The 144179-nt window shown below is 45.0% G+C and overlaps 2 protein-coding genes across 2 annotated transcripts; one reads left to right on the forward strand and one right to left on the reverse strand.

The window, feature by feature from the left end:
* Positions 1–30023: 30023 nt before the first annotated feature.
* On the forward strand, positions 30024–94818 carry RHOBTB1 (Rho related BTB domain containing 1). Its single transcript, XM_056849639.1, has 10 exons — positions 30024–30059; positions 60367–60568; positions 61871–61974; positions 73242–73427; positions 75354–76330; positions 77824–77942; positions 87259–87409; positions 88160–88248; positions 89770–89875; positions 94649–94818. The coding sequence occupies exons 2-10, from the start codon at positions 60377–60379 to the stop codon at positions 94816–94818; spliced, it is 2094 nt and encodes a 697-aa protein (XP_056705617.1). The 5' UTR covers positions 30024–30059; positions 60367–60376.
* A 24138-nt stretch (positions 94819–118956) lies between these two features.
* Positions 118957–132925, reverse strand: CDK1 (cyclin dependent kinase 1). The gene is made up of 8 exons (XM_056849640.1): positions 132885–132925; positions 129807–129864; positions 127656–127812; positions 126247–126370; positions 124990–125160; positions 122766–122929; positions 120635–120776; positions 118957–119103 (listed from the first exon to the last, which is right to left on the reverse strand). The coding sequence occupies exons 2-8, from the start codon at positions 129841–129843 to the stop codon at positions 118987–118989; spliced, it is 912 nt and encodes a 303-aa protein (XP_056705618.1). The 5' UTR covers positions 129844–129864; positions 132885–132925; the 3' UTR covers positions 118957–118986.
* Between the last annotated feature and the right edge of the window lie 11254 nt (positions 132926–144179).

The raw sequence follows: 144179 nt of genomic DNA on the forward strand, positions 1-144179 counted from the left end.
GGCAAGAAGGTGCAATGCTAACCTAAGCATGAGTTACCTACGTTGTGAGTCCTGCAGAGTTCCATGGTCTTAAGTGATGATTTCACTCTGTTCCCAGTAAGACTTGACTTAGACTGACCTGGTGCTCTTGGTGACTAGTTCCCGGTTCCCTTCCATCCTTACTACAGCCCTCTTCCCATTTCACTTTTGTACATGTGGGTCCCATCAGCTGCAGCACAGCCTTTTCTGGTAGGCAAAGGAGACCCTTACTTTTTCCCTAGAAGAAAAGCTGGCTGGATCTATTTCATCATCCCATCAGTAATCTTGCACTCACCAAAAAATGGCTTTCATGCCTATAAGAGGATGCCTATAAGGGGAGGGTGGCCAATCAGCCCGGCTCCGTTTCATCCAAGGACTGAAACTGACCCACATTTGCCATGAAACTAAGCAGCCTCACTCGCAAATGGCTTCCAGGGGAGGGGATGGATGAGAGGGATAGACACGTTGTGGAGGGGGGGGAAATGGGAATGGAAAAAAACACAAAATGACAAGTATGCACAGGTCCAACTTTCAATTTGGGATCGAGGCAGACTTCAAATTTGTGAAAAAACAGCATCCTAAAATGAGGGGGAAACACGAGGGGAGAGGGAGGTGACTTCTGAAGGTTGGAAAATACATGTATAATGAAAACAAAGCCCCAAAGTAATCGGGTGGTGACCACGATGGGAACAACCAGTGCATAAAAGGGCTTACATGGCAGCTGGAGGGGGACACACCAATAATGCTATTTTCATTGGCACCTTATTCCTGTAGATATAAGTAGCTACTGTCAGATAGGGCTTCTGACAGCTCCGGTCCCAAACAAGATGGTTTCCCCGCAAACAAGATGGGGTTCTCCGTGCACTCCTCCCCCCCCCCCCCGTTTTGCACACGAACTCCGGCCAGGGATTTACATTTGTATTGGGACCCGCCCGTGTAAATGTCCCATCTGATATTGGGTCCCGCGCACAAAGCCGGGAGCTCGGCCGTCTCCTCCACTGATTGCTCTTAATGGTTTCTGTTTCAGTTTTACTTAAGTCGTTACCGGCAGGACACGACTACATTGTCTCTTTGTTCCTATAACCCTATTGTATCAGTCCTATATATATGTATCCTCTCCACCCCAGTCATGTATTCCAGCCTTGTTTGCCTCCTTACTGAAATCATTGACTTTCGGAATAAATATTTGAATCGCTGCTCTGCCTGGATTCGAGTTCTATTGCCTGAAACGCCGTGTATTTGCTGAAGCTTGACATCTACCAATTCCATCAAACAGCAATAAATGGTCTCGGAAATAAATCAATGGTCTTAGAAAGGTGTGACTCTTCTTGGGACTGCACTGTGCATCAGGCTGCACATTGACACAGGACAACATAGTTACAGGAACACCCTACATGAGCAGGTGGCTCTAATGTGTTGTGCAGTGAGATTTCAGGGCAGAACAAAAAACTTAAAGGAGATCCACAGAGATTTTGCCATACCATATATTACGGTACCTAAGACAGAAGATCCAAATGATGCCTGCACTGTGCATTGGCATAGCATCAATAATGCATGGCAGAACCCTAGTTTACAGAGGGCACTGTCAGGCATAGTCTGCTTCTCCACTCATCATATTGTGCCTCTTTCTTTCTTTTTTTGCCAGCTCTCCTTAGTAGGCAGTAGGGTTGCCAGCTCTGGGTTGGGAAATATTTAGAGATTCTAGGGGTGGATCCTAGGGAGGGTGGGGTTTGGGGAAGGGAGGGACTTCAGCAGAGTATAATGCTATAAACCCCATCCTGCAAAATAGCCATATTCTCCAGGGGAACTGATCTTGGTCACCTGGAGATCAATTGTAATAGTGGGAGATCTCCAGTGGCCCCTTGGAGGTTGGCAACCCTAGTAGGCAGAGATTATTTGATTTCCGGACACTAGGGTTTCTATCTCTATGATTGGTCGGCCCCACACCCTGCATCCATACCCGGCCCCAAACCTCATTGGTGGCAGCTAACTCAGTAGACATGGGCACGGTGTGGTAAAACTGGCCCTTACTTTTACTGCAAAAAATGAGGGATTTTCTCAGCTGGCCCGGGTCTCAAGCTGTTAGACCACAATGAAAAGTTCACCCAACCAGCTTCATTCCATTCATTTCCTTTCACAAATAGGGTTTACTTTCTGCTGCCACCAGCAGGCCACTAATAGAATTGTAGTCTGACAGTGGACAGTCAGACCCACTAGTCAGATTCAGAATTCCCAGGTTGAATTCAGTCACAATGAAGGAAAGGGAAATCTCACTCGTTAGCAATATTATGCTAACTACGCATGCTCTTCCCTGTCTTTCTCTTATTCTTTGATAAGAATGCCTCAGCATGCCTCATTCTCTATGGTAAAAATGAGGACCTAAGGCATTGGTGTGGACACCGGCACCCCTTCTTAAGAAATACGTTCCCCTCACTTTTTTGCTTTGCTTTTGAGCCTCAGTGCAGCAGAAGGATTTCTGGGGCACCATCATCTTAATCAGTCACACTATGTCATGTCTCTGTGAAATTACACAATAATAAGAGACTGTTGAGAGATTTTGGGAGGAGGTGCCTGCGCAGGTGTAGTTTGGGGAATATGTGGTATCGCTTCTGGGTGACTCTCTAGGAATTTTCCCATATCTCTATGGTAAAGACCATAGAGAAAATTCCTAGAGCATCACTATGGAGGCCATTCCCTTCCCCAGGCGACTAGGAAGCCTACTTTTATTGGTACCCCCCAAAAACCTGCCAACTTAAGCCAGCCACCTCACTATGTGTAATGGCTCTGGAGAACAATAAGTTTTGATTAACTACTATTTTTTTACTGATTAATTATAAAGGTTTAAACATAATTCTGCATTAGACAACACCGTTCATATCAGCCCTGCTTAGCTTGCAACCATATTTTATGACCTCTCCCTCTCCATACACCATGTTTCTGAGTAGTCTGGTACGAAGTAAAAACAGGGGCTTTGTCAAGCTGTTGGTGGACTGCCATACATAACTGCATTTGACTTGGCAGTTCACAAATTGGGTAGGCCTGTCTAATCAGTAAGTTTCATGAGACCATCGCATCTGGGAGGAAGAGAATTCACTTAGCTGCCCAAGTCAGTTTGCACAGAATTGCTGCCTCCAGCACTCCAGGAGAAATGGTAAATATCCACCATTGCATCTTCCAGCAATGTAAGCTAGCGGTGGTCAAACTTACAATGGCACAGGCAAGCTCAGTAGTGATGCTGACAGTGACTTCACCCTCGATGAATAATATATACCTGCACTGCTCTCTTGATGGCCTGAGCAGAAATTCCTTGTAAATCAAGATAACATATTCTCATATTTCTATGAAGAGAGCTGATATAGTGCAGTGGCTCAGAGACAGCGAGGGCGAAAACGCACGGTCACTTTATCCTCCTTTAATCCCTGTTTCAGCCAGGATTCAGCCAGGATCGAACGCATGCGTTTCGCCTAATGTGCGTTCGATCCTGGCTAAAATGGGGATTAAAGAAGGATAAAGCGACCATGCGTTTTCGCCCAGGGATAGAATCAGGAAATCCCAGGTTAAAATTTTTTTGCATGTAGCTCAAGTTCTGTAACAGGCTTTAGGCAAGCCAGTGTCAACCTCAATCCCTATGAAATATGGAATATACTGGTTTACATTACTTATCATCATCATCATCATCAGTTGCAGGACATGGTCACTGTAACACTGACAGACAGGCAGGAATACTGGGATATACTCTGAACTACATCTTCCAGAATTGGCGTATCTTGATGGCGCAATGAGGAGATGCTTGCCCTGGTATCGCTCACACTGCACACATTCTTGGAGTAATTGTAATAAGAGACAATGTGATGCAGCTGAAAGTGTGATGAATGAAGAACTGTGTTTGAATCCCATAGTGCAAACTAAGAGGCGAGTCACTAACTCTCAGTCTAAGCTAGGCAGCTTAGACTGAGAGTTAGTGCCTCGCCTCTGCACGATGGGATTCAAACACAGTTTGTCATGGAGCATAAACCAGGACACCCGCATGTATATTGCCCTCAAGTATATGGAGGAAAGGCAAGAACAGTTTTCAACTATTTATTATATTTTAATTTGGCACTTCCTCCCAAGGAGCTTTTATTTTATCCACACACTCACCCTGCAAGGTAGGTTAGGCTGAGAGAAAGTAACTGGCTCAGGATTACTTAAAGCAGAGTAGGGGTTGCCACTTGATCTTTATTTCAAGGAAATATTCCTTTTTTTAGAATTTAAATTTGATGCTACTTTACAAGTGCAAAGATAAAAGAAACCTTAATTTAATTAATTACAAGGACATTGTATTCTCATAAAGTTCTGTCATTCTGATATGCATAATACACCATCTTACAAGGCATTCCTTATTTTGAAGCTTTTCAAGGTGGAAATCTTTTTCTAGTCAGAAATTCACTGTTTTTAAAATGATAGGGGTTTGGAGGGGAGAAGAGTAATTAAAGATGAATGTAAGCCAGTAATTAAAAGTCCAGAGGGCAACAGAATTAACTGGTTGCTATCTTTTGCTGTTTACTTTACAACTAAACCTAAAAACTATGAGACCAGCCCAAGGTCTTCTTAATGCCATCTAAGTAGACCCAAAGATAACCCTGGGATGTTAGCTGTTTGCCTGGAGTTGTCAAATTGATGGTGACAAATAGGGGCATGTTGATAGCACAAATAGGAGAGTTTCAACTTGGTATGATCAGTCTTGCAAACAGGTCCCTGTGATCCCAATAGGACCACTTGTGTAAATGTTTCCAGACTTCCTGTCTGGAAGATGTGTTAAAGTTTCACTGAAACTGTTCAGCGTTGGGATCCTGAAAAAACTTTTTTCCCTTTACCATAACTTGGTGGTATTATCTTTTATATTAGATATGAGGTCACTATATGGTTCTTTTGTTTTCTTTGCTATGTAGTTGATTTTTTTGTTCTGTATGTACATATATTTAATAAAAATTTAAAAATGAAAAAAACTTTAGATCTTTTCATACCAAAGCACTATTTGTGACACTTAGACAGCAGTTCACAGTACCTGTGTGCATGTTAGGAACATCCTATGTAGGTCAGAGACAGAGAGGGAGAGAATCATGTATAACAAGAGATTAAGGTTGCAAATGGCCATGTCGGTCTACCCAAATCCCAAAGATTGTGTAATACCTTTTATTAGGACCAACCATGAGGGATGTTTGGGCAATAGCTACAGCCATAAGGTACCTGTTGAAGACTGACAGGTGGCCTTGAGCAGGGGACTACTTGTCAGCCCTCCATGTCTTATCTCACCGGGTTGTTATGAAGAAAAAGAGGGTGTTTCCACATGGATCATTTGCCCTGAGTTCGATGCTGTTTGGAGGTGCATTTTTTCCCTGCTTCCCCACAGCATCTTGGTTTATTTGTGCACCTCCTGGGTTTTCTCCAACTTTTCTCTGATCTTTCCTAAACCTGCTTTGCTTTCGAAATCCTTGGAAAGATCGCAGCAAAGCGTGGGTGGAAAAGTTGGGATTTTCCTGATCCCCTCTACACTGCAGCAATTTCCCCCCACAACAGCCCTTGCTGCCAGAGCTTTTTATCTTTTTAAATTGCTGAATGAATAGTATTATATCAACATACCTTTATAACAATATGTATTATGTTTTGTGAATTCCCAGCTTTCTTTTTTAGAAAAACTCTAGCCCCTGTTGTTGATATCTAAGGAAAATGCATCTCTCTGCAAGGAAAGGTGCTAAAAACTTACAGCGCATTCCTGAAATGCACCGGCGGCCGTTCCGAAAGCCCTTAGGAGGCCGGCAATGGCACACGCCGGCACAAGGGCCCACACCACTGGCGCCCGGAAGGTGCACGCCGGCGTTGGTGGCCCCAGCACCAACGTGCAGGCCTGGACACTGGTCCCCGGCCGCTGCCACGGCAGCACTGGTCCCGGACGCCACCCGAGCCTCCGGCGTCTGGATGCCAGCACAGGCTGCGGCAGCAACCCGGGAGGTGTCCGGGCATCCCGGGAGGCATTCCTGGGGTGTATTGGCGCCCCGGGAGGTGTTCCTGGGGTGTTCCGGTCCCGGGTGGAGGGCAGGGCCAACATTAGTCGGCCTCCTGAGCCATTTTGGCTCACGAACGCCCCCTTTTTTTGCCGAGATACCACCTAGGTTTCTTAAGGGTGTGTCTAGGTGGCGTATCTCCCATGCAACCCTCATTTTGGCGCCGGGCGGAGGTTTTGGCAGTGCCGAAACCTCCTTAGGAGGCCACGCCACTGGGTTGCCTCCTAAGCTCGGCGCAGGCATTCCTTTCAGGAATGAGCTGTTACTTTTTTCTTTTTTTTTAAAGAAAGCTGCAGTTTGAAGCACTGGACTCTGATCTGGAGAACCGGGTTTGGTTCCCCACTCCTCCTCATGAGCAGTGGAGACTAATCTGGTGAACTGGATTTCCCCCCCACACACACACACACACTCCTACACACGAAGCCAGCTGGGTGACCTTAAGCAAGTTACAGTTCTATTAAGAGCTCTCTCAGCCCCACCTACCTCACAGGGTGTCTGTTGCAGGGAGGGGAAGGGAAGGTGATTGTAAGCCGGTTTGAGTCTGCCTTACGTGGTAGAGAAAGTCGGCATATAAAAAACCATCTCTTCATCTACCTGTGGTTATAATGGTATATTGATATAACACTACTCAGTCTCGGATTTAAAACAAAACCTAGTATTTAAACATTTATTTATTTATTTATTTGAATACCTTTACCCTGCTTTCCTCCCCTGATCTTAGACTCCAAGTAGCTTACAATATAAGAAAGCAACAGGACATAAATATATACAAAGATACAACAAATCAACCAGGCAGCAACAATTTAATCCAGAGAGGAACTAAAGGGAACAGAGTACAGGTTGACTGTCCCCTATCCGGACATCTGATATCCAGACTGACCCGAAAACCAGACTTTCTGAGCCAGCAGACAGGCATTACTCACAGGCCCTCAGCAGCACATCAGTTTGCTTTCTGATAGTTCAATGTACACAAAATTATTTAAAACACTGTTTGAAATTACATTCAGGTTATTTGTATAAAGTGTATATAAAACGTATATAAAACATAAATGAATTTTGTGTTTAGACTTGGGTCCCGTCCCCAAGAGATCTCATTATGTATATGCAAATATTCCAAAATACAGAAAGATCCAAATTACAGACGACTTCTGGTCCCAAGCAGTCCAGATAAGGGATACTCAACCTGTACTTGGTAAAAGCTCTGTCCATGATGGCAATGGTCTTTCTCCAGGCATTTTTTTCCCTTCTAGGTGGCAAATCACTCCGCTTGCAGGGCTGGAAGGAAGGAGCAAAGGAGAAACCATACAAGATTGCCCCTGTATGGAAAACACCTCCGAAGGGTGGAATACCTTAACTATAACAAATCATAAAAGCTAATTGTGGAATTTCTTTGTTTTCTAGTCACACTAATGTAACCACAGAACGGAACTAGGGTGGAGCTATGTGGAGATTGGGTAGGTTTGGTTCTCTGAGGATCCCACTCAGTTCTATGGGGCGTGATGCAATGTGGGGTATATTTTTGGAGGGAAAACGGCCACAACTAAGACATCAGGGACCCCAACACTGCGGATAAGTTTGCTCCCTCCCAAATGGTGTTCCCAACTGCAGCACACTTACTCGTTCTCAGTCAGTGGCTCCCAGTAGTTTGGCATGCTGGAAAGTAAAGAAAATCTGAGTTCAAATACTGATCCTAGTAGGTAAGGATACTTGAAAATGTACATTTTTATTTATATAATTATTATAACCTGGGGGATGCGGTGGTTATAGAAGACAGTGGGATTAGAACTCAGGTCTTCCATTCAATAACTATGTAATCACTGACCCAGAATAGAAATAAATTTGCTGTTGCCCAAAATTCTGAGATTTCCTTAGAAAATCAAATGTTCATACATTTTTCAACTACACACCAAAACATTTGCTACCATATTATATTTGACTTCAATACGTGGTGCTGGTATAGTATAACAACCACAAGAATGAACGGAGAGGTCCCTTGTTCAAGTCTTGTTTCTCACTAGGAACTTACCAGCTAGCTTTAAGCAAGCCACTTCCAGCCTCTTCCCTGCACACCCATTAACAGGGATAATAGCAGCCTGACTTATAAGGCTGTTGTAAGAATAATGTATGCTAATGCTCTCAATACTGAGAGTGCGGCACAAATACTAAATATGTGTTGGGGATGATGAAGACAACATAACCTCCTTCCTCCTCGGCACCCCACATTGTTAAGCCCAGCATCTGCTAAACGCAGAGAGGTCCCAGATGTACCTTGTAAAGACCCTCACACCAGCTAGCTGATCAGCTGGCCCTTTAAGAGGCAGACAGGCATTGTGAGGTTTGACAGAAAACTGTCTGGATATCAGCTGTTGAAAAGGGAAGCGGCCGTGGTCAAGGTTATGACAAGGAGAGTAACATGAAAGGCAAAGAAAATGGTGTACAAAAGGGAGTCCTGGACATGCCTGTTTTGTGCCCTGCAATGCACACTCTTTAAACTTGGTAGTCAATTATGCTGCTAAGTGTTGTCTGGGAGCAACTAGTTTCTTCAGTTTGGTTCAAAAGATCTATAATTATTTCTCCGCATCAACTCAGCATGGCAAATTCTAACCAGCTATGTATCAGGCATAACTGTTAAACCATTGAGTCAAACAAGATGGGAGAGTCGGATTTAAAACCACTGAGATATCATCTTGGTAGTATATATGATGCTTTAATAGAGATCTTTGATGACACAGGCCTAAAAGGTTTATCTGGCAATACTTCCCGAATTGAAGCTAAGTCCCTTGCTGATACAATCTGCAAGTTCAAGATTGTGGTATCCCTTGTTACATGGTACAACATCCTTTTTGAAATTAATCTTACAAGCAAGCTACTACAAAATAAGGAAGCTGATTTAATTTAATCTACAAGCCAATTAGAAGAGCCCCGTGGAGCAGAGGGATAAGCTGCAGTACTGCAGTCCAAGCTCTGCTCACGACCTCAGTTTGATCCCAACAGAAGTTAGTTTCAGGTAGCCGGCTCAAGGTTGACTCAGCCTGCCATCCTTCCAGGGTCGGTAAAATGAGTACCCAGCTTGCTGGGGGTAAAGGGAAGATGACTGGGGAAGGCACTGGCAAACCACCCCGTAAACAAAGTCTGCCTAGGAAATGTCGGGATGTGACGTCACCCCATGGGTCAGGAATGACCTGGTGCTTGCACAGGGGACCTTTACCTTTACAAGCCAATTGCAAGTGACCAAGAAGTACCTTGTGGGCTGCAGGTGTGATGAGGGATTTCAGCATGTTTTGATAAATGCTACCGAGAGGAGCTAGAAATGCTACCAAACTTTGAGACAGAACAAGTTAGAAAAAGGAGAAAGAAACAGTAGTTTAAGTATGAGGCCCAAGAAGAGAAACCACAAGATTCAAAGCAGAAATGCAAAGTAGGATTCTATTATGCTGCTTAGACGTGGCCATACAATCTGTTAAAGAGAGATTCCAATAGCTACAACCTTTTTTCTGCCAAGGGCCATTTGGATATATATAACATCATTCGCGGGCCATACAACTTAAAAATTAGCCAACCAAGCCCCAAGCAGGCAGCTGCCCCAGATGACACCCTCCCCCCGTGCGGGCAAATAGGCAGGCATCCAACCGGTGGCACACTCACCTACCTGGTGGCACAGGATGGTCTGCTGAACCAGCTGGGTGTAACCGTCCAGCCGCATGCCGGAGTTGCTCCTGCTCCGCATGGTCGTGGCCGGATTCTACAGCCGACTCCTGCTACCTCCGCCTGCAGGGATTAAATGAGGACACACTGGCTAAGAACTCAACCACCACCACCCCACACATTCTGGCCCTGCCCCCTTTAACCCCTCTATTGTTGTCACTTCAGCCCCCAGCCCTCTTGTAGTACAGAGGGGATACTTTTCTTTATGGCCCAGGTGGGAAAGGGTTAATACAGTTTCTTGGGCGGTCCTAGCATCTCCATAGCTAACGACTCTTCTGCAAGGGGGAAAAAAGGTTCCTTTTCTTTGCAAAACAAACTCATATCTGCCTTGAGTAGAGGCTATTCCTGTTCACGGGAGGGGGAATCACCAGTCTTAGAACCTTCTGAGCTAGAGATCTGCCAGGATCCATAAAATCCAGACCAAATGATTTTGCGGGCCTTAAATGGCCCCCAGGCCTGACGTTCCCCACCCCTGATATATACAGACTCACAAGTCTCAGCGTGCCATGAGTTTAGATTGTCCCCAAACAATAACTCATGTGATTAATCTGTGAGCAGATAACTCTGTTGCACATTCTCTCATTAAAACACCACCAGCCTTCTTTGTCTCAAGCTCCCCCACCCCATTTTTAAGCTGCTTTTTACCAGGCAAGATGACATTTCTCATTACAAACCTTGTGATACTGAAGGTCCAGGAAGTTCTATAAAGGTGCCACTTGAGATTGCATTGCAAATGTGATAACCTTGCATTCCCGTTGGTTTTAAAGGGGATTCGTCACACTCATAAAACAGGCTTTCCACTATGCAGAAAAATCAGACACACTACACAATTGCTGCCCTGGCCTGGACAGACCAGGTTAGCCCGATCTTGGAAGCTTAAGCAGGGTCAGCCCTGGTTAGTATTTGGAGGGAGACCACCAAGGAATACCAGGGTCACTATGCAGAAGCAGGCAATGTCAAACCACCTCAGTTCATTTCTTGCCTTGAAAACCTTACAGGGTTACCATAAATCAGCTGTGACTTGATGGTGCTTTCCACTACCACGCAACTGCTAAAGTAATGACTCGGGGCCCTGCCAGATCCAAAAGGCAGCAGTGCAGGCTATAGCTGTAGTGGGAATAAATTCCCTTGAACTCTGTGGGATTTAGTCCCATGCAATCATACGTAAGTGTAAGCAGACATATCACTAATCCAGCTTTCCCTTCTTATAGGATTCTGACTACAGTAGAACTGTATGGTTGCCAGTTCTCTTACTGGCATTGTTCCAGGGCCTATAACAACATCCTGGCAAGCAAAAATTTAGCAGGTGAAACTGTGTGGGCTGCAGGTTTTTTCCCTCACTTTGTCTCCATGCCAGCTTTTTCTTTTTTAAAGTGGCTCTGCTCCAATATTTTTAACTGTGGCTTGGCATGGAGAAATTTAGCAGGTGAAGTTTTTCTTAACACTATAGTTTGCATGCCAAGAGAAATATCCACCTGCTAAAATCCCTGTGTGCCAAGCTGCTGTTGAATGCACAGGAGCAGGGTCGTTTAAAAAAAAATGGTATGAAGCAATGGGAAAAGCTTTACCTGTCTACAACCTAACCCTGTATTTATTAATCCAGAAACAAGCCCACAGACTTCAACAGCTTTTATGCCCAAACCAGTGTTTTTTGTGTTTAATATATGCTATATGGTAATTTATGGACCTAATAGGTACCTAAAGCCATTTGCACATAACAAAATAAGTATTTTATCAAAGTAATTGTTTTTTTATAAATTTTTATTTTTATAACATAAAACAAAACAAACAAATACAACACTAAAAAGAAAATAAGAAGAAAATACAAAAGAGTATCAATTATATGCTCTAATTGTTACATTCAGGATTACAAAATAATAAAATTGAAAAACAGAAAATACCCTTTTGACCCCCCCCCCCCCCATAAAAAGTGACCCATCACCAGACTTCCGGAGAAGTGTCTGAACAAAATATTGTCGAAGGCTTTCACGGTCAGAGTTCATCGGTTCTTGTGGGTTATCCGGGCTGTGTGACCGTGGTCTTGGTATTTTCTTTCCTGACGTTTCGCCAGCAGCTGTGGCCGGCATCTTCAGAGGAGTCACACTTAAGGACAGCGTCTCTACATTGTGGCCGGCATATCAAGAGACCCTGTCCTTCAGTGTTACTCCTCTGAAGATGCCTGCCACAGCTGCTGGCGAAACGTCAGGAAAGAAAATACCAAGACCACGGTCACACAGCCCGGATAACCCACAAGAACAAGTGTCTGAACAGTTTTAAAAATTACATTATTAATAATAAAATGTGCGTGTGTAAAACGCCTTCAAGTCGCAGCCGACTTACGGTGACCCCTTTTGGGGTTTTCATGGCAAGAGACAAACAGAGGTGGTTTGCCAGTGCCTTCCTCTGCACGGCAACCCTGGTCTTCCTTGGTGGTCTCCCATCCAAATACCAACCAGGGCTGACCCTGCTTAGCTTCTGAGATCTGACGAGATCAGGCTAGCCTGGGCCATCCAGGTCAGGGCAATAATAAAATGTGTGTGTGTGTGTGTTAAGTGTTTTCAAGTCGCTTCCGACTCATGGCAACCCTATGAATGAAAGTCCTCCAAAATGTCCTATCTTTGACAGCCTTGCTCAGATCTTGCAAATTGAAGGCTGTCTTTCCTTCATTGAGTCAATCCATCTCTTGTTGGGCCTTCCTCTTTTCCTGCTGCCCTCAACTTTTCCTACCATGACGGTCTTTTCCAGTGACTCTTGTCGTCTCATGACGTGACCAAAATACGATAGCCTTAGTTTATTCATTTTAGCTTCTAGGGTCAGTTCAGGCTTGATTTGATCTAGAACCCGCTGATTTGTTTTTTTGGCCGTCCACGGGATCCGTCACCCTCTCCTCCAACACCACCTTTCAAAGGAATCTATTTTCTTCCTATCCGCTTTCTTCACTGCCCAGCTTTCACACCCATACATAGAAATAGGGAATACGATGGCATAAAATAGAAAAGTAATAAAACTTATTTCTATAACTCACTAACTAAATGAGTGAGGTTTTTTTTGTTTTTGTTTTGCCAGTTTATCCCAATTATCAAAGTAATTGTTGAACTGAAACACAATTTGTTTTTTTTTTATCTTACATTTTGGAAATGTACATCCAGTTTATTTTTTCCTGTAAAAAATTTTTTTTGGGGGGGGGCAAGAGAGTGGGGCTCTAAACTACAGCTTGCTCAGCTTCGACGCCAATCCGGCACTGATTGGCACCGAGAGAGACGAACAGCCCGGCAAAGGCCAGCGGCAGGAGGCGTGTCCCATCCATCCCCTTTCTCTCCGGAGCAGCATCCTCTTCTCCCCCCCCTCCCTCCCTGCTCCAACAACAGCTGTGGGCGGCCGGAGAGAGGCTCACGTGACCCGACGGCTCCTGTGCAGCCTGTCCCAGTTTGGGGGTCAGCGAGAGGGCAGAGCCAAAGAGAGAGAGAGGGGGGGGTGAAGCTGCGGCGCTGCGCCTCGCGCCCAGGTCTCCAAAGGCGCCGGAGAAGTTTTGGCGCGCCCCGCTGAGCGCGCGCGCGGCTCCCCTCGCCCAGAGGTCTCCTCCTGCCAGGTGAGGCTCTGCTAAGGCGGCGGGACCCGGGTGTGTGTGTGTGTGTGTGTGCGTGCGCGTGTGACTGAAGCTTAGGAGCCGAGCTCAGGGCGAATGCAAGCGGGGAAGGAGGGCACCTGGGAAGGAGGGGCGGCGCGGGGAGATGCTGGCGACCCTGGCCCTCTGGAGCCGGACGAAGGGGGCTGGCGTTTCCGACCGAGAAGGCTCTTTGGCTTGGGATTTCCGACCCCACAATAAGCCCCCCTGCAGAGCTGTGAGAATTCGGATGGGGGAAATGGGCATCTATGGAGGGGCAAATCCAAGAACATACCTTCCGTGAGTAAATGGCCTTTTTCGGATGGGGGAAATGGGCATCTATGGAGGGGCAAATCCAAGACAAAACCTCCCATGAATAAATGGCCTTTTTCGGATGGGGGAAATGGGCATCTATGGAGGGGCAAATCCAAGAACATACCTTCCGTGAGTAAATGGCCTTTTTCGGATGGGGGAAATGGGCATCTATGGAGTGGCAAATCCAAGACAAAACCTCCCATGAATAAATGGCCTTTTTCGGATGGGGGAAATGGGCATCTATGGAGGGGCAAATCCAAGAACATACCTTCCGTGAGTAAATGGCCTTTTTCGGATGGGGGAAATGGGCATCTATGGAGGGGCAAATCCAAGACAAAACCTTCCATGAATAAATGGCCTTTTTCGGATGGGGAAATGGGCATCTATGGGCATCTATGGAGGGGCAAATCCAAGAACATACCTTCCATGAGTAAATGGCCTTTTTCGGATGGGGGAAATGGGCATCTATGGAGGGGCAAATCCAAGAACATACCTTCCATGAATAAATGGCCTTTTTCGGATGGGGGAAATGGGCATCTATGGAGGGGCAAATCCAAGAACATACCTTCCGTGAGTAAATGGGCCTTTTTCGGATGGGGGAAATGGGCATCTATGGAGGGGCAAATCCAAGACAAAACCTTCCATGAATAAATGGCCTTTTTCGGATGGGGGAAATGGGCATCTATGGAGGGGCAAATCCAAGACAAAACCTTCCATGAATAAATGGCCTTTTTCGGATGGGGAAATGGGCATCTATGGGCATCTATGGAGGGGCAAATCCAAGAACATACCTTCCATGAGTAAATGGCCTTTTTCGGATGGGGGAAATGGGCATCTATGGAGGGGCAAATCCAAGAACATACCTTCCGTGAGTAAATGGCCTTTTTCGGATGGGGGAAATGGGCATCTATGGAGGGGCAAATCCAAGACAAAACCTTCCATGAATAAATGGCCTTTTTTGGATGGGGAAATGGGCATCTATGGGCATCTATGGAGGGGCAAATCCAAGAACATACCTTCCATGAGTAAATGGCCTTTTTCGGATGGGGGAAATGGGCATCTATGGAGGGGCAAATCCAAGAACATACCTTCCGTGAGTAAATGGCCTTTTTCGGATGGGGGAAATGGGCATCTATGGAGGGGCAAATCCAAGAACATACTTCCATGAGTAAATGGCCTTTTTCGGATGGGGGAAATGGGCATCTATGGAGGGGCAAATCCAAGACAAAACCTTCCATGAATAAATGGCCATTTATTCATGGAAGGTTTTGCATTGGATTTGCCACTCCATAGATGCCCATTTCCCCCATCCAAATTCTCAAAACTCTGCATGGGGGCTTATTGTGGAGTTTTGAGAATATGAATGGGGAAAAAGTGCATCTAAAGAGAGGCAACTTGGGAAGTTGGAATGAGGGGCCTGGATCGGTCTCCACTCAGAAGCCTTTTGACTATGGGCTCCAAACTTGGTGTACAGGCACAGATGGAGAATTAAGTTCATACCTGCTCTTCGCAATGCTCAGTGTATTAAAGGAGAGTGCTTTAAGTGCCTTATATGCAATGCAGATACTGAATATCTTATTTGCTGGCAATCTATTACACTTTGAAAAGATTTGATGACTTTCATCATTAATCTGATAGGAAGAAAATAGATTCCTTTGAAAGGTGGTGTTGGAGGAGAGGGTGACGGATTCCGTGGGCTCCCAAAAAAACAAATCAGCGGGTTCTAGATCAAATCAAGCCTGAACTGACCCTAGAAGCTAAAATGACTAAACTGAGGCTGTCATATTTTGGTCATGTCATGAGACGACAAGAGTCACTGGAAAAGACAGTGATGCTAGGAAAAGTTGAGGGCAGCAGGAAAAGAGGAAGACCCAACAAGAGATGGATTGACTCAATAAAGGAAGCCACGGCCTTCAATTTGCAAGATCTGAACAAGGCTGTCAAAGATAGGACATTTTGGAGGACTTTCATTCATAGGGTCGCCATGAGTCGAAGCGACTTGACGGCACTTAACACACACACATAATTAAGAGAAAGGAGTTCCTACCCTTGGCTTAATTTTGTCGATTAAGAGAAAGGAGTTCCTACCCTTGGCTTAATTTTGTCATTTTATTAGTGCTAAGGTAGGTGTAGGAAAACTTTCTCCCCTGAGGTAAGACATTCAGGGCAGAGCTACTGAGTTAGTTGCTTCTGAATGCAAAAGAACACTGAAAAGCGATGGTGTCTTTTTGTAATACTTGGAAATAGAGCAGAAGCCAATAAACTCCTACAGTGGACAGCAAAGTTGCTCATCTTGCATCAGATTCCCCGAAAACATCCATGTAGTCCTTTCTGGCTTTTTGTCAGTCTAGCTAAAATTGCAGCTCTTTGCATAAGATTGCATATGCATTGCAAACGACAGGAAGGCTGGGATATCTTTTATGCAGGGAGGTTGATGCGCAGTTAAGAAACCTGAGACAAGCACATTTAAAACTGTTCTGTTTTTCACATATGCACACCAGCATCAGAGGGACATACAAAAAAACCCTCGATAAGTGGCATGTGAGAATCACTGTCCTCTCAGCTGCTTTCTCTTCTGGACTGGCCCCTGGAGGGCACTAGTTTTTGCTCCTGCCTTACAGATAAGGTGCCATTCAGGAAAATAATCTCGTAAACATTACCACCCATTATCTCTGACAATCAGTTTAATGAAGATGCTGTAACAGAACAGTATATGGGGAGAGGGAGCAGTTCTTAAAATGCTTACTAAATTTTGGTCTTTCCTCTATAACTCTTCTACAGCTAGCAAGTTTAGATGTTAAAACTCATTCCCATAAAACTGTAACAGTTCTGCTTAAAACGAAAAGCTGTCCTGAAGATTGTGCCATTTGCCCCTGAAAGCCCTGCTCTTTAATCCAGAATGAGTAAAGCCAGTAGTGGTAGAACGGCTCTTTGTACATGCTCAAATACCATTTCCTTTATTGTTGCTGCATATATTCTAGGGTTCCCAAGGTGCCCTGGTACACGTTAAGTGCTTCTCCAGTCTTTTATTTCCTTTTTCAAGTCCAGTGCTTATTCTTCAGTGTCAACTTCAGCATTCCCCCCAAGGGGTTTGTCCTCATTTATTCAGTCTCTTTTCCCTCAACCCTTCAGTTACTCAGGAGACTGTAAAATCCGTGAAGAATGATGGGTGCACATGGTTTAGCCAAAGTTAGGCACATTTAAGGTCTATTGACTGATTTATTTGGAAGAAGTCCGGGTAATAAGCACTTGGATTTAAAAGTGTTTAATTTTGGCTGGGTTATACCCAATATTTCCCAAGTGTCTGGAAAGCTGCTAAGGGAAAGGAAATTTAATATAATGAACAGCTGTTCCAATGTTGACTTTCTAGTAGTTTGCCCAAGAATAGTTAGGGAAATAGAACTCAGACTGAAAACTGAACTACAAGTTAATATACTTTTATGAGACCTATGCTTGGAAATAAGGCCCATTGCATTCAGGGGACTTTCTCCCAAGTAAATCCCTACACTGGACTGATACCTGGATAGTGTGGTCCAGTGGTTAATGAGGAAAAAACTGAAGCTGAATTCAGAAAAGATGGAGGTTATGCTGATCATGTGGAGAAAATTGTATTGACAGCCTTGGGTGGGGCAGTTCCCACTCTGGCAGACTCTTGTTAGAATTTACTAGTCCATTGAGACCCAACTTTGTCAGTAAAGGGACAGGTTGGTGCTGTTGCTAGAAAGTACCTTCTTTCAGTTTTGTCTGGTTCTGAGATTAGCTCCTTTTCTCCAGTCAGCAGTTCTGGTTATGAAGAGCTATACTATTGTAATTGTGAGTCTGGATTACTGCAGTGCAGTTTATGGGGGGACTGCCCTTGAAGGCAACCTGGAAATTTTAATCTAGAACACAGGGGTCCATTGTTTTTGAACACGAGCGTTGGCTACTGATTGGTTTCTGGGCTCAGTTTAAGGTTGTGGTTTGACCTTTGGATGGCTGGGACCAGTGTGTCTGAAGAACTGTCTCTCTTTGTATGAGCTTGTCTGTTATTTCCATTCTCCTCTCAGACTACTTCTTTGTGTTCCCTTCCATAGAGCGGAAGAGGCAAACCCCTTGCTCAGGAATGGGCTGCCAGCAGAAATGAGAGTCTTCCCTCTCCTTAGGTGCGTTTAGGAGAATGTGTAAGACAATACAGCTTTGAAGGGCCTGTTTCTTATTTTATTGCTATTGTGGATTCTGACTTTTTCAGTGAGATGCCTTCATGGTTTCTAGTGATGGTGTGCTTGTAGCATACCTTTGTAAATGGCCTTGGGGCCGACAATTTGTGGAAAGGTGCTCTTTCAAATATTTGAATAAATAGAAGCTGTGATCCTAAAACATACTTACGGGAGTTAATTTTCACTTAACTCAATCTGCGTTGTTTCTGTATAAGCATATGTGGAATCATGCAGCCGGTGTGACAGGCTAATATAGGCTCTAAGTAATAAATACAATAAAAGGAACATAACCAACTTTACAGTCTAAAAAGCCAATATAAAAATGGAGGCTTAAGGAAAAACCCAATACTCTCTCCATCTAAATACAGCCTAAACCAAAATGGGCCATATGGAAAAAGCCTAACTTTACTGATAATTTTTTTAAAAACACATCCCAAAAAACCCTGGTGTATTATGAACAAACTGCATTGAAGCTTGGTAGTGGATAGTACCCTGGTATATGTGCGCGTGCGTGCGCTGTCAAGTCACAGCTGACTTACTGCGACCCCGTAGGGTTTTCAAGGCAGGAGACATTCGGAGGTGGTTTGCCATTGCCGGCCTCTGCGTGGGCTGAGAGAATTCTGAGAGAACTGTGACCGGCCCAAGGTCACCTGGCAGGCTTCATGTGGAGGAGTGGGGAATCGAACCTGGTTCTCCAGATTAGAGTCTGCCACTCTTAACCACTACACCACACTGGCTTAGTCCTAAATAAAGGCACGGTCTAGGCAAGTTAAAGAGAGCCAGCATGCTGTAGTGGTTAAGGTGTCTGACTAGGACCTGGGAAAGCTTGCTGGGTGACCTTGGGCCAGTCACACACTCTCAGCCCTGACCCTGGCTAGTATTTGGATGGGATGCCTCCAAGGCATAACAGGGGTGTGACATGGAGGCAGGCAATGGGAAACCACTCCCAACATCTCTTGCCTTGAAAACTCTACAGGGTAGCCATAAGTCAGCTGTGGCTTGACGAAAGCCCAGTTAAGCATATGCCTTTTGGAATAACGAGGGCTTGGAAAGTGAACAGTGCCTGAAATTCAGCTAGGATGATTACAAGCTAGTGGCATGGTTATTCTACTCATTTCTGTTTTGGATGTATTTTTAGTAACTATGGTTAGGTTTCTATTCTTAAGCTGTGATCCTTCCAGGGAAGCAGTTTCACTGAAATAAACTTCTGTGTGTGTTCGTGTGTGTAATATATATTGTTTTAAATCTTTATAAGGGCACTTTTCTCCTGGCCAAGTCAGGACTCAAGGTGGGTAACAATAAAATACACTAAATCCATATAAAATCCACAATTAAAAGCATTACAACATAAAACACATTAAAACCACCACTTTAACAACTCTCTGTGAACATATTTCCAGTGATATAGTGGCTTACAATATTCTTTCCTCCTCCATTTTACCTTCACCTCAACCCTGTAAGGTAGGTTAGGCTGAGAGTGTTTGACTGGCCCAAGGTCACCCTGAGTGCTCTCATGGCAGAGTAAAGATTTGAACCTGGGCCTCCAAGATCCTAGTCTGACGCTATAACCACTACACCACACTGGCCTTAGACAGAGGGGGGCACACCCAATAGGCCGTAGTGTGAAGAGCAAAGCCGCTGCACAGAAACGTGCATGGAGAGCCACTTCGCCAGGTATGTGGGTCTAAATCATGAAGTAAGTATATTTGGGATCAAGTGTAAGCCCCCACTTGAAGAACAGCCTCCAGCTTCAGTGACTTATATATAGCATTGTTATATTGGCAGTGAAACTAATGTAATATAAAAACCAACAAGCCTCTGCACATAATTAAGATTTTTTTTATTGAAACTGAATGATACATGGTGCGCAGTGTTAGCTCATGATGCAATTATGAATTACTACTTACACACATTATATTCTTTCTAGAATGCGGAACGATGTTTTGCAGATTGTTCTGTTAATTTAGATAAATGTGCTTTGTTATGTCCATTACGTGACACAACTGTGAGGTAAGAACAGTATACAGTGCTTTAATACTTCATATGCTGGTTTTTTTTAGCTGATATAAATATATGGAAATAGAAGCAAGGTATAACCTTGCACTTCCCCCACTTTCATTAATCATTTAGAGCTCTCGTAATGGAAATTTGATATGCCACTTCCTTGGATCATCATCTGGTACTTTTCACTGTCTATATTATAGGGCAGAATAAATTCATAGAAGCTAGAAGGGGCCTTGATATTTCTCTCCTGCTGCAGTTCCGAGATGATTGTAGCCTCTGTGACATGGCTGGTCTCGCTTTAAATATACCCACTGAAAGAAATCCCCACAATGCATTTAGGCCGTTGGCTTTCCTGTCTGAACAAAAATGCCCTTTCGGCATATTAAGATATTTTTTATAATATTTATATTTTCTAAACTTTCCTACTCTAGACTTATTTTGCTGCTCAGAATGCACTGCCTCAGCAACATTTTGAAGGTGGCAAAGTACAAAATGCTTGGACAACATTTTGAGTAATACGAACTTTAGCCAAGGGGAAACCTTGGATCAGCCTACCGTTGGTTAACTTCACAGAATGTGTACAGAATAGTACCTTGACCTTGCAAACGTTGCTGTAATTGACAAAGAATTAAGTCCCCCCCCTAAAGGGTGTTTCATCATCTGGGAGGGAAGGTGACACAGTATAGCCAGATCTCATCAGATCTTGGAAGCTAAACAGGGTCAATACTTGGAAGGGAGACCACCAAGGAACACTCTGCAGAAGAAGGCAATGGCAAACCACCCCTGCTTCTCACTTGCCTTGAAAGCCCCTTGCTAGGGTCGCCATAAATCAGCTGCGACTTGGCGGCTTCGTATTTCATTATCTAGTGCAGAGTTTCCCAAACTTTTTGAGTCACGGAGCACTTTTCAGGATAGGAATTAGTCATGGAGCACTAATTTTCACCTAGCACATATATACAAAACTGAATGGCAATAGTAAGTTTCTTTCCAATCTCTTCATGGAACACTGGGAGATGTTTCGCGGAGCACCAAGTGCTCCACGGAGCACAGTTTGGGAACCTCTGATCTAGTGGTTTGGTCACTGTCTATATAAACGGGCCTAGAATCCAGTCCTAAACTGGCAAATATATGTTGAGAATTTCAGAGAATTTCATATCTTTCACTCACATGGATAATTTCTAGTAAGGGTTGCCAGCTGACAGACTGCAGATCATGCATGTACCTTAGCGAGGTCTAAGGAGCAAAGAAGGGACTGTTGCTAAATCTCCTGGTTACCAGTCCCCATCCCACCACTTCACCACTTGCAGAAGCAGACTCTTTATGTCCCACAGTAACCATTGAAGGATTGGTCAAGGGACTGCTGGGAAAGCAAAGATGGGGAGCAGAGGGTTGCATCTTTTCTGCCTGCTTCAGACTTCCCTCCTGGGCACAGTGCCACTTTCATCCATGCTTCAGTTCTCTGAGACGAAGGGCATCTTGGAGACAGCTGGGTGGTTCCTTTCCAGTGCTAAGGCAGGCAGGAAGTATACAAACTTTCCATCGCTTCCTGCTTCCTGCCTGGAACCGCCCTCTGGCTCCAGTTTCCTTTCTGCCTCGCTTAAGGTTAGGCACCTGATCGGGTTGCTCCGTTTGCAACCTAACCCAACACGTGGAAGAAGCCTTTGTTCCAGCTTACAACTCCTTCAAGAGCAAGCTAGCTCTTCTTCCCCAGCCACCACAGAACAGCACACCAGACTCTTCCCAAAGAAGCAGTCTGCAATGGCTGCGCCACACGATTTTGGAGCTGATGGGTTCCTCTGGCCGGAGGACCACTTGGACAGTCTCCTCTTGGCTGCGCGCCAAGGGACCGTGGCCCCACGGGCTCCCATGGATGCAGTCGAGCCCAACAACAGCAGGCAACAGGCAGGGCTCCTGTGTATGTGGTAGAGCCCCCGAAGACAAAATTGACCAGCTGGTTCCCCATGGAGGCGGTGGAGCCCAGCAGCGGCAAGGTGGCCATCTGGGTCCCCACTGGTGTGGTGGAGCCCGGGAGCAGCAAATTGGCTGGCAGGGCCCCACAGAGGCGACTGAGCCCAGGACCAGCAAGGCGACCGGCAGAGTTCCTGCTAAAGCGGTTGAGCCCCGGAGCAGCAAGGCAGCCGGTGGCAAAAGGAAAAAGAAGAGGGACTCAGGCAAGCCCAACCATAAGAAGAAGCCCCGACAGGACGCCACAGCTACACCTAAGGTCCGTCCACCCCACGCGGGCAGTGAGGACCTCCACTTCGACTCTCATGTAGCAGGGAAGCTGCGCCAAGAGGCGCCCCCCCCAGGAGAGGCTCCCTCACCCAGCGCTCCCTCCGAGTTAACCAGGCAGGAGCGGCAGCACGCGGCACCCCACACACACACACACACACACAGCAGTCGGAGTCTCCTCAACAATCTGGTGAGATACAGGGGCCCAAATTCTTGGACTTGTTGGGGGCGGGCAGAAGCCCGAGGACCTCCTGGCCCTCATTAAGCGAGCCCTTAGAGAAGAGTTCCCCTTTCTCCAGGCAGGGGGCTCGGTTTCCTCATCAAGGGGGGGGGTCCCAAGCCTCGCGGGATCCCTCCCCAGAACCAAAGGGGCATGGAAACCAGAGCCATGCTCACAGGTGCAGGGAGCCACCAGGCCCTTGGCCCTCCAAGGCAGACGGCAAAGCCTGCCCCCCCCCAGAGCCCCAGACAGTGGGAAGCCTCATCAGACACCTCCATAGCCTCAGAGGGGGAGGATGGAGAGTTCTCCTCGGACGAGGAAGAGCTCCCAGCCACCACAGAGCAGCACACCAGACTCTTTGCGGGGGGAGAATTATCAACATCTCCTCACCAAGGCCATCATGGCCCTTGACCTCACAGAGCCCACAGGCCCAGGTGAGGAGAACAAGACCAATTCTCGGCCCCAAGGGCCCAAAGAGTTCTTCCCCAGATCTCAACTATCCGGCAAAGTGGTCCCCTTCCACGAGTTCTTTGAAGATCTGGTCAAGCAGGAATGGGAGAGGCCAACCTCACACAGGCAGTTCCCAAGGAGCGCCAAAGCCCTATAAACCCTGGCGCCACACGCTATGGACATGCTCAAGCTTCCGCTGGTGTATGCTCCTGTAGCAACACTGCAATCCTTTGGTCTCCTGTCTGAGGATGGCGTAGGGTCACTTAAAGACCCCCTAGATAAGCGGGCTGACCTGGCATCCAGGAAGGCCCATGAGACCCTTACCACGGCTGTGCAAGCCTCTGCCACAGCGTCCCTCATCGCCAGAGCAGCCATAGTTTGGGTGAGAAAGCTGGCTATTCTCATCCCTCCCAAGCACAAACATGCCACCGAGGGCATGAATAGAGTGCAGAAAGCTATAACGTTTTTGGCAGATGCTACCTTGGACTCTCTGACTCTCAGTGCCAGAGTGGTGGCCGCAAACACTGTGACCAGAAGGGCGTTGTGGCTATGGGCCTGACCAGCTGACTTTTCCTCCAAGTCCATGCTCCTGGCCTACCCATGTCAGGGAGGCCGTCTCTTTGGTGACCGGCTGGACCAGATCCTTGTGGACACAAAGGACAAGAAGAAGGTGCTGCCCCACAACCTCGAGAGATGGCAGGGGTCATACATCATCCGCCTATCCATCCTTTTGATCCTTCCATTCCCTCCCAAGACCAAGAGCAGATGTTCGCTGACCATCATAGTCTTCCGGACAGGGGGCAACCAGAGGGGGTGGCAGATCCAACAGAGGTTTCCAGGCTCACAGAAGTGACAGGGCCGGTCACTTCGACAAACAAAAGAAGCAGTGATTCCGCACCCATACCAGTGGGGGATCGGCTCTACCACTTCAGGCTCCAATGGGAACAGGCCGATCCTGACCACTGGGTGCAACAGATAATCCAGATGGATTTATCTGATCGAGTTCCGACAACTGCCCCCCGATCTTTTAGTCCCATCCCTGTGCCAAATAGAGGCCATTGAGGACGTCCCAGCGGCAGAGAAATACTCTGAAGTCTACTCCATCTTTTTTATCATGCCCAAAAGAAACGGAGACTGGCACGCCAACAGGTTCATTCGCACCAAACACTTCCGGATGAAGACTCTCCGCTCCATTGTGGAGGAACTTCGCCTGGGCAACTTCATGTCCTCCATAGACCTGACAGAGGCTTACCTCCACATACCCTTCCACGCCAGCCATTGCCGTTTCCTGCGCTTCAGCTACAGGGACTGTCTCCATCAGTTCAAGGTGCTGCCATTCGGCCTATCCTCCTCTCCCAGAGTCTTCACAAAGGTCCTGGTCACCCTGGTGGCCCTCCTCAGGAGGGAGGGAGTTCACGTTTACCCCTATCTCGAACACCTTCTGATCTCCGCTCCCATGGAACGCTCAGCCATCTAACACATGCAAAGAGGGTTGCAGGTCCTAAAGGCTCACGGGTTCCTGGCCAACGTGACCAAAAGCCAGACGTCCCCAACGCAACACCTCCAACATCTGGGAGTTGTCATAGACACCACGTGCAGTACCCTCTACCTCCCAAGCAACAAAGCCGCCAAAGTCTCCGTGATGGCACAATGAGCGACCAGCTCAAGGACAACTGGACAGTCCCTCCTGGCCCAACTGCAAGGTCAGATGATTGCCTGCTTAGATTCCACCCCATGGGTTCGCCTACATTCCCGTCCCCTTCAATGGTACCTCAAGCCCTACCAGCAGCTCATCCTCCAGCGCAGGAACATCCGCCTGACCCTCTCCCCTCCTGTCAAGCACAGCCTGTGGTGGTGGGCAAACCCCTTCAACCTCCAGAGGGGTCGCCAGTATTGGCCCCAGGTAACGACCCATATCTACACCAATGCCAGCAGGTGGCGCAAGACACGTGGTCGAAGAGAGAAAAGACCCTTCACATCAACCAGCTCGAGCTCCGGGCCATCTACAATGCACTCAAGACCTTCCAGTCATTGCTCAAAGGCAACCACATACTGATCCGGATGGACAACGTCGCCGCAAAGGTGCACCTCAACAAGAAGGGAGGATCCAAATCTTCCGTTCTCCATCGAGAGGCCATCCAGATCCTGAACTGGGCGGAAAACCACATCAGGTCCCTCAGGGCAGAGCTCAACGTCCAGGCCGACTGGCTGAGCAGACCAAAGATCGACAAGGGCGAGTGGTCCCTGCACCCACGGACGTTCCAGGCGATCTCCAATCGTTTCGGCCCGCTGGTGGCAGATCTCTTCGCATCACCCACGAATCATCAGGTTCCTCGATTCTTCATGCATTATGCTCACCCCAGGGCAGAACAGGTGGATGCTCTCCTAGCCCCGTGTCCCCAGGCTCTCCTCTATGGCTTCCTGCTGCTACCAGTAATATCAAAGGCCCTCCGAAAGCTGAGACAGGAGCGTGCGACGGTCCTCTTTGTGGCACCCAACTGGCCACGCAGGCCTTGGTACTCCAACCTCGGGGAACTGTCCATACAGCCCCCGTGGAGGATCCCCCCCTCAACTGACATGTTACACGAGGACCTGATCCGTAACCCAGACCCAGGCTGGCTTTGTCTGACCCTCTGGGTATTGAGAGGCAACAGCTCCTAGACCTCGGCTATGCCCACAACATCATGGATACCATGATGGCAGCCAGGCATCCTTCCACTCAGCGAATATACAACACTGTGTGGAAGGCCTTCGTAAGCTGATGCAGACGCAAGGGAGTGGATCCCCTCAGCCCATCCACAGCCGAGCTCCTGGCCTTCCTACAGGAGGGGGCCCAGCAAGGGTTAAGATCCTCCACATTGCGTAAACAATAGCTACCTCATTCCTCTCCTGGGAACCTACACCACCTTATGCACAGTTTCCTGCTGCTCTTTCCTCCTGGAAGAAGCCCTAGCTCTGGAAGTCTCGAAACTGGAGCCAGAGGGCGGTTCCAGGCAGGAAGCAGGAAGCGGGGGAAAGTTTGTATACTTCCTGCCTGCCTTAGCACCTGAAAGAAACCGCCCAACTGTATCCAAGATGCCCTTCTTACCTCAGAGGAGAAGGAACCTTCACGGTAAGTAATCAAGGTCCCATTCCTGTAGTTCCTGTACTGGCCTTCCCCCTACTGTCTCAGAGAATATGGGTGCCATAGTCTTTGTGTTCTGGAGTTGTTTTTCATTGTCATCATTCCCTCACTCAAGGCCTGAGAGGAGCGGCCTCTGACTTTCCTGCTGGGGGAGCACCCAGGCTCCTCACCCATAGGGTGAACAGCCCATTGCCAGCTTCTGTGAGAACACACTTGATGAACTCCACAACCTCCATGTTGTGACCCAGTCCACTTTGGGGGGAGTTAAGGACATGATCTTCCTTGCATTTCTTTAAAAGTGGGTTTCACAGAGTCACTTTTCTTCTGAAGCGGTTCCTGTAAGGTGCTACTGGACTCGAATCTAGCTGTTCCCCTGGGTCTCTGTGTCCATTCCTGGAATCTTGTTGGCCAGGGTTCCTTGGAGGTAAGGTGAGGCCCACATGAGCCCCAGCAATAGCCAGGCTCTGTTCTCATTTGTGGCTTCTCAACAGCGAGGTCTGGCCTCAGTGAAGCTGACAGGATGCTTTATATAGTCTTCTAGTCCAGGGAGAGTGCCGTCTGTACATTCCTCATGCAATACCATTGCTTCCAGTTGTTGCCAAAGTGCTTCCAGTGGGACAGACACGGTTGGCATAGAATCTAGTAATGCCTTGGCAGCTGTCCCCATCACAACATTATTTATGCTTCATCACCATTATTGCTTATGTATATCACCATCTGGCTCGGCAGTTCTGGGTTGTGAGAGGGCTCCTGAAATTGCCCCAAATGTTGTACTCTTCAAAGCTTCGGCAACTCACTGATAAATTTGTGAGGCTTTTTGCGGTTCAAATGGCTTGTATTCATTCCAATTTAGACTGTAGAGTAGTGACAGTTCAGTCTGTGGAAGCTCCTACACTGGGATAACCTTTCAGTTACTGTAGTTGAAGGAGGTCAGCAAACTACTTGGAGAGGTGCTATTGCTGAATCTGTGCCCTCCTTGGCTTATAGCAAAATGCTGAGGGAGTATAACCAATGTAATGGTTTCCTCTGGCTTGAGGCCATCCCACAAGATTTTCTTTCACAATTTCCCCATTTTGCCCACTGCACCACGGAATTTACCGTATTTTTCGCTCCATAAGACGCACTTTTTTCCTCCTCAAAAGTGAGGGGAAATGTCTGTGCGTGTTATGGAGTGAATGCCGGCTGGGCGCGTGCGCGTCGGGACGGCGCGAGCTGGTGTTCCCCGCCCCGACAGCCAGCTGGGAGGCGGGCGGGGCCGCACAGAGCCACCACACAGCTCCTGTTGGCTGGTTCAACCAATCTCGCTGGCTCCTGTGTTACTGAGGTAAAATTTTACTGCTATGCTTGTCACGGCCATATGACAGTGGCTGAGGCCTCTTTGTGAGAAAAGGGGTTGTGCCTTCGACCCTTCAGGATTTCATGGTACAGCCTCCACTGAAGAAGGCCTCTCTAGACTCCCCCAAGGATCTTAAACTATTTTAGGATGTTGCCAATATCCCGTTTTTGTCCAAGGAGCTCGAGCAGATATTTTTCAAGTTTATACCTATGCTATGCAGAGGAAAACAATGGCAAACCACTTGTTAGTCTCTTGCCTTGAAAACCCTACTGGGTCACCATAAGTTGGCTGCAACTTGACGGCACTTTACACACACACACACACACACACACACACACACACAGTTTCATCTTTGCATGGACTTTTTTTTTAACATAGAGGAGCATTAAAAAAATGTGACTCCTCTACATGGCAGCCACACATACACCATACAATCTAGTTCCAGTCTTAGAATGAAGGAGCAAGGCTTCTTTTCAAGATAGACGGCAGTGCTTCCCACACAAGCCTGAGCCCTGGTACCTTTCCCAAAAATAAAGTGGAGTACCTTGCTTGACAATATCCTGAGAATGTGAGTTGGGGAATGCTTTAATAGCACTTTAATTATACTGCTCATACAGCCAATTTGGCTCTGAACAGGCAGAGAATGCATGGTTTGTTTGTTTAGGTTAGAACATTTAAAGCTGATGGTAGTAGCCAAATCTTACGCTGGTATCCTATGCCTGACCGTCATCATTCACTTTTTCCATTCCGGGAAGTGTCAGTAGAATGTGGAACACTGTTGGAACTTAAGAGCCCTGCTGGATCAGACCTGTGGTCCATCTAGTCCAGCATCCTGTCTCGCACAGTGGCCAACCAGTTCCTCTGGAGGTTCAACAACAGGGCATAGAGGCGGAGGCCTTCCCTGGATTTTGCCTCCTGGTGCTGGTATTCAGAGGTTTTCTGCCTCTGAACGTGGAGGTTCACTTTAGTCATCACGGCTAGTAGCCACTGATAGACCTGGCCTCTATGAATCTGTCTAATCCCCTTTTAAATCCTGTGGCCATCACTACATCCTGTCAGTGAATTCCACATTTTAATCACTCATGGTGTAAAGAAATATTTCCTTTTGTTTGTCCTGGATCTACTGCTCATCAGCTTCATTGGATGCCCTCAAGTTCCAATATTTTGGGAGAGAGAGAGCGTTCTTGCAGGTAAAAGGAAACAAAGCATGGAGAAATCATGAGCAGCAGGAAGTAAGGACACCGCCTTAGAAAAACAAGAACTTGAATTAATAACTGATTACAGGAAAGTAGCTGATAGCTAGGGTGGCAGCCTGTGTTACACTTCCTGAAAATAAAGGGACTTGAATGCTTGTGCCTTGACCTTTTGAAAGCAAATGGAAAAGCTGGGGTTGTACTGCTTGCCTGGGTTTAAAAAAAGAGAAAAAGCTTGACTGGCTGATAGTGCATTCCTGAAAAGAATGCCTGTGCCAGGCTTAGGAGGCTATGCGGCTGTGCTGCCTCCAAAGGAGGTTTCGGCCCTGCCAAAAGCTCCTCCCAGTTCAAAAAATCCGTGCAACCCTCATAGGGTTGCACAGGAGATAGGCGTAACTCACCAAAAATAAAAAGGGGCGTTCCTGGGCTGAAAGGGCTTTGAAGGGAATGCCCCGGGAACGCCTCCCGGGATGCCGGGACACCCTGGGAACACCTCCGGGGACTCCGGTGCAGCCTTTGAGGTATTCAGGTGCTGGCACAAGCCTCCATCAGCATCCTGGGCCAGCGCTGCCATGGCAGCACCCCACAACCAGTGTCCAGGCCTTCCCGCTGGCGTTCGGGCGTTAGCAGCCCGGATGCTAGCGGGGTGGCCCCGGACGCCGTCGTGGTGCCTTCCTGGCCTCCTAAGGGCTTTTGCCCTTAGAGTTCAGGAATGCGCTGTTAGCACATGTTCATTGAATCCATGTCAGAGATCAGGGCTAGGTTACTAATTAATGTTTTGGGGAAATCGCTTGGCTAACGGACAAGACTGAACCACCTCAACAGTTCTGGTAACTTTTAAAAGGAACAAAGTGAATCGCTTGTTCATGTAAAATAAGCACAGTACAGTCCTAGGAATGTTTACTCTGCAGTAAGTCCCACTGTGTTCAGTGAGGTTTTTTTCTCTAGGCAAGTGTGCCTAGCCTGGCAGGGGATGCAGTTCTCATGATTGGTGCTTTATGAATGGTTCAGCTAAGAGAGCTCTGCAATCAATAGCGTTATAGTGCTTTTAGAGTGCTCAGAGTGCTTAAAATGCACTGTCTCACTAATGTTGCTGTCAATGGAAAGTCTTCGAAACTACTTTCCTTCCTAGTATACGTAGTCATTCTTCAATGCTTTTTAACCCACCTTTCTTCTCAGGGACTCTGGTCAACATATGTGGTTGTACATCTTTTTGTCTTTGTCTTCAATGAAGACTAAGCTGTAAGGGAACAGACAGTCTGCAGTTACCAAGCAAGCCTCCTCATTGCTGAGTAAGGGTTGTTGCCCAGGTTTCCCCTGCATTTTGACCACTGGGCTTCCTTGATGCTTCTTTTGTTCCAATTCAGAATCCTCTGAGTCGTTTCTATTGTAAATAGTTTTCCTGAATAGCTAGTTTGAGATCTACATTGTCACAGTGGCTATTTGGTTCGATACAACAGAGCTGCGAATAAAGATAAATTCACTCTCTTGGTAAAGACTTTTATTTCTGTTCCTCCAGGGAAGAACCATAAAGTCACTTGTGAGAGGTTGTTCCAAACGAAGACGCTATTTCAGAACACATTTTAAGATGGCTGTGAAGACTCTTCTCTCCTTAGTGGTGAGTAGAAATTTACCCTCAAAGGTGTTTTTTTAACGAGCTTGCCCCCAGTGCAACGACAGATGAAATCACCCTTTTCAGCTCCAGTGCCCAGTTTAAAGTTTCCAGTGCCCCTTAAAATTGAAATAAATGTTGATCAGAACTTGCTTGCCACAATGGATACTTTCAAATCTAGTCTAGCCAATTTCACAACTCCATGGAACTGAATGGATCCAAGCCTCAAGTGGCACCTCCAAGAATTGAGTCATTGGCTTCTCTGACCCTCCTTCTCATGTACAGATGTAAAGGTATTAAGCTGTTGCTTCTGAACACAGCCGTTTCCTCTGACCGTGTGTATACGCACATGCATCTATGGCATCACACTATGCATTTCTTTTATTTGGGCCAGAAGCAGAAATATACAGTCAGGAGGGGTTTAAGGCAGACATATGTTGAGCAGAAGCATTGCTATAGGTACTCTCTTGGGGAGCTGTTATTCACTTAGCCAAAACCTGGCATGATATTACTTGTCATGTATTTATATAGTCTGTAAACTGGTAAGCCATTCCTTTCATTTTATGAGCAGACTAAATGAAATTAGATTACATCCCCTCATTCTCTAACTGACTCTCGAGGGTTTGTGCCCCAGAGTCACCACCCTCTGCCACACACACACATACACGCACACACACCATGGCCAAGCAAGGGACAGCCCTCACCCTGTGCAACTTTGGGTGGGAATCCACACCACTGGTGGAAGCTGGCTGCTCAAGTTCCAGACAGAGCAGGTACAAGCAGCAGTGGGAACTTGTTTTTTTTTTTATTCTCCCCCCCCCTTCCATTTGGGCCATAAGGCTGTGGGCAGCTGGGGCCCCCCACCATGGGCTCCAGGGCCACTGTCCTGGTTGCCCTTTGGCTACGACAGCTCCCTCACCCCTCACAACTGGCAGTCTTCTTTGGCTATATTAGCCCTTTGCAGGAGGACAGAGGATGTGAGATCCATTGTGGTATACTGGCTAAAATGTTGGATTAGGTTCTGAGAGATCAGTTTCCCACACTGCCATAAAACTTTGCCACTTTGGGGCCAGTCATACTTGGTTATGATCTACATCACAGGATTCTTGTGAGGATAAAAAGAAGACTCCTTTTCACTGCTGGTTCCTTCTGGTATTCCCCCTTATTCTGTGGGTTAAATCAACTGACAGAAGAACTTGATGACAAAAAAGTATGGGATCTCATAGAATGGCTACTGTTATTAATGTAATGCTATCTGGGAAGAGGTACAATTCTGGTACGTGAAGACGGGCTGGCAGCAGTTGTGGACATAAGGGTTCTCTGAACGCAGTCTTAAATAGTGTTTTTCCTAGGCTCAGGTTGGATAAATATTTGGATGGAATTTGTAGATGAGCTACATCAACATGCATGCAGTTCTTAATGTGTTTTTAAATAGGATATATATCTGAAGTAGGCATATCGAAATGCCCACCTTTCATACCATGTGGAGCACAGGTTACCACCTGTCTGTATCAGGCTATCTTGTTCAGAACCCCCTAGAGCAGGGGTGTCAAACTCAATTGTTACAAGGGCCAGATATGACATAAATGTTACTTGGTTGGGCTGGGCCATGCCTGGCCAGCCCAGATTGGGAATGGGTGTGTGTGGCTGCCTGGGCTGTCTTGCGGGCCGGATATGAGCTCTCAAAGGGCCAAATCCGGCCCATGGGCCATATGTTTGACACTCCTGCCCTAGAGGATCAGTTCCATTTGTTTTCCCGTGTGAATAACATTTTCTTACTCCTACTAATAAAATGAAAGGGAATCAAGTGATCCTAGGTGGCAATGAAATTGTATATCCTCTATTGCCATTGTATTCCTGAAAAGACAATGCATGCTAGTGTGCAAGTATGTGAGAATGAGTGAGCTCTGTGTCTTTCTGCTGTAGGGGAAATAGATTATCAAAATGGAGATACTGTATGTGTGCTCATGCCCACACATACTCCCCATGCTCTAGCAAGATAACATTCATCTTGGATGCAGAGCTGGTTATCAAAATTCAATTAATGTGCCACATCATCAAAAATTTCTTGGATAAATTTGAGTTTTTCCCTCTTCACAGCAAGAAAAGAAGGGGGTGCAAATTGTAGAAAGAGAGGAGATAGCATAGCATTTCTCCTCATAGCTACTATTGACGATACTCCAACTGGAGCTTCTTCTATGTGGAGATCAGTTCCCTTTTAGCATAAGCAAAAAGCCACTCATTACACTCTAGGCTGGCTTCCTGGCAGATTGGTCACAAACTCCTTTTCATTGTCTTCAAGGTATTACCCACTCTTACCTCTCCTCTCAAATCTTAACATATCTCTTATTTGGGGTTTCCCTCCTGCAGCCCTACCTCCCTCAACTGACTCCGCCCTTTTCCCCCTGCTTCCCTTATGCTTGGAACTGCCTCCCAGAATGTCACTGTGATGCTACCTCTCTGTTTCCCCTCAGATCCTTCCCCGAACCCCACCTTTCCCATGAAGCCTTTGGCACGATATACCTACTCACGCTAAGCTGAACCACACATAACTGGAATGAGAACGTATTCTTTCCCCCATTTGTTACCATTCTCATATACTTTCCTGTATCTCAAATGGTAGATTGTAATCTCCTTGGGGCAGGGGCTTGTTTTTTTCTACTCTGTAAAGTGCCATTCACATTATTAGTACATTACCATCAGTCTCACCTCTCCAGTTGGATTAACCCAAGGACTGGCATGGCTCAGCGTGAATGTCTTTGGTTTTATTCATGCAGTTCATATTTGCAAGGAGTAATTAGGAAGTTGCCCTGACCTGGATGGCCCAGGCTAGCCTGATCTCGTCAGATCTCAGAAGCTAAGCAGGGTCAGCCCTGGTTAGTATTTGGATGGGAGACCACCAAGGAATACCAGGGTTGCTGTGCAGAGGAAGGCACTGGCAAACCACCTCTGTTAGTCTCTTGCCATGAAAACCCCAAAAAGGAGTCACCATAAGTCGGCTGTGACTTGACGGCACTTCACACACACACAATTAGGAAGTTATGTTCATTGTGAACGCCTTTCATTACCCTGATGGACTGAATTGGTGTCTTACTGTAAGCATGCTCTTGGAGAACCTTGATGATTAGACACAACAGTGCTTTGAAACATTGACAAATAGCTAAAGGTTCAGGATTTTATTAGTGCTGGCATCTTGTTCATCTATAGCAACACAGAGTGTGTGCGTTCATTGTTCTCTTACAAAGACCAACAGCGCAATTCCAAACAGTGTTACACACTTCTAAACTCAATGAACTTAGAAGGGTGAAAGTCTGCTTAGCATTTGCACTGGAAATAATGTTCCCCTGCCACATTTTAATCATCAAAACAAGCAGAGATCTAAATGCAAAGGAGACATGCAAAAAAAAATCAGGATTACTATTTCTTAAGTACATTTTTGTTTCACTTGGTGTCAATGAAGACTACACGCATTTTTCATGGGTTTTTTTTGGGGGGGGGTGGGTAACTAACAGCACATTCCTGAGCTTTCGGCGTGCAGGGACAGCAGGGAGGAGGCGCTGCCGCGGCACCTCCTAAAAGGTTCCCTGCATGCCGAAAGCACGAAAAAGCCTTTAACTGGCTTTTTTCGTGTAAAATGGGGCAATAAGCCCCATAAAGAATAGCGAGGCTGCACCTGCAAAAAACCAGGCACAGCAACGCCATTCTCAGTGCCGGCTTCTGGGGCTAAAAGGGGACAGGAGGCTGCCTAACGACAACTCCTCCCCTGGGAACACCTCCCAGGATGCCCCCTGGGATGCCGGCGCAGGCCTTTACACTGGTGAGATGCTGGCAGAAGGCCCTGCCAGCATACCGGGGCAGCACTGCTGCTGCGGCGTCCAGAGATCAGTGTCCAGGCCTCCACGCTGGTGCTGGGGCCACTAACACTTTCTTCTGGTGGGATGCTGGAGCCACTAACACCTTCCTGGCCTCCTAAGGGCTTTCGTCCTTGAAGGTCAGGAATGCTCTAGATGCAGTTACAGATCTGAAGCCCACCAAGTCAGCAGAGGCGCTGAACTGAGCAAAACTCATGTGGCCTTTTATTTATATATTTTATTAAGTATATATCTCGCCCTCCCCGGCAAAGCCAGGTTCAGGGCAGCTCACACAAATATGAATTGTACAATAAAAACACAGTAAAAACTTAGTAAAACAATGAATTTAAACCTGCCTCATTAATTTAATAAGTAGAAAACAACATGCGTCAGATGGCGCACAGAAAACACCATTTAAGTCTTTAGTGTGCTCAAGGTAGTTATGTTGCTCGCCGGGTAAATTGTATTTGACAAGGCAGTGTGTCAAAGATTAGCAGTGGGCAGATTAAGCTGTCCTTGGTTTTACTATTTAATCCAGCACTGCTGGCTTGGTATACTGTAGAGAGCATGGCCAACAGACACAACGGTTGACTCTTTTTCCTTTTCTTGGAATTGTATTAACAACCCTAAAGGTGCCCCAGCTTCCAGTATACAGCAAGGAAGACAGGAGTACAAGCATTCAATTGCTATCACTTAAGGCTTTTGGATAGCTCTAGCAGGATTTTGGACTTTGGTCCAAGCCCATAAGCAGGGCTATAAAACATTATAGAATTCTGCACCCAAGCAATACAAATTCTGAGTCAAGGCAACATAAAGTGTGCACCAATTGAGCACATAAGCATACTGCTCATTTAAAATGTTTATAAACCTCCCTTGGGTAACAACCAGTAATATAGTAAAATCAGACACAGTGAGAAAGAATACCAATATATGAACCTTTAAAGTGGCCAAATTTGGATGGTGGACTAGGCGTGCATGGGTTGAACTCAATGGTTAAGCGGTTTTAGACTTATATTTATGTTGATTCCAATTATGTATTATATTTTAAAATCATGCTCTCAACAGCTTTTTATGAGTGAGTGATTACTCGTGACAAGTATTTATTGGGGTATATACCGTATTTTTCGCTCCATAAGACGCACTTTTTTCCTCCTCAAAAGTGAGGGGAAATGTCTGTGCGTCTTATGGAGTGAATGTGCGCACAGAGCCGGCTGGGCGCGCTGGGAGGCGAGCGGGGAAAGCCGGCTCGCACCGTTCCAGTGCGCCCAGCCGGCTCTGTGCGCCCCTCCCGCCTCCCAGCTGGCCGTTGGGGTGCCAGAGCCGGCTCGCGTCGTTCCAGCTCAAGCCGGCTTTCCCCGCCCCGACGGCCAGCTGGGGGGGCGGGGCGTCTTATGGTCAGGTGCGTCTAATGGAGCGAAAAATACGGTACATGCTATCCTTTTTATGTATATGTATATTTATGTATATCTCTTATTTGCTGGTCTTGGACTGTATTAAACTTATTGATTGATATATGAACACCCTATTAAAAAACCAGAAAAGAGTGACTTTGCAAGTGCTTTCAAATGGCCTCCAAAGGTCTTTGGAATAGCTCACTGTTGCATCCCCACAAGAAAATCAGAAGGATGGAAGCCCTCTTGACCTTATTTCCTCCCCTCCAGCTATACTCCCCTCTCCTCCCAGAGCCGAGCCTCTGATCAGCGGGATTTTTTCAATCAACTGTTTCACATGAGACAGGAGGATGGGTCTCAGTCGTCTGGGGCTGCTTTTTTTATCCGCAGCCCACGTTGGGCTCCTGAGGATGGCTCCCCTCCCTTTCCCTGCCTACTTCTGCCCGCCCACAGCTGAGAGTGGGCGGGCAAGAAGAGCAATGCCATAGATTGCCAGCCATAAGCGGGCAGTTGGGAACCCTAATTGGGGGGCAACTTTTTAATATTGCCAATGGGAACATTAACATCTATTGCTACAGTGAGATGGGTGGGCTTCACATGTATTTTAGCGATGCACATAATGGGGAAAATGCTCAAATTCATTCTTCACATATTACATGTAATGTGTGGAAAGTGTGGGTCAGTTGCAGTGGGAATTTACCAGGGCATTCCCTTTCAGATCTTCTTTGCCAGATGTTCTTAGAAATGCCCCATTTTTCAGGTACTTAGTGCCAGTCAGCTTCAGTGTCATGAGTTTTTAAACTTTTTGCCATTTTTAAGGCATGATGCAGTGCTGCCTGTATTGGGTTGTGGGTTTAGGTAATGAAAGGGTCTTGAGCCGTCTAAGTTATGATTCTAAGAAGTCAGATAAGGATTTTACACTTTGATTTTCATTGCTGGTGAATATGCAGAAGCAGCACACTTTGCAGTGTAAAAAAATCAGTGCTCAAAATAAATACATTTCTAGAAAAGCAATTAAAATAGAGGGAAAAGTCAAGAAGGATAGTCTCAGAATTTTAAAATATCCTTGATGAGAATACTGTTGAGTGTACTGTGTATGTAGACATTCATAAAAGCTAGTGGTTTTCAGGGTCATGGTTATTTATGGTTGCTGATTTCCAGGTGAAGCCTAGAGATCTCCCAGAATTACAACTGATCTCCAGACAAGTGAGATCGGTTCCCCTGGAGAAAATGGCTGCTTTGGAGGGTGGACTCTGTGGCATTATACCCTGCTGAGGCCTCTTCCCTCCCCAAACCCTCCCTAGGCTTTACCCCCAAACCTTGAGGGCCTTCCTAGCCTGGAGTTGGCAACCCTAGCTGTAGTTGCTCCTTAAGCGGTATTAAAAAAATTGGAACTATCAAACCTTAAGTGAATGTGGCCAATCACTAAGGAGCAAGGCCATTTCCATGCAGAGGAGGAAAATACTGGGCAGTTGTTAAAGGCACAGGAGTTTGAATAGGGGAAAGGGTTGTCCAATTTAGAAATGCAGTTAAAATGTAAAGTCTTTTTTTAACCTTATACCTGTTTCATGCAGTTGAAATATTGTGGGGGGTGGGTGGTTAAGACACCACAGATCCCCCTGTCCTGTGGTGGTGGCCATGAAAAGAGTTGAACCATGAAAATGTGAGAAATGCATTTTGTACCCCTTAGAACAAGATGTCAGGTCTACATTTTTTTTTGTCACAGCTGACTTGTAGCAATTCCGCAGGGTTTTCACGGCAAGAGATGTTCAGAGGTGGTGTGCCGTTGCCTGCCTCTGCATAGAGACCCTGGACTTCCTTGGTGGTCTCCCATCCAAATACTAGCCAGAGCCAATGCTGCTTAGCTGTCAAGATCTGAGGAGATTGGCTAGCCTGGGCAAGCCAGGTCAGGCTGGTCTACAAGCATAACTCGGAGATATTGCTCGGAGTCACACAATTTTTTTGGTTTCTCAGTGCATATAAAAGTTATGTTTACGCTATAGTGTAGTCTATTAAGTGTGCAATAGCATTTCTTTAAAAACAACATACTGCAATAATAACGAAAAAGTTTGAAATATTGTGAGAATTTCCAAAATGTGACACAAAGACACGAAGTGAGCACATGCTGTTGGAAAAATGGTGCCAGTTGACTTGCTCGAAAACATAGTATCTGCAAAGTGCAATAAAGCGAAGCGCAATAAAATGAGGTATCCCTGTACGCAAAGTGGAACAGACAGCAGGGTATTGTAAGCTTATAAATTGCAGGGAGTCGGTGTTTCAGATAAAGTTGTTGCTATACCAGCCTGGCTTGCATTACGATGCTTTTGAATAGAAAATGGTTAGAAAGGTTAACAAACTTCTCCCTTGGATCAAGCGGAAAGCCTCCCTGGCTGTCTGACAACTCCCCCCACCCCCGGCAGCAAGGCAGAAGTGACTCCTACTAATATCAATCTGTTTTCCTGGCAAGTAACTGTTTTTAGGATTGCAGCGTGGGATACTCCTATATTGGTCTCCTCCCTAAGCCATGGAGTTTGCTTATTCGGGGCACTTGCTTCTGTGCAAACCTTCGTAGGGATGGGCAGAAGCAGGGCCTGTTTGAACTTCCACCTCTCAGTGACACAGATGCTGTTTTGTTCCTGCGTGATGTGTGCAGCTGTTGCTTCCATCCCTGGGATGCCTCGCCTGGGGACAGCGCCGGAGAACCAAGAGCCTCCCCGTCCCCTGCTCCCGGTGCTTGCAAGTTGATAACACGCTTAGGCGCTTTTGCAAGGCGTGGCGGCGAAGCGGGGCGACCTGGGCGGCTGGAAAGCCCGCGTTGACTTTTCCGGCGCCGCCCCCCGCCTCCTTACGCACAGCCCCCGGCCCCTGTTTTCATGAATGAACTCGCAACAGTCGAGTATAAATAGAAGCGAAGGCTGCAGACGTCACAATGGGAGCGGCGCGTCCTGCTGCTGGGCATCCTGGCATCGCACTCCGGTTCACCCTGGATGATGGGTGGGGGGGAGTAGGGGGAGGAGGAGGAGGAGGAGGAGCGGGTCTGGCCGCGGAGAGCACCGCCGGGGCCCCCCTTGCCATGCTGCCTTTGTGCAAAGTTGGGCGGCTCGCTTGCAGGGCGCGCCCTGCGTAAAGAGCGGCGGGGGACCCTGCGGCCGCCTTTGCGCCCGCCGCCGCTGGAAAGCATCCCTCCCTCCCAGGTAAGGGGCCGAGCTCCGTCCCCGCCCCACGCCCACGCCCCTCCTCGCTCTCCCTCGCTCGCTGCCACGTGTAGCCAGCTGCCTCTCCCAAAGGGCGGACACGCACGGGCGCTGGAGCCTCCTTTCTTCCCTGTTCCAGCCAGGATCCAGCCGGGATCGTACGATCCCGGCTGGATCCTGGCTGGAACAGGGAAGAAAGGAGGCTCCAGCGTCCGTGCGCTTCCCCCCAAAGTCTGGCTCCCGTGATGCCAGGAGCGCCGGCCAGGTGTGGCCGGAGGCTCGCACCAGGTGTGGGGGGAAAGGGGTGCACGGCGGGAGACAGCTGGCCGGAGCAGCCCCCTTCCCCCGGGGCTGGGCGCGTGCGGCGTCGGTGCTTTATGGGCCGCCTTTGGTCCCCGCTGTGGCTGTGGGGGGGGGGGGTCTGTTGTGAGAGTCGCTGTGACAACCGCAAGGGGCTGCTGGGCGGGGGCCTTGGAGCCGCGCAGGAGAGGGAGGGGCGCACTCGCACGAAGAGGGGCTGCGCTGAGTCAGGGACCTCGAAGGTAAAAGGAAGGGGAGAGATAGGATCCCCCCGACATGATTATTGTGCAAACCTGATGTGCTTCGGAGCATGCATGCGCCTTTGGCAGAAGTCTTCTGTCCCGTTTCGACAAGCAACTTTTTCTTCTCTTGATGAATGCTTTTGCATGAATGGGAGAGACATTACCCGTATGGAACCAGCCAAGTTCCGAACATACATGCCTTTTATTTCAATGGCCCCTATGAAAAATGTCTTTTGAAAGTCCTGAACTTTGGCTGAGTTGTGCCCCTAGTATTTATTCCCTAGTAAGAATTTTTAGTAGTGAATTACTTCTTTTCTTTTTTTGGCTTGTGGCATCTGACAGCCAGCATCCCTGTTAAAAACCAAAAAGGCTTGATCAGGCCCTTTTGACCGACTTGGCTGCTACTGGCCGTACTGCAAGCCATGCGGCTGAAAAGCTGGCTTTGCCCATCTGTTCGCGCAGATTTGTGAAGTGCTGCATATGGTCACACTGAGAGCCAGGAGCCGATGCCAGAATATTCTCGGTGACTGACAGTAGCTCACCCAAGCGTTTTGTTTTCTGTTCCTGGATGTTCGGTTGAACTGTAGCCAAACATGTAGCGCCTAGCAAACCGGTGGAGCTTAATAAATGCTAAGTAGTACTACAGCTATTTTTCTTTTAAGCAATGGAAGATTAAAATTATGTATCTGGTTCATTCATCCCCTCATATGTATGTTTGGCTTCCAGCCAGTAGCTGTTAGGATGTTCTGCTTGATAAATCTCATCTAAGTCAGTAAGGTATGCAGAACTTTATCCTGCAAACAATCTTGTCATCTTTACCCTTTGCCCCACTTTAAGGAAGGGGATTTTATTTAGACTTTACTTTCTGCTCCAGTTTTCTCCCCAGAGGGGTCTGAATCAGCAAGCAAAATCATTCTCCCCTCTCCATTTTATCCTCACAGCAACAGCCCTGTGAGGTAGGGGTAGGCTGACTAGCTGGCCCAAGGTCACCCAAGTGGGGATTCAAAGCTGGGTCCTCCCGGATTCTAGTCTGACACTGTAACCACTATGCAAGACTACTCTAACCACTGGCTGTTAAAGAAACATCCAATTTGTTTTGACAACTTAGATTATTGCAGTTTTTGGAGCTGAAACCCTGAAGTACTCCGTATAAATCTTACTTCCTATCCAGTGCAGTCTTATATACATTGATAGTAAAAAAGAACTCTTCTACAAGTGGCCTGTGTGCATCTGATTCTTTGAGATAATTGAGAGCTTCTGCAACCTGAAATTAATCTTGCTGCCCTAGATCAAAGCTTCTTAAACTGCAGATTGTGACCCCATATGGGGTCGGTAACCGAATGTGGCGGTTCGTGAAAAATTTGATTTATTATCAGTAAATGTTTGATTTGTATACCTATTTTATATACCTATATACCTGGGGTCGCATAAAACTTTATCCGGCAAAAAGGGGTCACAAGTTTAAGAAGCCCTGCCCTAGATTGATACAGAAGACACAGATTCAGACATTTCCCCCCATTTTTTCCCCATTCAGACATTTCCTCCCCCCAACATTTGAATATGTGTTTTCAGGCTATGGAAAACATCCTTAAATCATGCAAATAAAAGTTAGAAACCTAGATCTACTCAAGGAAAGTAGTTTTCCTTGCCTTCAAGGGTATTTTGAGGCTTCTGCTGCAATACTTTGGGCTGTGTCTATACGAATTTGGGTTAAATTTGTGTACTGATACCTTTGCGGTATGCTCATTTATCACATGAAAGCACAATTTGGCAACAACCTGGCGCTCCTCTTGCAAAAGTTAATGATCCCCTCCCCAATAATTAATTGTGCCATTCTGTTATGTTCTTCTATGTCCATCGAAGTCAACAACTGTAAGTTTGAGAAGCCAGTTTTTAAAATTTCCACCCTCCCTGCATTTTCTCTCTCTGTCACATCACAGCTGACTTATGGCGACCCCATAAGGTTTTCAAGGCAAGAGATGTTGGGAGGTAGTTTGCCATTTCCTGCCTCTGCATCACACCCCTGGAATTCCTTGGGGGGCTTCCATCCAAATACTTGCCAGGGGTAGAGGTTGAGTTTGTGTGTGGCTGGTCCAAGGTCACCCAACAAGTTTCCATAGCAGAGGAGGGATTTGAACCTGGGTCTCCCAGATCCTAATCCAACACCTTAACCACTTCACCACCCTGACTCTTCCCTTCATATAGAAAGCACTATTTGAGTATACAGATGGAAGACCTGCAGGATGTTGAAAAGAGGATTGTCAAAATAATTTTCTGAATAAAAATTAACTCTTGTATCGGCAGAGCTGCTGAAATATGGCCTCAGCAGAGGTCGATTCATCAGCTAATTAGTATTTTCCTGTTGTGTGGTTGGAAAATATTGCAAGTATATGGCTTTGTACAAGAGATTGTTTTCTTAGAGCAATGCGAAGAAACTTCTCCTTTCGGGGCATTTGAGGAACTAGCCTATAATGGCAGTGTAAGTGCTGGACAAATGTTACGGGAGTTGCCCTGCAAGTGAGAGGAAGTTCTGTTTGTTTGTTTGTTTGTTTGTTTTAAAATAAAGGGTGTGGGGTCCTTCAGACGAAAAAAAGGTAATCCAGAAATTGTGGATTGTTGTATGGGGAAAAAATAACTTTACACTCTTTCGTTTTCTCTTTTGGCAACACGAATCTTGTGTGTATTGCAATTAAAAAGTTTCAGATTTGTATAGAGAGATTTTGTGGCATTGTCAAAAGATGTCATGGGCACTAGCCAATTAGTGATGGTAGCAGATGTATAAAATGCACACACCGGTTGCTTTTCTTGGCGGCTGGAGGAGAGGTTTGGATTTCTAATAGGTATCTTTTCCTGGTGCTGTCGAAATAAACTCCCCTACGCACACACCTTTTTTTCAAGTGGTCGAAGCCGAAGAAGAGGAGGGCGCTTGAGCTCCACAGCCTTTGCACAGCACTGAAGATGGGCTGTCTTTGTAAGCCCTAAGAAATGAATTGGCAACCTGATGCTCTCTTCTGTGTCGTTTATACTATAGTATTTGTGTAAGCAAGCTGTCATTGACCTCAATGGCATTATGAGCCCTTTAAGAATGTTTATGTTGGATAAGGAATGGGTTCATATGGGGAAGAATTCTCTACAGCGCTGGTCAAACATGCTCTGAGAGAAGGAGAAAGAGGGGCCAACATGTCAGGGGAATTAAGTAAGGGCTATGGGTGGGAGGAAATGCATAGCTGTAGAGAATCCAAAAACAAAGTCTCAGGAAGGCCTCTTTTCCCTTTTCTTGCATTCTGTATTCTGTAATGGAAACACTCCATGCATTACTATTCCATTAATAAAGCACCATCGATGTACATGGTGTTTTTTCTTTGTGCTCCTCTGCACAAGCACAGTTTTCTTCACTGGTACCCAGAGTCAGTGTGGTTTAGTAGCTAGAGACAAGGGAGATCCAGGTTCAAATCCCTGTTCAGCTTGGAACTTGGTTTGCCATCCTGCAGCGTAACCTACCTTACAGGCTGATTGTAAGGACAAAGAAGGGGCAGTGTATGCCGCCATGAGCTTCTGGAAGGAAGAACAGGAGAAAAACAATAACTTACTAATAGTTAAATGTTGTAATCCATCTTGAGTCTCAGTGAGAAAAGCAGACTATAAATAAATAAATAGTAAGAAAGCTCCCTGCTTCAAGGACCTTGCAATCTAAATTTGGAGGGACAATTTAGGAAGTTAAGCACCGAGTTATGAAGAGATGAATGTGAACAACTTCAGTTACAGATAACCGTGCTAAATTTTGATTTGTTACAAGGACGAAGGGAATAGCCTGAGGCAGGGTTCCTCTGCCTTGTTGAGCCCGTGGTAACTTTTGGGATTTGGAGAGAGGGTAGTGGGCAGCACCACCACCACAAAAACTAAGCGAGGGCTAGGAAATGCATAGGCAAGTTCCACTGGGATCATTAAGCTAAGAAGGCAGGGGTCCCCAACATGGTGCCCATGGATCTGCCAGCACCTTTCCTGGTACCCACCAAGTGTTTTTAAAAAGTGGGCAGGACAAGGTGAGGCTTTTGCCCAGCAGGGCTTATGGTTGGCCATTGGAGACCTCATTGACAGCCCATTCAAAAAAACATAGCTTCAGCAGCAACTGCTGGTACAACACAAGAATGTTCCCTGTGTAGCTGAAGGTAATGTAAGGAAATATTTTAAAGCAGTATGTTTGTTTAAGCAGCGCTTCTGCCTGAAATGCTGAAGAGTTACTGTTATTGTTATGCATAAGCTCACTCCTTGCCATTTTGTGGTTGGCTCCACACTCTTGCAGCAGCCATTTTGTGGTTGCGCACACCACATGTGTCAGAATTCCAAAGGAGCCCACAGGCTCAAAAAGGTTGGGGGGCCCTGGGCTAAGGGTTAGTAAAAAAAAACCCTTGTATTTTAATTAATCTACTTCTCCACAGATATTGATAGCTTTATAATTCCTTGCAAATTCCTTTGTTTGCTAAGGTTAGAGGCAGTCTAAGACCCCAGTGATTTACTGTGCTGTGTGTGCTATGGGATTAAACTCAGGGTTCCCACCAGTAGCAATGGAATACCCCGCCTCATGTGCTGAAGCAGGGCTCTTGGCACCCGAGTTGCTGTTCCAGTTCATCACTGCATGAATACATGCAGTTTTTCTTCCTGGCTGGGGCTTCCTGTGACCCTTTGTGCCCCACCCTAGGGCACTTACACCAGTGCTTAGAATCATAGATTGGAAGGCACCACCAGGGTCATCTAGTCCAACCCCCTGCACAATGCAGAAAACCCACAACTACCTCCCCCACACACCCCAGTGACCCCTACTCCATGCCCAGAAGATGGTCAAGATGCCCTCCCTCTCATGAACTGCCTAAGGTCATACAATCAGCATTGCTGACAGATGGTCATCTAGCCTCTGCTTAAAAACCTCCAGGGAAGGAGAGCTCACCACCTCCCGAGGAAGCCTGTTCCACTGAGGAACCGCTCTGACTGTTAGAAAATTCTTCCTGATGCCTAGATGGAAACTCTTCTGATTTAATTTTAACCCGTTGGTTCTGGTCCGACCTTCTGGGGCAACAGAAAACAACTCGGCACCATCCTCTATATGACAGCCCTTCAGGTAGTTGAAAATGGTTATCATATCCCCTCTCAGTCTTCTCCTTTTCAGGCTAAACATACCCAGCTCCTTCAACCTTTCCTCATAGGACTTGGTCTCCAGACCCCTCACTATCTTTCTTGCCCTCCTCTGGACACGTCCCAGCTTGTCAATATCCTTCTTAAGTTGTGGTACCCAAAACTGAACACAATGCTCTAGGTGAGGTCTAACCAGAGCAGAATAAAACTATACCAGCACTTCATGTGATCTGGACACTATCACACTTGCCTTGTGGCAGCTAAGAGCTCTCCCTAGCAAAGTGGGCAGAACTCTCTAGCTCTTTTACACATGCAGGATGTGACAGGAACTTTCCCGGGTAACCCCTCTGCTTGTGCTGCAACAGCTGCCCTTAGCCTCACTCTCCTGGTGTGACATCTCCAATCTTATACATTCTCCATTCAGCCATATATGAATGAATAATATCTATTATTGGCATCCTTTAAACATGTGGTGAACATGATTGTGTGGAGTAGGGGTCCCCAACCTTTTTGTTCCTGCAGGCACTTTTGGAATTCTGACTCCGCATGGTGGGTTCAGCTACAAAATGGCTGCCGCAGGAGGCGGAGCCAGCCACAAAATGATTGCCAGAGCTTAACTTCAGTAAGACAGCACAGATCTTTGTGCTGTGGTGGCAGCTGCTGCCAAAGCAACATTTTAAAACTGCGTAGTCAATCAGAAGCCCTTCTGAGCAAAAGCCCTACCTGACCCCACCCACTTCCTGAAAACACTTGGCGGGCACCAGAAAAGGTGTCGGCGGGCACCATGCCAGCCATGGGAATCACGTTGGGGATGCTGGTGTAAAGCATCATGAAGAAAAACCCACGTTGTTCGTCTGAGATCCTGCGGTCTGGACATTTTGAGTATTTTGGCCCTAAATTGTGAGCAGAGTGAGAAGGGAATCGGAAGGGTGGCGACTACAGTCTCTGTTTCCACTGGGCAATTATCCCATCCGTGTGCTTATTACTGACGTCACATTTGATTTGGCTGGATATGTCTCTCCAGCTAGCTAATTTGGCTTTTTTTTTTAAGTTTACTCTCCTCTGAAGCAACTGGGTTGTTCCATACTGGATTTGTTTGTATGCCACTGAGCTTTTGGCGGGGACCATGCAGAGAAATTCAACCATCATCACACCTATTTTATTTTGGGTGGTTTTGTGTGTGTGTGTGTGTGTGTGTGGGTTTTTTTGCTGCATTTATACTCCACCTTTCTCCCCAGTTTAGACCCAAAGCAGTTTACATTGTTTTCTTCTCCATTTTATCCTCGCAACAACTGTGAGGTGGTAGGTGAGGTTGAGAGTGTGTCACTGGCCCAAGGCCACCCAGCTAGCATCTATGGCAGAGTGGGGATTCGAACCATACTGCAAATATTTCACAGTTGCATATAAAGCAATAGAAGAATCACAAAAGTGCCACAGAGCAGGTGGAAAGTAGCATGTCATGATCGCCCGTGCATCTTGTGTGCCCCAGACAGAAGAAATTAACGACAAGCAAGTGTGTAGAGGAACAGACTGGGTCAGTCCAAACATGGCATTTTGTGGATTTTCTGCTCATAAGTTCTGTACCTTAAAAAGTCTAAACTCGGAATGAAGAAGCAGGACACAGAGTAAAATGTGAACTCTTTCGATGCTTTTTAGCTGTTTTCAGTGCAAACTCTGCAGATCAGCAGCACACTTCATATACTTCAGCACAAATTGCTTTGCTGAATCAGACCAGAGTCCAGCCGTCTGGTTCCAGCAGCAGCCAACCAGATGCCTCTGGGAGTTCATGAAGGTGATTGCCTCTGCTTGTTGTTGTCCCCAGCGTCCAGTACGCAGAGACAAATCATCACCTTTGCGCTCATAGCTACCTCAGGACTTAGAGGGGTCTTAACTTTAGCCCTTGTGCTTGAAAGAGTGTCTTGTAATGATGCTAGCTGTGTCCATTCAACCATCTACCTCTGGACAGAGGGAACTTCTTAAAATGTTTCTTTACCAACAGTGACAGAGTTTCTTCCCTCTCAGAAGTAGTGCAATATTTAACTCTGGCTACAGCAGCAGATATACGAGCCCCGTGGCGCAGAGTGGTAAGCTGCAGTACTGCAGTCAAAAGCTCTGCTCACGACCTGAGTTCGTTCCCGACGGAAGTTGGTTTCAGGTAGCCGGCTCAAGGTTGACTCAGCCTTCCATCCTTCAGAGGTCGGTAAAATGAGGACCCAGCTTGCTGGGGGTAAAGGGAAGACGGCTGGGGAAGGCACTTGCAAACCACCCTGTAAAAAACAAAGTCTGTCTAGGAAACATTGGGATGTGACGTCACCCCATGGGTCAGGAATGACTCAGTGCTTGCACAGGGGACCTTTACCTTTACAGCAGCTATACTGGTGTTTGATACCCTGCTGTGACTTCTTGTATTCAAAGCAGTGCTTCATCCTTTGATGATACTGTGTGGAAGGTAGGCTGTGTCCTGAAAATGAGGCCCTTTTGTAGCGTCCATAGTCTGGATTCAGTTTAATGGGAGTGAGGGCAAAAATGTACAAGGAAGCATAGGATGAGATTAGGAAAGGAATAAAAGTGAATGGTTATATGGAAATGCAGACGAACTAGAGTTGCATTTCTTGTTTTTGCCTCCATAAACACGTTCCTGCCTATTCGAAAGCTAAATTATTCTAGGCCTATAAAGCATAGATATTCATAGTTACATACTCAGAGGCCTCAGTAAAGGTTCAGGATGGCTCCAAGCTAGGGACCCTAGCTGTTTGATTACACCCATCAAACCCGCTACCTTTTATTCATTTCTTTGACTAGGGGTGGGAACAGAGGTAGCTACCTCATTTCAGTTTACTCTAGCACACTACCTTTTTCCATCGTGAAAAATGTATGTTCTTGTAACATCCCTAGTGGTACCTAAAACATTGACCTCCGTCTCCTGATATCACTTGCTGTGGTTCTTCAAGGATGGTATGTTTTTCCCTATTGGGCTTATGGACCACTCCTGAGTTGCTGGTGTCACTTTGACTCTCAGGCTTCCTAATACTGTTTTCCATACTCAGCACCCCTGTTGACTCTGGGGATCCTCAGGTGACTTTTCCATGGCCTCTGGGGGTACCCTTCCTTCAAACCCCATGGTTATACACAGTTCTAGGTGCCAAGCCCTCCTCTGAAGCTGGGTGCTCCCCAAGAACCGTTCTTGATAGGTGCAATTCTTCTGAGGCATTCGTTCACTCCATTGGTAGAATATCTACATTTAACAGCAGTTCCTTGCATTTCCCCAAACTTCAAACTTCCACTGAAATTCACTTCTTCCATATTTCATGAGATACACAGGCAAGTCACTGAAATGCCTTTAGCATCTCAGGCCAAAGATCATCTTAACTTCAAACTCCTTTGATTGTATTATCTTTTCAAATAGACTTGAAAATTCAAAAAAAAAATATTCTTTACTTCAAACCAGTCATATTTCTTTCTCCCATAATTAAATTCTGTGAATCTGGTGGTGGAAAGTGCTGTCAAGTCACAGCTGACTTATGGCGACCCTGTAGGGTTTTCAAGGCAAGAGACGTCTGGAAGGGGTTTGCCATGGCCTGCCTCTGCATGGACTGAGAGAGTTCTGAGAGAGCAGTGACTGGCCCAGGGTCACCCGGCAGGCTTCACGTGGAGGAGTGGGGAAACAAACCCAGTTCACCAGATTAGAGTCCGCTGCTCCTTGACCACTACACCACACTGGCACTTCTGTGAAACTGGACACTCTTTTTTCAAGATTCAATGGAAGACACTGTCTGCCTATCAAAAAAGGTCCACTTACATGGCTCCTGACCACCTACCCATATATGGACATTCCCATTCTGGACAAGAGTTACATCAAGTGGCATTATCTTGTCTTCTGGAAAGCAAAACAATCTTCATATTTACAGAACGTGGCACCTTGATACCAAGTGAGTTTTTGTTTTCACTTTCTGCAATTACCAGTTTCCCAACCCTGTCAATTCATGCTGTCAGCTCCTTCTCTCTGAGAAGAACTTCCACAAATTCATGTTTTCCTACTGACTAAAATACATCTTATTTCAGGATGGATGCCATCTGCTCATGGGCACTTCATGTTTCGTGAAGCAGAAAGTATGATGTTGTCAGGGCGACATTAACTTGTCTCTGTTGATTTTCCTTGTGAAATCAAAAATATCCGTAGTTTCTTCTTCCGTTGGAACAAATGTACCACATTTTATTTTCTTCGAAATGGTAAGCATTGTTTGCCTTGCTGTATTTGCATTTTTTTTTATGTCCGCAAACTTGCTGGTTCTTTCTTAATACTCTTTTTTTGTATGTAGCAAGTTTCCAAGAAAACTAGCCCCAGAGTTTATGTCAACCTAAATCAGGGGTCCCCAACCTTTTTGAGCCTGCAGGGACCTTTGGAATTCTGACACAAGGCAGTGGGCACAATCACAAAATGGCCGCCACAAGAGGCGGAGCCTGAAAGATTTTTCTAAGGAATTTAGATTGCACTCTCTGCAGGCTGAGTGTATTACCAGTAATGCTCAAAGGGGCACTGTAAGCTATTTGGGCAAGTGGCTTGGCTCAAAAGATCTTAATTGCAGCTGGAATATGCCTCCCTCCTTTTTGCCAAAAGCATTTTTGAATTGATCCAGAGGATTTCTGGGCAATTAAGGCAACAGTGTTAATATGTGAGGCCTGAAAGATCACCCCAAGGTATTTATACTGTAGGACCTGCTCAACTTCCTTTTGATTAATTTCCCACCTATGTTTCTTTGGTTTTCTGTCACAGACCATGACTTTCCCACATTGATTTCAAGTTGATTTTCTCTGCAATATAGGTTTTAAGCTCTCAGGCTTCGAATTACATCTCAAATGCAGCACTGAGGATCGAGTCCAGGATGACCATGGTCCAGGCCAGTCTCTGGACAATCACTTTCATGTTCTGGTTAAAGTTGTTAAACCAAAAAAAAAAAAGGGCTGGTATCCCTGATATTAACAGACTCTTTTGTAGCACCCTGGCAATTAGCTCTTAATAAAAAATTGGGCCACTATGGGCTCTCTTGTCAGCTCCTCTTATCAATGACTCATAAATCGGCCAAAGATTAAGACCAGAGTTTTCGAGGTAGAGAGGCAGCACGATCTGAATAAGATTCAGAGTCCCCTCTTTAGAAAGGACCTGCTTATTAGGAACACCACTATGCCTTATCTGTCAGATATCACAAATCATGAATATCGTAGGGCTTTTATGCTCCTTTGATATAATGCTCTTCCCTCTAAGTTTCTTGAAGGGATATATAATAAAAGGCCAATGGATGCAAGAAAATGTATATGCAACCAGGATGCATTAGAAACCACTGAACACATCCTTTTTGAGTGCACGCTATACTATCGTATACGCTCAGGCCCTCTGATTCCCTTGTTAGTGGATTGTCCCAAACCTCTCAGAAAACATTGTCTAGAGCTGCTTTTGTCAGATACAACACCAAATTTATCTGTTAGTATGGCTAGATTTGCCTGGCTCTGGAATAACCAATCTGTGATTAGAATCTCTACTGTTTTTTGCATATCTTGGAGGATTTTATCCCTTTATTCCAATTTTTAATGTCCACTACATTTTTTTTTTCTTTATATCTTTAAGGGGTACAGGAAAGGAAAAAAGGAAGGGGATAGCTGTTAACATTGTAAAAACAATACAGTATTATATAATGATTTCTGAATACAGTAAAGTTACAAAGTAACATTGGTTTAAAGTTATTGCTTCATAATATCTCTTGTATTTTCTAAGTTCTTATTCTTATTAGACAGTTATTAAAGGTAAAAAGTATTCGACAAAGTATTGTAAAATTTTAACATAGATTAATTATATTAATTGCATTTCATATATGTATAAAAAGATGCCCACTTTTCCTGAAATTGCTCAGTAGGTTCGCAGGATTTAAGATTTAATTCATCAGTCATTTTAGCCATTACTGCATATTCCAAAAGTTTTCCTTTCCAATCATCAATTTCGGGTATGTGGGTTTGTTTCCATGTTCTTGCTAGGGTTGTTCTGGCAGCTGTTGTGGCATATTTAAAAACGTCATGCGATTTTTGAGGTAAATTTGATGGTACTAAGTAAATAAAATTTTGGATCATATGTAAACTTCAGATCTAACATCAATTGTAGTTCACGATGAACTCTTTTCCAGTATAGTTGTAGCTTTGGACATGTCCACCAAACATGAAAATAAGAACCGTCTGATTCTTGACATTTCCAACATGCGCCTTTTTTCGCTGGAGTTGTCATTTGAGAAAGCATATTGGGAGTCAAGTACCATCTGTAGAAGGTCTTATACCAATTTTCTTTTACTTCTTGGGAAACAGTGTATTTCAGTTCGGAGGAGCAAAGTTTCTCCCATAAATCCATATTAATCATTTCTCCGAGGTTTTGCATCCACTTTATCATGTTTGTTTTCACTTGTTCTTCTTCTGTCCACTACATTTTTATCTTTTGTATTTTCAGTCCATAACTATTTAAGTATGTATTTAATTTCAATTTTTTAGGATATTTGATGGTCTATGACTGCAAATAAAGTCTGTTTTGAGCTTAGCACGACACGAGGTGGAGCCAACTACAAAATGTTAGGGACCAAGGTTGTATATACCTAATAGAACCTCTTCACGATGGGTAGCCATGTTAGTCTATCTGTAGCAGTAGAAAAGAGCAAGAATCAAGTAGCACCTTAAAGACTAACAAAATTTCTGGCAGGGTATGAGTTTTTGCTAGTCACAGCTCACTTCTTCAGATAACAGATATCTGAAGAAGTGAGCTGCGACTCACAAAAGCACATACCCTGACAGGACCTCTTCAGCGTTTCAGGCAGAACCTCTACTTAACAAGATGCCTTTTAACATGAACATATTGTTTAAAAGTATTTTCTTGCCTATCTGCACACCAATACAGTGAAGATCTTTGTGCTGTGGTGGCAGCTGTTGCAGAAGCAATATTTTTAAAAATCTAAACAGCCAATCAGAAGCCCTGCTGGGCAAAAGCCTCACCTGGCCCTGCCCACTTTCTAAAAGCATTTGGCGGGCTCTTGGAGAGGGGTCAGCTGGCACCATGGCACCCACGGGCACTATGCTGAGGATCCCTGACCTAAGTAAATATCCTAGCTCTGCTGCAGAGAGTAGGAAGAGGGTGCAGTTGTGTTAAGGATGTTTTATTCGGAACAGGGCAACCCCCCAAATTTTCCACCTTTCCCATTACTGCCATGACATTGTTTGCCTCTGTGCTTGAAGAAGCATTTCCTGCCCAAGCCGTGGAGGAGACCTGATAGCTGAATTCTTGTCCTTGTCCCACTGGCAGCTGGTTTGTGTGATATTGTAGCAATATCTCAAACATACCCTTCTAAAATAAATGCTTTGGCACTTAAAATTAACATTTATCAGAACTTCAGCTGATGTTTTGTTTACATTTCAAAGAAATAAGCAATCATACATCAAAAGAAAAGCAAAAAAAATTAATAAGCATAAATAGGACCCCTGTTTCCAGACCAATATAGTCAGTTTTGGAAAGTGAAATGGAACATAATGAGGAAGTCAATACCAGTAAAGTATACAGTCATAATGTACCTCATGGATTTCCAGTATTTTATTTCTATGTAGTAATGAGTTACGGTAGTTGCAATCCCCATTATTATTATATTCCAATATGCTGTTCTAGCATTGCTCCCGCCGCCCCTTCTCTGAAATGAGCTGGACAGTTACAGTTTTTGCAGCCTTGCTCTGGAAGAGTAACCTTATAGTTTCCAGCTGTGACACCGTATCTTTCTGCTTGGTGAATTATTTAAAACCCCAGTTGTTTGATCACATCTACGCTAGTTTTTCAGAAAAGTGATCTGTCCTAGGCAACAGCTATCAATCCCAATTTGAGCGTCCTACTCCCTCTCCTCTCCCCTTCTCCCCCCTCCCTCTATCGCCTCCCCGCCTTGCCCTGTAGTTTATTTATTTATTTCATTATTTGAACTTATATCCTGCCTCTCCCTGACAAGTCAGGCTCAAGGCAGTTTACGTCAATATGATCATCATATAAAATCAGTTAAAACACAGTGATACATATTAAACACATGTTCCACTATTAAACCTAATAAAACAGCAATTTATGTAATATCAATTAATCCAAGATTCCGTAACCACATGGTAAACCCTTAGTCAGGAGAGAGAGGTGAGTGGGTGAGATGGGATGTCTTCAACCACAGGCCTGGTGGAACATCTCTTGTCTCGCAGGCCCTGTGGAACTGAGCTAAGGCCCTCAGGGCCTGGTCTCATTCGACAGAGAGTTCCACCAAGCTGGGGCCAGAGACCCCCCAAAAAAGCTCTGGCCCTAGTCGAGGACAGCAGGATACTCCTCGGGCTGGGGACCACTAAAAAGTTGTTATTTGATGAGCATAATGCTTCTGAGGGTTATATCTGGAGAGGCAGTCCCACAGGTATGATAGTCCCCGACCACTTAGGGCCTTAAAGGTCAAAACCAGAACCTTAAACCTTATCCGGCATTCAATTGGGATCCAATGCAGCTGGTGGAGCACAAGTCAAATATAGGCTCTCCAGGGGTCCTCGTGAGGACCCTCTCTGCTTTGTTTTGGACCAACTGAAGCTTCCGGATCAGGCCCAAGGGTAGCCCTGTGTAGAGCGAGTTACAGTAGTCTAGCCTGGAGGTGACTGTTGTATGGATCACTGTGGCAAGGTCATCTTAGCCTGATGGAAAAAAGCAGATGGAAAAAAGCTGCCTTGGCTTCCTGTGTGACCTGGGCGTCCATAGATAAAGAGGCATCCAGGGTCACACCTAAAACTCCTGTCGTTAGGTGCAGGTGTTATTTGCACCCCGTCAGGAGTCGGCAGCTGGTGTCCCAACCCCTGCCCTGGGTGGCCCAGCCACAGGACCTCCATCTTTGGTGGAGTAAGTGTCCATCGACTCTGTTTCAGCCATTTCGTTATGGTGTCCAAGCACCTGGCCATTGTGTCTGGAACGGTATCCGGTTGGCCATCCATCAACAGGTATAGCTGGGTGTCATCAGTGTACTGATGACAGCCCAGACCGAAACTCCGAACCAGCTGGCCAAGGGGGTGCATATAGATGTTAAATAAAATGGGGGAGAGGATCACCCATTGAGGGATCCCACACACCACGGGGCTCTGGGGTCTTTAGTACCAATCTTTCATGGCGAGTCCACCTTGCAACTGACACACTGTCTGGCGATGCCTCTCAGGCCTCAGACCAAAGTGGGGAGGTTGCACAGCTCCAGCAAAGCCCTCCTGTCTCCTTTTGTTGGTTTGCAGAGCTAATCTTACACCAGGCAAACTCTCCTCCTCAGCCTCAAAACAAACCTCCCTTATAACCCCATAAGCCCCGCCTGCTTGTCTCCCTCCCCTCCTTGTGGCCCACCCCCCTCCGAGGACATAAAAGCCCTCCCTATTCGCCGTGCCCTTGGGAGGACTCTAGCCTGACTACTGCTTCTTATCAGGGCCTGCTCTTTCGCTGCAGCGCTCTTAGAAGCCAGTTGACAGGTGGGTGTGGAGGTGGCCACATGGTTTGGCTCTTCCCTTCCACGATTCACCTGTTTCTGCTGGGGAGAGAGGCTGGAAGAGGTTGGGGAAGACTGCCACAGCTGGAGCTGGGTGGGCGCCGCGCTGTGCTCGTCCTGGGCTTCGTCAGGGTCGCCTGGTAAGTGGTCTGGGGCTTGCAGCGTCCTTGCTATGGTGCTTCTTCCGACTGGCTCCCTCTGAAGTGGGAGAGGCCCCCCTCCGGTATTCTGGGAAAGGCATGAGACGGGAGAAGGCATCTCATGACAACCAACATTTTTAAAAAATCGAGCAATACTTACCCCTTTATCCCATTTTTCCCCACTGGAAAATCTCCCACCGTCAGCCCTTCAGGCTGTTTAGGCCCACAACGAAAACTTAGGGCTGCGCATAAATTGCCTTTCACGGGATAAAAAGAACTTTTAGCAATGGCAGTTCTTGATGGATAAATCAGGGTGAAGATGAAGTGTTAAACCGCCCTCCTCTTCCCATGCCAGTCATCACCTAGGGAGAGGCTGTGGCTCAGTGGGAAAGCCTCGGCTTTGCATGGAAAAGGTCCCCTGTTCAATCCCCGGCATCTCCCGTTAAAAGGAGCAAACAGCAGGTGACATGAAAGACCTCTGCCTGAGTCCCTGGAGAGCAGCTGCCAGTCTTGAGTGGACAATACTTACCTTGGTGGACCAAGGGTCTAGTTCAGTATAAGGCAGCTTCATGTGTGATCTATAAATCGTTGCTTCAGCGGCTACATTATATTAAAAATTAACAAGTCATTTAAAAGGTCAATGGAGCGCCACAAAATGGGCAGTTCTGCCATAAAATGGGTTTCCCCCCAGAAGCTAAACTCGCTACATTACATTCCTTTCTCACTAGCCTATCACCACCTTTTTTTTGGAGCACTGTGGGGTGCAAATTCATCATTGTTTGGGGAAACAAGATGAACCCTCCCCCAAGGCAAATATAACTGTGGAAGATGGAAGCGCATAATGCAAAACAACAAACACGTGAAGATTAGCACGAGGATTGTGTTGAAATGAAATCTTGTGACTGCTGGCCTGACCAGACCTGATTTGAATAGCATCACTAGTCAGAGTGCTGCTGTGTCCCATCATGGTCTAGTTTTCCCCTGCTTCTATTTTCTGACAACTTGTTACCGACGTTTGCAAACCAAAAATAAGACAAATGCATTCCTGTTACGACTTTCTCTGTTTAGTACATATATTTTTATCAGTAGCTGATTGCACAACAAATTAATCTGAAGGCTGAATTAACAACAGCCATGACTGTTGAGGTATTGTTGCTGTGTTGTAAGTTGTGTAGGTTTTCCTAAGCGCACCTCCCCTGAGCATTCACTTTTATCCCTTTTGTTGCCTCCATTCCTTTTCTTCATACTGCAGAATCTGCCAAAAGTCCTTAACATTTAATTAATCAGGTTGCTTTAAAACAAAACAAAATTGTCCCCAGAAATAAGTTTTTTCTTCCCCTTTAAAAATGCACTGCAGGTGTTTTGTAGAGGAGACAGACCTAACAAAGGTTTATTAGCCATGATAAATAAATGAAACCCCCTTGTTCAGAAGCAGTATGCTGCAGAGTACCAGATGCAAGGGATGGATAACATGGGACGAGTTTCTTGCTTTCATTCTCTGACTGTGAACCTCACAGAAGCATTTGGCTGGAAACAGAATGTTGCACCAAATGGACCTTTGAACTCAACCAGCTGGGCTCTTGTATGTTTGTATGAGCTCCTTCTCTACCCTTTGGTCAATGCTCATCTAGTAGAGACCGGCTAGGGCAGGGGCGGGAAACGTCAGGCCCAGGGGGCTTTTAAGGCCCGCAAAATCATTGGTCTCGCCCTTTGTGGGTCCTGGCAGATCTCTAGCTCACAAAAATCTAAGACTGGCAATCCGCTCCCTCCCGTGGATAGGAATAGCCTTTATTCAAGGCGAGAAAAGGAACCTTTTTTCCCCCCTTGCAAAAGAGTCATTAGGTATGGAGCTGCTAGGACTGCCCAAGAAGCTGTGTTAACCCTTTCTTACCCCAGCCATGGAGAAACGTATTCCCTCTGTACTACAAGAGGGCTGGGGGCAGAAGTGGCGACAGTGGAATGGTTAAAAGGGGCAGGGCCAGAATGTGCGGGGGGGGGGAGGCAAGTTCTTAGCCAGTGTGTCCTCATTTCATCCCTGCAGGCGGAGGTAGCAGGAGTCGGTTGTAGAATCTGGCCCCGACCATGCGGAGCAGGAGAAACTCCGGCATGCAGCTGGATGGCTATACCCAACTGGTGCAGCAGACCATCCTGTGCCACCAGGTGGGCAAGTGCACCACCGTTTGGATGCCTGCCTGCTTGCCCGTGCCGGGGGGGGGGCATCTGGGGCAGCTGCCTGCTTGGGGCTTGGTTGGCTAATTTTTAAGTTGATAATTTTGTATGGCCTGCGAATGATGTTATAAATATCCAAATGGCCCTTGGCGGAAAAAAGGTTCCCCACCCCTGGGCTAGGGTAACCTCGTGCCTGGGAGTCTGGGGTTCAAATCAGCAAGTCTCCCATTGTATGTTGCCTTCTATGTTGCTGAGTCATCGTTGGCAAGTCACTCTCTCTTGGCGTCAATCCCTCCTCTGTCACAGGAGGATAGTAATGGTGCCCTGCATCCTGCCATTTTGCTCAGCCAATTCTGAAGCCTTCTTCTCTCCAGAGGGGCCTTCTTCTAACTTCAGTGGCTTTTCCTGTGGTAGGAAAGCCAATTAAGTTACAGGAAAGCTGTACCACTGATTTACCTTACAGGATTGTTCTATGAATGACAAGACAGTGTATGTGAAATGCTTTGAAACTTGGACACGCTATGTAAATGCTAAGATGTTATTATCTAGACTAACAGAGCATCCTGCTAGCTGACTAGCTATGCTTCTCTCTTTCCTCTGCACCTGCTGCCCTTTCTCCATTGAAAGAGACACTGGGAAGGGTTCCAGCTTGCCTTCTCTTTGACATCTAGTATTTTTTATGTGTAAGGGATGTTTGTGTCTGGGGGAACATGCAGGCATGTGAGTCATCCCCCCCCCCCACCAAAGCATAGACTCTTTGGAAAGGTGGTCCATGAGCTGATCCTCCATACAACCAGGAACAGGTTTAGCCACCTGAAGTTAGAACTAGGCCCCTATTGCCATTATTTTTTTTAAAGTCCATCACCTAATATATTAGGACTCTGGAGAGGCAGCATATAAATTCCCTAAATAAATAATGTAGGAGCAGCATTACTGTCCAGCTCCCAACCTCCTTGGTAGGCTTTGACTCGTCTTCTGTTTCCACACTTTCCAGACTTCACATTTGATTCGTCCCTTTATAGCTGGCTGTAAATCCCAAAGGGATGGACATTTGAAACTGCTGGTCTGTCTAGGTCATTATTGTCTATTTTGACTGTCAGCAGCTCTCTGAGGTCTCAAGAGGAGGTCTTTCGCAACACCTACTACCTGATCCTTTTAAGTGGAGATGCCAGGGATTGAACCGGTGACCTTCTGTATGCAAAGCAGACGCGTTGCCACTAAGCCACTGTATAAGGCTGTGCCCAAGTGTGGTTTTCTAGATGCATCAGTTTCCTACATCTGTAGATCGGCATGGCAGGATAATGATGCTGTTCCACACTAGACTGGCAGTAAAATATACTATTGATTGGGCACCTACAGAGGGCTTTGAGGATATGAGGACCATAATGGATTGTCCAACTACAGTGGTACCACCTGCTCCCAAACGAACAGAGAGAGACCTTCCAAACAGAAAATACAGACTGAATACTAGTCTTTACGCACAGGTAGCCACAGAGGAAATATGGAAGTATTCTAGACTAGCTTGAAATTTGATAGCATCTTATTTTGAACAATTCTCCGTCTCCTTTCTTGCAAACCTAAGAACACCTTTTTGCCATTGGTTTTGTTTAAAGGACTGCATATTTTTCTTCAATGTAAAGTTCTTCCTTTCTCTCAATATTTTTCTAGTGGAATGTCAACCCCTCCCCACCCCAGCTTTCTCTGCCACATTCTCCTTTCTGAAATATAAAGCATCCACTTGAGGTTCTCTTGCATGTGGCTCAGCAAAAATAAAGTCCAGTGTTTTACCAACACCCCTTGTTAAAGAGAAAATGTATTTATGTATTTTGGCTAGATAATTTAAGCATGAATATGAGTTGCAGGAGGCATTCGATACGGTTCTTGAACTTTGCCTCTAAATGGTTGGTATTATTGTTGTCAGGAGCTGTTTATCTTTCAAAATTAAAGAGAGAACAGAGCAAAGAGATTCAGAATCTGCTATGAGCAGCATAATAGGATCATAAAGTTGACATAAGGGAATAACACAGATGTCTCTTATTTTATTTGTAAATCTCCACATCCCTATTTTGAATGTTGGGTGATTAATTATCAGCTAGGTTTTAGATAACCCTACGGGGTTGCCTTAAGTTGGCTGTGATTTGACCGCACTTTACATGCACACACAGGTTACTGTTAGATCTTTTGAAAGCCAGGTGTACAGTCTTTGTCTAAATTTTGATTCTGAACTGGCAGCCCTCTTCACACAAGGCCTAATCACACGTTATAATGTTCACATGTACATCCTACCTGTTTGTGTGTACATCTGTTTGTAAGAGCCAACGCATATTTGCTTTAGAAATGAAATCAGGGATCAGTACCTGGATAAATGTGGGCTTTGAATCACACGTTCACCTGTACATGTGTTGACTGTAACAAAATTACTCAATGCACATATGAAGAAAAATCAAGCATCCACTGTACACAGATTGCACTTGCGTTCCCCGTAACATGTGAATGGAGTACAGCAATCTGGTTTACAGCTTCTGCACTTGCATTCCTGTAAGGTCTGAGTTCACCTGTTGAATCCCAATCACCAAACGTCCAGACAGGGTATTCTAAGAAGCTGGTTTATTTGGGAAGCATAAGGTAAGTAGCAGGAACTTACAGGGAAAGGTACAAGGACTCCAATGGGGGGGAAACGAGCAGGACGGAACATATACAGAAAACCAAGGGCACAGTTGGATACCAAGCCAAGCCTGGTTCCCATGACAAATTACATTTATCATACTAACGGAGAGCAAGCAGTCATAACAACCTTGGAGGGCAGCTGCGCTCCCAGGCTTGGAGCTCACAATTCCCTACAACAAATATGGGAAGGTGAAACCCACTTTCTTAAACACTTGAATACACAGTCCCAGGTCCCCACTACATGCCCAGTGGGTGTTTGAGAATCTGTGTTGCAATCAGAAATGGTACTTTACCAAGGAAAGGACTATGGCTTGGTGGTAGAGCACATGGTTTCAATGCAAAAGATCCCGGGTTCAATCCTTGGCATTTCCAATTAAGGGATCTCAGATAGCAGATGTTGATAAAGATCTGTCTCTGCCCAAGACTCCCTGCTAGTCTGTATGGACTAGGTGAACCCAGTGTTCTGACTTAGTATAAGGCATCTTCATGTGTTCACACGAACTTTAAAAGCGAGCAGTCTCTGAATTCAGTCTTGGGGAATGTCTTTTACCATTTATTTGAATTTTTTAAAAAAACTTGCTTAAGATGATACATCGAATTTATCTAAGCTTGCAAAGATGTATAACGCCTCCAGTTGATGTTGGTATTGTCACTTTCCTGTGGTGGAATTGCTTCATATGTGGTGGCACGTGCTGTGAATTATTGGGAGTGATATAAGTGAAAAATTGGGGAAAGGTTTAGGGTTTAATGTGCCTTAAAAAGATGTGCCAGAAATCTTGTATTTGAACTATATGTCTAGGTTTCCTGTTAAATATCAGAAAATTCTTTTGAATTTTGTTACAGCTGCTAGGCTAATTTTTTGTGAGCTAGTGGAGGTAAAATTCAATGCCAGATGCACAAGAATGGTTAGAAAAAGTTAAAGAAGTTAATGTTATTATGAAACTTACTGTATTATAGAAAAGTAATTGCCCTCTTTGTTCATTTGTGGAATACTGTTATTATTCAAATTGAGCTTAGAATGTAAATTGTATATTATAATTGAGTTAGGTGCTCAGAGTATATATTTAAAAAACCAAAATGGGCTAGATTTATTAGATCTGTTAGGTTTCTTGATCTCTATCAGAGTTTGTTTTTTCTGTTCCATAAATCTGGTTAGAATTCCATGTGTTGTTCTTCATTCTGTCTCTCCCCATCCCCTTGTGATTTAAAAGCTGTTTGGTTTTATAACTTTATAAAACCAACACAAACAGTATGTTAATAAAGGTGCATTGAAGAACACCTTGTCTTTTTTGTTTGCCGAGGGGCATGGAATGCGGGTGTAACAGGAGCATTGCCGTGGCAGAAGGGAGTGACTCATAAAGTGAGAATTGGCCATAAGGCTAAGTCTACTGCCATCCAGTCCTGCCAGCAGCTCAGGCTCCGCCATGCTTTATCTCCTTTTAAGCGACTTGTGTTTACAGAAAAACAAGTTTATAATAATGCTGCTAGTGGGAAGGAAAGCATTCAAGGTCAAAGCCACTGTTTGGGTTTGACCAACCAAGTGTGGTATATAAATTAGCCCTCTGTGGTCATGCTGTTCAGTCTGAACTTCACCCTTGCCTTTGAGCTAACAGAAGGAGCAGCACCCCTATTTAATGAGCAGGAACCCCCTGAGAAACCCATGCCCATTGTCTTGTTGCAGACTCTGGTAGATGGATGCTGACATGGACTACGAAAGACCTAACGTTGAGACCATTAAGTGCGTAGTTGTCGGGGATAACGCAGTGGGCAAGACGCGCTTGATCTGTGCAAGAGCATGCAACACCACCCTGACCCAATACCAGCTGCTAGCAACTCACGTACCTACCGTCTGGGCCATTGATCAGTACCGGGTCTGCCAAGAGGTAGGTGTCAATCAGCATATTTGTTCGAGATCTATAGGTTTGCCTTAGCATCAATATGTAATTGGCTCTAAGTGCTGGTGAATTGGTATGTTTGGGTACACAAAATGCCAGGAGAGAGTAATTTGAAATGGGCTAGTGGACCTGTCTTCCCATAAGTGATTATAGAACATAGAGATCATAGGACTGCATCATCCCAAAGGCATATCTCATAATGTTTTTACAGTATCTGTATTGTCTTTGGATACTTGTTTTACAGTTTGTGTGTGTTCCATCTGCTTTTTTTATATATGAATGTATTTTTCTTGTAGGATTTTTTTTTTACCTTCCTAGGTTAGTTTAGCCTAGCCTGTATAGCCTAGGCTAGCCTGATCTCATCAGATCTCAGAAGCTTAGCAGGGTTGACCTTAGCTAATATTTGGAAGGGAGACTTCCAAGGAATACCAGAGTCTTGACGCGGAGGCAGGCAATGGCAAACCACCTCCGAACATTTCTTGCCTTGAAAACCCTACGGGGTTGCCAAAAGTCATCAGTGACTTGACAGCAAAAAGAGCTTAATTTAACCCTAATTTTTTAAAGCTATTTGTTCATTCTAGGACACTGTTCAGTGGGTATGCCTCGGCACAGTTCAGCATGCCTGTTTTCATTACCCTCTTCCCCTTCTTTTCAGCTCCTCACCTCAGTGAGTGAAGAAATGCAATAAAGGCTACAGATGCTGTAGTTAAAAGTAGTTGTGCAGAAAAGAAAGTTTCAGCAAATGCACCGGATCATGTCCCAATGCTACAGGGAAGCCTCACCTGTCAGAATTTCCTATACAGTTGTTCAGGAGCCTCTAGTATCTGGTCATCCTTATTGGTAGCATTCCTAATAAAATACATGCTAAGCCATCTTTGACCAAAGTTTTGAGTTCACCCTGTATCCCCATAGGGTCCTTCAGTCAGGTTTTATGGTTTCATTATTATTTGGCATCTTCACTCTGTTCACAAAGCACATAATACCCTATGCCAAACCAGGGGTTGTGCAAAGTGTAATTTATGGTTAGTAACCAATTAAGCTGATTGGTTGGCTTCACTTTCTGTCCTCCTGGCATTCAGATTCATACATTCATTCCCATCTCCATGGTTCAGTATCATGTGAAGGTGGTGGTCCTAACTATGATTTTTCAGTTCAAGTTTCACACCAAACCACAGTTTTTCAAATGTCTGAATTGAGCCTTTGATTATATTTTGGAGTTTGTCACAATTTCCAGGGCTTTTTTCATGGAATTGTACATGCATTTTATTAGTAGAAACGTACCTCTTTCAGGTCCTCGAACGTTCTCGTGATGTTGTTGATGAAGTGAGTGTTTCTCTCAGGCTGTGGGACACATTTGGAGATCATCACAAAGACAGACGTTTTGCTTATGGGAGGTAAGTAGGAGTCAGCCAAAATTTATTTGCAGATGGTATGAAATGTAGTGGGAAAAGAAGTGCAGCTTTGGAAGCATGAAACGTGAGGTGTGAAGTTGATCAAGATGCTTATATTCCTGCTTTTAAAAAAAAACATCTGTCAGGATTATAAATACATATGGACTTCAAGAGAATATAACTTTGCCAAACTACGTATACCTATCGATGGATTAAAATTTTTGCACAAAAGTCTTGAAATAGTTCATGTTTTGAAGAACATCTGCACAAATGTTATGAAAAGGAGCTGGAGTGGTGTTCCCTTGCTTGAGTGGGCATGATGAAGGATAATCTGTTTACTTATTGCTGAGGCAGAAGCCTGTTATGTTAAAAAAAATATATCACTTGTGAACCAACAGCCATATGTATATAGGAACTGAAACATCACTATCCTAGATCTCCATGATGTAGACTGTAATCTGTATTACAGTGTAGTGATAATTTCCTTCAAGGAAAGAAAATTCCAAGACCACGGTTACACAGCCCGGATAACCTACAAGAACCAATGAACTCTGACCGTGAAAGCCTTCGACAATATTCCTTCAGGCTGTTTATAGTTGCTCACCGTTATGATTAAGTGAGAATCATGTTCATATTTTGAGGGGGTGGGGTGTACAGCATCTTTAGTCTTTTTCAGCATGAGCCAAAATAGTACTTGACATATATGTAGAACTGCACTCCGAAGGCCATTAAAATCAATTTAAAAATTCATTTGCAGCAAATGTAACTAAAAAGAACAGGTTGTGTTGCTGTATCATCAAGTATTGGATGCTGTTGGTGGAAAGGCTTGGTGGGTCTGTTGGAATTTTTTTTTACTTTTCTCCCCCCCTTTGAACTCCAAATCTCCCCTGCATCCATTCCATATAATAATATGTGTTTGAAAGTTTCACAAATTATTTATATAGTAGTGGGTGGGGGGCTGACTGACAAGTGAAACTCCACCCTCCCTCCCACCTTGGCTCTCGAACCAATTATACAGTTCTTTGAATCCTGGCCTCTGTTGGAAGGCTGACTTTCATTTGCTAGTTTTTTATTGGAGTTACATACTTTAGTATATAAATTATTTTGGTCTAATATGCAGCATCTTGAGCTACCTTCCCTAATACAGAAAGAGGATTTTGACCTAATAAGCATTACTGAAACTTGGTGGGATGTCACTCATGACTGGAATATTAAGATTGAGGGGTATAACTTGTTTAAAAGGGATAGACAGATAAGGAAGGGGGGAGGAGTAGCATTATATGTCAAATATGTGAAGAAATTAATCTGAGCATGGAAGTCCAGTCAAGAGTATGTGGGTCAAAATAAAAGGAGTAAGAAATAATCGTGATATTATGGTGGGGGTCTGCTATCGACCACCAAACCAGGCAGAGGACTTGGATGAGACACTCCTAGACCAGATTACAAAATTCTCAAAGAAACAGGACATGGTTGTCATGGGAGATTTTAATTATCCAGATATCTGTTGCAAGTCCAACTCTGCTAAAAATGCAAGACCCAATAAATTCCTGACTTGTCTTGCTGACAACTTCATATTCCAGAAAGTGGACAGGGATACAAGGGGATCTGCTATCTTAGACTTGATTCTCACCAACAAGGAAGAACTGGTTGGTGAGGTTAAAGTAGTAGGCACCCTAGGTAGTAGTGACTTGGAATTTACAATCTTGGGGAAAGGAAGAACTGTACGTAGTCAGACATATAGGTTGGACTTTAGGAAAGCAAATTTTAACAAACTTAAACGTATGCTGGGTAGAATCCCATTGTCAGAAATACTTTTTAAAAATATTCAAAGGTTGATTGGAGTGGTGGTAAAGTGAAGGTTGAATGTACAGATATATTCAAATATATTTAAAGAGACAGGAATTTGAGCAAAATGTCTGGCTCTTTAAGTATGGTTGCATATATCTGTTCATTCAGTTTCACCTTACCTCTTGAATATTTTAAAAACACTGCAAAGAAGCCACAAGGATAGGGGAAGGGAATGTTTGTTAGTGGAGCAATGGACACATCACCATTCCCCCCCCCACCTCAATAAAGTAGAAATGTGCAGAAATGTCCATTTTAAAGCTCACTTTAGGGCAGAAAACTATTAATATTTTCAGGGCAAGGAAAGAACTTTCAGATCACCTCTACAACTACACTGAAAATGTTATGTTTGTCTTCATGCTCATGCCTAGGGAAGAAGGGAGAAATAATCAGCCATTAAGAGCATATCCTATGCTGTGGCTATGTAGAGACTACCAAAAAGAGCTTTCACATGACAGTGATTTACTGTATGACTGTAATATTTGCAAGCCTATTACCATGTGCACTGGTCCAGTTGAGGGTTACACAGGAGCTGTGGAGAGCCTTGGTACAGAGACACGGTGGCTCAGTGGTAGAGCTTTACATGTAGTAGGCCCTGGGTTCAGTCCCTGGCATCTCCAGCTAAGAGTAGATGAGTAGGTGGTATGACTGCAGCTAAGTAGATTATGTGAAAGACCTCTGTCTGAAGAGTTTTTGCCAATCAACGTAGACAGTACTGACCTTGATAGGCCAATGATCTGACTTGGTATTAGGCAACTTCAAGTGTGTTCATGTGAACACTAACACATTTGGTATGAAGGTTACAGACGTTGGGGAGGAGCCCATGGCTCATTGGTACTCAGTGGTAGAGCATCTGCTTGGCATGCAGAAGGTCCCAGGTTCAGTCCCTGGCATCTCTAGCTAAAAGGAACAGGTGATAAGTGATGGGAAAAGCTTCTGCCTGAGACCCTGGAGAGCTGCTGCCAGTCCAAGTAGACAATACTGACCGTGATGGACCAAGGATCTGAATCAGTGTAATGAAGGTTCATGTTATGAACCCTTCATAGGAGCTGTTATGTACGAAGTAACCTTGAGAAACTCGCATTGAAAGATGAATTGTTAGCAAACTATCAACAGCAGGGTCTGTAGCAAAGGAGAGGCACAGTGGAGGGGCTTGGGAATGGGACTGGCTTCTGACAAAATTGAAAAGGTTTGGCATGCCACACCTACGCTTAGGAATTTGCACCACCCTTGTTGTTCTATGGCATCCTGCTGTGAAGGAGAGAGCCCTGTGAGAAGTTACTGGGTTGGGTCAACAGCCAATGTCTTGGCAGTTTGTTGTTGAAGGACAATCAAAACCCTAATTAAATCACTCAATTAAGAGTTTTAAAGCTCATTGTTGTGCTTAAATGTACCATGCAAAGGCTACAAACATACACAAGGTATTTCTCAGTCACTCAGGCATCTACTTGGGAGTCAGCAGGTTTAAAATGTGCTGAATCCTGATTTTAGCAGGAGTAGTTGTGTCTGTGTTTACTTTTCCACTCCCTCCTTGAAGCTCCCTGACAATATATATTAACATAAACCATGTCAATAAGCTGATTAGGAGGAGAGATCTGGCATGGTCCAATATTTGCTGACAGAAGGGAAGAAAGAATACCAATATATTTTGTTCCTGATCCTACAAAGTCCATGAACAAATTGTTTGGTAACTATTGCATGAGTAATAATAGTAATAACTCTTTGCGTCTGCAGTTATTACTAGGTTTGGATTCTTGTTGCAAGGCAGGCAGCCTCTCTTCTTGCCCAGCATACTGTGAACTGGAGTGAGGTGTCAAGGTTGCACGCCAGGGTTTCCCAGGTAATCTTGACTTAGTTTTTTCAGGCAGCTGATCCTGCACTGAACAGGGAAAGCATCCATTCGGACAAAACCCCCCCCCCTCCCCATGCATTCCCTGTGGTTTTTATTTTCTCTTTTTTAAAGTAAAATAACAACTCTGTCTTTTGAATAGTTCTGGGAATTAATTCCAGGAGGATGACATGCCAGTGTGCTGTGGCCAAAACAGAGGCTGTGACCTTCCTCTTGCAGCACTTCCATTTCCAGAAGGAGAGATTTCTCCCTCACTCTAGTTCTCCACTTCATTCCCCGTGACATTCCTGGGGGGAGACTGATCTGCAGGGGCACAATTTTGGCAGTTAGGAAAGGTAGCCTGTGTGCAGCAGGATTTTGCTTATGTACTCTGGATCCTGTGCATTCTGGGTAAAATTGTGCTGTCTTTCTGGGCACCCCTCCTGACTAAAGGTACTGTGGCACCTAGAGTTACCAACCTCAAGGTGGGGCCTGGAGTTCTCCCAGCATTACAGCTGATCTCCAGATGATAGAGATTGATTTCGGCGGAGGACATGGCCATTTTGGAGGGCAGGCTCTGTGGTATCGCATGCCCACTGAGCCCCCTCCTCTCAGCAGATGCTGCCTCCCCCAGGCACCATCTCCAAATCTCCAGGAATTTCTCAATCCAGAGCTGGCAACCCTAGTGGCTGTTCTGACCTCAGGCTTCATCTGGTTTCCCCCAGGTGTCAGGCCTTACCCTGCAGGTGGTCACTGAGCAGGGCCTAGAGCCAGATCTATCAGGGCGAGGCTGTGGCCTTGCGAGCTGCTTGATTCAGCAAGGCTGTCTTTCCAGATCCCAGCTTATGTAGGCTGGGATGTAATTGAGCCGACGGGTGCTGGAGATCCTGAGGCGACTCTGCACACTGGCCAGGATCCTGCAAGGACTCACCCTCTGTGCACAAAATGTACAAAATAAATACATTGAGAATGCTGTGTCATTGTTACTGTGGTTGATTACTATTGAAATAGACAAACCATTGATCTATCAAATGTTTTAGCAGTTCCTTTGCAACTACCACAACATATTAGTGATTGGTGTTGACAGAATTATTTCATTTAACACAGAACTTTTGCAACTGCCTCTGGTTGATGCAAAGATAACCTTTTTCATATATATTAATGGCTGGGCTGAGTATAATTGCAAGTTTAGTTTTTGAGGCTAATGCAATTTAAGTGATTTAACTATATGTATGATTGTCATAAATTTCGTTTGTGTGTTGGTTAAAAAATTGCCATCACACTTTTTTCCTGTCCAGTTTCTTTTTGTGATGCCCTAAGTGATTTCCGGGGCTGTAAATGTGTTCATATAGGTTCTTTCCCGCTCTGTAGTTTGTTTTTGACGACAAAATGGGAAAGGCTTCAACTATTAAATAATTTCTGATGAACAAGCCCTTTTAAGGGCCATTTTACAGGATGCATTTTTTCTTTGAAGAATACAATCCTGGGAAAAGGTATGTTCTACATCACTTGAAAATGCAGGACAAGAGTCCTCCTTGCCAAGAGCACAATGATTGATCAAGGAACCACTGTGAGCCACTTGCAATTGGAAATAGTCTTAGTGAAAATAACAGCATGCCCCATGGATGGCGTGCTCTTCTGCTCATTTCCATGTAGGGGAAACAGTGCAATCGGTTCTTTAAATTAAGAAAGCGACACATTCTCATTTTCTAAAACTGGCCTATGGAGCCAATGTAAGTTGAAATGGATCTTGTCCTTCCAGCAACTACTGGTTGCCATTGGCTCCTGTTGAAGACCTCAATTTGTACTCTGCATGCTTCTCACCACCAAAATCTGAATATATATTTCAGGTGTTTTGACAGTTTCTCACATAATGCTTGTAAAGAAGCATCACTTCTCTTGGTAAAGTATAGAACTCAACATTTCTCCCCTGCCCCTGCTCTCCTCCTGTCCCCTTCCCAGGCCAATGCATGGTCTTGCCCTTGCCGGATGTCTTTCTGGCCCTCCAGGCCAGCCTGAGTATCGCACCCTGCCAGGCCTCCCATCCGCTCTGCGTGTGTGCGTGCAGTCATCCATTTTCAGGCCGTATGGTTATGCCTGCCAGTTGCCAACAGCATTCTTCATCTTCACATAGCTGCTGCTGCTCCATTTTACTAAGATGTGAATATTGTGGATGTAGTCCTCTTTTTTTTTTGGTCTTGCTTATAGGCTAACTGGGCAAGCTTACTTTGCTTAAATGATATTGTTCACATGGCCAATTTGGCCCTGAACAACGTCACACTGAGTCTGCTCAAGCTTGGATCTTCTCACCTGGTGCTGAAGTGTTTGCATGAGTGCTGTTGTCTAGTGAGGGAACTTGTGCCTGAGCTATTGTCTTGTTTGTAGCAGGAGGGTTTCACTAACATAAATACTGTTAATTAAATAGCTGGACCTGTGCTGATTAAAAGCTTATCTTTTTCATAGTGGTGTTTCTGTGCTACAAAACAGTGTTGGTTTCATACTAGCACAACTTACAGGGCTTTCTCCAAAGCATCCTGGGAACTGTAGTTTGAAGGTGCTAAGATGGTTTCCCCAACCTGGCGCTCGTGGGCACCACGGCACCCACCAGCACCTTTCCTGGCACCGCCAAGTGTTTTTAGAAAATGTGCGGGGTCAGGTGGGGCTCTTGCCCAGCAGGGCTTCTGAGTAACCCTTGGAGATCTGATTGCCAGCCCAGATCAGGAGTTGCTTCCTCAGCTGGTGAACCCAGCTCATACATCACCATTCCCAGCCGCCTCCAACTATGCGCTGGGCTGGAGCCCCCGCCTTCTGATTGCTGCTGCCTGCGAGCTCGGACCTCTGCAAGGAGGTCACAGCCGGCAAACGGCATGAATCAGAAGGCCTCCACAGCCCAGAATCGGGAGTGGAGGTGAGCTGCCTTGGCTCAGCTGGATAACAGCGCTCAAAGGGCCAGATCCAGCCCACGGGCCTTATCTTTGACACCCTTGCTATACGGTTTTCAAGGCAAGAGAGGTGGTTTGCCATTGCCTGTGTCTGTGTCGCAACCCTGGACTTCCTTGGTGGTCTTCAATTCAAATACTAACCGGGGTCGTTCCCACTTAGCTCTGAGATCAGATGCGAGTGGACTAGCCTGGGCCATCTGGGTCAAGGCAAAGCACTGCATACCTGTCTCAAACTATGTAGATGGGGAAAGCAGTGATATTGAGGCTAGGTACTTGGGCTTTTCCTCCTTGCTTAAGTGTGTAACACAATGGCTGATGATTATCTAAAGAGGGTACGTAAATTTTGGAAGGGTCTGGTGGCAAAAAAAACAGGTAAGAAGTCACTGATTACAAGTAACATAAATTTAGCTGTCACACAGACCTGTCATTTTTCACAGACTAATGAAAGCTTGAAATCTAAACACTTGATTGCAAATGTTAGCATGAACTATACCCTGCACATGTCTCCTTTCTTCCCACACTATGAGTATGTCCTTTTCATACCTTCCTGTGTGATTATTCCAAAACTGTGGAATAGGTAATAAAGGGCCCAGAAAGGATTGGATGAGAATAAATTAGTAGTTTTACACTTGGGAATTGAACAGTCTGATTCTGGAAATTATGAAAGTGTATTTTCTTCACAGCCCCATTCTCACTCTGAGGCGGAGGGCATCTTGGAGACAGATGGGCGATTCCTTTCCGGTGCTAAGGTCAGGCAGGAACTAATTGGTTTTCCACTTCCTGTTTCCTGCCTGGAGTCGCCCTCTGACTCAAGTTTCCTTCCTGCCTCCCTGGCAAGCAGCCATGTTCCCAGATTCTTCTCTCACTACGCTCACTCCAGAGCAGAGCAAGTAGATGCTTGAGGACTCCTCTACGCTGTTCCACCATTGCCAGTGATCCCAAAAGCACTTCGGAAGCTGTGCCAGGAACAGGCAATGGCCCTATTTGTAGCACCTGACTGACCATGCAGACCCTGGTACTCCACCATCAGGGAGCTGTCCATGCAACCCTCGTGGAGAATACCGACCTCTACGGACCTGCACCCGGATCCAGACTGGCTTCACTTGACCTCCAGATATTGAAAGACAGGGGCCCCTAGGCCTGGGCTATGGACCTCACATTGTCAACACCATGTTGGAGTCCAGACAGCCATCCACTAGAAGGATCTACAACACCAAGTGGAAGGCTCTCATGTGATGGTTGTAGGCACAAGAATGTGGACCCTCTCACCCGCCAGGGCCCTGGACTTCCTGCAGGAGGGGGTCCAGCAAGGACTGAAGGTCTCCACCCTGTGCAAACAGCTGGTGGCCACTGCTGCTATCAACCCCCTCCTAGGGAACCACGCCACCTCAAGACACCCTCACATACTCGCATTCCTGGAAGGAGTATCTCAAATTTCTCCACCGACGGTTCACAGGTTCACCTCCCGGTGCTTACATGTGGTCCTCGCTGCTCTGACCAGGCCACCCTTCAAACCCCTGCAGGAAGTCCCTTTGAAGTACCTCCTTATGAAGGCACTATTCCTCACCACGGTCACCACCACACGTAGAGTTTCAGAACCGAGTGTTCTGTCGGCAAGAAGTCTCTGCATATTTCACAAGGACAAGGTGATTTCCCTGGCCAGAACACACCTTCTACCCAAAGGTAGAAGCGGCAGGAGTTACACAGGCGGCAGGAGTTACACCTTCCTTCCTTTGCGCCACATACACACCATCCTAGGGAAAAGGACTGGCACACGCTCGACTTGAGGCGTGTGCTGCACATATACCTCAACTGCACGAGACTGTTAAGGCAGTCTGACTCACTGTCTGTCTCCCTGACTGCCCCCAACAGGGGCAAGGAAATGTCCGAGCTGAGGAGGCATGCAAGGTCAACAATAGACTGAGCCCCCCTGGCATCACAGCTCACTCAATCTGCAGCACGACTCCGTCAGCCACCTTCGACAACCAAACGCCATTCGAGGAGATCTGCAAAGCAGCCACATGGTCGTCCATCTCGATCTTCATCTGCCACTACTGCCTGCATCAGTGGACGCAGATTTCGGCCACGGGGTGCTCCACCATGTCATTGACAAGGAGGATTCCCACCCTTAGACACTATAGCTCTTGGACATCCCATCTGTCTCCAAGATGCCCTCCGCCTCCGAGTGAGGACCTTGGTTACTTACCGTGAAGGTTTCTTCTACTCTGAGGTAAGGAGGGCATCTTGCTCCACCCTGGGGCGAAGACTGGAGCACCCTCTGGTCTCTCAAATACACAGCCCATCAGCAGGAGCGAGTGGGTCTCCTCCTTGCAGGCAATTGAAATTGGTCACTGTTACTACTGTTCGCTATTGCTTTCTACTCAGTTTAACCTAGTTTATTATTCTATGTACCGTTATGCATTACAGTTGATGTAATATAAAGTTGAGATTTTTCACGCCAACCCCATGGTTGCGTGCCTCTACTCTCCCTCACGACCTTTCATTACAGCTTCCTGTGTTCTATCTTCCTGAGAAGCCCTAGCTCGGAAAGTCTTGAAACTGGAGTCAGAGGGCGATTCCAGGCAGGAAGCATGAAGTGGAAAATTAATTAGTTCCTGCCTGACCTTAGCCCTGGAAAGGAATCGCCCATCTGTCTCCAAGATGCCCTCCTTCCTCAGAGTAGAAGGAACCTTCACAGTAAGTAACCAAGGTCCCATTCTCCAGCCATTGTAGTACATAACACATACATAAGACTGCCTGTGTTCTGTTGTATGTAAACTCACAGTAGTGTCGTTGTTGCTTTGCGCAGGGTGGGGGTATTTTTATACACTGCTCAGATGTGCTAGATAGAGCTTTGTCCTCGATGAAATGAGCGGAGCAGCCATGTGGAACAGGTAGATCGTTAATGATTTAGAAAGCAAATGCTGAGATTCACAGGTCTCGCTCTGTTAATTGCCCAAACTTGCAAGCACAATAAATTGGTGATAAATTAAAGTTTAATAGAAATAGAATTGGAACGTGCTCTTGTGTTCTGCTCAGCAGAGCAGCTTTTCCTCCTGTTTGTGGGACCTTTGCAGAACTACTCCCTTTCAATCACTGTTGTATTTTATTCCTTATTTTTCCTGTGAAAGATTTGCAGTTATCATTGGTGGTGTTTACAGCATCTGCAACTAAGAATTAGGAACCATTTGCTTAAATTTTAGTTATTTAGGACTCTGCTTCAGAGGGCTGCTTCAGCATATGTTCTGATACAAAACCCCATGCTTATGAGCTGCCTGGGGGAAAAAGACACATAAAATAATAATCATAGCAATTGTTTTATGAAGATCTAACTATTCTTCCCTTTATGTACTGCATTGCCTTTTTGGCAATAGCTGTTTTTTATTTAATTGCAGCAATGTGCAAGATTTTTTTGGCAAGACGTTGACGTAATTCCACTTTTTTTCTTCCCTCTCTTTCTCTCGTTGGTGTCTTAATGTTTATTTCCACCCTTGTTGAAGAAGTGATTGGTCTTGGTAGACTAAGCACCAGCTAAAAACATCATTATCTAAACCACAAAGAAAGTTATAGCCCGGAGCATTCAGTGCAGTGGGGTCGACTGTTTGTCAGGTCAGAGTTTAAAATAAAATCCAGTACTTTTTCTCTTCTCAGGGCCATTTCACGCCATGGGTTGGAACCGATAAGTCCCTTCTGCCAAGCTGGATCCAGTCTCCCTTTTTCTTTTTCCCTCTGAGGAGGAATTAATGGAAGGAAGTCACTGGATCCAACTTAACAGAAGGGAGTCACTGAATCCAGCCCAGAATGTATATTTTTTAAGTGCAGCTAAGGTTTGTTTGTTTTTAAAGATCTAAGTACCTACAGAGATAATGTATGAATGGGACAAAGGTGTTTGGACATGCATTTAGCATCCTGTCAGAGAGTCAAGACTTGAAGGTCCTACTGAGTGGTACAGTCAGTGGTCCAACCAGGGTTTTTGCTACACTGTACATGGAATGGTCCTCCTAAAATATCTGTCAGCTCATCTCCTTATCCTATTACACCACATGTTTGCACTAAATGGTTGGGCAGCCATCTAACTTTTCACTGCAGATTAAGAGTCTGGTATGTTGTGATGGGAGCAGATAGTTGCCAATTTCCAGTTCCAGCAGCTGCTGTGGACTGTTGCCACTGTTTTGTTCCTTCTTGCACATGATGTCTGTCAGTTGTAGAAGAAAGACGGTTCCATGGTATCATGGGGGGGGACATAATTCTTTTCATTTTCAACAGATGTTATATGCATGAGTTTGAAGTGTACTCTTCACTTCACAGTCCTGGTACATCCCTAGGAAATGTTGCTCTTCCACTTAATTTGTTCAACAGATTAAAATGGAGGCTGGAGTTTTAATTTTTCTGTAACACAAATGCACATTTGTGGTGTCCTGGTTAAGAGTGTGGCACTAGTATCTGGAAGACCCAGGTTCAAATGCCCACTTGTGCCATGAAGCTCTCTGGGTGACTTTGGGCCAGTTGTACTCTCTCAGCCTAACCTACCTCACGGGGTTGTTGTGAGGTTAAAATGCGGGGAGGAGAATGATGTAAGCCACTTTAAGTCCCCATTGGGGAGAAAGGCAGGGTATAAATGGATTAAATAAATAATATAATAATATTTATTCCAGGTCCGACGTCGTCGTCCTGTGTTTTTCGATTGCTAACCCTAACTCCCTGAATCATGTGAAGACCATGTGGTGTCAAGAAATCAAACACTTTTGCCCTCGCACACCTGTCATTCTGGTTGGCTGCCAACTGGATCTCCGATACGCTGATCTGGAAGCTGTAAACCGAGCCAGAAGGCCGCTGGCCAGGTAAAAGTTGGCTCCAATCGATGTAGTATAGAAGAAATTTTATTCCCGCTGGACAACATTTGTATATGGCACCATTTCTGCAAAGAGCACAGCGCTCTACTTGATAGAGGTACATATAAAACTGCCTTACATGTGATCAGCCTCTGGTCTACCTAGCCTAGTAACGTTGACTTCAACTGGCAGTAGTTCTGGGAGACCTCTGCAGAGGTCTTTCCCAGCCCTGTTTCCTGCGATCTCGTAATTGGAGATGCATTCAGAGAATGTATTTTACAACTGAGGTGTGGTCCTTCCACCAGTGTTCACACTTCATAAAATTGGACCAAGGCAAGTTAAATCCAGGCCAAATTTTAAAACCTGGAGCCAGAAGTCTACTCCTGGTTTTCTAATGCAGTTGCCTTTGGTTTGTCAGAGGATGATCCATGTGTGAGACAGAGAGAGGAGAAAAACGTCCTGCTGGATCAGACCAAGGTTCCATCTAGTCCAGGATGCAGTTTCCAGCAGTGGTCAGCCAGGTGCTTCCAGGAAGCCCACAACAAGGCCATGGGCAACATAGCTTTCTTCTCGTTGGTATTCAGGGGATGGTACAGCTTCAGAACTTGAAGGGTCCATTTTGCAAATCCCATAAATTAACTGAGTGTGTGAATAAGTAATTCTGTAGTTCTTGATGTCAGGGAGTTGTGGCCTTGGGTGAAGATGCTAGGGGCCACTATTTATTTATTTATTTATTTAGTTAGTTACTTACTTCATGTGTAGCCTGCCTTTCTCACTCAGACTCAAGGCAGGTTACACAGTATAAAACAATGCAGGCCAAATAGCATGCGGCATCCAACCAGCAATGCAGTAGATCTAGGAGCACAAAAATTAGAAACAATGCAAAAAGATATGTCATAAACAATGCAAAAAAGGAATAAAATTACAAAAGTAGGTAGTCATGTTGTAAGAGCAAGGTAATACATACAGTAAACAGTGGCATAGGCTGCTATTGGATTCCCTTTATAGAAGCGCCCTCCATTCCATTATAAAAATATTTGTGTGCCATCGAGTCGCAGCTGACTCATGTTGACCCCAGGGCCATGGGGTTTTCAAGGCAAAACAGAGGTGGTTTGGCATTGTCTTCCTCTGCATAGCAACCCCGATTTCCCTTGGTGGTCTCCCATCCAAGTACTAACCATGGACAACCCTGCTTAGCTTCCAAACTCTGACAAGATCAAGCCGCCTCATTCTCTTTATAAAAATGTACTCCTGGACAATTCTGTTTTAAATATATATGTAGGATGGGAGGCCAGGGATGGAATGGCTTTGCCACTAAAATAAGCTTTTTAATGTAACCATTTACTGTTATTAGTCAGATTGGTCACTTTAAAAAACACTCAACATTTTCCATGTCCCTGGAAAATCAGGTAAAAGCAAAAGAATGCAGCTACCACTACATATTTTTTTAATTAAAAAAATGCATCTGGTGTGCAGGATGCTATTGAGTTAATTATCCAAAACATTTGCTCATGTAATGGATTCAGATCTAGCCAAGGAAGGACAGAGAATGATTGTGGATGGAAGCAAACTACATCTACTTCCATGCTAGACCTACAGAGGGTCAGGAAAGACGGGAGGACAGGCTGGGCTTATCCTAGGAGGTTTGGGGGGCTGACTTAGCGGGATGGTTGGGCAGATTCTTGCTAGCATGGTATAGTGGTTAGATGGTTAGAATAGGAACTGGGAGACCCTGGTTCGACTCCCTACTTACTCTGCCATGTCACCTTGGGCCAGTCACACACTCTCAGCCTAATTTACCTCACATGGTTGTTGTGAAGATACAATGGGGGAAAGGAGAACAATGCTGTAAGCTGCTTTGGGTCCCCCTTGTGGAGAATAAATGGGTATAAATGAAGTCAATAAATTAGTGCTACTTTGTTGTTTCATTCACAGGCCTATCAAAAGGGGTGACATCTTACCACCTGAAAAAGGCAGAGAGGTTGCAAAGGAGCTTGGGATACCATACTATGAAACCAGCGTATTTGACCAGTTTGGCATCAAGGATGTGTTTGATAATGCGATTAGAGCTGCACTGATCTCCAGGAGACACCTTCAGTTTTGGAAGTCACATCTGAAGAAAGTCCAGAAACCTTTACTTCAGGCTCCATTTCTACCTCCAAAGGCACCACCTCCGGTTATCAGAATCCCGGAGTGTCCCACCACCAGTATCAATGAAGCCGGCTACTTATTGGACAATCCTTTGTGTGCAGACGTCATGTTTATCCTTCAGGAAAACACTCAGATTTTTGCTCATAAGATCTACCTAGCTACCTCCTCCTCCAAGTTTTATGATCTCTTTTTAATGGAATGTGAAGAAACCCCAGACCCAGCTGAGTCACACTGTAATAAAGCAAAGACCAATAGAAACCTATTGGCCAGAGCGTGTAGTCTTGAGACAGACGGTGATGGTGAAGCAGCAACCTTAAAATTTTTGAATGCCAAACCTGTGTCTTCAGCAGAAGATTATGACTCTTCAGCAAGGTTAGAGCTTGAGGCAGGGGAAGCCGGTTGCCTCAAGCGAGCACTGGCCTCTTGGGGCAAAGGGTTTGTTAGCATGCATAAGGAAGCACGAGTCAACCCCGTTTCAAAGAGACCCTGCACTATGACGGTTGTCAAGATGGACTCTTCTGTTCAGCCAGGACCTTTTAAAACTGTCTTGCAGTTTTTGTACACGGGACAGCTGGATGAAAATGAAAAAGATTTAACCAGGGTTGCTCAAATCGCTGAGATACTGGAAGTCTTTGACTTGCGGATGATGGTAGAAAACATCACCAACAAAGAAGCATTCATGAATCAGGAAATTACCAAGGCATTCCACGTCAGGAAAGCCAATAGGATAAAGGAATGCCTCTGCAAAGGGACGTTTTCTGGTGAGTGAATTATTCATGGGCAGCTCCTGGTTTTCCTTGCAAATTGCTTCATAGCAGTCATTTGAATAGTAACCATAGGTGGAAAGCAACTTGTGACTCTTACATGCAAGCCGGTTGCCCAATTCAGATGCGAGAACAGGGTTCAATTGGAGCAACCACTTGGAAAAAGCAACTGATAAGCTGATGCCCATGTTGGCAGACGGGTACTCCCAATGGGCATTTTCATGAGCAAGACAGCTAAAGAATGTTGCCACCACACTCGGGAAGTATCCCTTGTCAACAAGAGTATGCTGGCACTTAGGTTACTTTCTCCATGTGGCTGGGGCCCCAGGGCTGCTTCACATAGACCACTTGAACCATGGCAGTGTGGTACAACGAGTAGATGCATTAGACGTGAACCTAGGATGGTGGTGGTGGAAAGTGCTGTCAAGTTGCAGCCAACTTAGGGTGACCCCTTGGGGTTTTCAAGGCAAGAGGCATTCAGAGGTGGTTTGATATTGCCTGCCTTTGCATAGCAACACTTCGTGGTTTCCCATCCAAATACTAACCAGGGGTGACCCTGCTTAGCTTCCGAGATCTAACGAGATTGGGCTAGCCTGGCCCAACCTAGGATTTCCTGTTCCAAACCTCTATTTAGCTACGCATACCCTAGGTAGGCATCCTAATAGGAATATTAGAAGCCTGCCAGACCGGATGGGATGTAGGAACTGAGGGCTGAAAACACTCTATCGCTTTTAGGGCACCTCTGCACTGTGAATTGATATTGATGTTTTGAGTGCCCCCAAAGAATCCTGGGGAAATGTTTGATGCTGAGAATTCTCCATTAGCTCCCTGCACTGAAGTACACTCCCATTGGTTCCTTGGGGAAACCAGTTTAAATCTGTAGTATAGATACACCCTTAGTGGAAATTACAAGCACATAGAGACCTGCACCAAATGTTTGTCTGGTTAGTTCAAATTAATATTAATCTTTGTGCAGGCATCCAAGAGGCACGTCTGTGCCCAGTTTCATCCATTTACAGGTAGCCTGTTTCCTTTGTGTTTTCTCTGTACACATTAATTGAGGACATGTCCCGTTTCTGACCCTCTGTTTTGCTTCCCTCATTTCAAGACATGCAATGACTTGCAAAATTTAGCAGACTACAGGAAATGCCGTCTGTGGAATATTATTTGGTACTGCGTGCCGCCTCCATTCACATAAACACAAAAAGTGTCTGGATTGGGCCAATTAAAACAGCTTATGTGCCATGCAGATGAAGCCTGTAGTTATCCGACTTCAGAAAGTGATGTATGCTGGAGCCCTTCCTCCTATGGAGGACTAGTTTTCAATTGCTCAAATACGTCCTTTTGGGATGTATTTCATGAAGCACATTCCTTGCCATAATTCTGTAGGAGAATGGGGTGGGGGTGCCTCCACTATTTCCTACCCCAGTTATTACATCTGACTGCAAGCCTTTTACATCCTGTGTTCTGTTTCTTTGATCTCATGACAGATGTGACATTTAAGTTAGAAGATGGAAACATAAATGCCCATAAGCCACTACTGATTTGCAGCTGTGAATGGATGTCTGCAATGTTTGGAGGATCATTTGTCGAAAGCTCTAACAGTGAGGTATTTGTCCTCTTCAGCATCTAACCTCAGTGTACCACATGCTTGGCTCTTCTGAATTGCTAAGCTGCAGCGGTTTAAATAACATGTTTTTACGAGAGGGTTGTCATCATCAGCTCAGTTGACATTTTCGAAAATGTTTCAGGTTCTAAGTGACTCCTTTTGAAAGCCGTCATCCGAGGCAATTTCTCAGGTGATTTTTGCTTTTCTGGGTCGAGGGCAATTTTGGATTTTTAAGTAAATCCTTCAAAGAACTGAAGTTCTGGCACACAAGAGGGATCTGTTTAGGTTAAATGGGCTGGAAACATTTCAAGCCACTGTTCCAGAGGTTAGCAGTTGGATTCCTCCCCAGGCAAGATGAGTACAGGCCAGCTCCCTAATCTCCAGTGCAGGGGGGAGAGTGTGCTAAGCGTAATACCTTTGCCAAGCAGGTTTGCCAGGATGCCATTTTCAGAGGGGTGAGAGAGTTGGGGCCAGGGCCTTGACCTTGATTCCCTTGTCTTCCACAAATCTGGTTTCTGATTATGGTAGAACCTTCAAAAAGAATAATTTCTTTCTCAGTCTCATAGCATTTTATATTTGGGTTCCGACTACAAAAATACACACGTCTTGCATCAGTTATGAAAGGCACATGCATCTATAGACATCCCTATAGTCAGGCCGCAAGATATTTAGAATGTGCCTTGGGTACATTTTGGAGAGTGTAGGATCTTTTACATAAATGCATTGACCAAACAGACAAATCTAAATCACCACTTCAGAGTTCCTCCAAAACATGGGGCATGGTAGGCAAATGATTCCAAAGGGCTCCTGATATTATGTCGTTGTTGTGGGTGGTCAGAAGAAAGTGAATGCCGAGGAAGGGCAGAGTCATTCACTCATTTTGTGTCTGCATGGCTCACTACTCTCAAGCGTGGCTCCAGCTTGACATCCTCCCATAGTCTTGTGCACATGCCAGGGGAGGGTCAAGCCCTGTCACCTCTTATCTGGTACAAACTGGGAGGGTCCTTCATTGTGATGCTTGGAGAACTCAGGAGAAGGGAGGAGTTCTTTTCGTAGAACAAGACACGTTGCACAGTGTCTTGGCATCCCTGTAAATTCCTAGTGCACATGCAGCTTTTCTGGAGGACTGCTCACCAGCAAGTTCAGTTGCCTCGAATGCCATTTTTTTGCGCATCATTTTTGTCTCTGCTTTGACAAAGAATGGGGTTTTGTGGTGGAGAGGCAGGCAATACACTCCTCTCGTGGCCCAGAGATCTCTGGTTGCTAAACCTCTCTATATTGTGCTCATTTTACATTATCCAGATCATAACTCGAATATCTCTTGTATTAGCGAACAGCTATGTGGGATGGGGCAGAATTAACGGTGGTAAAAGGTAATGCAAGCACTGGGTCAATTCCTGACCCATGGGGTGACAGCATATCACAATGTTTATTAGGCAGACTATGCTTACAAGGTGGTTTGCCATTACCTTCCCCAGTCATCTATACTAGTTTACCCCCAGCAAGCTGGGTACTCATTTTACAGACCTCGGAAGGATAGAAGGCTGAGTCAACCTTGAGCCAGCTACCTGAACCTGACTTCTGTTGGGATCGAACTCAGTTTGTGAGCAGAGTTTTTACTGCAGTACTGCAGCTTACCCTTTGCGCCACAGGGTTCCTTATTAACTGTGGTACATCACAACATATCCCTATTTTATATGGGGACACTGCTAGTGAATGTGATAGGCAAATGTTTAGGGTCAAAGGGGAAGGGGTTTGAATATACACTACCCATATAATATAAAGATAATCTTTCATATGTTCACTCTGATTGAATTTTCTGTCGTCTATATAAAATGTCACTTGGAACAGAGTAGACTAGAACCACTTTTGCACAGCCTTCATAGGCAGCCATTAACACATGTGGGGTGTGCCTGCTGCATGGCATAACTGGCTTCTTTTTGGTGTGACGCTGGTGTGACGCTGGTGTGCCCTGCACAGATTGTCTCTTCCTTTGAGCTCCTCAGTTAAGAAAAAGAGTTGGCTTTTACACCCCACTTTTCTCTACAGAAAGGAGTCTCAAAGCAGCTTACAATCACAATTCCTTTCTCTCCCCACAACAGGCACCTTGTGAGGTAGGTGGGGCTGAGAGAGAGCTGAGAGAACTGTGACTGGCCCAATGTCATCCAGCAGGCTTCATGTGGAGGAGTGGGGAATTGAACCCGGTTCTCCAGATTAGAGTATGCTGCTCTTGACCACTATGCCATGTGGCTACACCATGCTGCATAGCATTGGACTAAGCTGTGCCCAAACCAGAGACTCAGCAAACGCTTCTATATCACAGCGATCTGCGGAAGGACAAGTGATACCTCTTCTATGACATCAGTGGGATTTGGTTACGATTTTGTCCACTGTTTGATTTCTGCCGCCATGCTCCTCGTAGAGAGCTGCAGGCTCACACAAACCCAGTGGTGGCCCCACCCACTTTTGAAACCTGCACATTGGGCCACCACATGTCTGGATCACTTTAATTCATTTTAATTAAATATGAATGATAGCTTTGAAGGAAAGAACCATACTTGGTTTTGAGAGGATGTGCTTGTGTGTTGCAGAATAGTCTTAGAAAAAGCATCCCCTGTTGGTGAGAGAGAATCAGAATTTCTCTTCTAAGATGGTACCTGTGTTTATTGTGGGAACTTACTCTTAAAATAATTTACAATTTCTTTTTACAGAAAAAATCTGCTCAGTTAGTCAGAGGTACCTTTTGGTCAGTCAAAAGGGTTTCCATCAATTTAAGCTAGCTAATTAACCAACTGAAACATGGCTTAGTCAAAAAACCACTTCCCACTTATTCACTACGCAAGTGCCATATAACTGAGGAGTCAAATTTCAGCTATGCTCCAGAACAATGCAGGTTACATGGGTATTAAACCGGCTTCAGTTTGTCACTCACCAATCTTTATTTTTTATCCTTTTTAAAAAATCTGCCTTGAGTCTAAGTGAGACAGGTTGGCTGTAAATGATGATGATAATTTAACCCTTGAGATTTCCAAACATTAGAAAGCCCAACAAGACACCGGGCTTTTTAAAATAATCATTTTCCACCTTTCTATGAAGAATCCGTCGAGGTTCTGAAATGCTAACAATGTAGAAAAGTCTTCCAAATTATTTTGAGTAGCATTTGTGATTTTAAGAAGGAAGGGCAGCTCAGCTCAACTTGATTTATTTTTATCCAAACTCAGAATAATTTTCTGATTATTCATCATATTTTATCCATGCCAGCTTTGCTTTTGGCTTGATTATTGAGGGGAGGCATCCACATCAAGGGGAAGAATTATATCCCTCGGCACTGCAGTTGCTGCTGTTCTCTCTTTTTTTGTGTGTGTATTTAATATTCTGGAAGACTGTGTTCTACTTAATTTTTTTTCTCATTACTTTTAAAACAGCAGTAAGCGTAATTCCCTCCCCAGAGGCTCTCTCAGCAGGTGGTTCATTAAAAATACATACCTTGATTTTTTAGTAAGCAGAACTCTTCAACAGGATTGTATATTCATTTTCTAAAATCTGGTTCCTAATTATAAGCCCTAATAGCCTGCGCTCTTCTTGGTAACCTTAAAATATTAATTGCAAAGCCTTGGATATTTGTAGCACAGAAAGCACAAGGCTGTTGAGCTCTGTGGGTTCAAAAGTATAGGAGTACAGCCTTGGAAACGGAATGGAGAAAGTAGCTGGATCCAAGAAGCGTGCAGCACGTAGAGACTGAGGCAATTGGACATAAATATAATGAGTGCCTTCTAATTTATTTATTGTTTTGAAATTCTGCAGGGAGAGCCGGGTTATTTGCAGCAATAACTCTTGCATGTGAGCTGCAGCCCCTGAAAAACATGAGCAACAAAAACCATCTTCAGCGTTTAAAAAAGCTCCTTACTGTACCTTATATTAACCCTCCCTCAGAGACAGTCGGTCTTTGCTCTCCCCTAGTGGCAGCTATACACCAGCCTGTATTTCTAGGACATAACAACAGGGCATAACAACAACATAAAATACACAGCAAACAGTTTTCCCGAGACATGTGCAAAATTTGGCATATATTTAAGTCCACCTCCAATGATAGCCAAAATTTCCTTGAGAAACTGTTTAAAAGATTGCAGTTTTTAAAATAGTTGTTTTCTTCCCCAGCATTTCTTCCCCCGCCATTTTATTTATTTATTTATTTATTGCCATCAAGTCACATCTGACTTATGGCAACCACGGTGGGATTTTCAAGGCAAGAGACATTCAGAGGTTGTTCACCATTTCCTGCCTCTGCATTATGACCCTGGTATTCCTTGAAGGTCTCCCTTCCAAATACTATCCAGGGCAGACAATCATGAGATGTACTCAAGGAAACCTACAACACTGGAACAAAACCATTAAAAGACATCCATTGAAAATATCTGCTAAAACAAACTGATGCTGTTAAATCCAGCCATATTAAAGCCAGGGCATAACAACAACATAAAATACACATCAAGCAGTCTGAAATAATATAAATAAAATGATCCTCAGACCATAATACACTGGAGAGATAAAACTCCGAAGTTTAAAGACTGAGTTAAAAGGAATATTTTAAACTAGCACCAGGTGAGCTTTCTGGGGGAGGGCATTCTAAAAGTGAGGTGCCACTACTGAAAAAGCCCTTGCTGTGGTCACTTTCTGCCTCACCTCTGAAGGTGGGAGTGCAGAGAGCAGGGCTTCAGAAGAGGATCTTAACTGATGGGCTGGACAATAGAGGATGGTTTTCTTTGTTGCCGACAAGTCTCAGCTGACTTAGGGTGACCCCGTCGGGTTTTCAAGGCAAGAGACGTTCAGAAGTGATTTCCCATTGCCTGCCTCTGCATCATGACCCTGGTATTCCTTGGAGGTCTCCCATCCAAATACTTGCCAGGGTCGAGGCTGAGAGTGTGTGACTGGCCCAAGGTCACCCGGCAAGTTTCCATGGCAAAGTGGGGATTCGAACCTCAGTTTCCCTATCCTAGTCTGACACCTTAACCACTACACCATGCTGGCTCTCAGAAGCTCATATAGTCCTTCAAGTACCCAGGCCCCAAACCATTTAGAGCTTTAAAGGTAAGAACTTTGAATTGTACAGTTCTCTTCTTTGGCATTCTGTGATCTTCAAATCTCTCATCTAACACAGTTCTTTGGAAACCAGACAGTACAATTTTCTCACTAAACTTTCTAGAAGATTGCCTCTTGCCCATACTATTTCCGTCTCTACATTAGTTACTGGCATTAAAAAGATATGGTAAGGGAGCTGAAGCAGTCTTTCTGCAGAATTGCGTGTGCTGGCAAAATGAACAGAAGTACAGGAAACGTTTTTGGAGATCTTTAATGGGAGCAATAGGAATTATGTGCTTCATTACATTTAGTTATGTAGGTAACATACAGTAATCCCAGTTAATCAGTTTTGGCTAGACCTTTTGGGTTGCACTGCTTCCTGATGGCAGAATTAGAAAATAATCCCAGGGTGAACACAGAGGTTATTTGTACTGGGTTTGCTGCCTGCAAGAATAAAGTGTGCCTCCATTTATAATGTTTTTTAAAAAAATATTGAGCTTTAGGTACTGAAAATATTGGGGGATGTGGGCGTGGACCCCTTTGGGGGAGCGAGCGGGATCTCTTTCCTCTTAATCTGGAGAACTGGGTTTGATTCCCCGCTCCTCCACATGAAGCCTGTGTGGCCAGTCACAGTTCTCTCTACCTCACAAGGTGCCTGTTGTGGGAAGAGGAAGGGAATGTGATTGTAAGCCTCTTTGAGACTCATTAAGGTAGAGAAAAGCAGGGTATAAAAACCTACTCTTCTTCTATTGCTGTGACTGTGTTTGGTTGCTAAATCCACAGACAATCATTCCTTAAATTGGGGACAATATACTTGGAAGCTGTGACGCGCGAGTTGCAGCAGCAGTTGGCAAAGGAAAGGAAATACTGCCAGGTGCTGAAAAATAATCAGCAGTCCAGAAAGCATCTCTGAATTATTTTTAGCTGCACAGGGTTTATATTAAGGACAGGAATGAGCTAATGCAGAGGCAGAGGCCCAAAATGACAATCTGAATTGTCCTTGACTTTGTGTATCCTGTGCTGTGTACCATTTTCTCCATAGGATAGTTTCTCATGACAGATACATATTCGTGTCTGTGTATGTGGACAGGCCAACCAAAGCTAAGCACTTAAGGATGCAACCCGAAGAACACCTTCCTGGGAGTATGCCTAATTGAATAAATTGGGCCTTACTTCTGAGCAGAATTGCTTAGGATTGCTTCTCAATGTCCACTGATTTGGGTGGGGGAGGTATAAGCATATGTAAGCATATCCTTGACCACCCAGCTGGTCTCATTCTGTGCCAACTTAGTAACTGATAGGATATTAGCGAAGGACACACACACACCCATGCACATTTCTAGTGCGCAAAGTACAGGAAATCTAGGCTACTACTGCTAGGCCTTTATATGCCACGCCTAGAAGGGAATTTCAAGTTGGTCTGTTGTTCTGAGGCAACAGAAGCGAATGACATGATGAAAAGTAAGGCCTTTGTTGTGCAACGAAGGCAAATATAGAGCTCCCAAGTGGCCAGTTTTGCTGTAGTAGTTGAGAACATCTGGTTTATTGTGAGCGGGGTTCATTTCTTTTGAAATTGGTACACGCTCCAGGGGCACAGCTTCCTAGGCTCCATTTTCTTTGAATGAGATAGAGCAATGGATACTATTCAAACATTTGCAAATGTTACAGTAGCATATTACATCTGTTCTTCTGTGGGGGAGGGGGAGGAGGGGAGCTCCATCTCAAGGGCCTTGACCTTCAGCCAACTCTCAGCTCTCCTGTTCGCTTCTTGCAAAACTGTCTTCCAAAACTCAAACTGCTGTTCTGCAAAACCTGGGCAGGCTCCAGAAAAGGTGTCAGCGGGCACCATGGAGCCCATAGGCAGTGCCTGAACTAGATATTTGAGTGTTACTGTGTAACTTTGGTTACACAGTAAATATTCCCAGTGAAATTGATGGGACCTAAAAAGACCTCACTTGGAGTGAATCATTCCCATATAGGTTTTTAGTGCTAAATCAGGAGCCCCGTGGCGCGGAGTGGTAAGCTGCCGTACTGCAGTCCAAGCTCTGCTCACAAACTGAGTTTGATCCTGACAGAGGTTGAGTTCAGGTAGCCAGCTCAAGGTTGACTCAGCCTCCCATCCTTCCAAGGTCGGTAAAATGAGTACCCAGCTTGCTGGGGGTAAAGTGTAGAAGATTGGGGAAGGCAATGGCAAACCACCCCATAAACATAGTCTGCCCGGTAAATGTCATGATGTGGTGTCACCCCATGGGTCAGTAATGACCCGGTGCTTGCACAGGGGAATACCTTTACCTTACCAGGAGTTCAGTGAAGCAGTCAGCATGTCGCGCCTCAGTCTAGCCATATACATATTGGGGGATCCCAAAAGCTACTTGAGGAGCCTCCAAGGGTTTGGGCATGCCCAGTGGAATCTCTGACTTCTGTTTCTGAATGCCGGACCTCCCTGGCTTTTGAAAGTCCCTTCAGCTTCAGAGGAGTTTATGAAGTGGTGTGGCTGCTAAACACAATGTCCAAAATCCCTTGGCTGTGTAGAACTAATTATGTGGTTCTTCAGACCTGAACTATCCATAACACTTAGCTTTTTTAAAATAACACTTGAAATGCAAAATATATAAGTGTTAAATATTATATTTGGGTGGGAGTGCCTCCTTCAGGACTTTACTAAGGACCTCTGCAAGCATTTGAATCTAAAAAAATTAACGAACTAACAAACCCCGACCAAATAAGAGAGCATGCTGTAGTGGTGAAGGGATGAAACCCAGATACTTAATTTTTTTCAGACAAATACAGAGATGTAGGCAGGGAGCCCAAACTGAGAGCCAGCATGATGTGGTTAAGAGCAGTGGAGTCTAATCTGAAGAACAGGGTTTGATTCCTCACTCTTCCACATGAGCGGCGGAGGCTAATCTGGTGAACCAGGTGGTTTCCCCACTCCTAAACATGAAGCCAGCTAGGTGTCCTTGGCCTAGTCACAGTTCTCTTAGAGCTCTCTCAGCCTCACCTACCTTACACGGTATCTGTTGTGGGGAGAGGAAGGGAAAAAGATTATAAGACAGTTTGACTCTCCTTAAAAGGTAGAGAAAATCAGCATATAAAAAACAACTCTTTGTTTTGCCACTGAGTGTTTGAAATTTGCCCCATAATATAACCCCAGATGCGACACTAGTGTACCTTAATTCCCAAACTTTATCCCTATATCAAAGCAAGAGTTTCAGTTTCTGGTATCGGTAACTAATTTGCCTACCAGTATGTATGGTTGCCAGCATAATAGACACAAACTCAATAACCTCCTCCATACAAATGAGCGCTAAGAACCGGCAAAGCAGTACAAAGAATGCCACTTCAAATGCTAGTGAGCAGCCCAAACATTGAACAATGGATCAAGGGTAACATCTCCATAGTTTAAAGTTACAGTGTTAGGAAAGGTTGGGGTCAGTGTCTCCATTCTAAATTTATTTGTTTAGTATATTTTCATCCAAGGAGCTCCAGATAACATGCATCAGTCTGCCCCCACACACACACACACATTTCCATTTTAGCCACAGAACAGCCCTGTAAGGTAGGTTACAATGAGAGTTTGTGCCCAATGAACTTCATGGCACAGTGGAGATACAAACCTAGGTCTCCCAGATCCTAGTCCCAACACTTTTACCGCTTCCAGGCATTTGGACACTTTAGGGGAGAGATTCTAGAGTAGCTTGGGTGGGGGAGGAATACACATCACTTCTTCTAGTAGGATAAAATGAAGAGTCTCTGAGCTTCTTAAGGGAGGAGGATTGGGTGAAAATGGGATTGATGATGACATTCAAATGAAAATCTTAACTACTAATGGTCCCCTGTCCCCAATATGTCTGTTATGTGGAGAGTTCCATAGTTCAATAGCAACCAGTAACGAGACTTTTTTGGCAAGTGTATACATCCAGTGTGTGAGCTTGTGCTGTTCTAGTGTATACGGTACAGGTGTGTTGGTAAGGTTTTTCCCTGGGTGACCTGGGGCCTGATACTCTCTCAGCCTAGCCCATCTCACAGGGTTGTTGTGGGAATAAAAGGGAAGAGGGGAGAAGTACTGGGAATAAAAGGGAAGAGGGGAGAAGTATGGCACCCCAAGCTCCTTGGCAGAAGGGTGAAATAAAAATATATCTTTTATTTTTTATAATATATATTTTTATCTTATCCTTGACTAGATCCTCTCACAGTTCTGAACATTTCAGAAAACACCTGTCTTTTTTCTTTTCAGGTTCTGCTTCCAAGCATAAACAAGACTTCCATGCAAACCGTTCTGGATTATCTGTACACCAAGCAGCTATCCTCCAGTCAGGAGTTGGACACGCTTGAATTAATTGCCCTGGCAAACAGATTTTGCCTCCCGCATTTGGTCGCACTTGCAGGTAAAGCTGCTGGCTCTTCACTGGCATCGCCAAAGACTTGTGGCAGCTCTTCCGACAAGCATCGTTGTTGTTGCTGCGTCATGATCATTGTGCAAAAAAAAAAAAAAATGGATGTGCGGTTTTGCTTTTCCAAAACCAAATGATGATACATAGAAAAAATGCAACACTTCCTCTGCTCCCCTCTGCGCTGAATTAATTTAGTCCGCTGAAGAAGCTCATGCACGCTTTAGAGACAGGAAGCGAAGAAGAGTCTGTAATTCATAATGCCCATTAGGCAACTGATTACCCTTAATTGAAAGAGCATGACCATTAGAGCTTCCATTCCAGATTCCTATTTTGAGATTCTAATGGCTGATCTTAAACCATTTTAAATCAAGCCAGTTCAAGCAAGCATCCCATAAAAGAGCAGAACAAGTTGGTTTTATTACCCTACTCTGACTTGGTTAATTATTTTGTTAGTAATGTGAAGATAGCTAATTCCAGGAATTGCCCATTCCTTCTCCCCCCACCCCCAGTTGTTTTGAAGAGATGTGGCTGCATGCAAGATGGCTTCATTTTATCCCAAGGCTCTGTAAAATAAATCCCCATGAGCCCAAATTGTAGTGATGGTGTTCCTGCAGGGGTGGGGGGGTTCTCCATTGCCGCTGGCTATCATTGTAGTGGGTGAGGGCACAGTTAAAGGAGGGACTGTTATGAAATGCAGTTATTTTGCTAAGTAAGCTGGTTTGTCTCTCTTTTCCAACACAACAGAGCAACACGCAGTTCAGGAGCTGACCAAAACTCCAGTGAGTGGTGTTAGCATAGATGGAGATGTACTGTACTATTTGGAAGTAGCCCAGGTTAGTACCAGTTCACTATTGACAGTGTATATTTTTTGCGGCAGTACTTTTTAAAAAAAACGTAAAGACCTTTTTTGGGGGTTGATGATTGTATAATGCTTGGATAGTTGCTGTTTCCCAAGAATGAAAAACAATGTTGCAATTGTATTCTTTATTTTGGAATTTTTCTGCAGTGATAATCATGGTTACTGAGAAGAGATGCCATGAATGTTTTATTGTCCTGTCCTTTCTTTTAGAAAGCTAAGGGTGGAAATTCTCATTTCTGCAGCATGCACATGTCCCCCAGCCCCCTGTTTGCATGAGGCAGGACAGCATCTGTAGTGGACAGTCAGCGGACAAGATAAAGGGGTGCTTATCTCTTTCCAGGCCCGCAGGTTCTCCTTTACAAATACATACAGAGATTGTTTTCTCACCAGCTAGTCTTACTTTCCAGAGCCTGGTTGTGGGGAAAATGTGGGCTAAAACAACTGGGGGGGGGGGGCATAGAAAAATTGACAAGGGGGCAAATAGTTAGGCATCCTCCTCCTGCCTGCCAGTACTCATCTGCAAACTCTCACCCCACCACTATCACAGCACTGGTGCTCTGAGATGCACACATGGTTGGCCACCTCATGCTTATCGCCCAATATATAGGCCTAACCTCAGAGCGGGGCTTCCAGTTGTCTCCTATTCAAGCTCTTTGTTGTAGTTAACAAGCCTATCCAGTCATTATCTAGCCACTACATAAATGTTTGGGTGACGATCAGTCTACAACCACAATTCAGAGCAGCAGATCAAAAAGAAGGCCTGAATCACTGTAGCTCCTTAACAGCCTAAATATTGCCCTTGCACTGTACATAGTATTTTATTTGTGGTGTTGTCAAGCATTTTTGTAGTTTCAGGTGGGTAGGCCTGTTGGTCTGCAGCCGAAGAGCAAGATTAGAGTCTAGTAGCACCTTAAAGACCACCAAGATATTCAGGGTATAGGTTTTTGAGAGTCAAACCTCCCTTCACCAGATACAAGTAGGAATGGAGATCTCTGAGCCCTTATATCCCAGTCAGAAGGCAGCAGGAGAGCTTTGACTTTTGAAAGCTTATACCCTGGAACTTGGAGCGGTGGACTCTGATCTGGAGAACCGGGTTTGATTCCCCATTCCTCCACATGAGTGGAGGAGGCTAATCTGGTGAACTGGATTTGTTTCCCCACTCCTACACATGAAGCCAGCTGGGTCACCTTGGGCTAGTCACAGTTCTATCAGCCCCACCTACCTCACAGGGTGTCTGTTGTGGGGAGGGGAAGGGAAGGTGATTGTAATCCCATTTGATTCTCCCTTAAGTGGCAGAGAAAGTCGGCATATAAAAACCAACTCTCCTTCTTCTTGGTGGTCTTTAAGATACCACTGGACTCGAATTAAACTTTTTCATCTGCAGCTCATATGTCTCAATCCCTGGATAATTCTCTTATGTGTTAAAACTCCAGCTTTGTTTTGCAGGGCAATTGTTAACTCCACAGAACATTGATTCAGTTACCTTTTTTTCCAGTTCCACAATGCTAACCAGCTAGCAGCTTGGTGCTTGCACTATATCTGCACCAACTACAACAGTGTTTGTTCCAAGTTCCGCAAGGAAATCAAAACAAAATCTCCTGGTAAGGTCCCTTGGCAAACTTTTCTTCACCCATCGTTCCAACCTTTGTATTTTTCTCTTGTATCTTTTTGAAGTGTGTGTGTGTTTTAAGTTTGCTAAACTAAGTAAACTTGAACATTAGCTTGTGATCTAGTGTGGTGGAGTGATTCAAGTGTTGGGCTAGTATCCGGGAGACCGATGTTCGAATCCCCACTCTGTCTTCGAAGCTCTGTGGGTTACCTTGGGCCAGTCTCACACTCAGCCTAACCTGCCTCATAGGGTTGTTATGAGTTAAAATGGAGGAGAGGAGAATGACGAAAGCCTCTTTGGGTTCCCATTGGGGGGAAAGATGGGGTATAAAATAAATAAATGTGTATGATTTTCAGGAGCAGTTTCCTTTTCCATTCCACTTCCTTTTAAAACAAGTTGTTCCTTTTGCCAAGGGCTGGAGGAGCAGGGAGCAACAGGAAGGGAACAGAGAATGGGATGGAGTTGCCTTCTTGTAATCTAAGCAGTCTTGTTCCTCCTCTTCACTTACTGTGTGGCACAACTGGGGTTTTGCTTGTGACAGCAGTTGAGAGACAGACAGACAACAGGACCAAGGGAAGAAGCAGGCAGGAGGAGTAAGAGCTGTCTCGTCTCCTTCTGTCATGGGATTTTAAAATGTGACAGATATTTATTCTGTGGACAGAAGGGCGGATAAATGAAGCCTTCTGGGGCACGGAGAGCCAAAATACCAGCCTTGACTTCAGGAAACCATGCCCAAAGCTCTGTTTTGGTTTTTACAGTCTTCGTCCTGTGTGGCAAACTTTCAGTCTCCACACGTTTTTGGCAGTGTTCTCTGTTTTGGGCATGCTGTTGCACCAAATAACCCCATTTTGTTTTCTTCTGTCAATGATAAAATAATCCTGGCTAAATTAATACTACTAATTAAGTTGATAACCTTAGTTTTCATAATGGACTGCAGAAAATGAGACAGAAATGTTTCATAGGCTTAAAAAAGGATAAATGCATGTGAACTTAAGAATCCTCTCAGTTACATTTACAGTTAAATTGTAGTATTAATGTGTGTAATATTCATTTTCAGTCTTCTCTTTTTAATTTGTTTTCTCACTCTGAGGGGGGGCACTGTGTGCCTCGCACAGGGAAGGCAGCACCAGAGGTTGCTCCATAGAAGCAACCAACTCAGAGGAAGAACCTTCTTTGCTTCCCTCCCCCCTCCTCACCAGGGGGAGATCTTAGCTCCAGCCGGAGCAGAAATGCGGCTAGTAAGCTGTTGCTTCTTCTGGACCCCTTAGTAGCTTTCATTAACATGTATAATATTCCAAATCTAGTACCATGAGAGCTTGAAACCTGAGGAAGGAAAGCAGAAGTTCTCCAGAAATACTGCTTGAGATTTTAGATTCTGCACTTCCCTGGCTGACACAGGGGAAGAAAACAGCTTTAGATTTTTCTACTTTTCTTAAATATCTAGATATAGAGAACATAAAGGCTTCCACTTATTTGCAAGGTTTTGTCATTAGGGTTTTGTCAGGCATAGCCTGAGAAAAGGATGTTGTGGTTTCTCCAGGTGCTGGCCAAGGCCAGCTCTAGCCCTGCAAACAACGTGTTTTGACTGGACTCTGTGGGAATGCCGGTAGAATCCTACCTCCCTGACAGCTCCTGGGAGGGGGTTTGCCATGGCATCCAGATCTACCCAGATTTGCCCTAGGCTTACATATATGCCCTGTACCGTTCTTATAGGTTTCATTAGTGTCCATTTGACTCTTAACGTCTGTTAACCTGTGGATTTTCCAATAAATCAACTCTCTTTTGGACTACTTGTCTACGGATGTCTGTTTATGGGATTATCATGGGACTAGAGCTGACATTTGGACACTAATCTGAAACTATATTTTCATCCCTGGCTGGAGCTCTGGAGGGATCGCCGGGAGGTCGGGTTAGAGCTTTGGGTCAGCTCCCCGAGGTTTTGGATCTACTGCTTGCTATCCTTGAGGAGGCGCAGCGGACTCAAGCTGAGTCCAACCGACTGACTGGGTTGGTCGTGGAGCAGTGGCATCGACTTTGCTCAGATTGCGCTGCCCATCACAGACCTCCTTAAGACTAAAGGAAAGGGAAGCACAGCCACCTTGCCTACGGCTAAAGTGAATTGGACCCCCCAGTGCCAAACTGCTTTGGACAGTCTCAAACGACTGTTTACCTCCGAACCGGTTTTGAAACACCCTGATTGTGAACAAATGTTTGTGGTCCAGGTAGACGCTTCAGAAGTAGCAATGGGGGGTGCGCTGCTACAGCGAGGGGGGGATGGTCAACTACATCCGTGCGCTTACTTCTCTAAGAAGTTCACAGTCTTAACTCAATTGGCTGATCTGGGAAAAGGAGGCAGCCGTGGTTAAGCATGCCCTCACGGTGTGGAGACAATTTTTAGAAGGTTCTAAGATCCCTTTTGAAGTGTGGAGCGATCACAAGAACCTGGAAGTGTTAATGGGGGCTCACAAACTGTCCGCGAAACAGGTACGATGGGCGGACTTCTTTGCCCAATTCCGCTTTGTATTAAAACATGTGCCAGGGAAGCAAAACTTGCTGGCCGATGCTTTGTCTAGACTGCCCCAATACCCTACCAAGATCGAGCGCCCCACAGAGTCTCTATTGGCTCCTGCTCAGAGGGGCTTACTGCCCACCCTGGCAGTTCAAACCCGGTCGCAGACCCGACTCCCAACGCCACCTTCGAAAGGGGGGGAAGCCCAACGCCCGACCACGTTGGTCGGCCTGTCCACTCCACTCGCCTCCTTCACCAGCACTGACTCCACCACCCATGCAGTCTACCAGTGCGAGTCCCAGGGTGCAGGGACCCGTTCGCCCGGGCAAACCGACCCCCCTGCCCCCCTCAACGGCGCCGGCTCCTTCTCCTGCAGAGAAGGCTGCCAGCACAGTCCCCACAATGCTGGATGTGGAGGGGCTAACAGATTCCTTCACGGAAACTCTCCGTCGCTGTTGCCAAGCCGAGCTCTCCGTGCAAACCCTCCTGGCTTCTCTGATTGAACGCTGGGGTTATTGGTATAGAGAATCAAAGTTGTATGTTCCTAAGGTACTGCGGAGGGAGGTTCTGAGTCTGGTTCATGGCGCTAAGACCGCAGGACACTTTGGGTTTCTCAAGGCATTACATCTACTGAGGAGACAGTTTTGGTGGGTGGGCATGCGATCAGATGTGGATTCGTTCATCCACAGTTGCCCAGTGTGGGCTACTGCCAAGAGACCCCAGGGCAAACCGCCCGGACTATTGCAACCTTTGGAAACCCCCACTAGACCCTGGGAAGTGATCGCAATGGATTTTATGACTGATCTACCCCTCAGTGAAGGAAAAACTACACTTTGTGTAATCATGGATCTATTCTCGAAACAGGTACATCTTGTACCTTGCGCAGGTATCCCTTCCGCCCCAAAATTGGCCCGCCTCTTTGTGTCACATGTCTTCCGATTGCACAGTTTTCCGCGCAAGGTGGTCAGCGACCACGGGAGCACTTATGTGGCTAAGTTCTGGAAAGCTTTCCTAAAATGGTTGGGGTGGAACAAGGACTGTCAAGCGCCTTCCATCCCCAAACAGACGGCCAAACAGAACGGGTGAATGCTGTGTTAGAATGCTACTTGCGCTGTTATGTTAATTACCACCAAGATGCTTGGGTAGGACTTTGCTGAATATGCTTACAATAATGCTGTGCACCAGTCCACTGGGTTTAGCCCTTTTCGAGCTGTGTATGGACAAGACTTCGGCCCCATCGGCCATATTGGTATGTCAGGGGAGGAGGGAGGTGGAGATGTGGCTGACTGGGTGCACACGATTCAGACAACCTGGCCGTGGCTGATAAAAAATCTGGAACGAGCCAAATGTAAATATAAGGCTCAAGCTGACAAACACCATTCGTCGGGTAAAGAGTACGGGGTGGGAGATGTGGTTTATCTGTCCACCAAGAATCTACGGTCAACCCGCCCGTGCGGCAAACTCAGTGCCAAATATGTGGGTCCGTTCCCCATTTCCCGGATCATCAACCCGGTGACTGTAGAACTCTCACTCCCAAAATCGCTAAGGTGAATCCATCCCGTATTTCATGTCAGTCTATTGAAGCCGCATGTTCCCTCCCTGGAGTGGCATCCTGAACCACCACCTGAGGTGCCTGTGATGGTGGGGTGGGAGGAGCATTTTAAAGTTGCAAAAATCCTGGACTTGCGTATCCATCATTGTTCTCTCCAATACCTAGTTCGTTGGAAACACTTCAGTCCTGCTCAGGATGAATGGGTACGCTCGTGCAATGTTTCCGCACCTCGCCTGGTCCGCAAATTTCATGCTGCCTACCCTCACAAACCAGCACCCGAGAACTGAAGGGGGGGGCCTTTGGGGGGGCAGAATGTCAGGCATGGCCTGAGAAAAGGATGTTGTGGTTTCTCCAGGTGCTGGCCAAGGCCAGCTCTAGCCCTACAAACAACGTGTTTTGACTGGACTCTGTGGGAATGCCGGTAGAATCCTACCTCCCTGACAGCTCCTGGGAGGGGGGTTGCCATGGCATCCAGATCTACCCTGATTTGCCCTAGGCTCTTTCATATATGCCCTGTACCATGCTTATAGGTTTCATTAGTGTCCATTTGACTCTTAGCTTCTGTTAACCTGTGGATTTTCCAATAAATCAACTCTCTTTTGGACTACTTGTCTACGGATGTCTGTTTATGGGATCATCATGGGACTAGAGCTGACAGGTTTGTTTAGAACTCATTAGTTTGCATGTTCTTTTTTCCAATGCAGATAATCAGGAATATTTTGAGAGATATCGCTGGCCCCCTGTATGGTATCTGAAGGAAGAAGATCATTTCCAGCGGGTCAGAAGGGAAAGAGAAAAGGAGGACATTGCTCTGAATAAACATCATTCAAAACGCAAGTGGTGCTTCTGGAATTCCTCCACAGTTGTTGCCTGAGAAAAGGAGAGCAGGCTGTCAAGAGCATGGCTCAAAGAAACCCCACTGCTTTACAAGAAGTCTTATTAGAAAAGAGGCCAGTGGTGAACCATTCTTGTGCCAAGTGCCATTGAAATGAATGGGAGTTGCCCAAACACTGCTGCTTATGTAGCTGCCATTCATATCAGTGGAGCTTTTGTAGGGGAAGATCCTGGCCCATGCATGGTTGAGGCACTGGTTCTTATTCCACCTCTGTGCATTTATCATCTGTAAGGTCAGAAAGCACAAGCTCACCGGAAGGGAGTGTGAAACACCTCCTTAAAATTTCAGCTTTTACTATATTTTTAGTTAATAAGCTAAAACAATGTTTAAACCAGTATCACATTTCTTTCTTTTTTTAAAAAAAATGCAAAAACAAATCTAGCATTAATATCCCAAGTGGAAAAGTATTTTTATACAGTTTTGTGAGTGTGTGCACATGCACATGTGTGTGCATGTGCATTTGTGTGTGTGTGTACGTGTAAAGGTCTTTAACCAAAATTTCTGAATCCTTTCTTTTTCCAGACCACAAAGTAACAATGTAAGTCAGTCTTTAATTTAGATCATTTAGGGGGGGTGTTCTCCTCCCCGTTCCCTTCTGCAAGCACAGTGAAATATGAATAATATCTCAAATGAGCCTCTCTGGTAGAAATTGCAAACCTAGCAACAAACTAACTTTGCTAGGCAACTATTTTTTCCCACTTTCAAGAGCTGTGTATTCATAACAATTAGATCCTTCTTTCTTTCCTTTTTCCCTTTTTGAAGTAAAGGGTTGTAACAATATACAATAACAAAAAAGTTATACAGTCGTAAATCTTCAATCAGCTGAAGAATATAAAGTGTAATTTATCTCTCCAGCTGTGTTGCTGGAACGTAACATTTCCAGTGTTTGCCATGTAAGGGCAGAATTGCAACAGCTATGTAAAATTTCACTGCTCCATTTTTATGTACTTCTGGGTTTAAAATGTCTATTTTCAAGAGGATCATTTAAAAAATAATTAGAAGAGCTTATTAAATTAATATCTCTCTATTCACTACAAATTTCCTAAGGGTTCGAATTCTAAAAAGTAGCATTTTCATTTTTTTTTATTCTCTTACATTGTCTATGCCTGCTTTATTTTAAAAAAGAAAATGCTCCAGAACATTGGTAAACTTTTTACTTCATTGTGAGTATCCATGTGTTAAAGGGCTGCTGAGAATAAGCTGATACGTTTCCAGCATTTCACTAACAAAAAGCAACCATCCAAATTGCAGTGTAACAACATTTTACCAGCTCAGTTCCAGAAGAGAAGCGACAGCAGCCCATGGGCTAAACACTTGCTTGTGTGAGGATTCCATGTGCATTACAGCATTTATAAACACACTTCCCAGAGAAAACAAGTCATTTGCATGTAGAGTTTTGTATGCCGGTAACCCGTGCATGCCAGGGGGCCAACTCACTTAGTAAGCCCAATTGATGCATGCATGGGACACGTGAGTAATCCTCAGACAGGCAAGTGCTTCACTCGTGGCTGCTGTTACTTTTGACTGTGAGGGGTTATTTGAGTCAGTAGAATCTTCTTACAGAGCACAGGGGCTTAAAACACCACCAGGCACAAGGAATGCCTGCCTGGGCAACTGTGTCATTTTCCACTTTTGTCAAGTCTTTTTTTTTCCCCAGTCCAAGTTTACAAGTATTTGAAGTCTTCAGGTATTGTGAACATGGTATTCCACAACAACAACAAAAAGTTCAAACTTTTCCTGAATTCTTGGGTGGTTGCAAACATGCATGAACAGACCCACCTCCAGTGCTTTACAGCCTCCTGTACTCAGCTACGGGCTCTCTTGGTGTTGTGTTAGGTCTAGACATCCTTTCTAGGTGAGAGAGCCTGCGGCATAGCAGGTTGGACTTTAGAGTCCTGAATTCACTCACCGCCACTATTCAACTGTAAAGCTTATTTTTGTGACCTTGGGCTAGTCGCAAGGCTTGTTGTGAGGATGAAAGGAGAGAACTCACATTTTCTTCCACAAGATCTTTGGAGGAATGATGGGATACAAATATAGTGATAAGAGAGCTTTTACCCATGAAGCAGAGCGATTAAAAAGTTGCAGTTCGCACAGCCTACACGCTCTTTTCCTGCTCTTTTGGCACCTAGAGGGGAAGACTCTTTAAATGACTGTGTGATAGCATTCAGTTTATGCAGTGTTGGGTGAGAATGGGTCTAGGTCAGGGGTCCCCAATGTGGTGCCTATGGGCCCAGTGGTGCCTGTGATACCTTCCTGGCGCCTGCCAAGGTTTTTTAGAAAGAAGGGGCAGGTTGGGCTTTTGCCCAGTAAGTCTTCTGAATGGCCCTTGGAGATCTAATTGGCTATGCAGATTTTTTTTTTAAGTTGGTTTGGCAGCAGCTGCCACCACAATACAAGGACCTTCACTGTGTGGGTGCAGGTCAGTTGTGGCGGCTATTTTATGGCTGGTTCTGCCTCCTGTGGCTGCGCCCACTGTGCTATATCAGAATTCCAAAGGTGCTCACAGGCTCAAAAAGGTTGGGGACCCCTGGTCTAAGTGTTACTTTATCCATGCTCTGAATGCTTCCTTATAGTGAATCTCCTCTGACCTCCCAATGCTGTATCAATATGGTACGAGCTTTTCCCATTTCCTTCCCCTTTGGGGAAGGGGAAACCAGCATTGTGATGACTTCACATGACAGCTACTAAAGGGCAGGAGCCAAGTGGATAATTATCGTGAGGCAGTTGCTGGACTAGCCTGCAGTTTTGCTACAGAAAATGGTTGCTCAGCAGAGTATATTATGCTTGGTCCACTGTATGCGATAAAGATGAGATGCTTGCCCATCCGTGTTGTATATAAGTCTTATCAGATGTGTCATCTACAGTAGTTAGTGCCCATTGTATTGGTTTTAAGGGTTCTCTTCTCGGCAGCCAGGTCAGCATGGCTATAGGGAAAGAGCCATCTCTTTTATATTATTTTAAACACCAGTGATTCCAGATACCAATGCTGAGGCCAGGGTATCTGATAAAAGCCATCATGGTAACATGGTAAAAGCCATCCAACTTTCCAAAATAATTCAGGTCCCGGGTGGCAGATGCCATCCCAGAGATGGTAGAATCTCTGTTTAGTAATCTGAAAGAGAGATTCTGCCATTGCAGAAATGCCTGTGTAAATAGAAATCAAGAGACCAGCGCTGCCACTTGCAACATATATTGTACTGTGATAAAGACGGGCTATGAAAAGAAGGGTAACTTCAGACATGTGTAAATTAATTCCTGATGAACAGAACTGGGCAGAGGGAAGGAAGACAGAAGGAGGGGGAAATGGCTATCAAGACCTGGAATTAATATCTGCTGAATCTCAAACTATGCATGATGGCACCAGACCTGTTTATTGAAACTTGGGGCCTGCTCCAATCACATTTCAAAGAGGGACATGAACGGGGCCAAACCCTCCCTCTATCCATGGCCTCCTGATCCCAGTTCGAAGAATACCTTTCAGGAGAGGCTACAGGGGCGGCATGTTACCCTCACCCACACTGGCCCCCTTTGCTCTGAAAACGACCCCCCCTCCCACCGTAGTCATAACAGGAGCCAGGCCTGCTTTAAAACAAACGGGCCTGGCTACACTTGAATCAAGTTTGCGCCTCGGTTAGAAACGTTAGTAGGTCGTGTTTTTATCAAGTGTTATTACTAGGTTTTATAAAACCAAAGCTACTGTATGATTGTAACCTTGCCAAACTCACATGAATACACAGTAAATGAACCAGGGATATATATGCGATAATAACCGGCTGCATTAGTTATCAGCTACTTAACCAAGTGGCTGGCTCATTTGGTTAATTCTGCCTATGGCCTTTAATCTTGGTGGGGTTTTGTTGTTGTTGTTTTTTTATTTTGCAAATAATAATAAAAAAATTGTTTAGCTATAAAATGCTTCTTAATTGTTTCTCATTTGTTGTCTCCGGTCTTCGATCTTTTAAGAAAACTGCTAATGCTTTTCTGTGGAATTTCAAAATAATTTGTTCCTTTTCGTTTCATTTGTTCCTTTTAGCAGCTGAGGTAGTAGAATCCAACAATCCAGTGCTAAGAATCTGAATAGTCCTTTTATTCCAAGTCAGTGAAATGTAAAAGATCTTCATAAACATTCACTAACACAGGTGCTGCGGTGGGAGACTGTATGGTGTTGGGAAACTCCTCTAGACAGGGCATGGTCTCTTAAACTTTCCTGAGGCAAAGCAAACTTCCTCTAAAGTTGTACTGTGAAGTTCCAGCCTGTTTTCCACCCAGCTGGCTCTTTATTTCTCCCTGGACTCTACTGGAGCTAAAAATGTGCGTCCTCACTTCTTGACATACTTCCTTCCATGTCATGGGCTTGGAAAATTGCTGTAGTTTTAGGGAGGGCGCTCAGCAAGAATATGATGCCAGAGAACCCACTCTCTGAAGCTGCCATATCCTCCAGTCTCTAGAGCGCCAGCATGGTGCAGTGGTTAAGAGCGGTGGTTTGGAGCGGTGGAGTCTGATCTGGAGAACCGGGTTTGATTCCCCACTCCTCCACATGAGCGGCGGAGGCTAATCTGGTGAACTGGATTTGTTTCTCCACTCCTAGACATGAAGCCAGCTGAGTGACCTTAGGCTAGTCACACTCTCTCAGCCCCACCTACCTCACAGGGTGTCTGTTGTGGGGGGGGGGGAAAGGAAGATGATTGTAAGCTGGTTTGATTCTCCCTTGATTGGTAGAGAAAGTCAGCATATAAAAACCAACTCTTCTTCTTCCGGAGAGGTGGTGTAATTCCAGGAGAACTCACATGAAGGTTGGCAACCATGTGTGGGCCCATGTAATGGGAAAGTTTCTTGTCACCCCTTTAGGTTTGATGAATTGCATTATAAAGAGATTTTTAAAAGCTGTAACATATAAGGTTGATGAAGGATAATACACGTGTATAAAATTGCTAGATTCGCGTCCAGTAGCACCTTAGAGACCAACAAGATTTTTCGGGTATCAGCTTTCAATAGTTAAAGCTCCCTTGGTCAGATACAACTCAAAACGGAGGTCTCGGAGTCCTTATATCCCAATCAGAAGATGGGAGGGGTGTTGCAAACGAAGTCAGGAGGCAGAGGTATAATGCACATTGTAATCAGCTAGATTACAGCAGAGGAGAAATGTTTATGGGTGGTAAAGTAGCATCTGTATAAAATTGCAATACCTGCTTTTCCTATGTTTTATCTGGTTTTTAACTGGATGCATGATGCTGCCTTATACTCGAGACTGTGGATCCATCTAGCTCAGTAGAGAGTTCTTCAGTAGTCAGGGGCTCTCCATGGCCCCAGGCAGAGTAAGGTTTTCCCCAACACCCTGGACCCCAGATCCTTCCAGGGATCAGGTCTTCTCCATGCAAAGGAAGTGCTCTACCACTAGCGTTGCCAACCTCCAGGTACTAGCTGGAGATCTCCTGCTATTACAACTGATCTCCAGCCGACAGAGATCAGTTCACCTGGAGAAAATGGCTGCTTTGGCAATTGGACGAGGAAGCAGCGCAGTGCATACCTGGGCAACTTGCTGACTCCCACGCCGGAATGACTCTCCGTGACCCTCTACCTTGGACCGGCTATCTGGACAACGAATTGTGACTCTGATTGGCAAGTACTGGACTCTGATTCCTGGCTTTGATGATCTTCTGACGCTTCTGTAAACTCTCCCTGCTGCTGCCAGCCACTTATAGCTGTATCTCTGAGAATCTGTAAGCCGACACCCGGGAGTTGGCAGCTAGCCAACACAAGCCCTTTCCATTGCAAAGATACATGGGGAAATGGGCACACTGCTATTGTCTGGCTTCCTTGGGAGGAATGTATGAGGGGGGAGCTGCAAACTGGTTAAAGCTGAGTCAGTTAACTCCTTCCTAACTGAGCCTCTGCATCTGATCTGCCCTTTTCTCCCTGTTGCTTTTTTCTTGTTTGTTTTAAGTATTTGTTACATATTTTCTTCCTGCCCTGGAGTTACTGTTAAAAATGAACCACTGAGTTAGAAAAAAAAATGGATTTTTTTTTTTTACTGTTCTATGCAATAACTTTTGCCCTCTTTTAATTCCCACAGTGACAAGTGAGAATATTAGGCAAAAAACTGGAATGAAGTTTATACTATTTTGGGGTTGTCAGCTCTGCTCGCAGTGGGAAATTTACCTTAGGAAAAGTAGGAGGGGCCATAGGAGAGGGAGTCAGGAACAAAAAAATGAATGCTCAGTTTCACTCAACCTGGTAATGTGCTTTAATCATTAACCACAAACCACCTTGCTGGTTAATGTCCCTGTGTAATGGAATACATCCCTCTGTTCATGTGCAGAAAGCCTTTTACTCCCCAATGAATAACCACTGTCGAGCTCTTGTCCTACCCCTTCCCATGTGGGTAGAGGATTTAAGGACTGAAGCATAATGTTCAAGTCAGTTTAAACTTATAACCTTTCACTACAGAAAAAGAAATGCATTACTACAGCATGCTAAAGGGCTTTGGGGCATAATATCTAGGCAGTCTTTCATCACCTCCTACAACAGAAAAAAAATATCAGGTCTGGGAGAGTGTGTGGTTCAAAGAGAAACTTTCTGAAGAAAAATTTAGCAACAGAAAATGACACTCATTTTGCTGTGTGTGTTAAGTGCCATCAAGTCGCTTCCGACTCATGGCGACCCTATGAATGAAAGTCCTCCAAAATGTCCTATCTTTGACAGCCGCGCTCAGATCTTGCAAATTGAAGGCTGTGGCTTCCTTCATTGAGTCCATCCATCTCTTGGTGGGTCTTCCTCTTTTCCTGCTCATTTTGCTAAATACATTTAAAAAACATTCTGTGCATTTTACATAATTTCTAACTTCCAAGAGATATAAACATATCTAATGTGCCATTTCATTTGCCAGTTGTTCTCCTATAATAAAGGTGGTGTTTTGATTCACCGCCGCAATTCTCTCTGTGTTTTTTAATTGATGATTTCACTGAAAGGGCTTTGGTTTTACTTGGACCACAATTAAACTGAAGAACTCTCATTTAAGGATACAATAGCTACCCTCTGTTGATGCAGCCGTTAAAATGAGAAGATAGTGACTAGTCAGTATTGCTGATATTCAAACGGCCAGAAGATTTTGAGCTGAAGGAGAAAAAGCGATGCGTCTGTGAGGCCCCCTAAGAATTAAACCATGGGGGTCACTGTAAACCCCCAAATCCTATCCTCACCCTGATCCTGGGAGCAGAACTGCAGGCACCACTAAATAGCATGTGAGCAGTTCTCCGAAACCAGCGTTGCCTTTTTTAAAAGTTAAAAGCCGGGGATGGGGGGTGCTTATCAAGTAGCTCATTTGTGATATTTTAAAAGACTCCATACACTATTGGAATTGGCACCTATATAATTGTACCCCGGTAAACAATAATCCTTAATTCAGTATGCTGTTTTCACATTGAATTGGATTCTAGCTCTTTAAAACAAATAACTTCAGCTTGGAATTTATTTTGTAGCAAAAATAAAGTTAGCAAAGTGCTTTTTGTATAGGCTGAAGACATTTATCCCCATTAAGAAATATCTTATTTCAAAATTACTGTGGACATTTCATCATTAATATGAAAAAATAGCAAAAAGTTGTATCATATGTCAGCTTAATGACGCAAGTACCTCTGGATGAAAATATATTTGGCAATAGTTTATCTGTCGGAGAGGGTCTTTGTTTCCACACACACAAAAGTAAGCATTTCAAGAGCACAAATGAGGGTGAGATGACAGATATTTCCAAACATAGGAAATATGTACTGGGGAAGGGTCATGGTTCAGTGGTAGAACATCTACTTTGCATGCAAATACTCCCAGCTTCCATATCTGCCACCTCCAGTTAAAAGGATCGGGTATATAGGTGATGTGAAAGATCTTTGACCCTGGAGAGCTGCTGCCAGAAGACAATACTGATCTTAGTGGACCAGTGGTCCGATTCAGAATAACACCATTTCATATGTATGAACATGCTGTTAGCCAAAATGCCCGGTTATGAATTGTTATATGGGGAAATTAGCGAATCAATAACCGGCAATGGGCATAACTTGAGCTGGGATGCAACCTTTATCTACCAGAGTCCATACCATGACCAGTAAAGAGGCAGAAGCAAGGGAATTAGGTTAAAAGGAATTTACTCAGATTATATGTTCACACGCACATACAAAACTACACATACACATCACACAACATACAGAGTCTAGGAATCAAAGAGAGGAATAGAGACTTTTGCCATGTGGCAGGCAGAGGAAAAAATATACTGCACCTCTCTTCAGAGTAATTGTCCATCCTGAATTCCATGCAGCTTTGGGGGATAAAAAGGGGACGGGGGGGGGCCTAGGTGTCCAAGCATGAACACCCCCTCTGGCAGAGTGCCAGGCAGTATGGAGGGGAAGGCCCAAGGAGGAGAGGGCGAATGGGCTGGGAGCACCCCAGTTATACTGTTTTTCTGGGGGCGGGGAGAGGGGTTGCACCCCTCCTAGGTTCCCAGGTGACAAAAGGGGACAAAAGGATTAAGCTGTGGCTACCGGGGTAGGGCAATGAGAATTTGGAAATCTATTCTGATTCCAATGGCTTTTGCAACTGGAACTTCTCTGCTGACGAGATTAGCATTCAGGAACAATGGGAGCGATCTGTGCAAACGTCCTGGGGTCGCTGCTGCTGAGGTGGAGGAATGAGTCATCAGGATATCTGGATGGCTGCTGATGACCCATTAAGCGGTGGATGTTGCAAGGGGGGGTTGCTTGACACTGATTTCCTGACATTCTGCTTCTCTTGACATGGCTGCAGCTGGAATAGAGCCTATACAGGAACATGGCTTCCCTCTGGTTCACCGGAGGCTGCCCCTGCATCTGCTTCCTAACTGCTAGCTGCACGGCGCTCGCAGGAGCGGCCGAGTCCGTGACGACGGAGCGCGCAGCGGCCGTCCCGTAGCGTTTGGGGCGGGCGCGCGGCCAGCGGAGTAGTCCAGTGTCAGCACAGCGGGTTGCCAGATCCCGTCCGGGAGAGGGGGGCAGGCCCGTATGCTAACAGTTCCCCCCCTTGTCGCCGTTGAAGACTCCGTCTGATATGGCGACACAATTTTCTTCTTGAGGTCTTGATTGTAGATCTAAAAAGAAACCAGGTTGCAATGGCCAAAGGAGTTTGGGAACCATTTGCTAATCTAAAACCAGGCCAGGTTAAAAAGGGGACTGCCTATGGAACTCAGTACACTTTAGAGAGGAATATGAATTCTTGAATTTGCAAGCCTATTTCTAAACTATGAAACTAAAATAGTGAGATAGACCGCCGGTGATTTGCTGAAGGTGCCTTGGAAAAGGAAAGAACAAACCAAAACATCACCCCCCCTGGAGTCCAAAAAGAGCTCAAAGTTCTACAGTCAGGGAAGGGTTAAACAAAATCTTAATGGTTGCTTTCAGCCAGCTGGAATTGGTTCTTCTTCTCGAGGCAGATTGGCTCAGGCACTGCACATCTCATTTTCATTCGTGATCATATGCCTTGCAAGAAAACGATTTTTTTTTGGAAAAAAATAAAGACTTAAACCTCAAAGAAAAGTCACACAGAAAGTGCATGTCTCTAGTTGTAGGGGACTAGGGTCTTATGCTTGAAAGGTTACTACACAATGATATAAAAACATATGGCAGATTCACAGACTTAAACTAGGCAAAACAAACATAGTGGCTCCAAGGGGCAGTCCCTTGCAGCCTGTATTGTACACATTGAAGAATACACATATGAAATCATCCCTCTCCCTCCCTGGCGAGAGCAATCAAAGCAGTGGCCGCTGGATCTTGGATGTTTTCTTTGGGGCATGTCCAGGTCTGTCCAGGAGGTTGGCACAAGAGAGAGCCCTGGATATTAATATCAGCGCAGGGTCCCACTTGAACCAGTTACAGCAATGCATAGATACGAGGGTTGCACAGAAACTGACTGCTACCCTGGCTATATGGGAGAGGGAGACACTTGGTTTTAAAGCAGAGATCCAGTTTTTTAATCATGCCTGGTTAGCAAGGAAAGATTTCTTAGTTGTTCCCTTCCCTGTGCATTCTCGCAAGCCCAGTGTTGACTACCCTCCCTCCTTTGGCGACCTTTGGGGCACCTTGCCCGCAGGCTGGCTGCAGCAGGATTGTTGTTGACCAGGAGTCTCCTGCCTGGAGGTGGCATAGAGGAACAAGGGAGGAGCATACAGCAGGGAGTTCCAGCAGTAGTTGTGGGTGCTCAGGAGTAGAGGCTTGCATACTTAACAATATTACTTAGACACATTGATGGATTGGGGGGGGGGGTGCTTTGCGCTAGCATTGCACCTTACAGCAAGGCAGACAATAAAACAAAATCATTGAGGCAGAGTGAGCTGAATGCAGTCAGCTCTTCCGGTAGAAGGGGCCCTTGCAGGGAGAAATCTAGTCAAAAAGGGCTAGCAGGCATCCATACAGTACCCAGCAGCTGCTGCTGAGAGGAGTGTTGCAAAGCTAAAATAGAGCATGAAGACTTTTGTTCCTCTTCCCCTTGTTTCCCAAGGAGAGAGAGAATACCTGGTTGCTATTAATTTTTTTTTACAAAGCAGGCAGATATTCATATGATAGAGACGTGTTATGATCAAGTTAGAAAATATCAGGGAGCAGCCTTCTGTAGGCTGCCATTAATAACCAAAGACAGTACACACATTGTAGTATGCATAAAACATTGAGATTTCTTAAAGGAGAGAAAGTTGAACACTGTAAACAGAACAAAATTGGTGGGGGGTTACTCTTCTTCCCGGTTCTCCTGGTTGGTTGGCATGGATCAGAAAACAAGACTGTTAATGAATACAATGCAATGTGTAGGAAGAGACCCTTCCATTGGCGGTTTGTTTCTCCACCCCCCCCCCTTCATATCCCAGATAGCCTTGTTAGCATACCAGGGAATGAAGGAGCTAGGTTAAAACAAACAAAAATCAGGGCTTTTCAAAATTCTCAAAAATAACTTAAAAACAGAAAAAAGATCAAAATCATACAACAATTCAAAAGAAAATGAACCCAGCTCAAGATCTGATATTTCTCTCTTCAAAAAAAAAGTCCAAATTAAAAAACTTCAAATCAACTTCAAATCGAGTAAAAACTTCAACTCAACTTCAAATCAGGCATAAAAACTTCAAAGATTTCTCAACTTTATAATAAAAAATTGATTATTTTTCCTTCCTTTAAAGAGTTCCAAATTCAAAAATAAAAGTGTTTCAAAAATAAAAAGTAGATTGGATATCTTCTCCCCCCCTCCTTTCCTCTGAATGCATGAGGAGGAAAGGATTGTTTCCGTGAGGTGCACCCCGTGCCAGAAGGCTGTGTGGCACCACTGGGCATATGCAGAGTGCACTTTGGAAGCCGGGGTGGGTTCCAGTTTGTCTGAAGAGCGAGGGGAGGGAGAGCAATGGGGCTTCCCCTGTTCCTAATGAGATTTTGGTGAGTCTTGATACTCAGGGATTATCCACACAAAAATCAAATTCAAAACTGTTCACCAAATTAAAGCAAAAATCCATCTTTTAAAAATAGAGCACCTGGGTTTCACGTTTAGCGAGGTCCTAGTGTGAGTTTACTAAAACTGAGCAAATCACAAGGTTCCTGCAGGTGGAGGAATCCAAAAAAGGGACACAAGGCGATGGTGCCTTGGTGCTTGTGCAGAGCGCACTATGTACATTGGAGGGGCAGAGCACGCGGGGCTCTCCCCTTCATTATTCACTTTTCACATATTTACAAAAGGCAGAATCTAGGTTTACAAATATACTACCATTTACTAAAGAGACTTTTACTGCGCAGTAAAATTAACTTTATATGTATTCTACGAGCACATGGAAATAATTTTCTCTTTCTTTCCCAGGTACCTCGGGAAAGCATTCATACAGACACACATGCTAGTTTCACTTGCAAACATACAGGCACTTGGGGAGGCGCGCTCCCTTGCATATTTCCATTTGGTGCCCCATGCCAATTTTGCGCAAACCGCATTGTACTTTTGGGGAACCAAGGCAGATGTTTTTGTGAGATTGGCTGGATCTTCACAAAAGCATGTACCCTAAATATCGATTTATCATATTTACCACATACACAACTCTATTTCCTGTAGGAAAAAAAAACACGTTACATACAACTATCCTTTTCCTGTGCCAGATAGACTTCTCTGACCCAGGGAGGTTTCATTACAACTGCACATCATGACATACAAGAAAACTGCAAAATCTTCAAATAGAAAAATCATTAAACTAAAGGTGATCACCATGGGGTACCTGATTATAAGAAATATCTGCAGATTGCTTAGCAATAACACAAACTAGATCAATTAGGTCAAAATAACACAGTCACACTTTCCCTTACTCAATAAAGAAACACACAATTAGAGAAACCAAGAAGCTGTTCCACTAGGGTGCTTGTTTAGAACAGCTCTATAAATTTGTTTGCTGCAAAACAAAGTTGAAAACATTTGAACTATCAACAATAACTTAGAATGAATTTAAAACGTTAGACTCAAAGTAAAAGGATTAAAGCAAACTACAACACATGAGGTATTAGCTCTATCCGAACATCTATATATTTAAGGACCATAAAATCATGACACACGAACTATATTCCTAATGAGGTTGCATCTCTGTGCATATACAGAGTTCCTTTTAGAAGACAGGCAGAGGAGCCTGTGTATATCCAAGTGAATTCTGTAAAGCAAGGGTTAAACAGACTACAAATGCAAGACTTTGCCATGTTTGTGGTGGGTTCTTCCACCAGGGCTGTGGTCCTTTCCGTGTATTGAGTGGGTCCAGTAGGCAAAAAGGGGTGTTCTGGACCTGTGCCTTCCAGTTTCTTTCTTGTACACAGGGTGAATAGCCCTCCCAAATATGCTGCTTCAGTCCTGGGAGGCTCTGAGGCATAGTTTTTGTGTCGGTCCTTGAAGGTTCCACTTTGCATCCTCTCCCATTTAGGCTTGTAAGGTTGGGAAGAGGAAGAGGCTGACTTGAGTCAGAATTCTGGTCTGACTGAATGGCTGGTTTGCACTTAATTTTCTTTTCCAGGGCACTTGGAAGTGAGGAGCCTGCCTGAGATTTGGCAGGCAGTCCTGTTTCTTTCAGGACTACCTCTGCCACTGGAAATCCTGCTTTTGCTTTGCCACCTTGTAACATTTTTGACTCCATTTCCAAGTAGGATTTCTCTAGAGTTTGTAATCTAGCCTCTGTGGTTCTATGGCACTCCAGAACACTTTGCAGTTGTGATTTTAAATTGTTAGTCTCCACTCTGTTCCTTTCTAGTTGGAGGTGTGTTGTATCAAAGTCAGTTTGGATTTGTTCTGTGGCTTTAAGAACATCGGAGTCCTGATTTTTCTTGGTGAGACTCTCAGTCTCCAAATCTCGTTCCTTGGTAAACTTTGTTAATTCCTGGATTTTATTTTCCCTATGGGCTAGTTCCAATTTAAGAGCCTTGTTCACTTCCGTTAAGGTTTTTAGCTGGTTCTGGGTTCGAATTAGTCTTTTGATTCTGTCCATTCCCTTAAGGGGAAGACCTTTAGTGGTAGGGTCAGTGGTTGGAGCGGGGCTGTCTAGATCAGCAAGAGCGCGGAGTAAGACCGCTGTGGGCTGCATGCAAAAGCTCTCCATGTTTGCCCCTCTGCTTTGCAAGCGACCCCATGCCATTGATCGAAGGGGATCCTGACCTGCAGCGGAGGAGGGCTTATACACAGAAGACCTGCGTTGCTGTGGGAATTCTGCTTTGTGCCCTGTCTCTGCAGGCAAGGAGGGAGCGTTTGGAAAGGAGTTGTCTGGGCGAGAGTCGCCTGTGGGGTAGGGTTTCCGAGAATGGAAGGAAGAAGGCTGCAAGTGTTTAAAACGCGAGCCTCTTTCTCTCCAGCCTCGGCTTGCCCCTTTTCCCTGAACTTGGTTCCAACCTCTCCTTCGTGAACTCTGTGGAGCCCGATCTGGGCTGGCTTGAGAGTGGGGGCTGTCATTGGAATACGTGATAGCCTGGATTGGCTCTGGAGGGTGCCTTTCTCTCTCAGCGCTTCGGGCTTGTTTTATTCTAAGAAGTCTAGCAGCCTCCCAAATTTTCCGTTTTACTCCTTCCCAGGGCATGTCACTCGCAGATATCAGGCCGGCAATAACTCTGGTGTCGGGGTCCAAATTGTCTACTAACGGCACTGTGAAGTTTTTATCATTGTAGTCCGGCTCCCCATGTTGATTGTTAATGACAATTTTAGCTAAGCGTGCCAGCAGCTGTTTGCGCATTACATATGCCTCAGGTTCCTCTCCTGATTTTTGATAGTCTGCCCAAAAAATGGCTGGGGCTAGTTCACCTATCCGGATGAACTCTAACATTTCTCGCATCCAGAGCATTATTTCCATATGTCTCAGGTCCCGAGACGATATGAAAGCATGCATCCGAGCTTGCTCGTGATGCGGGGTGCAGTTTATGGCCAGGGTAGTTAGGTCTTCCACATCAGCGGTGGGGTATGAGGTAGAGGCAGTAGTCAACCATGTGACCACGGTTTCCCGGTTAAGGGGTCCCACATGTGCAACTGCTGCCTTTAACTCTTCTCCAGACCAAGGTCTGGCTTCGGTGACCTGTTTAGTCACCACCGCCTGTGTTCCCTGTTGTGTGGTTACATTCTTGGTCACCACTGGTTTTAGAGGGGCAGGCTCCTGGGGTTCGTTTTCCCATCCCGGGGTGGCCAGAGAGCTGCGCTCCTCTATTGGGGGTAAAACGGAATGGAGGGGGAAGGAGTCCCCAAGGTGCGGTCGCACTGTGCTTACAAGGGAGTTTTGGAGTTCCAACTTTTGTTTTAAAGCTTGGATCTCCTGTGCACAGGCTTCGTGTGAGGCAGCCTCGTGCCTTTTCTTGGACTGCTCTACCATGTAACTGGCAGCTTGGGCAGCCCGGGCCGATTTCTCTTGTGCATCTTGCAACTGCATCCTGAGATCTCTATTTTGGAGGGTTAGGCAGTCCCTTTCTTTAGTTGTCTCTAGGAGAGAGGCTGTGGCCATCTGCTTTTCCAGCTTCAGGCTTTGAATTTCAGCGGCTTGTTGTTGGACTATGGCAGCAAGCTGTTCTGCCTCGTCAAATGCTCCCTCACTCTCATTTAGCAGTTCCATACAGTCATGGAGGGCAGTGTACAGTCCCCATGCCATGAACTTGTCTTTCTTGGAGGAGGAGGGTTTCTCCTTCTCGCAGAAGGTTTGCAATGCTTCCTTTAAAGTTTTCAAGGGGTTTTCAGTTTTAAAACTTCCTTCCTCCCAAGGGCTATCACCCCGTTTAGCCATCCACCTCTCCAGACGTGGGAGACTCTGCTGCTTTTTGTACATGGTGCTTTCGGTTAGTTCCAATGTACTGGGGCGAGGAATCTTTTCTGCTTCTATACTACTACGTTCCTGGTTACCAATCCCCGGGCGGAAATGGCATGAAAAATCTAATCCTCTCCTGGCTATTACCCTAAGGAGCTCTACTCCGGGCGGAGATGGTTCAGATAGTTCAATCCCTTCCTCCTAACCCTTGGTGGGGCTTAAATTCACTGGTTCGCGGACTTTCAAGTTACACAGGGATGTCCGATATACAGGTTCACTGACTAGCGGGTTCACAGGGGTGTCAGTTTCTCAGTTTACTTGGATATACTGATATGCGGGTCCACAGGGTTTATCAGTTGTTCCAGAAAAGGGACTATGAGCGCTGCAGACACTTCTTCTCGTCCCGTAGGGGCCAGAGACCTACTCTGGAGCCCTGTTAGGAAGTCGGTGCGCCTCGCTCCCGACTCCTGGTTCAAGTGTTAGGATCCGGTGCGCCTCGCTCCCGGTCCTTCCTATAGACACTAATACTCGTCTTGACCCTAATCCTCATCAGGATCGAGTGATATAGTTACGGCTGAGCTTGGCTCGGCCAGAAAGAAGAGTGCCAGTGCGTCTGGATTACTGAGTTATTGTTCCCCTTCTGGCGTGAAGGGCCGGTCACCCCACCGGATTGCTGAACGTTACTCCACTCTTTAAAGAGGTTTCAAAAGCGTTTCTCACAAAAATTCTGCTTCAAAATGGCGGGGGGGGGAGCGGTATTTTCCTAGTCGGGGGTTTTGGGTTATTTACTCTGCCCAGTCCTGAAAAGACTAACTGCACTCTCTGGGAAGTCTTGCCACCCACCAGGATTCCTACCTGTGTCGGGCAAGGCTATTTTACTTTTGGGGGGGGCATAAGCTATGTCCTTTGCTTAGCCTTTTCTGCAAAGTCTCTGCAAAGGGGTTCTGAGTTATATCCTGGGCTCAGCCCTAGAGACTATTTCCTTGGCATATGGCCAGCACAAAACGGAACTACTACTACTACTCAGGCTCTCTGGCAGTTTAAAAGGGGTAGCCTTGCCTATCTCCTTCAGCTAAGGGTCCCTGACAATTCAAACTGCTCTCCTGGCTCTCCTGGCCAGTTTGAAATGGACTCCTGCTTTATTTACTAAGCAGGCTTCCACTGGGCAGATTCTGTGCTGTTTAGAATCTGGGCTCTCCTGGCCTCTTAAAAGAAACTGGGGGCGGGTATTTTAACCCTAGCAAAATGGGGGGGGGGAGGTTTTTCCTATCGAGCAATCTTCCAGGAAGGGGATATTATATTTGCCTACGTGTAGGTGCAGGATGTCTACGTGCAAAACCTACTCTGCAGTAACCCATCCCAGATAGCCATTCAAAATGGGGAATCTCAAGAAAGAGATGAGGTTCCCAGGGCGACACACACCCGTCTCCCTGGCATTGCCGGGAAGGTGGCCCGGCGGGCGGCTGAGACGAGTGGTGGGCAGAGATGAAGGGGGGGAAAGCCAACCCACAAAATAGTGCTCTCTAGAGCCACACACACATACACACACACGCTTCCTTGCCAAATTTACAAGGTCATGGACTTTCTCCTACGTCTGTGTGCCTGAAATGCTCACAGGGTTGCCCCGCTTTCTCCACCAATAATCTGTTAGCCAAAATGCCCGGTTATGAATTGTTATATGGGGAAATTAGCGAATCAATAACCGGCAATGGGCATAACTTGAGCTGGGATGCAACCTTTATCTACCAGAGTCCATACCATGACCAGTAAAGAGGCAGAAGCAAGGGAATTAGGTTAAAAGGAATTTACTCAGATTATATGTTCACACGCACATACAAAACTACACATACACATCACACAACATACAGAGTCTAGGAATCAAAGAGAGGAATAGAGACTTTTGCCATGTGGCAGGCAGAGGAAAAAATATACTGCACCTCTGGTTCTTGTAGGTTATCCGGGCTGTGTAACCGTGGTCTTGGAATTTTCTTTCCTGACGTTTCGCCAGCAACTGTGGCAGGCATCTTCAGAGTAGTAACACTGAAGGACAGTGTCTCTCAGTGTCAAGGGTGTAGGAAGAGTAATATATAGTCAGAAAGGGGTTGGGTTTGAGCTGAGTATTGTCCTGCAAAAGTATTGTCCTGTAAGTATCAAGATAATGTGCTAATGAGGGTATGGTATGTTAATATGGAACCATTGTATCCTGAAGTGATCTGTTAATGTGTGTAATCCAAAACTAATCTGTATGGCTATTGTTGAATGTTGTCTTTGTCTGGAGGTTTTTCAGGGCAGGAAGCCAAGCCTTATTCATTCTTAAACTCTCCTCTTTTCTGTTAAAGTTGTGCTGATGTTTATGAATTTCAATGGCTTCTCTGTGCAATCTGACAAAATAGTTGGTAGAATTGTCCAGTCTTTCAGTGTCTTGGAATAAGACCCTGTGTCCTGTTTGTGTCAGTCCATGTTCAGCCACTGCTGATTTCTCAGGTTGGCCAAGTCTGCAGTATCTTTCATGTTCTTTTATCCTTGTTTGTATGCTGCGTTTTGTGGTCCCGATGTAAACTTCTCCACAGCTGTAAGGTATACGATATACTCCTGCAGAGGTGAGGGGGTCTCTTTTGTCTTTTGCTGATCGTAGCATTTGTTGTATTTTCTTGGTGGGTTTAAACACTGTTTGTAGGTTATGTTTTTTCAAAAGTTTCTCCATCCTATCAGTGACTCCTTTAATAAATGGCAAGAAAACCTTTCCTATGGGAGACTGTTTTTCTTGAGTTTTCTGATTTTTGTTTGGTTCAATGGCCCTTCTGATTTCATTCTTGGAGTAGCCGTTTGCTAGCAGTGCGTGATTTAGATGGTTAGTTTCTTCCTTGAGAAACTGTGGTTCACAGATCCGTCTTGCACGGTCCATTAATGTTTTGATTATTCCTCTTTTCTGTCGGGGGTGGTGGTTGGAGTTTTTGTGTAAGTAGCGATCTGTGTGAGTTGGTTTCCGGTAGACCTTGTGACCTAACTGAAGGTTTGATTTACGGATGACAAGGGTATCAAGAAATGGGAGTTTACCCTCAATTTCCTACACCCTTGACACTGAGAGACACTGTCCTTCAGTGTTACTACTCTGAAGATGCCTGCCACAGTTGCTGGCGAAACGTCAGGAAAGAAAATTCCAAGACCACGGTTACACAGCCCGGATAACCTACAAGAACCAATGAACTCTGACCGTGAAAGCCTTCGACAATATACTGCACCTCTCTTCAGAGTAATTGTCCATCCTGAATTCCATGCAGCTTTGGGGGATAAAAAGGGGACGGGGGGGGGCCTAGGTGTCCAAGCATGAACACCCCCTCTGGCAGAGTGCCAGGCAGTATGGAGGGGAAGGCCCAAGGAGGAGAGGGCGAATGGGCTGGGAGCACCCCAGTTATACTGTTTTTCTGGGGGCGGGGAGAGGGGTTGCACCCCTCCTAGGTTCCCAGGTGACAAAAGGGGACAAAAGGATTAAGCTGTGGCTACCGGGGTAGGGCAATGAGAATTTGGAAATCTATTCTGATTCCAATGGCTTTTGCAACTGGAACTTCTCTGCTGACGAGATTAGCATTCAGGAACAATGGGAGCGATCTGTGCAAACGTCCTGGGGTCGCTGCTGCTGAGGTGGAGGAATGAGTCATCAGGATATCTGGATGGCTGCTGATGACCCATTAAGCGGTGGATGTTGCAAGGGGGGGTTGCTTGACACTGATTTCCTGACATTCTGCTTCTCTTGACATGGCTGCAGCTGGAATAGAGCCTATACAGGAACATGGCTTCCCTCTGGTTCACCGGAGGCTGCCCCTGCATCTGCTTCCTAACTGCTAGCTGCACGGCGCTCGCAGGAGCGGCCGAGTCCGTGACGACAGAGCGCGCAGCGGCCGTCCCGTAGCGTTTGGGGTGGGCGCGCGGCCAGCGGAGTAGTCCAGTGTCAGCACAGCGGGTTGCCAGATCCCGTCCGGGAGAGGGGGGCAGGCCCGTATGCTAACAATGCGCTCTTTATTTGAGAAAAGTACGTTTTATGTACCGTATATTTTCCGGTTCTATGAAAAAAGCCCACAAGAAAAAAGCCTGTGGGGTTTTTTCTGTGTGGGCCTTTTTCCATGTGGGCTTTTTTCTTGTGTGCATTTATGACCTTTTTTTTTTTGTGAGCAATTTTCTTGTGGGCTTTTTTTATGTTGGTTTTTTTCTGGTTACCATATTGTCCATGTTGCTTCCCCCTTTAAAATGCATGCAAATAGTCAAACTTTTCATTACCCACAATTTGAAGGCTCATGCTGCAAAAATGGAATGTGCCGCTGCATCGGATGTATGATGCGTGCATTTTTGTCATGGGGTGCCTTGCCTCTGGCCCTGATCTGGATGGCCCAGGCTAGTCTGATCTCAGCAGCTTAGTACGGTGGGTCCTGGTTAGTATTTGGACGGGAGACCACCAAGTAAGTCTAGAGTCTCTACACAGAAGCAGGCAATAGCAAACTCCCTCTGTTCCTGTCATCCCTTGAAAACCCGATGGGGTAACTAAATCAGCTGTGATTTGACAGCACCACCTTGCTGCTGAGAACAAGAATTCACCTGAAGGCAAACACTCCCATTAGAAAAACCAGAACTGTGTCACGTCCTTTCTGCAGCCATTCCACACTGGTATGAGAAGCATGGGGTGAGGGTTACAAATAAGAGTGTGAACTCTGTTTGACTCTGGAAGCAACAGTCAAGCAAGCCCTGAGGGTTTCAACTAATATATGTTCTTCCTTTCCATTTCACTGTTGTTTTTCACTTGCCGCTAAATGCTGCAGTGGGGCTTTACTGATGGCTCTGCATGAGCTTACCCCCACCAGCCCTTCGCTAAAATAACTGAGTGACAACATTAGCAAGTCGCACAGCTCTCTGGAAGAGCTACAAAGCTGTGGAATAGGCCTAGGGTTCTTTTGGGATGGTGTGCAAACAATCCCAATCCCAGCAAGGCTTGTGCATTAGTAGAAACAGACTGGCCTGTGTGCAATGGATACAAACACAGATCCATATTGAGCAGCTGATCCAGGATCCATTAAACTGGGCAAGAGAGTCTTTGGTGTGGAGACAATCTTATTGCACACACATAGCTGTGGCTAAAATATACTGGGTTTTTTAAGGAAATTGAAACAACGGAGCACGTTCTACTGCGCTATCCACTATACCAAGAGGTTCCTTCTAAGTTTATCTCCCCCTGGCTTAGTTGGCATCTGAGCCATTCAGGTTCGAAGTATACTAAAATGTTGCTTATAGATGAAAGTCCACAGTTACAATAGGAATGGTGAAGTTTTGTGCTATGGCCTATAGAATCCGTCAGACGCTGCTGAGAACATCGGTATGCCAATAATTTCAATGGGTAGTATAGTTTGCAAATTGTGCAAATAACTTTTTTACTATTTGTATAAACCTGTCGGCAGAGTGTAATTATAAAGGTTTCAGTGGTAAATTGTGAAGAGCTGAGCTGGTCTGTGACTGTTTTTAATAAAGATTGATCGATTTGATTGAATCCAACCCAGTGTCAATCAGTTATCCGCGCTCAGATTTGCTCAGTTCTCCTCTGCACTACTGACCCCCAGCCCACATGGCTTTTGTGCATGCAGGTCCCATGATTCCTAGCATAGCTCTCTTTTTTTTTTTGTCAGAGGGGTTCCCTCCTTTCTTTTTCACCATCAGAAACACTGGTTGGATCCAACCCACTGGATCACATCCTAAATTAACCAAGTTCCATTAGACCTTTAAATGCCACATGTTTAATGTTCTCCAGTTGAAATCAACAGTGTTCATTGACCCCCCACCCACCCAGGCTGATTCTCCAGAAATCATGAGGCCCAAGGCAAGTCAGTGTAGCCTAGGCTAGAAAGCTGTAAGAAACCAGAGGTGAAACACACCTGGAATAAACTGTGCTGAGTGGTTCTTCTTGCCCTTGGCTGTCAGTAGCCCTCTGAGAACATTCCTGCTACGTTAAAGGGCCAGTGTGCCCTTGTCAAAAGCAGTAGAAATGCTGAATGCTGCTCCATATGAAAATATAAAACAAAACTTCCTCAAAATAGATAGCTAAAGATCAGGGAGATGAATTTGAGTTTAGCCTCCAATCCAATGTGTGTGCGCAAGGAGTTTTATTCCACAGGGGAAACATTCAGCCTTAGGAGCCCCCATTCTGCTGCCTCAAGAGCTTTGTTGTCTCATGGGGAGGTTGCACTAGGCCTTAAGAGAATGGACCGTACAGCCTCACTGCATGCAACTGGAGAAGGGAAGACCCATTATGCATTACAAATAGTCGCATAAACTGAAAAACGATCTCCCAGCTGAGCACCGGATCTACCTCTACAGATGAGGTTGGCAAAAGGGTAACCAGCAACTAATAGGGTGGACTGCTTCACAGTGGACCCCTGGAACTTCCATGGTTGGGAAAAAGAGGGAGTTTGCCAAGTCAGGGTAGAGAAAAGGAAGTTATTATGTACAGAAGCGCTGTCAAGTTGCAACCGATTTGTAGTGACCCCAGCAAGGGGCTTTCAAAGTGAGAAGCAGAAGTGATTTGCCAATGCCTTTGGATATGCAGTCTTCATTGTTGATCTCCCACCCAAATATTGACCCTATTTATACCATGCTTCCTTCCCTCCAAGTTATTAATTGCGTAGTTATTATGGATACAGGAGTCTTTCCTTCTGTTGCACTGGCCGTCAAATACTCATGGCTCAACAATAGAAGTGAGGTTTTCAAGGAGCTGAGTTGAGCTGTGAATTCTGTCTTGCAGTTTTCTCTTCTGAATTTCCTCCGGGGATTTCCTTTTCAAAGCTGTAATGGCTAATGAGGACTGTACAGAATGACACTTATTAGTCTTGTGCCTCTCAGGGCCCTGGCAGATCCTCAATACAGGAAGAAAAATATTCATGTCTCAATGTGCTGATTTGGGGAAAATGTAGGCATTACTTATCAAGGAGAGAACCCCAGACACTTTAATGGGACTGGCTGCAAAATCCTTCTAAAGGCTTGCTTGCCCCACATTATGGCCCTGCTAAGATAGCCTCTCTGCTTGCACCAGCGTGAGCTAGCCAGTACCCTCTCCTCACCTAGAAGTAACTTCACAATTACAACAGTTAAAGCAGTCATGCCCTGTGCTTCCAGTCCCAAGCAGCAACCAGGGAAAGCCTTGGCTACTGTCACAGTACCAAACAAGGACACACCGTTTGGAAAAAGGCTGAGAATTCAGCATTTTGAGAATTTTTTGTTTTGTTTCCCCAAACAAGTTCCTAATCCTTGTGGGTGGAAAGGTTGACTGGGCCGTGTAGTGAAATATCAGAAGTTATAATCTGGGGTCGGTAGAACTTTCAGCAGTCATCTGGGGTCAGGGCTTTTATATCTCTTTGTTTTTTCCCCTAGCACAGAAAATCACACTATCAGAGTGCAGATTCACACTTGAGTCTTCAAGATCCTAGTCAGGCACCATAACCACTACACCATCCTCAAGCCACTAATAAATGTTTGCAGGAACGATCAGAATCATACAACAAATTTCTACTACAAATTAACATCAGCTTCATATTGGATATCAGACATAAAAAGGTTTAGCTAACATTCCTTATCAAAATATTTACAGTGTTTATGTTTGTGAATGAAATGGCATAAGGCTGTCTGCAGCATAGTAATATAAACCACCATGTTTTAATGGAAATGGAGAATGATTTCTTTCCGCATTGTGCCACAATCACTGCTTAGATACCAGAGACATCTTGTGGCCAATTTTAACATCCTCTGAGTATGTTTTTAACATATACAAAAATGCCAGTTTTATACAATAGTTGATTCAGAATCTCATTTTCCCATTTGCATTTCCTATAATACACCTGCTACATTTTACCTTACCACTGTCTGTACCTTAACAGCTACACAACATAGGCAGACATTCAACAGGTTTAACTTTCTAGTGCTAGGCAGAGCTATACCTAAGGTAATCTGGGGTTGTAACATTTTCTCTGAGAAGCACATTGGAGTTTTTAAAGCCAATTTAGAAAAGAATGTGCTACCTTGGAGTAAGGACATGAAACAATCTCAGCTTTGCAACATAGAAATATGAATGCTGTTTGGTACACGAGGTTGTGTTGATAGGTTTATTTCTTTTTGGTATGGACATTCCAGAAACACAGCTTCCAAAGAACTCCAAATTGCCATACGACACTGAGTTCTGCCCTAGTAAATATTTCCAATAATACAGAACCGACACGGGCAGGGAGAAAGTCAGCATAGGCCTTCATAAGCACCGTTAGAAGACTGTGTGCAGGGAGTTTGCTTTCTGAGCGGGGGACTGGGGAAAAAACCAACACCCCCCCAAATATATTTTTATGATAAAGTTGAATATTGAAATGTCTCCCATGGCAGCCATTTTCTGGTGGCACCCTCTATCAGAAGTGCCTAGGCCCAATAACGTTGGGAACCTGGCTGTTCAAGAGCGACAGCAAACTGAGAATTACGCATTGTACTACTAGAAATTCAGTATTGCCTTACATCAGTGTCAAGTTTCAACTCAAAGAGTTCTCCAGCATCCTTCAAAGGAAGAAACAAAGACCTCCAACTCCTGCACTATGTTTAAACCATTTATTTATATAATATGGGTAGCATTAACAGCTTACAACTTTATTTGATAGTGAATAGGTTAATATTTACACTGAAACCAGAGCACTCTATTAAGCAATGCTAGGGTGACAGAACAGGACAAAGACAGACACATATAAAACAAAAGTTAGAGGAAGTGGGATAGTGAAAATACCACAAGTTTTAGTATTCTCCCCCCCCCCCACCCCACAACTCATCTGGGAGGTTTAGGGCAATTAGCATTTCTTGATCCGACTGGCTGGAAGTTTAGATTTGTCTAAGTCGTCAAAATATGGGTGGTTCAGGGCAGTGCGACCAGAAATTCTCTTTGCAGGGTCATAGATTAACATTTTCTGCAAGACAAAATAAAAGTTGCTTGTTAAGTCACTTGCAACACGGGCAAAACAAAGAGGTCAGGATCCAAAGAACTGTGAACCTCAGTGTCCGGAATACAGAACATTCACTTCATTTGCTTTGGAAACCAAGAAGGATTCCCAAAGAGGCTTGTGATATAATATTGGGGGGTGGGGGTGGCGCTGCAGAGAGAGGGGTTTTGTTCAGTCAACAATTGTATTGGTCTAATACAAGCCCCCCCTCCATGCAGTTTGGATCCCAGCCTGGGAAAACACATAGGAGCTTTTTGCGTCTCAATAATGGCATCTCCACTGAGTATTTCTTACAATACTTGAAAGATCAGTGACAAATTTAATTCTACCCTCTAGCCCCCACGGCACACTGACCAGCTTCCAAAAGGAGGTGTCTGCAGCTTCCTAGAAAGCAGATTATCTTGCTAAACTGCTTTCAAACTTCTTTCAAACTTCTTGATCTAGGAACAAAAGCTTATAACTCCCCTTAGCCTTAATTATGAGACATTTTTAACATGTCTCTCTTCCACCCTTGGTCAAAAGTCTATCTAAGCCAGCATCCTGTTCTGAGGTACTCGGCACTAGGACAAAAGTGTGGAGGGGGAGAAATATGCAGTGATATTGGCCATGCAAAGTCCAGAACAAGAAACCAAATCCCTGTAATACCTTTTTATTGTGTGTAAAGTGCCATCAAGTCGCAGCAGAATTATGGCAGCCCAGTAGGGTTTTCAAGGCAAGAGACTAACAGAAGTAGTTCGCTATTGCCTTCATATGCATAGCGACCCTGGTATTCCTTGGTGGTCTCCCATCCAAGTACCAACCAGGGCCAACCCTGCTTAGCTTCAGAGATCTGATGAGAGCGGCTAGCCTGGGCCAACCAGGTCAGGGCTTACCTTTTTATAAGGGCCCTAACAAAACAAGGAACTACATGGATTTGGTTTCCTCGCCCAGAAGTTTGGGCCAGAAGATAAACCCTGCTCTACTTCGAAATTTTCAGTTCTTTTTCAGCATGTGTTTTAACTCTTGCAAAGAGGGAAACTCAGTTTGTACACCAGAGAGAACTGCACAACATTCTATGGTGCTCCACATTGCCACCTGAGGCACGTGGTGGTTGGAAGTGCCATCAAGTCATAGCCAACTTATGGTGACCTTGTAGGGTTTTCAAGACAATAGACAATCAGAGGTGGTTTGCCATTGCCTGCCTCTGCATAGCAACCCTGGTATTTCTTGATGGTCTCCCATCCAAGTACTAACCAGGTCCGACCCTACTTAGCTTCCAAGACCTGATAAGACCGTCCAGCCTGGCCTTTGAAGGTCAGGGCAAAGCATGTAGGATTGCCCAATTAACTGACTCTTGTTTTGTAAGAAACATGTTTTTTAACATATGTTAAATTGTGTTACTATTTTTTTTAATGTTTTTGATTTTGTTTTGGCGGAATTTCCACCCTGTTCTGTACTGTTGCTATGGCTTGTTTTGCTAATGCAATAGAGACTTGATGATGAACAAACATTTGCTTACAGAAAGCAGGTCCAGGCCATCTTCATCCAGGTTTTTGACGTGTGACACCAGGCTGCTGGGCTTCCACTTGGGGAAAGTGTTCTTGTAATCTTGCAAAGACTCTACTTCAGGCCACACCTCGTTGTTAGGTGTCCCCAAAGCTCTACCAGGGAAATAACCAAAAGTGGATTCAGTAGCCTCTCAACAAGCACATTTCAGAAGGCATTCAACACCCCTGTTAAGTTACTGCAAGTGATGCTTTAAAAAAAATACAGCCATTGACAGGCACAGGAATCCCACTAACAAGATACATTTGTGGAGCTGTGTGTCTCAGAACGGTTTCCAGAGAACACAGTGACAAAGAACTGCAGCAACACACATTAGTCTGTGTTCATAAAACAAATTTTGCCATCCTGCTGTCTGTCAGACACAATACAGACTCCCCGGGCCTGTGTTCCATTTTCTGAGGACACGTTCATACCTGCAGAAAAATTGAGCAGGTAGTTTTTCTGAGAACATACCACTATGGGTGGAAAGTTAGCAAGGCTTTTCCTGTTACAGAAGTTACTATACAAGGGACCACTGGCCCAAGGTCACCCAGTGAACATTGTGCCAAGGGGGAAATTTTAATCTAGGACTGGAGGGTTCCTAGTACAACTCTAATCACTATACCACACTAGCCCTATTTTTAATTATTTTTTGCAAAGGAGCTTTCAGACAAACAACCCTGCACTTGATTCTGAAGCAGAACTGTCCAAAATATGCTTAAAGCACCTCCACACACACACACTTCACAGCACTTCCAAGAAGATAGCAGGGATGAGGGCTGGAAGATTTTTTTCCATTTCTAAGGATCCATTGAGAGCCAGCATGGTGTAGTGGTTAAGAACAGCGGACTCTAATCTTGATAACTGTTTGATTCCCCACTCCTCCACATGAAGCCTGCTGAGTAACCTTGGGCCAATCACAGTTCTCTCAGCGCACGCAGAGGCAAGCAATGGCAAACTTCCTCTGAACGTCTCTTGCCTGGAAAATGGGTTCACCATTAAGTCAGCTGTGACTTGACGGCACTTTACACACACACACAAGATTCATCGTTTCCTAAACTTAACACCAGTGAACAAATGCCAATACAGTATCAAGCTTGACCCTTTCAAAGTAGTAATTAAGGTTTTTCAGGCAATTATCCCTAGGAATTGTAAGAGCACCAGGGGATTTGTAAACCACCATTACATCTAATAAGCCTTTAAAAAAGTTACAAATTCATCTGATTGGCAGTGCAGGTCAAATCAATGCTAAAACTCTTTTGGCACTCTAATGCTTAAAGGTAAAGGTCCCCTGTGCAGGCACCAGGTCATTCCTGACCCATGGGGGGACGTCACATTCCGACATTTACTAGGCAGACTTTGTTTACGGGGTAGTTTGCCAGTGCCTTCCCTAGTCGTCTTCCCTTTACCCCCAGCAAGCTAGGTACTCATTTTACCAACCTCGGAAGGATAAAAGGCTGAGTCAACCTTGAGCCGGCTACCTGAAACTGACTCCCATCGGGATCGAACTCAGGTCATGAGCAGAGCTTGGACTGCAGTACTGCAGCATTATCACTCTGTGCCACGGGGCTCAACTCTAGTGCTTAGGACACCATTAAAAAAAACCCAGATAATTTTCCGATTTATATTTTTCTTGGAAAACCCACACTCCTGGGCTAGAGATATTATAACCACCAGGCCAGACCTGAATACCAACAGAACAATCTATCATACATTGATGCCAGTATAGAACCTCATGGGATCAGGTGATTAAGGCTACAATCTAATTAAGCACTAGGAAGTAAAATCTCAATGGAATAAATGAAACTTACCTCAAGCAAAAAATGTTAACAACGTTATGCAAGCTCAGAACAAGAATAAATTGCTGTTTAGCTGCTTGCTACTAAAAACAGGACGCGCATTCCCAGGATGCATACACAGCCTCAATTTGTGTGAAGAAAACCAAAACAGCTGAGGACAGACTTGACTTTAACAACCTGCATCACCTCAGAATGACAGGCTGTAATGCTTGCTTTCATTAAAGCTGCTCTGCAGAGCCAAGCGTACATTAGAAAGCTGCACGGATGCATCACAAGCAGATCCATCCCAGCCTCGAAGTCAAATACCTGAAAATCCTGAAGAGCTGGTCAATTTCTGAGTCCCCGTGGAAGAGCGGTTTCTTGGTTGCCATTTCAGCAAAAATGGTGCCTATGCTCCATATATCCACAGGCGTCGCGTAACGCGCAGAGCCTAGCAGCACTTCTGGGGATCTGTACCACAGGGTTACGACCTACCACAAGCAAAGAAACCATTAGCACATTTTAAAGGAAGCATAAATTGCTAATTACAAAAGGCAACATACCACATTCGGGAGCAAGTACGACTGCATTAAGCAACCTATTTATTTACAATGTGCACTGTACTCTTCTGGAATCAATATATCACTTCTTGAACCATTTCAACCATGTGTAAGGCATACTACTTTCTGGTCTCCATCTTCTAAATTAAGCATTAAGAATATGTCAATTTTATCCTGCCCTTCCCTTTGATGACCTCAAGGTGGCGTACGCGACTCTTGCATCCTCCATTTTTATCATCACAACAACCAAGAGATACATTTGGTTAATTACTAAATCCGGTCTTCACATTATTTTTGTTGTTGCAGCGGTTCCCAAACTTTTTGAGTCATGGAGCACTTTTCAGGAGAGAAATTAGTCACGGAGCACTCATTTTCACCTAGCCCCTACTAAATGAAAGTAGTATTTTTCTTTCCAGCCTCTTCACGGAGCACTAGGAGATGTTTCACGGAGCACCAAGTGCTCCGTGGAGCACAGTTTGGGAACCGCTGATTTATTATATTGGTCTTATAGCCCGCCCTCCCCAGCAAAGCTGGGCTCAGGGCTGCTCACATAGTAATAAGTATACAATAAAACTTCATAAACTTGTAAATCCAATGAATTAAAAACAGCCCTATAAAATCAATAAAAATCCTTATTGCCTGTGTAGAAAAGCCCTCTTTGAATAATTCATTTTTGCATAGTTGGCGGAAAGCCGGGAGAGTGGGAACCTTCCTGACCCCCTCAGTCAGGCCATTCCACAAGGAGGGGGGCCACAACAGAGAAGGAACGTGTATGGGAAGTGGTTGACATTGCCCATTTGCAAGTTGGCACCTGCAGACGGCTCTGCTTGGATGAGCCAAGAGGTCATGGTGGAGCAGAGGGGGAGAGTCGGGCTTGCAGATGTGAGAATCTAAGGCCATGAAGGGCTTTGTACATGATAGCCAATATTTTAAACAGAGCCCTGGTAACTGATGGGCAGCCACTGGAGTGACTGTAGAATGGGACTAATATTCATGCTCCATCTAGCTCCCAGTAACAGCCGAGCTGCAGCATTCTGCACCAACTGGAGTTTCTGACTTGATTTTGAGGGGAGGCCAATGTACAGGGCATTGCTGTAGTCTAGTCTCGATGTCACTGTGGCATGGATCCAGGTGGCCAAATCAGCCGTATCATGGTAAGGGACCATTTTTCAAGCTAGGCTGAGTTGGAAGAAAGCCTTTTGCCATTGCATTAACTTCTCCAGAAATAATGTTGGGTCCTGTATAACCCCGGGGGTCTTAACTGAGTCAGCAAGGGTCAGCTGAACGCCACTGAAAGTGGGGAACATAATGTCCTTCAAGACCTCTGCCTTCCTCTCAAGACTCACCCCATTTTATCCTTCTGACTACATAAAGAAGGCTGAGGTGAGCCAGCTTCAGGCTCAAGGCAACTGATTGAGCTCCACGACCAAACTGGGGGTGGTTCAGACCCTTCTACACCACACTAGCTGTGCTCCAGCCTCACTTGGAATATCGATCAGCCTGCGTCAAACATTTCAGTGCTCAAAACAGTGCAGAAAAAGGCAGAACCACAGCGATCGAGGGGTTGGATCACTGTCCCTTCAAGAAAAAGGCTACATAATTTCAGGCCTTTTAGTATGGAGAGGAATAGATGGGGGGGGGGATGATACACTTAATTTTTGTGTCTATGAAGAGTGTCCCCAAGCTCTTAACTTTAGAACTTCCATGTTCAAAGACAGTTGCTTCTGAACATCAGTTGGCAGGAGAAAAAGACCTGTTGCCTTCACACGGGCCTTCTGGAGAAATACAGTTGGGAACAGGAGACCATACTAGACTGACCCCTGGTCTGATCCAACAGGCCTATTTTTGCGCCTTTCCAATAAAAGGAAATATGGCTGCATCATTAAAATAGATTTCCACAATTAAAAACGAACTCATTAGCCTCTTAGTCCTTTGATATAAGATTCAGTGTTGGGTGTTTAACAGTACCAATAGTCGTTGAAGTCACTTACCTCATGCGTGTAGACCCGCACGGGGATACCAAAAGCTCGAGCCAACCCAAAGTCAGCTAGTTTGATTACTCCATTGTCGTCTATTAACAAATTCTGAGGTTTCAAGTCTCGGTGCAGAATCCTTCTTGAATGGCAGAACACAATACCTTGCAAGATTTGGTACAAGTAACTCTGAAAAGGGAAACAGATCAACACTGAGTGACTGCTTACAAACCCATTAAGCTCTACCCTCAAGGTGAGCATCACACAGGACAGCGCAGAAGACACTTAGCATCATAAAAGCCCCACCATAAGATGTGAACAGTGGATGTGTTCAGAACTTCTATCCCACCGATCCTTCTGAAAGCCCAGAATAGCTCACATAGAGCTCTCGAAAGTATTCTGTCCAAGATGCATGGTGCTTCCTCCCACATTTCTTTAGAATTCCTCCTCAGAGTCTACATTTCCATGAAGTCTTTGGCTTAACCCCCTAAACTCCATCCCCAAACTGAAGTATGAATTCGCTCACAAACATTCTTGTTAATCTCTGTTGCTCCCTCCCCTCTGTCCCGTATTCCCCTGCAGTTTACGACCTAAATTTCTACAGTGGAGAAGTCAACTCATTGGGCCAGTTCTTAGGATCAACTGACATGGCAGTGGTGTGTCGGGCAAGGAGCGTCTGACAGGACAATTCTTTCACAGTAGAAGTTTTCAGATTGCATGGAGAACACATATAAGCACACACCAAGATTGCACAGGAAAACAGTAAAGACCCAGAGCGATCCAGTACTCTGCATGACTTAAAGCAGGGGTCCCAACCTGACAACGTAGGCGCTTTTGGAATTTTGAGAAACGCTAATGGGTGGCACCACCACCACAAAATGGCTGCCATACAAGGCAGGCCCAATCACAAAATGGCCACCATGGTGGTTGGGAGTTTTTAAGCCAGTAACAGAGGCAACTGTTTCTAACTGGAGCGCTCCATGCAGACCCAAAAGGGATGCCTCTCACGGTCTTCGAAATCACTTCTCTCTCTAGTGAGGTGGCACAGTTAGGATTGGCCCTTTAGGACAGAAACAAGAAGGCACCAGGAAACATATCATGGAGCCCATGAGTGCCACAGTTGGGAACACTGACTCGATGCACATATCCCAAGAGTCTCCGCAACACACAAGGGTGCCCTGCAGCGATTCCATTGGCAGATCCCCACCTCCACTGAACAAGTTCCCCAAAGGCAGGAAACTTGAGAAGCACCAATTGACTGTACTGTCTCCTTACCTTAACAAGCATACGGTCTAAATACTGTCCTGATGGGATAGAGTCCAAGTATTTCTTGAGATCCATAGAAAGAAATTCAAAGATAAGGTAAAGCCTTGAATCTTGCATAAGCACATCCTGAAGACTGAAGAGAAATTTCATTTAAAAACAAAACAAAACTGGAAACAGCTCAGATATTAAGCGAGGCCACGCTCTCCCTCACCCTTCATAAAGTTTACAGACTGGGTTTAAATTTTAAAAAAACATTTTGCTGCAAGGATTCGCTTCAGAATACCTTGCTTTACAATGCATTATGCATTCCCCTGTTAAAATCTGTACCTCCTCTTAAATTTCGAATCAATGACTTCATCATTTAGGCCTGCTCTCCTGTGTCAAAATGTTTAGGCATTTGTTAAAATTAATCCTAACCAATTAAGGGTTAAAAAATGAGCACAAGATAGCTAAATAGTGATGCACCCTTCAGTCTCGTGGATTTAAAATGAGAGATTTATGTTTCTGTGGTTAGAGAACCAGAGTGGTCTAGTGGTTAGGTTATCTGGCTGGGCTCTGGCCTGTAATCCTCACTCTGCTATAGAAACTCGCAGGGCAATTTTTGGCCAGTCAGCCTAATTTACCTCACAGGGTTACTGTGAGGATAAAATGGAAACGGACAACCAAATATTCTGGTCCAAGCTCCTTAGAGGAAGGGCAAGATAAAAATGTACTAGATAGGCTCACATGCTTAATCCTCCTATGGAGATCAATTAGACTTCAAAATTAACATTAGTTAAATCTTTCCTTAGATTGCTTTTTAAAATCATACTAACTGGTCATTCGTATTAATACCACACCTATAGACAGAAAGGAGAAGACGATACTGGATACCTGAAATACACCTATAAGCTCTATGCTTAATGACACAGAATGTGTATGCAGAACCTAAGTATGTTTACCGCTTCCAAACTGGGAGTAAGATCCCGTGGACAATGTGTAGATAGGATTGCCACCTTAGGTTTGGATCCTACCTTCCTGCGCTGCTTGCAGAAGGCATTTCTGTCCATGTAAGAGATGAAGGGTAATGCTGCCAATTTCCGCTGCAGACATCCACGCCGTTCTTTCGGCCCACTGACCCCCACCCCATCCCTGGGGAGATGCCAGGCAGGCCAACAGCCCGGAGAAAAGTTCCCCCTTGTTTATCACAGCTCTGCTTGCCCTAGCTAGGATCCCATTGAGATATTGACCTTATGATCTTTGATTCTGAAATCGCAAGAGAAAGCAAAGCTGCCCTTATGCCAGCTCAAGTTGCAGTGCCAATATCTTACACCTGCTGCCTTTGTGACTCACAACAGTATATCTTGCACTGCTCACAGGGTGCCAGAAAGGGAGGGGGAGTCCTTTCTTTTTAAAGGAGCCCCAGGCGATATACATACCAGACTATATTGGGATGATGAAGCTCTTTCAATAAGGAAACCTCACGAATGGCAGTGCTGGGAACACCTTCTTCTTCGCTCTCTAATCGGATCTTTTTCATGGCAACCACCTGGCCCGTAGCTTTGTGCTTGCCTTTGTATACAACACCGTAAGTTCCTGGTGGGGGGTGGGGGTGGAGACAAGGAAAGAGAAACAAAGAACTCAATGTTGCGGCATGATTTAAGACTGAAGTAGTTGCGTGGATTCAGCATCTTGGCAAAGGAACCGTTTGGTGTTTTGCTTTGGAATACCAAAGCTGTGAAGCCTAGCAAAAACCAACACCACTTCACCAGCTTGACAGCTGAAAGGATAAGCAAATTGGATGCTCAGAGAACAAAGGAGCACATGTTGTCCCACACTGCTGGGCATGTTCCAAAACCTTTGCATGCATCAGGTTAGGTAACCAGCAGAAACACACTTCCCTGAAGAACACTTCCTAGCCTAGAAAAAAATTTGGGGACCTGCCGAAAGTCAACATCACCACCCTCCTTTGTGTTAGTGCACAACAAAACCATACACAAAGAGGCATAACTAGACTGGTTTGCATTGCGTTTACAGTACTCTTTCCCAACAATATGGATCTTATGAAAACTCTTTTCCAAAATCCTAAAGAGAGAAGGCAATCGATACCTAGTTCTCACCAAGGTGATCAACTCAAGTCCATGCAGGACCACATCAGACTGAAAAAAGGGAGCTCACTTGACTGTGTGCTCCCTCATACAAAAAAAAAACCCCTTTCCACACAGCAAACTAGATATCAGGGCAGGAGCCATACTCTTTCTTCCACACATACAAGCATTAAGGATATGGCAAAGATACGACATATTGAAGTTGTTTTGGCCTTAGGCGAGATTAGCACAAGCTTACCACGGAAATTCATTTTCAGTAAATGGGACAGTCTGGACCCTCAACACCCGGGCTCAACATGGTACAGACTATTTCAGAGAGAGGAACTAGATGTTGCCTAAAGCGCACCTATGTTCGCAAATGTAAAGGGGGCCCAACACGCGTTACTCTACCAAAACAAGACCATTGATCCATCCTTACCTGGTACCAGCTTTTCTAGGCAGAGAAAGACCGTTCCTAAGGAGCGCTATCAGAAATGCCAGGGATAGGGTTGGCATCTTTTGCACACAAGGAAGGGATATACTCTGCTAGTAAACCATTGCATGGAGCACATCCACAGGAGAAAAATCAATGGGCAGGCAGGAGATGCTCCATCTTTTATTCCTCCACTGGGTCTCACCTGCTGATGTACTTCAGATCACCTGCAAGAACTTTTTGCCATGCTCAAGCAGAGCATTAATTAGCCGACGAGCAGAGGAGTTAAGCACTCTCCTGCTAGCTCTCCTCTACAAAGGGTGCCCTCAATTAGACGCAAATGTGGCATTTCAAGCCCCATGTTTGGCATTTCAAGCCCCATGTTTGCTCACCATTGTGTAGTTCAGTGCTGAGAATTGAAAAAATCAGTACAGGAGTGTACTGAGTTACTCAAAAACAGCCTCGTTCTCACACAGCACATCAGGGCAATTAATTTTCTGTATTTAAGATCTTGATAAGAGGACCTTTTCCATCACCGACGGTGCTCAGCTAGGAAGATGTAAGATAATTTGGGATCTATCACTTGGGGTGCAGCAACACAGCTAAGATTTTCTTCCATCCCCCCAGCACCCACTGTAAATTCACGGTTGTGAATATTAACGTCCACACAGAACAACCGGCTTGTGGATCGTTTTCACAGACCTCGAGTGCTAGAGAAGTTGTGATATTTGATCAACAGAACAGCTAGCCATGCCTGACATTTTAATGAGGCAAAGTCAGTAACATTCTGACATAATATTCTGATAGCTACCTGGGTCAGCACATTAAATAAGGGACCTGGCGAGGCAGAATAGCTAAGCCGATTTCCTGTCTGAATAAAGAATAACACATGTCTTGAGGCGGCTTCACATTCAGTGACACACGAACAAGTAGAATTCCTACTGTTCCTAGGGTCAAGGAACAAACAGTGAAACCAGCAGCTTCTTCTAAAGACTTGCTGCCAAATACTCATAGTTAGACTGGAAGCATCAGACATGCCTGGCTTGCATGACAGATCCTAGGTTACCTACCTTCACCAATCTTCTCTATTTTTGTATAGTCATCCATTGTTGTGTGATAGGATTACACCTGAAACAGAACAAGGAGTGTAAGCATTCATGGTGCCAGGTGTCTATGGAATACCCAACCCACCCTTCCACTTCTCAAAAAGTTAGGTTTCCAAAAGCCACTCGAGACTGTTTTGTACAGGCACATAAATCTTGGTATCCAGTAGAGGCTGTAAGCTATAATTAAGCTATAATTAAGGGTGGGGGATTTTGTTTCATGACTGCCCTGAGAAAGGACCTGGAACAGAAACCTTTGCCTTTTCACCTGCAGCAGCTCAAGTTTGAGATGAAAGACTGAACACCTGCCAGGGAAAGGGAAAATCAAGATCTTGCCGCTTTGTGTGTTTGTGCTGAGATAGTGGAGTTGATTTTGTGTCCAAAAAGAAAAGATATGGAGGAAATGCATCTCAGCAGAAAGAGAAAGCAGTCAAATGCAAGGTCACATTTTGTGAAGCCCACTAACAATGGCCAAAAACCTCTGGCAAATTCACCATTGTACCAGATAAGGGTTTAATGCCTTGCCCACATTGTATTCACATTCTCTGCACGCCTTTTAAAGATACCAGGTGGTAATGGGGATGCCAAACCTTCACAATCAAATTGGCCCCTCATTCTCCTCGATCTGGTTAGCAGCCCATCCCTCATGGTATGCTGAAGGTGGAGGATTGTGCCAGATCGGCAATGTGCACACATGGGCTGTACTGAACCCTGGAAAGGCCTGTGGTTCAGGCCCCACTTCAGCTAAGCTCACGAAGTTCTCTCAGCTGCCAGAATATAAAATTCACACAAGACTATGTTACCGAGTCATTGTAAAGGCCTCCAGTACACTGTGAGGTAAAATGCTTTTAATCCTTGAAGCATTAATCATATGCTCTTTTCCCAATCCCTTCAAAAGCTTTGGAATACCACATCTGCATAGATACTCCATTACCTTATAGAATGCGTGTGATCACATCAACAAGGAAGTTACTGCTACTTAATTCTTGTTTGCGTATGAGTCTTTTGAACAGCTAGCTCTCAACTGTTTTAGTTAGATATATAGGAGAGAAGAATAAAAATATTTCATTTACTGCAATACTCCTTTTGGAAAAGTGCTATATTTCCCATAAAGAGCAAAAACCCACCAGCAACTTAATAAATTTTCTGTCCTGGGATTAACTTGGATCTAAAAGGTCATTGGTTTGAATCTTCCCTGTCGTGAGCTCACTAAAAAGCTTCAGGCAAGCCATTTGCTCTCTGAGCCTATCTGCAATGTGGGGAACAACCCCACTGGTCTGCCTTACAGGGGTGTCATACAAGATAATAAATAAAGCACTTTGAACACTGGAAGTACAGCATAAATACAAAGTATTACTACCACCCACTAACTGTCCGCAATCTCTGCTTAAATAAATTGCAGAAGTGTTCACTTTTCACAACTGCTGCCCAACTAACAGTTTCAACAACAGTAGAGGCAGCAGTTGTTGAAACTATTAGTTGGGCAGCAGTTGTGAAAAGTGAACACTTCTGCAATTTATTTAAGCAGAGATTGTGGACAGTTAGTTCAACAGTTAGTGGGTGGTAGCAATACTTTGTATTTGTGCTGTACTTCCAGTATTCAAAGTGCTTTATATGTTATCTTATCGAGGCAGCAGTGCCCTGACCTGGATGGGCCAGGCTAGCCTGATCTCGTCAGATCTCAGAAGCTAAGCAGGGTCGGCCCTGGTTAGTATTTGGATGGGAGGCCACCAAGGAAGACCAGGGTTGCTGTGCAGAGGAAGGCACTGGCAAACCACCTGTTAGTCTCTTGCTGTGAAAACCCCAAAAAGGGGTCGCCATAAGTCGGCTGCAACTTGACGGTACTTTACACACACACAGGCAGCAGTATTGCAGAAATGCTAGCATTTTGATCCCAAGTAAACCTGGTGTAACAGACTTGCACTGAACACAGTGACTGGATGAACTCAGTATGTGTGTGTGTTTAGTGCCAAGTATGTGTGTAAAGTGACGTCAAGTCGCAGCCGACTTATGGTGACCCCTTTTTGGGGGGTTTTCATGGCAAGAGACTATCAGAGGTGGTTTGCCAGTGCCTTCCTCTGCACAGCAACCCTGGTATTCCTTGGTGGTCTCCCATCCTAATACTCACCAGGGCTGACCCTGCTTAGCTTCTGAGATCTGACGAGATCAGGCTAGCCTGGGCCATCCAGGTCAGGGCAGTGCCAAGGATAGAGCCTCTCATATAAACAGTGCACCACAAAAGCTTAAAAAAAAAAATGCAAAAGCTGCACAGGCATTTCCCCCAAAAAGCAGCATAGGCCATGTGCGTGCATGTCGAGTACTCACGCTCTAACCCCCACCCCCCATATTAGAACACGATACTCCATATTCCAACCCCCCAACCGGAAGAAAGGCTTCCAACAGAGAAGAAAGATGGAGAAAGACAGAAAACTTGATCCCCTCGTTTCCTCATCGGAGCTCCTATTAATTTATACCCCCCATCCTATGCTGGTCATCTCAAAACCTTGGCATTTGCAAAGGATTCCAACCCAGAATAGTGAACAGTTCTTGGGCTATGAAATCTTTTTTATTATTATCATTTTTATTTAATACATCCATGTAAAAATCAGCATTTAACACTAAAATTTAATTAAAAAATCTATAAGATTACTATTGTAAGCCTATAGTGACTTCCCCTCCACCCTCTTCCACCTACCAATAAAGTGTACCCACTTTTGCTATTTTGGGGCTACGAAGCCTTAAGGAAAAGCCTCAAAAAAAAAAGTACAGCGGTTTATCTGCTTTGCTCACCCGTTGCACAGGCAAAGGGGGAGGGGGAGGTCCCTTTCCGCCAAGGGGATTTTGCACGGTGATGCTCTGGGCTTAACAGGGGCGCTCAGCCGGCCCCACGTTTGCCTCCTAGGCCGGGATCAGAAATGCATGCAGACTGGGATCAGAAATGCATGCAAACTGGGCTCAGAAATGCATGCAGACTGGGCTCAGAAATGCATGCAGCTTGCAGCCCCCTTTCTCCAAGCACCCGGGCAGCTTCCCCTGCCCCCTTACCCGCACAACCCAAGCCAGCTCCAGCCGCTCCTCTGCCTTTCTTTGCACGCAAAGCCCACCGTGGCGAGCAAGAGGCCCGGAGCAGGCAGTCAAATTAACCGCGCCCAACGCACCAATGGCGCGGCGCCGTTGCTTTCAAAACGGCCAATCAGAGCGCGCCCGCGGCAGGCGCCAAAGCCCCGAGGAAAGGCGGCGGAGCGGCTGCCTCACGGGCGGGCGCAGGAACCGGAAAGCGTATGGTCCGAAAGAGTTTTTTTGCTCTCGTCGTGGGTCGTCTTTGGTTTTAAGAGGAAAATTGTAACGCGGGCGGGCGTTAAAACATCAACTGTATTGGCAAAAAACAACCGCATTAATAAATCAAAAAGACAATACTGAATTTTTGGGGGGAATGGGAGGCATGGGCAATATACTGTTCAACTGAACTTAAATTGGGAAATATTAAGGGATATGAATTGATCCAATTCAAAATGTTTAGAGTAATTAAATTACCAAAGTTAAAAAACTTATTGTAGGATTGATAGATTTGCTTTACTATAATAAATTAGAATTGGATACAAAGAGAGAAACTTAGATATTAAATGGACTGAGGAGGGGAGAGGGGAAGTTAAATATACTGTTCAACTGAACTTAAATTGGGAAATATTAAGGGATATGAATTGATCCAATTCAAAATGTTTAGAGTAATTAAGTTACCAAAGTTAAAAAACTTATTGTAGGATTGATAGATTTGCTTTACTATAATAAATTAGAATCGGATACAAAGAGAGAAACTTAGATATTAAATGGACTGAGGAGGGAAGAGGGGAAGTTAAATATATATAGTTGTTTAGAGATAAGATAGAAATCCTTTATACTATGTATTTTGTGAATTGAAAAGTAATTAAGATTGTAAACTAAATTGAAAATAATAAAAAATTCTTTTTTAAAAAAATATAAACTGTATTAGCGTGACTCGGCACAGGTAGTGGGTGCATGCTTAATTTTGCGAATATTTACAATTTATCTTACTGGGTTTTCTCATATATATATTTTCCTATTATCCACCCATCACTATTTCTCTCCCCTCCAGTGCTAGGTTCGTTTATTTTATTTTTTAATGCTTTCCAAATCTGCATGATGAGAATAAATTCAGCTGAAAAGTTTTGGCAGCCTAGAGATGGAAAAAGCATCCCCTGTTGAATTTCTGCATGCATGCCCTGCATGCTGTGCTTACCAACTGGCCGGGAGAAAAATGTCCTGTTCCTTTAATAGAGGTTTAATGGTAGAAATGGGCAGCTGAAGCTTTTCCTGGAATAGAGGGAAATAGCATTACCTGGTACATCAGACTCTATTAAAGGAACAGGACTTCTCCCCCCACCCCTTCCAGATAGCAGGCAACCCTACCAAGACCAAGGGGTTGAGTGTTTTCTGTGTGAAAAGTACCCTACCTTGTTTTCACTACATGCACTTGTCTATTGAAGCAAGTATTTTTTTTGTATAATTTTTATTACATTTTTAACAAAACATACAATATAAAAAGATAAAAGAAAAAGAAAAAAAGAAATATAAAATACAATAATATTAAAAGAAAAAAGAGTTACAAGGGTATTTATACAACATATTCAATTCATTCATAATCAATTTAAGTATCCATTAATACCCTTTCCCCAACACCCACCGAAAGAGTGACCCATCACCCGACTTCCGAAGAAGTGTCTGGTAGTTTTATTTACCAATTATCTAAAACTTGATTTTATTTAAAAAATTATTTTTCTATAACTCACTAAATAATATCGTAAAATCCGTTTTTGCCATCTTAGCCCAATATGAGGTGGCCTTAAACCATGTTTGTTTAAATTCTTCCATATCATTTCCATGCAGAAATTCCGTCAGTCTGGCCATCCTCGTATACAGCCATAATTTCTCTCTCCAAATTGAAGCAAGTATTAAATGGGGATGGGATAAAGGCTGGAAGAGGCTGGAATGGACATTAAACAAATACCAGTGCCCTAGTCAACAGCGGGATGCGTTAAAGGTATTCCAGAACAATATTTTGGAATCCAAAAAGCAGACATAGTGAACTGTTATTAATCCTTTCCGGGCCAGAGTGCCTTTAATGCATCCCACTGGGTTTGGGGGTGGGGGGCACTGGTATTTCTTGAATGCTTGTTCCGGCTTTTACTCCATCCCCGTTAAATATCTGCTGCCTTGCTGGATCAGATTAAGACCTCTTAGGGTTGCCAGCCTCCAGGTGGGAGCTGGGCATCTCCTGGAAATAACCACAGAGATTAATTTCCCTGGAGAAAATTGCTGCTCTGGAGGGTGGACTCTGATATTATACCCTGCAAAGGTCTCCCCACAGGCTCCCCAGATCTCTAGGAATTTCCTTGGCCACACTTGGCAACTGAGCATTCTGCTTCTGGCAGCGACCTGTAAGATGTTCACAAGCACCTGTTACCGAGAGGAGTATCACCTGTGGACACAAAACTCTGTTTTAGCAGTGATGGTTCAGAGCCAATGAAAGGCCTATCCTCTGTGAATTTGTCTAATTTATCCTTTTGGGTAATTGGATTTGGCAGATGGTGAGATCTCCCCCCCCCAAAAAAAAAGCCTTTACTAGGGCAGAAAGTAGTAAGCTCTCATATGGAACTCCCTTGATACCCTAGAGGGGAGAAGAGGAAAATGAAACACATTTGCTCCTCTTCTGTTTGACAGCTAAACTCTCATTAAGCATCCTCAGACCAAAATGGCAAAGGTGGTGGAGACCTGTACAGCTACTGCCGAGCTCCACTTTAGCAAAATAATGTGCTTGGTTCTCATTTCTTTTCTGTTTTTCTGCTTCTTCAGTTTAGGTGTTAGGCTGCTGAGACTGAAAGTTAACATCTGTTCAAAATATTGTCGAAGGCTTTCATGGTCAGAGTTCATTGGTTCTTGTAGGTTATCCGGGCTGTGTAACCGTGGTCTTGGAATTTTCTTTCCTGACGTTTCGCCAGCAGCTGTGGCCGGCATCTTCAGAGGAGTAACACTGAAGGACAGTGTCTCTCAGTGTCAAGTGTGTAGGAAGAGTAATATATAGTCAGAAAGGGGTTGGGTTTGCAGGACAATGATTCAGCTCAACCCAACCCCTTTCTGACTATACATTATTCTTCCTACACACTTGACAATGAGACACTGTCCTTCAGTGTTACTCTTCTGAAGATGCCGGCCACAGCTGCTGGCGAAACGTCAGGAAAGAAAATACCAAGACCACGGTTACACAGCCCGGATAACCTACAAGAACCAATAACATCTGTTCATTTCTCTCCACCAGTTCCCCAATGGGTGGCATGAGATGAAGAGTGTGTGAAGACACAAATCAAGGTCAAGTCCCTCAGCTAAGAAACCCTCAAGCCAAACTCTGATGCTGTTCTGTTGAATATGAATGTGTCGTTAGCGGTTACAGCAGAAAAGAATAAAAGGGGAACGAACTGCTGTACGCGGACCTTCGACCTTGCCTTAGATTTTCAGCTTGTGATGAAGTGTGCAGGAAAAAAATTATTCACTTCTCCTAAGGGTGAAAACCAGTATAGGATGGAACAGTCAGATCACTTGATCATAACATCTGTCTATACAACTTGGATTGATGTTTGGTTATATGGATTCTCCACTATTTCAGCAACCAGGGATGACTATAAATTCAGATATAAGCTCTCCAAAGAAATAAGGGAAAGAAGGGGGCTCTCTTCCTCTTCTCTCCCCACCCCCCAAGCTGGCAGCTCTGTTGCATTCCTACCCCCCAATTTGTGGCTCCTTTCCCTCTCCACTCCCCACTGCTGTTCCAGAAGAGCAACTCCCCATTTCTAAATGGAAGGTAGAGGAGGCAGCAGAACACGGCTATTCTCTCCTTTCTTCCATCGCAGGTGGGTACTCCTACCAGTGGGAAATAAGTAATTTTCCAAGGGCCTTGGGTGGCCTGGGGGCCCAGCCATGCTGACTCTTGCCCAATTTATTTATTTAGAAGAAGAATAAGAGCTGATTTTTTTTAATCCCACTTTTCTCTACCTTTAAGGAGTCTCAAACTGGCTTACAATCACCTTCCCTTCCTCTCTCCACAACAGACACCTTGTGAGGTAGGCAGGGCTGAGAGAGTTCGGAGCAAACTGTGACTGGCCTAAGGTCACCCACCAGGCTGCATGTGATGATGTGGGGAAACCAGCCTGGATTAAAGTCTGCTGCTCTTAACCACTGTGCCACTTTTTGGCCATGAAAGCTGCTTACAATAAAACATAAACGTACAAAATCTAACCCATCTGATAACTGTGAAGACTGTAAAGAATCAGGGTTATATATGGTGATGAACATAAGATGCATTGACTCAATCAAGGATGCCTGAACAAGGCAAGACCTGAACAAGGCTGTTAATGATAGGATGTTTTGGAGGCCTTTAATTCATAGGGTCCTCATAAGTCAGAAGCAACTTGATGGCACCTCTTTCTCTCTCCCTCTCCCACCCACCCCCACCAGCTTCATGAAGAGGGCAAAGTTGCCACATGATGGGCCAAACTATTCAAAGGCAGCCCCGTTTCAATAGTCCAGTCAACAAGCTGTTTCTCATACTTGCATACCTCCCCCCAGATGAGTTCAAGGAATCCGGTGTGCTTTGGTTGTCCAGAGGTTGGCCACAAGGTGTCACACTGTCCCCATAAGCAGCGTGAACAGGAGAGACAAAGAGGCTCAGAAAGAAGGCCATATGATGACAAACCCAGACATTTTAACTATTCAATTGCAGAAAAATCTTATGAAACATCACACTTTCTCCTAGATACAGGGTCCACCATACATGTTTCAAATAGGAAAGACTTTTTTATTGTATTGTCGAAGGCTTTCACGGTCAGAGTTCATTGGTTCTTGTAGGTTATCCGGGCTGTGTAACCGTGGTCTTGGAATTTTCTTTCCTGACGTTTCGCCAGCAACTGTGGCAGGCATCTTCAGAGTAGTAGCACTGAAGGACAGTGTCTCTCAGTGTCAAGGGTGTAGGAAGAGTAATATATAGTCAGAAAGGGGTTGGGTTTGAGCTGAGTATTGTCCTGCAAAAGTATTGTCCTGTAAGTATCAAGATAATGTGCTAATGAGGGTATGGTATGTTAATATGGAACCATTGTATCCTGAAGTGATCTGTTAATGTGTGTAATCCAAAGCTAATCTGTATGGCTATTGTTGAATGTTGTCTTTGTCAGTCTGGAGGTTTTTCAGGGCAGGAAGCCAAGCCTTATTCATTCTTAAACTCTCCTCTTTTCTGTTAAAGTTGTGCTGATGTTTATGAATTTCAATGGCTTCTCTGTGCAATCTGACAAAATAGTTGGTAGAATTGTCCAGTCTTTCAGTGTCTTGGAATAAGACCCTGTGTCCTGTTTGTGTCAGTCCATGTTCAGCCACTGCTGATTTCTCAGGTTGGCCAAGTCTACAGTATCTTTCGTGTTCTTTTATCCTTGTTTGTATGCTGCGTTTTGTGGTCCCGATGTAAACTTCTCCACAGCTGCAAGGTATACGATATACTCCTGCAGAGGTGAGGGGGGTCTCTTTTGTCTTTTGCTGATCGTAGCATTTGTTGTATTTTCTTGGTGGGTTTAAACACTGTTTGTAGGTTTTATGTTTTTTCAAAAGTTTCTCCATCCTATCAGTGACTCCTTTAATAAATGGCAAGAATACCTTTCCTATGGGAGACTGTTTTTCTTGAGTTTTCTGATTTTTGTTTGGTTTAATGGCCCTTCTGATTTCATTCTTGGAGTAGCCGTTTGCTAGCAGTGCGTGATTTAGATGATTAGTTTCTTCCTTGAGAAACTGTGGTTCACAGATCCGTCTTGCACGGTCCATTAATGTTTTGATTATTCCTCTTTTCTGTCGGGGGTGGTGGTTGAACATGGACTGACACAAACAGGACACAGGGTCTTATTCCAAGACACTGAAAGACTGGACAATTCTACCAACTATTTTGTCAGATTGCACAGAGAAGCCATTGAAATTCATAAACATCAGCACAACTTTAACAGAAAAGAGGAGAGTTTAAGAATGAATAAGGCTTGGCTTCGTGCCCTGAAAAACCTCCAGACTGACAAAGACAACATTCAACAATAGCCATACAGATTAGCTTTGGATTACACACATTAACAGATCACTTCAGGATACAATGGTTCCATATTAACATACCATACCCTCATTAGCACATTATCTTGATACTTACAGGACAATACTTTTGCAGGACAATACTCAGCTCAAACCCAACCCCTTTCTGACTATATATTACTCTTCCTACACCCTTGACACTGAGAGACACTGTCCTTCAGTGCTACTACTCTGAAGATGCCTGCCACAGTTGCTGGCGAAACGTCAGGAAAGAAAATTCCAAGACCACGGTTACACAGCCCGGATAACCTACAAGAACTTTTTTATTGATTTAGAAGAAATTTTCCCTCATGAGGTAATTATGGGGAATGGAACCAGGGTCTTTGCCTGACAGAGAGGGACTGGAATCTTGAACTGCCAACTAGAAGGTGATGAAATATGTGAATTTCCATTGAAGGATGTTTTGTATATTCCTGATTTCACAAGTAACCTAATTTATTGGAGTAAGCTTGCTGCTGAAGGATATGAAAGTAATGCAAAAGGGACGAGATGTACAATTTCACTAAATGGAAAACCTTGCATGATAACAGAGGAACGCAACGGTTTGCCAGTTGTTCAAGAGGAGCAGCATGCTGACTTACATGAACTGTGCACTGATGCTACCAAACAAGAAATTAATGTGACAAAGTGCTGTAGGAAAGCGGAATGTGTCAATCTATGGCACAGAAGATTAGGTCATGCCAATTTCCAAGCAATCAGGGAAATGGCAAAAGGGAATCTAACCCAAGATTTATATTTTTCAGATTGTGATTTTGATACTAACTGTGTTTGTTGCATTAAATCCAAAGGAGTAAACAGACCCTTTCCAAAGAAGAGTGAAAGGAGAACCACAAAGCCTCTACAATTAATCCATTGTGATCTCTGTGGACCTCTGGATGCAACACTAGGTAATTTTCGATATTTTGTGTCATTTATCGATGATTTCTCACGTTATACTGTCTTGTACTTGCTCTCTGAGAAAACCCAGGTATTTGAAAAACTGAAGCAGTATGCAGCTCTCGTGCAGAATAAATTTGACCGGAAAATACAGGTTCTTCGTTTGGATGGTGCCAGGGAAAACACATCTAAGGCAATGGAGCAGTTCCTGAGAGATGAAGGCATTGAGCATCAACTGACAGTGGCATATAATCCAGCACAGAATGGCGTGGCAGAAAGAATGAACAGGACTCTGATTGAAACGGTGAGATTCATGCTTAATGACACACAACTTCCAAACAGCTTTTGGGGCAAAGCTATAATGACAGCTACATATACACTAAATAGACTGCCCACAAAGGCCACAGGGAAAACACCTTTTGAGCTCTGGCAAGGCCATAAGCCTCCTATGCAGCATTTGCGCATTTTTGAAAGCAAAGCATATGCTCTCATTCCAAAAAAGAAGCGTGGCAAGCTAGATGACATGACACATGAGGAATTTTTGTCGGCTATTCAGCCAGGAGCAAGGGTTACAGAATCTTAGACCCAGTCTCTAAGAGAATCTCCATTAGTTGAGCGGTCTACTTTGATGAAAACCAAGCACCGCCAGCTTCAGAGGGGGTGAAGGCAGAAGTGGACAGCAAATTCACGTACCCTGGTGACTTCAGCCCTAAAGAGGAGGACACTGAGGAGCCTGAGGGACCTTTGGCGAACCCACAAGAGGCAGAAGCCGCAGATGTCCAACCAGAGGGGGCTGCTGAACCAGAGGAGCCTGATGAAGCGGAACAGGCCATGCGGTGTGCAGTGAGGAGGTCAGAACGCACCAACCGAGGTGTACCACCGCCGAGATTGTCCTATCTTGCAAGAACAGCAGACGAACTCGAGCCAACCTCCTGGAGTGATATTTCCAAACTGCCTCCAGAACAAGAGCAGCTGTGGAAGCAAGCTGCAAGAGAGGAGATCAACTCTCTAAACAAGAACTTGGACTTTAGTTGAGTTGATCTCTGACAGGAAGGCAATAGGGTGCAAGTGGGTCTTTAAACTCAAACGCGATGCCAATGGTGAGGTCCAGCGCTACAAAGCTAGGCTCGTAGCGAAGGGATATTCACAGAAATTTGGCGAGGATTTTGACCTAACATTTGCGCCTGTGGTTAAACACACCACTATCAGGACTCTCTTAAGTGTTGGAGCAAGCAAGGGCATGCATGTTCAACACATTGATGTGAAGACTGCTTTTCTACATGGCGAGTTGGAAGAGGAAATCTACATGCAACAACCCCCAGGTTTCCCTCAGAAAGGATGTGAGGGACTTGTGTGCAAGCTGCAGAAAAGCATCTATGGACTAAAGCAGGCTGCCAGTACGTGGAATGCAAAGCTGAATGACATTCTCCTTCAAGCGGACTTTAAAAGAAGTGAGAATGATCAGTGCCTGTATACCAAACATGAAAAAGGTAAATGGACTTTTGTTTTATCGTACGTTGATGATTTGATTATTGCTTATGAAGATCCAGCTGACTACAAGAAACTGGTGCATCACATAAGCAGAGAAGTAGAAGTGACAGAGTTGTGACCTGTCAGTCACTACTTGGGAGCACAAATCCAGAGGGAAAGTGATGGGAGTTTCCTGATCAGCCAAGAACAGAAGATTAAAGAGCTGATATCATTCTTGAGAATGGACCAAGCCACCCCATCACCTACTGCAATGGAAGTTAGTTATGTGAAACAGCTGGACAACAGTGCCGCGCTGCCACCTGAGAACATATACTGTGAAGCCCTAGGTAAGCTGCTATATATAAGTACACTGAGTAGACCAGATATCAGTTCAGCAGTGGACATACTGTGTAGAAAGGCTGCAGCTCCAACTAACAAGGACTGGAATGCAATAAAGAGGGTTGTAAGATACTTAATTGGCACAGTGCACTATAAACTTAAGCTCCCTGCCACTGAGAGGCCCAAGCCTGTAGCATACGTAGATGCAGACTGGGGTGGAAACTTAAGAGGACAAAGTCCACCAGTGCCCACATATTTTTCTATGGAGGTGGAGCTATCAGCTGGCTAAGTAGGAAACAAGAGACTGTAGCCACATCCAGCACAGAGGCTGAGTACATCTCCCTTGCACAAGGCTGTCAAGAGATACTATGGCTACGCAGACTTCTGACAGACCTAGGGATGGATGCATCTGACCCCATAGAAGTGAATGAAGATAATCAGAGCTGCATATCTCTAGCAAAACAGGAAGACACAAACAAGCGAACCAAACACATTGATGTCAAGTACCACTTGGTAAGAGGAATGCACAAAGACAAAGTTATTGCGCTGAAACACTGCCCCACTGAAGAGATGACTGCAGATATCCTTACCAAGCCACTTGCCAGAATGAGATTTGAAGATCTCAGAAGAAAGATGAACTTGATGGAGTGAGTCAAGTACACCGAGAGGGGGTGTTGGAAAATCTGCCTTTCTGGGATGGTGTCACTTGCCTGCACATTGAGAGGGGGAATTGACCACCGAGTCAGATAGATAGACAGGACAAGGGGAGGTCATCTCTAGTTACACCTTGCCCTCATTTCCTGCCCCCTTGATGTTTAGAGGATGTATTGTCAGGGGAAACTTCCTCTCTCTCTCTCTCTCTCTCTCTCTTCCCTTTTGCCCTTCATCCAAGCAAGACCTTAGAGCAGGGCGCTCTGTATCCAGACCTTCCCACCCCAAAGATGGAGAGGAAGGCAGATACCCTTTTTTATACCTAGAGAACTAGCAAGGTAGATTAGGATAGAGTACCCTTGTTTGTCCTTTCCTATCCAAGTTGTATTTCCACAATAAATGTATCTTTAGTTTACTTAGAGCAAATGACTGCTCCTTTTTATTTCCATACACGCACGCATGGCTAAGCTTCTACTGAACGCTAAGCTTGAGGCACTCTGCTAAATACACGAATATCTCCACGACAGATATTCCAACACTTTATACACACACATCCAGGAACTACATGCAGAGATCCCTTCAGAAAAGCACTGTTAGCTTGAAAGCTTCACAAGAGCCTTGCTGATCTAAGGGCAAAGGTCTGTCTTTGGGTGCGAGGGATCCTGGGTTCACATGTCAGACCAGCCAGTGCAACCTGGGAAATGAATAGGTTGCCAAGTCCCTCTTCGCCATCGGTGGGAGGTTTTTGGGGCGGAGCCTGAGGAGGGTGGGGTTTGGGGAGGGGAGAGACTTCAATGGCATAGAGTCCAATTGCCAAAGTGGCCATTTTGTCAAGGTGATCTCTATTTGCTGGAGGTCAGTTGTAATAGCAGGAGAACTCCAGCTATTACCTGGAGGTTGGCAACCCTAGAAATGAAGGTGGTATTTCTAGAAACTGAAAACCCGTAGCTTACTAGTAAAGCAGATGCTCTGCATAAGACCCCAGATTCAACTCCCAGCCTGAGACTGTGGAGAGCTGCGGCAAAACAGAAAAGAAAATGATGAGCTAAATAGGCCTGACTGGATAAACCTAAGGCCACACAAGGCAATTTTTCATGCTTTTTCAAAAATACATTGTTGTTTAAGTCTGTCTTTATAACTGGAGCTGAAAGGAATGTTTTAGGTGAAGATGATTTATAGTGCAATCCTAGGCAAATTGATCCCTATCTACTCTAACCCCAGTTTTAGCCAACTGATTGAAATGTGCTTTGTGTGGAATAACTTGGCATAGGATCACACTACTAAGCCAGGTCACCTCTGCCGCCAGTATTGTAACATAGCTCCCAAGGTGGCCTTGCACAACCCCTTTCCTACCCAGAAATAAGAAATGTGTTCATAAAATTATGTACAATGTAGAGAGAGTGAACAGACACAACCTTTTCTCCCTCTCCCCAAATGCTGGTATCGCTTTGCTCTGCTCTGGTTAGACCTCACCTAGAGTATTGTGTTCAGTTTTGGGAGCCACAATTTAAGAAGGATGTAGACAAGCTGAAACGTGTCCAGAGGAGGGCAACAAAGATGGTGAGGGGTCTGGAGACCAAATCCTATGAGGAAAGGTTGAAGGAGCTGGGTATGTTTAGCCTGAAGAGGAGAAGACTGAGAGGGGATATGATAACCATCTTCAAATACTTGAAGGGCTGTCGTATAGAGGATGGTGCCGAGTTGTTTTCTGTTCAGAAGGTTGGACCAGAACCAACGGGTTGAAATTAAATCAAAAGAGGAAGAATTTTCTAACAGAGCGGTTCCTCAGTGGAACAGGCTTCCTCGGGAGGTGGTGGG

This window comes from Euleptes europaea, chromosome 5, assembly GCF_029931775.1.
Source record: "Euleptes europaea isolate rEulEur1 chromosome 5, rEulEur1.hap1, whole genome shotgun sequence".
Classification (NCBI taxonomy): Eukaryota; Metazoa; Chordata; class Lepidosauria; order Squamata; family Sphaerodactylidae; genus Euleptes; species Euleptes europaea.

Bases quoted from the DNA above. Each gene is read 5' to 3' on its own strand.
- RHOBTB1 (XM_056849639.1), top strand. From the start codon at position 60,377: ATGGATGCTGACATGGACTACGAAAGACCTAACGTTGAGACCATTAAG. The intron at 61,975-73,241 runs GTAAGTAGGAGT...TATTTATTCCAG, and splicing joins AGACGTTTTGCTTATGGGAG to GTCCGACGTCGTCGTCCTGT. The intron at 89,876-94,648 runs GTAAGGTCCCTT...TTTCCAATGCAG, and splicing joins AATCAAAACAAAATCTCCTG to ATAATCAGGAATATTTTGAG.
- CDK1 (XM_056849640.1), bottom strand. From the start codon at position 129,843: ATGGATGACTATACAAAAATAGAGAAGATTGGTGAAG. The intron at 120,777-122,765 runs GTATTTGACTTC...TTTCCCTGGTAG, and splicing joins CAGCTCTTCAGGATTTTCAG to AGCTTTGGGGACACCTAACA. The intron at 119,104-120,634 runs GTAAGCAAATGT...TTTGTCTTGCAG, and splicing joins ATGGCCTGGACCTGCTTTCT to AAAATGTTAATCTATGACCC.